Raw genomic sequence first — 144,179 nt, forward strand, 5'->3', positions numbered from 1 at the left:
ACTGTATGGATATGAAGCTCTTGTAACTTGCTCTTGGTCTCAAAAGCTTTTTTGCCTTTTCTCAAATATCCTGGATCATTCTGTGTATCCATTACCCACATATTTGAATATTTCCTTTATTGCTTGAATCCAGGGGCTAATGAGGATTCTTATTTTGTCCCTTTACTGCTGTAATTCTTTTAAATCTAATGATTAAAGATTTTCCATATAAATGGCAATTGAGATAATAGATACAGATTTCTGTACAAAGGATAGATGATGCTAAAGGGTTGCCAGTTATGTGACATTGAAAAAGTTGTATGATTGCACAGCACCTTCATACCTACTGCTGGTTTTAGGTCATTGTGAAATATGGTGGAATCAACAGCATTTTGGAGACACTGGCCTGAGACACAGTTTCACGTGGACTGATTGATTGATTTTCCTTGCAACAAGGGGTTAAGTGAAAAATTCAAAGAAAGCAAGAAGCACTTACTTTATTAGTTATTAATGCTTCTTGTAATCAAACGCCCTTGCATTTTCCAGGTTTTGTATTTATGTATAGATTTTTTACAGCATCAATTCCATAAGTATTTAGAGATTTATAGGGACCTTTCTCAAGATAATTCTTAAGGAATATCTTGATCTTCATAATCAAGCAGGTACAATTTTGAGCAGATTTATTTGTATTTTAACATCTCATCTCCAAAAGCTAAAAATGGGGCTGTGTCAAAGGAAAAGAGCACAAGTTAGCTGTCATAGCAGTTTTCACGGATTTTGAAATGCCTTGAAAGGTTAATTAAATTTATTAACTTTCCAGTTCTGATATCTGCAGGTATGGAAGTATACTTGATCATTCAATGAAAAGATCAAACTGTGGCACAGTGCAGGTTTTCTAACAGCAGTTTCAGACTCATTCTACCAAGGCAGTGCTAACTGTGAATCTGTATTCTAACCAGCCCAGGTAAAGTCCCATGCACAGGACACCTCTGAGGAAATGTGTCTTTCTGGGAGGGGTCTAAAGCTGTGTCTGCCTCACTGAAACATATGTCCTTAGCCTCTAGGCTCTGATCCAGAAGGCACCTTGGTAGTTTTGTTAGTGTGATGTCTGTCAAGTAGTGCAATGGCTGGGAAGATCAGAACCAAGTGGAACATTTCTGTGATCAGTATGAAACAGCCGTGTGCCAAATCTGTCTCTTTGTTAATTTATTTTTTTTAATGGGAAGAGGAAAATTATCTTGTCATTTAAAGGTTTGTTGCTTACGGATATTACTGTTCTAAAGATTTTATTCAGGTGACTCAGAATATAGAGGATTACAGATTTCTGGGGCTTCTAATAATCCAAGTAGAATTGTTGCTGAACTCTTCAAAGAAGCAAAAGAACATGGAGCTGTTCCATTAGATGAAGCCTCAAGAACATCTGGTGATTTCAGTAAAGCTAAGGTAAAAATTAAAATATGGTTTGACCTCTGTATTGGTCCCTCTGAAGCTCATCTAACAATACAAGAGCAAATATGCCTTTTTATGGATTGTGAATTGCAGAGGATTTGATGAACACAGTTGTTCCAGCAGCTTGCTCCAGAAAATAAAGCAGGGAGGAACTGAACAATTCCAGCAGGAATTATTAGAAATCAACATGAACTGGAGTTATCTGCTTTATTTTTAATTAAAATTTATTTAATTAAATTGATTAATGTAGTTGTAGCCCATTTAAAAATCTCTTTTTAATTACTAATGTCTAAAAAAGTGTACAGATTAGAAATGTAAATGCCCACATAAAACCTGCTTAGCCTGATTATGGTTACTAGGTATAATTTTCCATTTAGAAAATATACAAGTTAAAACAATGTATTTGCTGTTTATCACAGAAACAAGCTTGCCGATGCTTTATTTGCATCTAGGTATGAATTTTAAGAAACTGTTTCAGATGTTTATTTTCATGAGCTTTTCTTTTCTTCCCAGTCGTTTTCTGGTGGTGGGTATAGACTGGGTGACTCGTCACAAAAGCACTCTGAATACATATATGGAGAAAATCAAGATGTAAGTAACATTCTAAATACATCTAAATAGATGCTGCAGGAATCAGCATCTCCAGCAGATGTCTGTTTAATGACATTTACAATTTGTAATGCCAGGTATTATTGTAACTATGTCTATGAGGAAAGGCTGATTTCTAAATATTAGCTATGTAAGTAGGTATTCTTTAAGTTTCCACATAGGACAGTTGTTCACTGAGACATCCATTAGGGAATTTTCTGATGTTAGTTACTTTGAAATTCCTTTCTGTTACTTCCCTTTCACTGTTGTTCTGCTTTCTCTTAGCTATGCTAACATTTTAATCCTCTTGGGTTAGGATATGTTTCTTCTTGTGCCTTTCAAAGCAGCCAGGCTCAGACTGAAGGGCAGAGATGTATTCCAGGAAAAATGAAGCAGAAGGTTAGAGGCTTTTGGAAATTTGTCTACCCTCTTTCTTCCCTAAAGATGAGATGAGGGAGAGGAAACAAAATGGTCTACACTTCACTGTTCCTGTGCATGGCTAGAGCAAATGTTAAGTTGATCTAGAAACAAAATCAAGAAATGACTGAGGCCAAACAATGTGATTCAGGATGGGGGGTGTTGTCACATCACACCAGAAGCAACTAAGTGATGCCCAGCTGTACTGTGCCAGAAGCCTGCTGCAGGGGGGGTCTCTGTAACTAGAAGCAGGGATAGTTCCCCTGGGGGGAGGTCAGTTTTACTGTCTAGGAAAGCCTTGTTGTGCTGGACTGTAAGGCACTTGCAGGAAAGAGAGGGACAGGCTTTGAAGGTGAAAGAATCTGGCTGGAGGTACAGGAAAGGCAGCAAAACAAGAAGGAAGTGAAGCAAACTGGTTTCCAGGATTATCAACATCCAAACTGAATGGAGTTGGTATCGACTTCACTAGAGCTCAGCACGTGACAGATTGAGGAAAGAAGAGTTTTCTTTGTAACTGATGTATCAGGGAGAATTTTTACTTTTATGGATTTATTTCCTCATTTATCAACTAAAAATGTTTACTGTGTTCTAAAAGTAGTTGGAACACTGTGGAGATGATACTCATATTTGGATACTCATAGTGGATGAGTATTTGTTCAGTCACAGAAAGAGAAGAAGTGATCTTGAAGTAGGTAGCAGTCTATAACTTTTTTAAAGGATTCTGAGAGTTGCAGTGCTCTGTTTGCTGGTTCTTTTTTGGTTTTTTTTTTATTATTTGCATTCTTGTTTGTGGTATGCTAAAAAAGCTTTTGAGTGTAGATCAAAAATTCATAGAACCACAGAATCATAAATCATAGAATGGTTTGAGTTGGAAGGTACCAGGGACAATCTTTAAATCATCTCGTTCCAACCCCTCTGCCATGGGCAGGGACACGGTGCAGGACCTTGCTCTTGGCCTTGTTGGACTTCATGAGCTTGGCATGGGTCCATCTCTCCAGCCTGCCAAGGTCCCTCTGGATGTCCTCCCTGCCCTCCAGCTTGTCTGTCACACAGCTTGGTGTCATCAGCAGACTTGATGAAGGTGTGCTCAATCCCACTGTCCATGTTGCCAAAAAAGAAGTTAAACAGCACTGGTCCCATTACGGACCCTTGAGGAACTCCACTCGTCACTGGTCTTCATCTGGACATTGAGCCATTCACTACAGCTCTTTGAGTGCAACCATCCAGCCAATTACTCATCCACCGAGTGGTCCATCCATTGTGTCCATATATTCCCAAGTTAGAGACCAGCATGTCATGCAGGACAGTGTTAAATGCTTTGCACAAATCCAGGAAGATGATGTCAGTTACTCTTCCCTTGTCAGCTGTCACTGTAACTCGATTGTAAAAGGCCACCAAATTTGTCAGTCATGATTTGCCCAGAGTGAAGCCATGTTGGTTGCCACCAGCCACCTCCTCATTTTCCGTGTGCCTTTGCAGAGCCTTCAGGAGGATCTGCTTCATTATCTGGCTGGGCACAGAGGTGAGACTAACTGGCCTGTAGTTCTGCAGCTGTATAACTCATCTGTATGAAACTGAAATACATTATTAGTCTATCTTGCTTTTTTGTTTGTTTCTTTGGTTTGTTTTTTTTTTTTAATTATTTTGCTTCCTAGGTTCAAATTTTGCTGAAACTGTGGAGGAATGGCTTCAGTTTAGATGATGGCGAGTTGAGATCCTACTCAGACCCAACAAATGCTCAGTTTCTTGAGTCTGTTAAAAGAGGGTGAGTTAAAATTACAATTGTTTGAGGTCTTTCAAGTGAATAAAAACACTTTCTTCACATGTTAGTGGTAATTAATAGCTGAAGGCTTCATTTTTGACTGGACCCGTGAAATATGTTTTGTATTTGTCATCAGATGCATTGGCCATTTAAAAATTTGGAATGTGTTCGTTCCATCTGGTGATTTAACTGTGAATACTACTTGCTACAGCTTTTAGTTTCCTGTGTTTTGTTGGCCCATCCTTGGTTTTGACTGTCAGTAAGTTCTAAGTGTTGACTGTCAGATCACTGTTTTCTTTATCTTCACTTTTTGCTTTATCTGTTATTTGGGGATAAGTCAGATCATAGAACAATGTCTGTGACTCGTAGACTATACTATTAATGTCTGCTTATAATCTACTTTGTAATATTCCTGTGTAATTTTGGATTTCAGTGCAGAACATAATAGGGAAACTTTCATTTTTATAATTAAGGGAAATTCCTGTGGAACTGCAACGACTTGTTCATGGTGGCCAGGTTAATTTGGATATGGAAGATCACCAAGAGCAGGAATATGTGAAGCCTAGACTGCGATTCAAAGCTTTCAGTGGAGAAGGGCAAAAACTTGGAAGGTACAGAACACTTAAGGTTTTTGTTGAGTGTTCATATGCTATTTCAAAAGTGGATTTAAGCAATTAGGAGGCTGTTAGAGAAGATGACAAAAAGGAATATGGCAGTATGCTGTGTGAGTCTCAGCCCTGAAATATATATGTAATCTTAAAAAAAAAAAAGCTGAGTAAGTCCAATGCCCAAAACTGCTTATAGATTTGCTAAGTACTTTGCTCTTAATTTTGACTGTGAGATTTCTATGCCTGTTCTTGCATATAATTTTGCTTGGTTTTTTTTAACATAAATTAATCAGTGTTTAAAACTAGAGCAAAACTGGACAAGCTTCAAGAAAAAAAATCTGTCTGTATAGATAAAGCAGACACAAATAATCATTTCCTAATTAGTGATATAAAGGCAGAACTTGGTCATAACATGGCATACTGTAAGGACACACTGTGCTCTGGCTTAGCTGCATTACGTGTTGTCTTTTACAGCTGGGATCGTTATTTCTTGTATCCATCTTTTTGAAAATGAAAAAATTTGCTCAGTAAAACTGTGAAGCTTTGACATATTGATCAATTGTATAGAACTTTTTCAATTGAAGACTTCCTCAGATTATTAAAGAAAGTCGGTGGGGGAGAAAGGAGGTTCTGTATGGAAGAAAATGTGGACACCTGTTGTGTGGCATTTTTATTTGTTTTGGTAGCTTATGAAATCTCAGTTATGTAAGCAATGAAAGGAGCAGCCAAATAGTTATCTTCAGTCAGATAAATATTCTTACACTAAGCAGAAATTCCAAGCTTACTGTGTGGTGATATCAATAACCTGTCAGTATCATTTGTTCCCTAAAGGAATGGGAGATGCCCAGAACCATAAAGGGGTGCTCCTGAAGGCAATTGCTAAAGCAGTTTGGGTCAGTTTAATGCAGTGTAATGGTATATAATTTCTTTTAAATGGAGTCCATGAGGTACAATATATAAATCAAAGCCTGGAATTTCATGCTTTGTAAGCATAAACAAAGATGGTTTGTTTGTACTTGATTACCTCTTTAAAAAATGGAAATGTGACAAAATGCAGTTATAAGAAAAATAAACATGAAATAGTGCAGTCATTGACAAGAAACTACAAAAGTGTTATTTGTGTCTCTAGTTTAAAAGCTGTATTTATACTTAGTTCAGGTAAGTTCAACAGGATTTTCATTGCTTATTTGTACTAGCTATAAATTATAGTCATTCAATGAAAAAGACATCTGAATTATTAAATTCTCGTTTAGCTCCATTAGTAACATCTGGTTTGATTTTGTTTTCAATCCCTTAGCCTTACACCTGAAATAGTCAGCACGCCTTCTTCCCCCGAGGAGGAGGAGAAATCCATTCTCAATGCACCTGTTCTGATTGATGATTCCATGCCAGCAACTAAAATTCAAATTAGATTAGCAGATGGAAGCCGATTAATCCAAAGATTTAATCAAACACACAGGTAAATTGATTCTACATCAATGCAGTAACCATAACTACTTTGCTACATCTGTATTTTTTCATTAATATTAACACAGTATCAAAAAAGAGGGGAAACACAGCTCCAGTGAAAAGTTACAGCTGTTATTTTCATAACATAGTTGTACTGATAAATTGATAATCAAAGAAAAATTCTGTAACTGGAAAGACAAGATACTTGATAACTGCAGTCACAAAATTCTATGACCAGTTATGTCCTGTGATTTGTAAGGGCACAATACCAGCCATAATTATGCTTAGGAGGAGCATGCAGGTGACTCAGATGGTGCTGTGAAGGCACTTTATTTTATGGTATTTTGGAGTATAGTCTGAATTGAATATAGCTCACACTGCAGGCAAAGAAATGCTTTGGCACGTGATCAAGACCTCCAGTTTTCTACCCTGCTATACTTGAGACTGTGACTAAACAAGATGTGGGTTACAAGTGCAGAGAGCAGCCCACATGCAGAGGGTATATGGACCTAACATACTCATTTGCAGCTCTGGCATGTAGGCTGAATGTAATACAGAGAGCCAACCTTTGTTTTGGTTTGGATGATCATCTCCTACAAACTGGCAGCGTGTGAACTTGGTGGCTTTTTTAGATCTTTTAGTTTGCTGATTAGAGCTTGCCATCAGCTATATTGACATTGCTGGGGCACTGCCACAAATGGTGTTGGCCAACCCCATTTATTTGCCTAAGAGGTTGTGTTAGTGCAAGGTTCTGCAAAGCTCTACTTTGCACTGCATGGCTGAGAGAACTTTGTGTAGGGGGCAGAGATTTGGGCAGTAGTTCCACCCATGCTTCACAGAGAGCAGGGTTCAAGCCAGCCCTTGTCAGAACTGTGCCCTTGTCAGAACTGTGCACAGCTGAGAGTGAGCTTGGATCCTGCCTTAGGAGGTGATCCTCCCATGGACTCAATGGACTCATGTTGTTACATGGAAACTTCACCTGTTTCCTTTGTTTCCTTGAGGGTCAGAATGAAGGCACAGCCAATGTGCAGCTTTCTTCAGCGGGCAACATATTTTAAGATTCCCCCTTCCACTATTAATTTAGCCTTGTTGGAACATGTCAACTAATAGTGAAGTTTTTGAATGCTGGTGTTGAAAGTTTTTGATTTTCTATGCTAAGTATCAGCCTGCAATGTAGTTCTGTGTTACAAATTTCATTCTGTTATTTGAGAAATCAAGCAACGTTAAATTTTTCAGGTTTTGCATGCAAGAAGCAGAAATCCTAGGCCACAGTCATTGGTCATCTGGATCAAATGGAAATGTAAAATCAACAGGACATATTAAATAATTTAGTCTGTTAGAAGGTTTTGTGTTTTCTGATCATCTTGATGTTCAGAGATTTATATTAAAATGGAATAATGCACGGTTTTCATTCCATTTCCTTTCCACATGAAGCCGAAAAGGTCAAACAAAACTGTTTAGAGACAGAGTTAGAGTCTTTAAACAGCAAAGGTATTTATTTTCGGATCCGGGGAACCCCCAGCTTGCGCCGGACAAAGAGTTCCAAAGGGTTAAGGGAAAAGGGGTTAGGGTATTTATACAGTAAAAGGGGGAGGTTACAACATTACTACATTCTTAGTTCTTGCTGACTTCATTAGGTTGTTACAAAGCAATATTGTTACAAGACCCCAGCCATAATTTCTTCTTATCCGTTGGTGATGGTATCTTTATAGTCTTCTTGTGCGGATGTTCACATCCTTTAGTGTCCAGCTGGCCTTGGCAGTACCTTGCTTTTAGAACAAGACTTGTTTTAAGAAAAGAGTTACAGAAGAAAAGACTTACACTTTAATTATTTGCTAGCTAGAAATTAATCCCGTTAGGACCTTGTATTGGTTACATTGTTCTAGTAGAAAAATGACATGTCTCAGCTGCTTTGTATGGGAAAGTGAAATGTCTCGGCTGCTTTGTTAGCTTCTTTCTCAGTTTAACCCTGAATTATTAGTAGTTATGAACACAAATTCATTAGCATATATTACAAGTCTTAATTTTTCATTAAGTAATTCACATAAACAGTTTGGCCTGATCCACTCTCTTCTTCACACAGGATCAAGGATATTCGGGATTTCATTATCCAGTCCCGTCCAGAATTTGGAACATCTGATTTTGTTCTTGTGACTACCTTTCCAAATAAAGAGCTAACAGATGAAAGCCTGACACTACGAGAAGCAGATATACTTAACACTGTGATTCTTCAGCAATTAAAGTAGTCTGACGGTTGTTGGTGCAATATAAGGAGTGTTTAGTATTGTCATGCAATATATTTCCAACAAATGAGAAAAAGGAAAGCTTGTTGTCTTTTTATTTTCCCTCTTTCATGGATCAGATTTTTTGGGTTTCATGTCTTCCAGCTAGAGCATATCCTAACTTTTTTTACTTCAATTTCTTAATATTGTTCAACCTTGTTTCAGTGTTAAATTTCAACTTACCTATGATTGTATATTTCAAACCACATCTTGTACTAAATGTGAAACGAGATGATTTTATGACTTTATTTTCAGGGGAATGGGGGAAGAAGCATTCTTCTGAAAGGGACAGTATCTTTCATACAGTTGGTAAGATTTGCACTATGGAAATGTCTTATGCTGCATTGATAAACAGCCATTTGAAAACTTAGCCTGTGGGTTATGTTTACCTTCCAAGCTGTATTAATATTAAAGTGTTCTGTTTAATAGATTCACCGATAATTAATGCCCTAATGTAAGTTTTTGTATATTCTGTTTGTAACGTTTCATGGTACAGTGTAATATTTATATTCTAGTTTTTATGTAATTTTCCCTGTGTCATTGCTCATATGGGTGAATTGGTTCAGGAGTTGTAAACCTGGCTATTGAAGACTGTAATAGATTGTTCTCATTTGTATTCTTGTTGTTCTGCTTGTGACAAAAATAAGTATGGTTTTTTTTTTCTTCTTGAAGTTGGAGAAATGAGACCATTGTCATCTGGAGAAATGCTGTGATTTAATTTTCATGAGAGTAGGCCTGTGGTCACTTGGAACCTGATTATGCAGCTGACCCCTGTGCAGCTACATGGTTCTTCATATGAACAGTTACTTAAACAACCCCAAACAAAAAAAAAACCCCAAGTTGCACAAACATGGAACTTGTCTCTGCTGTCACTTGCATGCACAAAACTAGAGGAGTTAATAGGTTGTGTATTTTTGACCAGAATTTCAGTTCTTTACATTTGGAATTTTGGCCAAAGGCATTTTGTAATATTCAGTGGGGATTTGGTCATGCAGCTTTCGCTATACTTTTTTGGAAGCTGTATAATTAAACCCCCTTAATCTTTGAAATTATGTATTTTTTCAAATAACTTGTCTCTACACTGCAGTATGCAGGTAGAATTCTTCTGTTGTGGACAGGCTGGCTGCTGTGCTTTAATAGTATGCAGTTTTATAGTATTTGTGGCTTTATATCAGATGAGTGAATCACAGTCTGAAGGATGGTAAATGGGCTGTACCTCTTGTACCGGTATATGTGTTAAAAATGCTGTTTTCACTGATTATTCTGGAAATATCAATACTAATTTATTTATGCTAATCATGTAATTGCTCAGTACATTTGACTAATCTTCCATTTTTATCTCAAGGTAGATTTTTGACTTAGTAAATTTGAAATGTGCAATTGTATTTGAAGTATTTCTTTTGTAATCTGAGTATCTGCATGATTTTAATCACAATTCATTTCCCATGCTGAGTAATTAAAGTTTTAAGCTAAAAGACCATAGCCAACACTTCTTGATCCCCTCCAGTTTATGTTGTTATGAAATGGTGATTATGTTGCGTGCCAAATATTTAAGCCTGAAGGAAAATGGGCATTTACTATGCATATATTTAAAATACTAACACTTGACTTTGTAATTGCAAGGTTGAAGTCAGCATTGTGATATTGATCTTGGATATCTGGGATTTGGGCATATTTCAGTTCAGAATATAAGTAAGTTTACATTGCTTATTACTTCTGAAGACCATTATTCATTAAATACTGATATGTGAAGGGATGGTGTTAACTAAATTGTTATTTTTTTTCTCCTCTTATTATGGCCAAACTCCTCAACTGCATATTATCACAGTCTCTTTCAAATAGCTGGTAAGTTTTAGTGTTCAGTAGCAGCTGATGGTAACTAGGGGTCTCAGAAGTTGACATTACTTCATCAAGTACTAATAAAATGTATCAATACTCATGTTTAAATATTTTACTGCTTCTCAGTACTTTTTCAAAACCTATCTGCTCTCATAATTTTATGTCATACGTTTTATTAACATTAACATTAAATTTCCCCTCTTATAGCTAATACCTTAGTATTTTTGGCAGAAAAGTTCTTTGAATACTGACCCATGTGGATATGCAGTTAAGACCGGCTACAAGGGAGAAGGGAGATTGGAACCAGTGAGAAGGAACTTGGAAGAGAATGTTGAGCTATTCCTTGCAGCAGGGCTCCTGAGTGCCTTGGAAATTCCTGTCAGTTTCTATGAAATACAGGTAATCTGTCACTTCCCCTTGTAGGCAGCTCATGAAAAGCTCAGGCTTCACCTCTGCTTGTCTTTCCCAGAAATCCTTTATCACACAAGAGCCAAACAATTCACAACTAAATGTTTAATCTTAAGAAAATAGAAAATCTCTCTTCACCTAAATATTTGTGTTGTTTTTTTTTTTTTTTTTTTGTGCTACTCCCATCTTTGTAATAATTTATTTTTAATAAACACAGTCTTGTTAGGTTTTTTTGGTTTTAGGTTTTTTCCAGCCTTGAGATGTTTGTAAACATTCTGCTTTAATGTGACTACTGGACACACTTGTATGATTAGCATATATTAACAATAATATTATGCTGCTCTCACTAGTGAAAATCTGCCCAATATTAAATGAACCAGAAAAGAGTAGGCAAGCAGTCAGAGGTGCTATTACTATCTCCCATCTTAGTTGCTTGTACTAAGCTAAAGCTCCCATGATATTTAAATTGTATTTTTTCTGTGCAGGGAGAATAGACTGAGAGATGCATCTTCTCCTTGCTCCTGCTGCTTAAGCCTGAGAGGTGAAAGAATGTGCAGTTGTATGGGCAGATGACTCACTGAACAGCAAGAAGAATAAATGCTGAATTCATGGCATACCAAAACCAGTAAGCTTGTGATGTGCCTGTGGGATGGATACACTTGGACTGAGTTCCTGAAGAGATTAAAAGTAGGGCTGGTACTATTTAGCTGCTTATCAGTTATTTGAAAATAAGCTTGGAAAACTCTAGAGATGAGCACAGTGATGAACAAAAGTAGGCAGCAACTATGATAAAAATGTAGTGAACTGTAGCAATCAAATCAGCTGCATCTACAGTAGAGCCAAATGTCAAGCTGTGATCTGGAACCAGCTGTGAAAGACACCAATAGCACTGAGTCTGCAAGGGTGTTGGATGACTGGGAAAACTACAGTCCTCTGAGGTTTACAGAGTTGACTTTGTGACTAGGAGATAATTTAATCTATGTGTTTGTTAATGGTGGGTTTGATTTATGGTGCTGGTCCTGCTTCCTAAGAACAGTACAGATAGGACCCCCAAAAACAATGGAAATGGAAATTAAATCTCTTTTCTTAAAGGAGCTCAGATCAGGGAGCATATCAGGAAGAAAATGTACAGGTGAGGTGATTTCATGTAGGCAGTTCACAGGGCAGGGGAGGTATGCAACTGGTTGGTAGAGAAAGACATAACAAGAATTGGAAGTTTGTACAAAGCTGAAAACTCAGGTATTTTTATTTTTGACGTGAGAACACATTTTTTCAATAGCTGGATTACTAGAATGAACCAACCTTGGAAGCCAATTTAAGATTTTTTTTGGTTAATTCTCATTGTTCTGCTAGCTTTCTGTGAGATTTGTTTTAATTAAACCAAATTTATATAGGTTTTGCTACAGAGAAAAGAGGATAGAATATGATAGCTTTGGTTTTGGGAAGTAATTTGCTTTGTCATACTTAAAATTAATAAATTCTGCTGTAGGTTTCATATTTAAAGGCTGGAAATGTTACATACCTCAGTGCTGATTGAGTTCATTCATGCTAAATCAGATTTTAAAAATAAAAAATCTCTGCCTTAATGTGAAAATGTAAGTGCTAGTTTTTTTGAAAATTACAGTTACTAGAGAGGAGGTCAGGTAAGGTGTTTATTTCTACGTGCATTTGAATTCTTCTCTTCCCATGCTGGTTCTCCTAAAAAGAAATGGAGGAATCTTCAGAGGAGAAGACTTGGGTTCTGAATGCAGAATTATGCTACCACTCTTTTTCCATGAATAAGTACCTTAATACATATTAATAATTGTTTCTATTTTTCTTTTTATAACTTTTTAAATAATTGATTCTCTTGTTTTGAATATGCAATGTTTATGCTTTCAGCTCTTTTAACTATAAAATTATATTCCTGTATATGTTTATTAATGCAGTGCTACTTCCTGTAGCAGTCCCCTAATCCCGCAGTCCAAAAGGAAGAGTTAAAAGCAGAGGAAGGGAGCATAAAGGGACTTAGGCAGATGATTATACAATCATAGAACCATTTTAGTTGGTAAAGACCTTTAAGATCATCAAATCCAACCATTGATGTAGTACCACCAGAATGGGTTTACATTAAAGTTATGTTAAATGTTAAAATTTAACATGAACATGATAAAATTGAACATGAGCGAGCAGTGTGCCCAGGTGGCCAAGAAGGCCAATGGCATCCTGGCCTGTATCAGAACAGTGTGGCCAGCAGGTCCAAGGAAGTGATTCTGCCCCTGTACTCAGCCCTGGTGAGGCCACACCTCGAGTACTGTGTTCAGTTCTGGGCCCCTCAGTTCAGGAAGGATATCGAGGTCCTGGAGCAGGTCCAAAGGTGTGAGCCTTTCACCAGGCTGGTGTAAGGACTCGAGCACAGACCCTATGAGGAGAGGCTGAGAGAGCTGGGGCTGTTCAGCCTGAAGAAGAGGCAGCTCAGGGGAGACCTCATCACTCTCTACAACTCCTTGAAAGGAGGGTGTAGCCAGGTGGGGGTTGGTCTCTTTTCCCAGGCAACTCTCAGCAAGACAAGAGGGCATGGTCTTAAGTTGTGCTGGGGGAAGTTTAGGTTGGATATTAGAAAGAATTTCTTTACAGAGGGAGTGATCAAGCATTGGAATGGGCTGCCCAGGGAAGTAGTGGATTCTCCGTCCCTGGAGATATTTAAAAAGAGACTGGATGTGGCACTCAGTGCCATGGTCTAGCAACCACAACGGTGGTTCAAGGGTTGGACTCGATGATCTCTGAGGTCCCTTCCAACCCAGCCAATTCTATGAAAAGCTTTTTACTAAATTATTTGCTCCTGCTCTTGCAGTCCAACAGTTTTTCTAAGGCATCTTCCTGAACACTTTTTCCTAAAAACAAGCACAGATCTTAGGTGGAACTTCTTGGTAACTTTGGTCACCACTCAAAGTATTTTAAGCCAGGATTCAGTCTGTGTTCAAAGGAGTGAATGCTTCCTCTGCAGAGATCAGACAAGTAGACCTTGAAAGGATCTGCTCAGAGGAAAAAAGTGAACCTCAGTCCTATTTTACATCCCAACACCAGGGAAGTTCAGATGTACCACTGAGTTGTATATGCATATTTAAGGTTTCTCTTTTTATCCACAAAAGGGAAAAGTGGCTATTCTTACTTGGTTTTAGTTGTTTTGAACATACTCTTCTCATCTCTCTCTGTGAAAATGGTAAAAATAACCTGTGCAATTGGCCTACAAGGAGAGAGCTAACTCTTCTACAGTACTGCAAGCTGGTTTTAAGGTAGTGACTAAGAATCAACCTTTACAGAATAAAAAATAAAGCTGGAATGCCTGGAAACATTCTAAGTTTCATCTAAACTTAACAGGTCTGGCATCAGTCACAATCCTTAATGTTCAATAAGAAATAAATTTTGATTAGTCATGGTGTATTACAGATTTAAGAGTTCTTCAGTGTTTTGATGCTTCACCTCTAAATCTGACAATTCTGTGACACCCCATCCTCCAAGGGACTCTTATTAATATATGAGATTCACTTGGGTTTTTTGGGGGTTTTTTTTCAGTGCTTTTTGTATTTCTGTTGTTACAGGAATTGTTACAGCCTTTGGAACACGAGTCTCTGGGTTTGGGGGGTTTTTGGTAGTATCTCATAGCCCAAATGGAGAAATAAAGCTTAGCTTGCACATATGATAAAGATGTGAAATAGGTCACAGTGTCAGCAAATCAATATGAGAAAACTAGAATCTTGAAAGGATTTTGGAAGAACTTTGATTCTCCGTGTTTCTCCTCTAACCTCCACTGACCTTTTCCACACAGCAGTTTGTACTTGTTATTTGCTCAGCTAAACATTACCTCATATGTGTACAGAAAGGATCTTAGAAGTTCTGTATCAGAAGACTGAGCCTGCAGTGCTTAATGCCTCTCTCCTGAAGCAGCTCCTTGGAGACTACTGGCCTGCTGGAAGGCACAAGTGAGAATAAATAACTCCAGGTTTAATGCTCAGAGCCTAAGCTTTTTTGTGGCTTGTGCTATGTCTCTTGGTTGTGTCTGCACTCCCTAAAAACACCGGATTCCTAGTCTTAGTTGCAGTTGTCAGGCCCTACTGCAGTAAAACTCTGAAACAATAAAAATTCTGTTTAATGACTGCGGTATTGGTTCCTCCAGTTCTAGCTCCTAGGACCATGATGCATTGATGGATGTAGTACTGTTGCAGAGACAACATATGGAAAAGAAAAATATTTTTCTCTTTCTTTCTCTTTTGAAGTTGCAGTTTAGCTGAACCCATAAAAAGTCAGAACATGTCAACCTGGCAAGGTCTGTTTGCCTTCGTTGCCTGTATGGGCGTTATTACCCAACCGACTGCGCAAGCAGAGAAGGTAACCGTGACCTGGAGTTAGTGATTTCCAAATGGCCTTTACTCATGGCCAAGGCCACCAACAAACACACACTTAAAATTAAGAGTTTTCTTAGAATAGTAACATGTGCAGATAGTGCTGCTGTCTTTGTAAAAAGAGCAGGAACTAAGTTTTAAGTGCTGTGAGATATGTTTATTACGGAGAGAACTACATTTTGTTAATAGACTTATTTAAGCCAACTCTTAGATAAGCAAGTTATTCACTTTTCCATAGAGCAGTAATGTGATGGTCAATAATATGGATTTTTGTAATGTATTCAGAAGAACTTGAAATGTTGCATCGTAACAGTAGTGTGGTTATAGAAAGCTTGTCTGCAGTTGTAAGGATGTTTTAATTCCTGCAAGACAGGAGAAAAAAATTCTATAACCGTACTATCAGACAGGAAGAATTTATTTGGAGTAGGATTTTATAAATGAAACTAAGAAGGGGTTGCCAAAGCTCCTGGTCTGATGAAATTAAACTAATTTTCATGAATTAACTATATTATGTTTTTTTCAGGATGCAGTAAGTATTGTATCTAAATTCCCTTGGTGAAATGATACAGATTCTGCCACTATCTTACACTTTATAGCAAAAGGGAAGTCTTAGGCTTTACAAAGAAGCCTGAGCATGCTGGATAGTTGAAGGTCAGTGTTAGTTAAGCACCTGAGAAATGGCTGCTAATACCAGTAGAGCCCAGTTGTCCTTTCTGGTTTGCCCTCACATAGAGCTGTTGATAACAAACACCCTACAAGTTGATCACAGCAAATGGTTAAAAAGAAACTTTCCCTCCCTTCTTTATCCTGTCATTCTTAGGGAGGAACAGGTTGTAATCTGTATCAGGTATTTCTTCTAGAGGAGCTTCAGCAGATCTGGCAATAGGAGACACTGCTGCCTTACTCCAGCTACCTCAGCACCCATGGAGCTTGCAGTCTACACTTCCCATGCAGGTGGCTGCCCTTCTCTCATACCTGTCCTGCTTCCTTTTCCTCTTGCCTTCTTGAATATCTGTCACTGAAACTGAGGAAGTCTTCTGACAACATATTTCCATTCTATATTCTCAGGGTTTCAACTCATTCTTTTTATTTGGTTTTATGTGTTTAATGTTCTTGAGAATGAAGTTACTTGGCTGATCATGTTGTATTTTCTGCTGAAAAATTACTTTCTTGAGGTTAGCTCATTATAGTTTGTATCCCAAGGATTCACCTTATTTCTGCAAGCCAGATTTTTTGTGCGTATATCTTTTGGAAGGTATGTGTTAAAGTGGGAGAAAGGAAAACAACTCCTCCTTAACTCAGTAGTGGAAGATTGTGACTTTTTATACAGACATCACTAAGAGATCCTGCTTTCCATATTCTTTGACCTTTTTTTTTTTTTTTTTTTTTTTTTGCCATAGCCAAGCTAAATTTTTAATTAAAAAGGTGTTTATTCTCTTGCGTAGCTTCTTGCCACTATTCAGACGATATTGGTATCTGGATGTTTCTCAGCCCTACTCTGGTCAGAATGAAGTCCTTTAACCTCTATATAGAGATAAAAGGAAAGATTTGCACTGGAAGCATGAGCCTATTCCCTTACTCTGTGAGCTGAAATACTATGTGATGACTTCCTAATGAAATAAAACAGTGGACATAAGAATTGAATGATAATAAAAGAAGACTTTGGTTAGCATGGGGGGCTGGGGGGGGGGGGGGTGGCTGGTTCTCACTGCAATACATTATTTTAGACTTATTTTTTCCAGATTGCTTTTTATCTTTTGCATGCTAGAACATATGTCTCTCTTTCCTCAGCATTTTTGACTAAGTGGACAATTATGGCATTTAACCTCAGAGCACTTTGGCAGTATTGCCAACCCTCAAAGTTTCATCCCAGTCATGGGATTTCAGCTGTCATTGCAAGTTGTCAACTTGTGACATACCAAGACTGCAGATACTGCAACCTATCCATAAGAGAACTTCCCCTTCCTGTTGTTTCTTCTTCTTCTTTCTTTTTTGTTCCTTGTTTTCTTTCTCATTTCACTGTTCCCTAAAGCAGAACAGTCAGACTGGATACTGGCTTGCTGCAGATGTCAGCAGGAGTTTGTTCTCATTCTGTGAGCCAATGGAGTTTTCTACATAAGGAAGTTAAAAGGAAAGCAAACAAAAAAAGCTCCAGCAGCAAGAAGTGACTCTGCTTATGAACCTCTTTTGAGCACTGCATTAGTCCCTTGAAGATTTACTTTCCTTGCTGCAGTGCAAAAACTGGGATAAGGAGGAAAGATGAATCATGGAATAAGTTAGGTTGAAAGCTACCACTTGTTTATCTGTACTTTTATCTGTTCTTTTATCCTGCTCTCCTGACTTAGTAAGGGACAGACAGGTCAGGTTGCATTTAAACCGATGGTAATACAGGACATCTGTGCAGTTGCAGGTGAGAAACATGAAATATGAGATAATGAATTAGGTTTTGCCTGACCAACCTCATGGCCTTCTGTGATGGAGTGATTACATCAGTGGACAAGGGAAGAGATATGGATGTTGTCTGGATTTCTGTAAGGCCTTTGACATGTCCCTCACAACATACTTCTCTCTACATTGGTGAGATAAGGACTTGACAAATGGACTGATCAGTGTATAAGGATTTAGTAGGACATTTGCATCCAAAGAGGAGTGGTCAATGGCTTAATGGTCAATGGAGTTTTGTGGACCTGTTTGGAACATTGCAACCAGTGACCATTCTTTGAACAAGCACTTGATACACTTTATTTCATAAATGATGGGAATAGTTGTCAAGAAAGGAAAAGGTCCCAGAGACTAAAACAATCTTTTCCCCTAGGATCATGACTTCATAGATTTTTGGAATACCAGTCTGTTTTCAATTTTATACTAGTGAAGTTGTCATTATAGGATAGAATGTCGTTCTTATGAAGAAGAGATTTCCAGGTGTCTTCAGGTGTCTTTGAAATTCTTCATTTGAATGATATGGTAGGTGCAATTTCTATCTGAGGTTTTTGGAAAGGAAGTAATGATAGAGGTAGATTTGACTTGCTCCAATGAACCTAGTGAGACAGGCTCTTTTTTCCTCCTGTGAGTAGAGATTATGCTCTATTGTTCTATATAAAGCAAGCAGATTCATAAAATTCTCATGTTTATAAGAAACATCTGCAGCATCAAACAGAAATACATGGAAGCTTATCAGAATAAATGCCAAACAAAACAAAACAAAAAGGAGTATTATAAAATTTCAAATTGGGAATTTACATAGGTTTTCTCTGGTTTATATTGAAGTAAACAAAAATGAGGCAGGTCTGCGCTTGAACTTTTACTGTGAAGAGTTTGTGCAATGGGCATCTCACCAACTGATGTGAACACTATGGCTGTCATAGTCATGAGATGCTCCATATCAAAATTTAATATCAGCAGATGTTAACATCTCTGTAGTTTGATGGATTTTTTTTTTTTTTTTTTTTTTTTTTTTTTTTTTTTTTTTTTTTTGTGCATACACCAACAGACAGAAAATCATTCTTGAAATCTGCCCTGATATACCTCTTCTGTGGTTTCAATTAAGCAGAAGTACAGAAAGCCAGTACATTCTGCCCTTCCAGAAAAACTTGTAGAGATTTTCAAGAGCAGTTCACATGGGTTTCTCTTTCTATGGTGGAAGTTTTTTACTGATGTTGACAAGAGTGAAAGCAAAACAATGCCAAGTGACTTGGGAAACTTCTACTGTTTAAGAATTCCAAAGAAGTGGCTGGCAAGCATGTTCAAAACAAAATGCTGTATGGGTCCACATAGATTGTAGATGTGTACAAATTGTATGATACAACTCCTAAGCCAAGATCACTCTCTCCAGGATCTCCTTTCACAGGGTAATCAAGAGCAGAAGTCACCAGGGCAGTTTTATTATTGTTTATTATTGTATTTATTATTGTATGTGATTGATACCTATTGTTCCTGTAGAAATCAAAATTTGTTGTTAAAGCTGATGACCAAAATGAAATTCAAAGCCTGCATTTCTGTGGCAGTCCTTGAAACTCTGAGGACAAAATTTAGTCGAAAGATGAGGGCAGTTTAGTGTAGGTATCTATCTGTACACATTTATGTATGAGCAAGGAGTCCAGCTCCCATTTGAATCTGTAGAGGATTAGGGCTTGATCAGGCTGCCATTCCACACTCAGTTTCCAGAAGCCTTTTGGTCTCTGAGGACACTATGAAGTCAACAGCTTTGACACAATTTATGGGATCCATATGCCCATATGAAATGAGATTACATGAGATACCACATGGTATTTTGAATGGCCCTGGATGTACATAAATGATGCAAACCCTTTATTAGTCCCATCATTTCAGTTTAGAATTTGTTTGGTTTACCCACATACTTTGGCAGCTGTTGGTATTAAGCTCTCTGCTTGGGCTGACCAGATCTTCATTGGGTATATCAGGAGTTTCAACATCTGGTTCACATACAGACACTTACAGAGAGGTTCCTTAGTCTTTGAGTTGGCTCTGACTCTCTTCCAGTCTCAACATAGGATTCAATCTTTTTAAAATTATATTTTTCTGCAGTGTTTGGTGGCACAATTCAATATATTTTTTTTTTCAGATTATAACATAAATTATTTTCATCTATATATGTCACACCCAGCTTTTTTCCCTTTCTTTCTTATATGGTCACTATATATTCATTATAAAAATCTGTATTACACTGAAGCTACAACTTGAACTAAAGGCTGGTAACTTGTTAAAAACACCTGCCTCAAAAATACAATTATCTCCTGGATATGCCTAACAAGCAGTGAAAAGTCTGGATCTTGTACCTGCTTCTTGTTGCCGGCATGTTTTTGACAATACCTAAATTGTAATAATTGTTCTGTTGTGCTGGTGATAGTTGATGGGTTTTTTTTATTTGGCAGGCTCCAGATATGTTATTTTCTGTATGTTTTTACTGGCAGTCCTCTGCACAAAGGTTCAAGGTTGTATGATGGTGCAGTTTGGCATACCAATCTTTAGCAATAGCTGTAGTAGTGGAGCACTTTAATAAATGCTGTTCAAGGCCAGTTTCCAAGGCTGAACATTATCACCTAATAACTTTGATCAGAGGGGTAGCAAATATTTGCATAAGTATGTGCATGTGGCTTCAGTCTGCTGTATTTTATTTAGAGCAGTAACTGGAATAGGGTCTGCTCTGGAAACTGAAACATGATTTCCACTGGGCCCGCACTTTACCTGGACTCTCTTCCTCTTCTTCAGACTCCGACCTATCTAACATCCTGAGAGTTTCCCTTAAACTTTTGTTCTCCCTCTATCCTTTGTTTACTAACACGAGTTTACTTTAGTGGTGATTCAGGCATGTCCCTTTCTTGCTTCTAAGCTTGTTGAATCCACCATTTAAGATCACAAGCTGAAGGATTGCTTTTAAGTGCTGTCCTGGCATCCAATCCATTGAATTTACACCTGCTCCACTCAGGTGATGCTGTTTCCCAATGTCTTTAGCCAAGTAAAGTCTCAAAAACAGTACTCATCCTCACCCTTGGTCATCCATCAGCAATCTTTTTGACACTCAGTAGTGCTCCTCTTCTTAAAAGGTTATGTCTTGACTTCTGTGTAACTTGTTAAGATATTAAAGTTTTTTGCAGCCATTCTCCTTACAAAACATTCATCCAAGTTCTCCCTTGGATGTATTATTTTCTAGAACAAATTTCTATTGCTCTTTTGTCCTACTACATCCATTTGTATTTTTGCTGCAAAAGTTGTTTTTCTATCCCATGGTCCATCCTCCCTTGCTGCAACCTGTGTAGCCCTGAAGGTAAACCACTCTTTTTCCATTTTCAAGGAACTTTGTAGCTTAATCCTCACTTGTCTGTCATCTAGTATTTACTGTCTAATTGTTAAGCTCTAACTTTGATGAGATCAAGGTGCTTTTTAGTGAGTGATAAACTTGATATTGAACAATCTGTTGGTCTCTTCCGACCACTGGCTGGCATGCTGGCAGAACTGCCTCATTGTTTCCTTGTTCTCCTCTAGATGGATGGTTTTCGTCTTGGCTTTTCCTTAGACTGTGACATCCTTGAGAGAAGCACAGTGGCTCTGTTCTGTGTTTCTAAACTTCTTACAATGAAGTCCCAATCTCTGTGGAATTAGTATCAATAATAAATAATAATAATAACATTCTCAGCAGGGAGGCCAAGGAATAAGCCTGTAATTTTTGTCATGGTTATGCTTTAGAAGCTACTCGTGGGCTGAGATGGGGCTGTCCCTTCATCCCTTACCTCTACTCTGCCTGAGCCAGGACCCTACGCAGTTGGTTTGTATCTCCTGAATTGCATCTAGGTGTCTGCTGTTACAACCAGGCATTGCAATGCCTCCTCTAGGAACCTAATATCATCCATCTGCAGACAGCTCTGCAGTGCAAGAATCTCACTGTACATCTGTATCCGACACCCTTACCATCTGGTTACAGTTTCTATAGGTTATGTAGAATTCCTAATGCTTTGTCCGATCATCACATTTCAGTATAAGTCCTTTGCAGTCTTTTTGCAGTTGCAGGAGGACTTCTTTTACATCCAGACATGCAACTTTAATAGACAACAATTGTTTTGGTCTGTTTACAAAGATTTGCTGTGTCTAAATAATACCTAAAAGAAGCTAATGTACCTGGAGAATGAGGCACAGTTAACAGAATCCAGATAGCTGCCTGCTGCTTGCATCATTAGTGGTTTCCCCTCTCATTTCTAACATCAGCTTTTAATCCCTAGAAGGATATTATTCCTTGTTCCAAGTTCTTACATCTAAGAAATAAAATAGCCATGAAATGAGCCAGTTCAATGTGGAGGATGTATTTTTAGAAAGCTCCCCACTGACTGTTTGCCTTTTCTGAGGCTTCACTTACTTGGGCAGAGTAGCCAAGCTGAAATGTCAGGTAAATCAGGGAGAAAGCCTTTCACTCACAGTAAGGAGCAATTACAATTAAGGAAGGGGACAGAGCTGAGGTCATGATAGAATAATAGAATTTTCAGGATTGGAAGGGACCTTTAAGATCATCTAATTCTGACCTCTCTGCCATGGGCAGGGACATCTCCCACTAGATCAGGTTGCTCAGATCCCTGTCCAGCCTGGCCTTGCAAAATTCCAGGGATGGGGCTTCCACCACCTCTCTGGACAACCTGTTCCAGTGTCTCACCCTGATGGTGAAGAACTTCCTAACTTCCAATCTAAATCTATTCTCCTCTAGTTTGTATCCATTCCCCCTAGTCCTATCACTACCTGATGTCCCAAAAAGTCCCTCACCAGCTTTCTTGTTAGGGCCTCTCAGATACTGAAAGGCTACAATAAGGTCTCCTCAGAGCCTTCTCCTCTCCAGACTGAATAACCCCAACTCTCTCTGTCTTTCTTTATAGGGGAGGTGCTCCAGCACTCTGATCATCCTCAAGGCCCTTCTCTGGACACACTCCGGCACTCTATGCCTTTCTTGTAATAGGGGCTCCAGGAAACAGGTCAGCAAGGCCCAGATCTCCTCTCACCCCCTGACGAAACTCTTTGGGCAGTGGTCCTCACCCTGAGCCTCAAACCAGATGTACAATTTCATGATGGTGAGCCATGAAGCTTTCCAAGGTACCAAATATTCCCATCTACCTGCAGTTCTCTTGCAGGTTCTGATTTGCCTTTTGTAGCAACTCTTGTGCAACATAGGCCAGACATCCATATGGAGCACGGGCTGGGAAGAGACAGGGGAGTTGGCATGGATCTCTCCATAAACTGGACCAAAGGTGAGACTGGCCCTGGTGCAGCTGGCCCCAGCATGCCAGAGGGGTGACAAGGACTTGGCCCCGCGCTCCTGCCAGCCGGCACTTCATACGGGGTGTTTGCCTGCGGCTAACAAAAGGATGGAGGCTTCCCAGAGCCCTTACAGAAAACCTTCAATTTTACTGAACAAATGCTGAGCACTTGCAGGCTGAGTGCCTCTGAGAACAAGTATCCATTCCCTCTGGGGGCTCTGAGCAACCTGATCTGGTGGGAGGTGTCCCTGGCCATGGTAGGGGGGTTGGAACTAGATGATCTTAAAGGTCCCTTCCAACCCTGAAAATGCAGATCCTGGACTTCCATTGCCACATGTGGGGCATCATTCAGAAAAGAAACCTAGGGTGAAGTGGACTTCAAGCCTGACCTTTTCAAGCCTATGGTCTTTTATGATGTTCTCGTGGTTGTTTCAGCGTCTCAACTCAGCAGTTACTTAAGACTGAAAAACCTTCCCAATCAACTATTACAAAAATGCTACTGAGAAATACACGGCTCCTCCAGATGAGTTCTCAAACCAGTGGTGATTCAGTCAGCCAAAGAGTTTTAATCTTTGAAAACCTTTATGGAAACCTGCCATCTGATAAGGTGAATTTCAGAAATGACTGTTATCCTTAAAAAGATAAGTAGAATCTGCAGGATCTTATTTGTTGGTGAATTATGTAAAATGAAGTTTTAATTTCAAAAAGCTGTGGCTCTTTACTGAGTTGCTCTGAAGTGACCTCTCTCTCCCTTCATGACACGTGGACCACTGATTTGATAATCTGATTTGAAGTGTGTCCCACAGAGCTGTCTGTCTTGGCAGAAAACAAATTAAAGTCAACAACAGTTAGCAAGCTGAGTATTTACACTGACAGCAGTCTATTTAGTAGCATGTAGCCTTTTTATTATTTAATGCTAAGGTTGTTATGAGGCAATGACTGCTTTTACCACCAAACCTCCCATATGCAGTTAGTTGAACAAGGACAGGCTGCCTTCACAATTATGGTCAAGCCCCCTCTGCGTGCTGCTTCACTGTGTTGACCTTACTGTGGTTTAATTGAGAACAGATCTTTGCCCTGCCTTCAGGCTGCTGACATGTAGCTTTAGCATTCTTTACCATTCATAAACAGTGAATACCTATTTATGCTCCTGCAGCTATCCATTTACACCAAGATCATGACCAATAACTTTTGAAGCACCCTATTGATAACTAAGCTATAGTTATCACTAAAATTTATTTTGTGATTTCAGGAAAAAGTATTGCATGACTTTTCCTCCTTTTGCTTTCTCTCTCTCTTTTTTTTTTCTTCTTCAGAAACTTACAGCAAAAGTCTTACTGTAAACACCATCTTACCCTGATATTTATACAGTAAAATCAAAAAACAATTGAAGAGCCTTAAGTAGGGCTTAAAAATCTTAGTTCAAAACCACAAGACACTGTTGACAAGTTGAAGAGTGTCTGTCTGAACTTGGTGGCAGCTCCATTAGTAGGTGCCTACAGATCTTCTGTTTGAGCTCAGAAGTACTGTATTTTTGATTTGAAGAGCAGCATTTTGCGTGCAGCTTTGACCTCCAGCCCCTCAGGATCCAGAGACCAGAAGGTCCTCTCCTTCTGCCACTAGAGTATTTCTCAAAACAAGCCTCAGATCAAGTTCACACACAATGCAGTGGCAGCTTCTTCCTTTTAAAATTTTCCTTGGGTGGTTTTAGCTTCATCCTATCAAGCAGCTCCAGGCTGAAATTTAACCTCGAGGAAATCACCAGGGTGCTGCAGCTCACAAGAGCCAGATCCCAACCCCTGAGACCCCCTCCACACTGCATCTCCATCCTTCCAAACCTCCCACTGCTGCCTTTCAGCGTGGCTGCTGCTGCTTCCCACTCATGTTGCTGGAAAGGAGCTGGTTCAGTCTGCTATGTGCAGATGGCTGACCAGGGGAGTTTTACCTGACCCTTATGATCCAGCAGCAGTTTATCTGGAGTAGTTTCTTTGTGCTCACCAGCTGGTGAACAACAGCTACAGCCAGCATGGTTTCAGAACTGTGAAACTCTTGTTTTCTGATAAGGTGGCTGGCTTCATGAGTGAGATCATCATGTCACCTCCAAGAACTCCATGATGAAGAAGTATGAATTTCTTCTAACCTGAAAACTGTAAAACATTTTCACTGTCTGGATTCCACCTGATCAGCCAAAACACCTCCTTCTGATGGGTTATGAACCACCTGCTCTCGTTCAGCTGCCTGTGTATTGCTCCTAATCCCAAGATCACTGTGCAGAGGCACCTGGCTGCCTCTGCGTGGAGCTCATTTGGATCCAAAAATGCCTGAGCACTTAAACTCCTTGGTGTGCCTAATCTATAATGTTCTTGTCCCTCCCTCAGTACCCCCTCACTCTTATGCTTTACAGGACAACAAGGTTAGAGTCATCCCCTGGGGTGTGAGGGAGGCTGGACTCAGTTCCCTCCTCTACTTTAGAGATTTCAACCCCATGTCCAGATTGAATCTGTTCTCTTCTAAGAGAGCACTTTGGCTATAAGGCTATCATGGGGGGGGATACCTGTTGAAACTGTTCTGGTTTTCAGAGAAAACAGGCTGCAGATTCTCTGAGAAAAGAAGTGAATACTTCAGCTAGCTTCATGGTTAGTTCTTACCCAAGGGGTGAAGCCTTTGCCCCTCTTCTTTCCATAACACTTTGTGCATTTTACCTGATTAGTATGTAATGTGAAATATTCACACAACACATGGCAGAGGCTGCCTCCTCCCACCATCCTGCATCTGCTAATATTTTTCTAATTGATTTTATAGTCTTTAGTCTCAATTTTTTTTTTTTTTTTTTTTTTGATCTTAGGCAAGTACTACTACTTGTAGAGTAGAGAATTGCCCTGTTATAACCTAGTGGTGTCCGTGACCCTGGCAAGGCAGGTGACTATTGATTGCTGAAGTATTTGATTACATTAGCTGAGGCATAGCAGTCACAGACTTTGTACTCTTTTCTCCCCTCACTTGGATCTATGTGACCCCTGTAACAGGGGTTTAACTGAGGTTAGAAAATTAGGAGCCATGGCAGCAAACTGCAATACTCTTATATAGCCCAATGTGTATATAATAAAAGAAGAAATTCCTATCTGAACCTGCTTAAACTGTTCATCTGTATGTTTTTATCACAAAGTGGAAGCAATGGCTTCTTTTAGCAGCATAACAGTAGATCAACATTAAAAAGAGGCATTTCTCCATAGAGGCCCTTGAAAACATGCTGATAAGCTCCTCATCTTACAGTTCAGAACTGGGCAGAAAGATCTGGTTGCCTCTGCTTGTTTTTATACACCAAATATCAATTTGCATGTTATGGGTCCAGCTGTCCATGGAAAATCACAGAGGGGTAACAGGAGGCTGAGTGGCAAGGGCAACATTCCCACAGGGCTTTTGGCCAGAGCACCTGAGCTATCCCTGCAGGACCCTGAGTGTGGTGTGGCACCAGTGCTGGCTTCTCCCACTTTATAGTGGCTCTGAAGTTAACACATTGGGCTTGTGTGGGATGGGTAGGGACCCTCTTGTAAGTCTCTGCTGTGGTTTTTTACCTGGGAATCATCTCGTTACCTCTGTTAGGAAATCTTTTAATTGGCTCTCCATGAGAGCAATGTGAGCTACAGCAAAGTGTGCAGGTCTGTATTTTTATTATTACAAGTTAGTTGCATTACCTGGATGTATGGAAATTCTGACTATTCCTTAGTCATATCTACCCTAGCAGGAGTATATCTGTTTTCCAATGAACTTGGATTTATTAAGATTTCTTTGAAAACAAAGGGTTATACCTATTGTTTCCAGTTTTGTTTGTACCAGTGATACATACTGGAGTAAATAATTTTTAAAGCTGGGTTGTTCATCATGTATTGCAAATATTTTTTTTTTAATTTTAAATATTTTAACTGCAAATAGACTGTTAAAACCATCAATTTGCATTATTTCCACTAGAAACTCATAGAGATTAAAGTAAATCACAATGAAGCACTTTTTGTTCTAGAATGTCAACAATTTTAGCATCGACTTCAAAGCCAAATTTGTAAATAGCAGTCCAGCCTGATAGAACTGCACAATTTTTATTTGCTTGCTCTTTATCTTTTTGGTCCAAAATTGGCTGAAGCCTATAGACAAAACCTAATGCATTTGTAGCATTTATCTGGTAAATTCTGTACATTAAATACTGGAAAAATCAATATAAAAAAGCAAACCTAAAACAGGAACTCTAAATCCCCACTGCCATGAAAGATGTGGCATTGTTCTCAGCTGAATTTCCAGCTAAAATGCTGAAGCCCCTGTGAAGGAACTGAAGAACTAAAAGACCCCATCTTTCCTAATACCCTCTGCAGATCTGCCCATGTGGCATGTATCCAGAGGGAATGAAAAAGGAATAAACAAGGGGAAGATTTAGTAGCTGTGGGAAGAGGGGGTTTCAGACACCCAGGAAAGAAAACAGGCATCTGACCTCATGCAGACACTGTCAGCATAGGGGGGGAGGGTGGGTAATGAGACTGGGCCAGTCAAGCAAAGCCCTAAGGATGTCATTCCAGTGGTCCAGGATTATCACATAGCAGAGGAAGGAGGAGGAAGTGCCAGGCAATGCAAACATGGTGTCACAGTTTAACACACTGGCTCGGCCATTAAACCAAGTAACAGATGCTCTCTATTAATCTCTCTCTCCTCCCTGATAAAGAAAGGAGAGAGAATAAGGGAGAGGGACTTATGGGTTGGAAACTAAACTACACAACTTTAATGGAACAGTAATGATAAATAGGAAAAATTACTAAATACATACAAGTATACAGGAAAATTGATACCACATTCCTTCCCCCATCTTCCCCCAGTAACCCTCACGTCCCAGGGCAGCCCTGGGAAAGTCCAGGCTGGACTCCTGCAGTCGGCAGCAGTCGGGAACTGGAGGCAGGAACACACAGATATGGGCTGGCACGGATCAGGACCACAGGCAGACAGATGGACAGAATCCTTCCAGGATGCCAAAGGAAACAGGGGATGGGCGAAGAAAGGGATGCAGGAAGGGCAGGAAGCTGGAAGCTGGATTGACCCTTGTGATCCCTCAAATTTTTACTGAGTATGACGTGTATGGGATGGAATACTCTGTTTGGTCAATTCTGGCATCTATCTTGTCCGTTCCTTCCCAAAGGAGGGCTGCAGATGGAACCTCTTTACTCCTTCTGGAGGGCAAAATGTTCCTCAGAGCTGAGCAGTGTCCTTGGATCTGCATACCAGTCTCTAGCAGTAACTATAAACATCAAGTGTTATCAGTCCTAGAAGCAGTCACTGTCTAAGAAACTTGCTGTTAATTTCAGCAAGTGCAGCTACTTACAAGAGACTTTGCTGAAAGCAAAAGTACAAGACAGAAAATCAGCTTTATCCTGGCCCAAACCAGGGCACATGCAGACAATGTCTTTTGTATCTCTTGTCCTGTCTCTGAGAACATCATTGCATGGGAATAAAGGCAGAAGCCTCTACACAGTGCTGAGGACTTGATTTTAATCCATGAGTTGAATCCTGTGGTGTTTTTCCTTCCCTTCAGTTCTCTACTCTTGGTATTCCTTGGGTAGCTGAAAGTCAGATCAGCTCTAGGAGTTACTGAATACTTCAGTGTCTCATAGACCAAGCTGAAATAGAACATTAAACCACAGTCTGGAGCAGTCAGTTTGAAGGAGACAAAGGATTTTAAAGAGTTCTTAATTTTCCAGGGAGCTGAGAATTACTTTCACCATATTATCTTTTGTTATCTGCTCTTGTAATTCTGCATTGAATTCCTTTTCACCAAGGATGGGTATTTTGCTTAAAACATTTCATAGCCCAGCTATCCTCAACACCTCTTGTTTTCTGAAGGATTTGTTTAAGAAAGGGGGAGCAGGGTACACGTAATTATGATAATGCCAGGTTTTCATGTGTTCTCTCAGTCAGTGTTAACTTATACTGAATGTGCTATAATTTCTATAAATCACACAAAAATATAATTGACAAAAGTGGGAAAACAAGCTGTATCTAAAGACTGGATAATTCCCTTACAAAGAGAAGCGAAGTATTAATTGAAAACCACGTGCATTATATGTGATAGCTTAATATTATACATATTGAAAATGATAACTAATTGATGTTCTCTGGTCTCCTTTGAAAATGAAAAAGAGTTACATAAAATTATAAAGAAAACACATAGGTAATAAATAATCATACACTACAGAATCTTTTTATTTACCTTTGAATATTTAGAACAGTGGATAGTGAGAAGAGAAACAGATACATAATTTAAAGCAGTACTAGGACTGAGTCCAAAATTCCATGTTCAGGAAGAGCTCTATCAGCAGGACTGGATGCCTTGACAGAATGTGGAATTTGAAGATATCTGCTAGACCTATATCTCATCTTCTGTGATGGGTCTTACTTTTGAGTCAAGGACAAAAGGTCAGACCATAAGTCCTTAGAAACATACAAAAAACAGTTTATCAACAATATTTTCAGCCCATTTGTTCTTTTCATTGGCAGATGATAAGAAAGCTATCTCTTACAGCTGGAAGATGTTTCATTAAAAATACACTTTCATGACATCTATCTATCCATCATTGGCAGCAGTAAAGGACAGGGATGTTACAGAAAACCAAAATATGTTATTCCAGGGACAATTGTTCTTACAGACATTCCACCACCAGAAGTGAAATGTGTGGGCATGCTACCCATGCTACCTTTAATGGAATCACCCAAAGACTTAAGGAATGTGACTGATGGAGGCTTGTGGAGATGTGGAATTCAGAGAATGGCACAAAATCCAACAAAAATCACTGGTAACAATATGGTGGCTATTTATTTGCTTCTGTAATGGTGTTTGATCTGCCTAGTTTAAAGCTGCTTTAGGTGACTTTGTCATACATCTTAGAGAATCTTAAGAAAGTAAAATGACAGTCCAGAGATACATTTGGTTCAGCCAGTATAATTTATTTTAAAACAGTTACAACTTTGAGAAACAAAGTATATTACAATGAGTATGATACAAGGTTTGCAGTTTCACTAGAACGTGAACATTTTTTGAGTTTTTCTTAAAGATTTTTTCTAGTTTTTCATAAAACCATAATGGTAATTCCCCAGGAAACTCTCTCCTACCCACAGAGAAGCTGTCTTTATGCAACAAAATTTTAATTTCACCTGTGGGGAGAACCACCATACCCAGCCTTTAAATTATAAAAAAGAACAATTTTACTTGTAGTTAAATTCTGTTAATTATTTTGAATTAGCTAATGGAATTCTAACTAACTCTGAGAAAACATTTGCTGACTGGAAAAAAAAAAGAACACGCACAGTTCAGAATCTTAGCTTGCATTTCCAAATGGTTGGTAAAAGGGGAAACATTTTTATCAACACTGTGCAGTAAAACTACTACATGCTGGTACTGTAATTGTATACATTATGCATTTTCCATTGGAGTGATGAATTAGCATCTTCATGTAGCTTTTCTGCTCAGACTTGCAGCATTTCATTTGCATATATACATAAAATGTACATAAAGTATATGTTATATAGTGTATTTATATAGTACAGAGTTTATATGCATAATATAAATTATTTATTCATAGGCATTTCAGTCTATACCTGAAATCAATGTCATTGGCTGGCTGCAAGATGCCTAGTCCTGCTCGAGACTGATCTAAAGAAGGACATTGCACATTATTGTCCACGAGCTCTATCTCAAAATACGTAAATATCAAAGCCAAAAATTGTTTAATTTCATGGACAGCAAATAACCTGCCAGGGCACTTTGCTACGCCTGTCCCAAATGGCATATAGTAATACTTCAGCTTCCGACCATTGCGGTAGAAGTCAGTCTTCTCTCCTCCATCCTCATTGAGGAAGCGATCGTATTTGAAGGTCTGTCATAAAAAGCACAAAATTGTTACTTGACATTTAAACACCTCCAAAGACTGGAAAATGCTGTTAAGATACAAAATGCAGACTGGGGAAGAAGAGCCTCTAGCAATAAGCACTGTACAGTAGCGCCTCGGCACTGTTTTGGAGAGGGTAGCCCTTAAGAAGTTTGGCTGTGTTGGACATGATCTCAGGTTCTTTGCAGACAACTCTGCTTTCCTTTACAGACCTCTCAGAATAAGGATTGTAACCTACATCCTTGCTCATGCAGCAGAACTGGAAGGTTTCACATTCTGTGCCTTTGGGAAAATATTATCCTTTCCCTTGTCCACCCTTAACCCCCATGATGGTGGATGGTGAGCTTTCCTCACTGAGGAAGGCTGTAAGTAGAAGGCTCGTGGGCTGGCAGCATGTTTTTTTGGTTATACTAAAACATGTTTTGCAGATAGTGCTTGCACTCTATTTTATTCTCTCACTCTTTTTTTTTTTTTTTTTTTTTTTTTTTTTCTTTTCCTAGCACTGTATCTTCAGGTGTAAGAAAAGACTGTAGTACAACAGGAAACCTGCTGTGGGGTCACCCCTAACAGATGCACTATTAAAAGGCACGTTAGTTTCTATTAGAGAGCAGAGCTTAATGCACTTCAGTAAGTACTTACCAAGGGATCAGCATAGATTTCTGGATCAAAATGCAATAGCTGGGGATAAAGAGCTACAATATCATCCTTGCGAATGTTGTAAAACTCGTTCTCTAAGTGCAAAGTGAAATCCTCCTTGGCAACTCGAAAAGTCATGGATGCACTTGATAGCCTCATTGCCTCCTTGATGATGCTGTCTATAGGGAGAGGAAAAAGAATGATTACCATGGAAATAGTGTGTGTATGTCCTTGGGGGAGGTCATGCATTTTGAACTATTTCAAACCCATCATCAAACCCTGCATATATTAGAAGAAATATTTTAACCATGACTTTCTAAATGATTGAGAAAGTATTTTTCTAATTTCTTTTTAGTATTATCCCTTCTGCAGATAATACCAAGAATATAATCTGCTTTTCCCTAGAAAAATACTTGTAGTAGATGCAACAGAATATTTGAAAGTGAGACACATATTCACTCTGAGATAACTGGAAACACAAAAAGAAACTGTGAAATGATCAGAATTTTATGAAACTTTACGAGGTGGTGCATAGGAACCAGTACTCAGAAAAAGTAACTTGGGTTTGGGTTTTTTTGTTTTGTTTCAGTATAAGCTGATAATTTTATCTTTTCTTCAAAGCAAGAAGGGGATATTCTCAAAACTCTCTGTAACTTGGACTGTTTTGAAAGATGTGCCTGTAATTTGAAAAACATTCAGAAGAAATATATTAGTAGTATTAGAAGATATTGTTTCATATCATGAGAACTGGGTAATACAATTTTTCAATACCTTTTAATTTGATCTAAAATCATTACTAAAAATATTGTTCTAAATCATCCATAGGTCTCCAGTATTATGACATGTTGCAGGGAAGCTGTATTGAGACTTGTCATTATCCACAAAAAAAGTGCTGATCATGTGAATTCTGATCCTCTCAATGCCTCCTGGGACATAAGTAACTCTGCTTCTGTTGGCTGTTGCTGAGGATCACAGAGGGGTTTTTTGTTCTACTGGTTTTGGGATAATTCCATAGTATTTCTGTAGCAAGCATATATCTAGTGAAAAACAGAAGGCTATGAAAGTTGGGGGGTGATTTCTGGTACTCCTGCATAAAATAATCATACCTAGTACTGGCATATTATCCAGCTGTTTTCTGTTCAAGGAAATAGGTTTGGCATCGAAGCTGATTTTCTCTTCAGCACTTTCCAAAACACTTCTTACTTCTTTGATAGCAGCTCTCATTGCTTCTGGATTCCTAAGATTGAAAGAGCAGAAGTGTAACAATTTTAGACTTAAGAATGCTTCAAAACAGGGGGTTGCTGTTAACTTTTTTCCTGATTAAAATTCAGTTGGTTAGCTGACAAGTAAAGCCTACTAAAAGGAAAATGTTGCAGCCAAATGCTGCAACCACACACATCTTGGCAAAGTTAAATGGCTCAGAAAAAAAGGAAAAGAACCCTAATTACTTGATTCTGTCTCCATTGGCAAGTGGGGTAGAACTAATGTGCATAACTCAGGTAAAAAACCGATAATGTCACTAAAAAGCAATGCCAAGAATAAGAAATGAAACAACCAGTTGTGAAATGGGAAGTAGCTCCACTGCAGGTAGAAAGTTTAGGAATGGGATTGTGGATCAGTTTTATAACATTTCTTATCCTGGATGATGTCCTATTCTCTGGCAGTACTCTGTCCAGCTGAAAAAAATCTTCCTAATGCTAAAAGTCCATGTGGTATCCTTCATTTTCTAGACTATCTTACAGACATGAAATACATGAGCTATGGTGAGATCCACATAAATAATAATACTGGGTGTGATGGTGTCTTGAGGAAGGCACAATGAATCAGGGTATTAAAAGACTCCAAGGCCAGAAGACCCAGAGTAAATACATTCTTGGAATAAAAAGTACAGAAGAACCACAGATATCAGCTTTGGCAGGTAGATAAGAGGGTGCAAGCTACTGGCTGAATTAAAACAAGAATTAGTGATGCTGAGGTACATTGTCCTCCACAGAGGCCCACTCTACAATTGAGATTTAATGGTATTATCTGAACTGTGCACTCCTCTCATGAGTAACGTGCACAGCAGCTGCAGTCTGCACTGCAGCCTCAGTATTGATGTATGAACAATTTGCTGTTAAGTATCTGAGAGAACAATAATGAAGTTAAGCTCATTATGCCTGCTCTTGTGAGAAGATCAAAAATGTCTGACTCTGTTGGGAGCCATCTGTACAATTGATGCTCTGACTGCAACCATCATTTTTAACATCATATCATATCAATTTGCTCCAAAACTTTTTTGACAACACGTAGCATCAGCCTGGATTGTGTATTTAAAAAAACACAACAAAATCAAACAACAAAGCAAACAGCCCACAAACTTCTACAGAACTGCTCTGTGCTAGCACTACTTGGAGTCAAACATGTGAAGGGGGTTTCTGTGGAAGTCCAGAACAACCTGCTACTTCTGCTGAAACGACTAAGATTTTTGACACTGATGAGCTATCAAGCAGTGGAATTTGCCTGTATTAACAAACTGGTTTCTGAAAGGTATCAAACATTTTTCTTGATGTAAACAAGAAGCATTGGGACTTACTTAAGAAGGTAGAACAAGCTCCAAAACGTGGCAGGAATGGTGTTGGCTTGTGAGGCCCAGAGCACAGCCACATGGGTCTTGGCTTTCTCCATGTCATCAAAGGTTGAGAGGGTGTCATTCAGGAACATGCGGAGGGTGACAAGCTCAGAGAGGTTGTCCCTCTTCTGGAGGTTCCTGTGGAGGAGTGCCTCTCCCAGCTTCTCACGTGCACTGTGGGCACTCTTGAAGAGATGGATAGGCAGCCCAGCCACAAGGGCTGGGAAGATCCTATCAAATTCTTTGAAGTTTTCCAGGGCATTTAGGATATGAGCTCTCTCAGTCTCCTGCTTTGATGATAGATTTTTGTCGTAATTTGAACTAAATTCTTTACCAAAAAGTGTTAAAAAGCCAGACTCAAACATCACCTGGCAGCAGAACGTATAAAGTCCTTCTGTCACCCAGGCATTAGACTGAGGTTTAGATGTTCTTGACTGCAGCATGACATATTGTAGGTTTTCCATCATTGCTTCAATGAGGGCATCTAGGGCATTACCTTGAAGGGTTCTAATGAAAGTCTGGTGAAAATTTTCAGTGGTGTTTCCCTCTGCTGGGTCAATGCTACCATGCCCGAAAGCCTGTCACAAAATAAATCACATGCATGATAAATCAGGCCTTCCATAACCTTGATGATAAAGTCTAACAGATTAAAGCCAAAGTCTAACTTCATAAACTTTGATATACAGACTTGATATAGCAAGCTACTTGAGATAGCAAACTTGATATAACATCATCACCTTTCTGTAGATGGTACTGATTGTATTTCTACTCTAGCAATTTGGGATACTACATGACTCAATAGTGTAATTGTTGGACAATCTAAATCGTTGCAGACATTCTTCCCATTAAGAAAAGGGGGAAAAAAGACCCTAGTGTTCTAAGTTATAGAAGTGCAGAAATGTGAACCCAATGGCATTTCAAAGGCATAGTCATGCTATAGGGATTAATCTGTGCTCCCAGCAGATATTTAGCATGTTAAATATTACAACAATTTTTAAAGTGGTACCTTGGCAGAAGTAGCAAAATGGAACTTTTTCCAGTCCAAGTGTTTTCCCTGGCGTGTCAATGCATTGTAGGAAAAGGGGTCGGTGAGGAAATGAATGTATTTCCCAGCTACACGGCAGGTGAAGATGTGGCCATGCTCCCTCTGCTTTTCCCTGAGGAATTCAAGGGGGTTGGCACCAAACTGCAAGGCACAGCCCAGGTATGGGAGGAACCCATTTTCAAGTGGTGGCTCACCTGGTCGCCTACAAAACAAGAACAGAAGCTTAATTTTGTACAAAGATCTATACTTCAGGACTATTGGGTAAGTCAAATTGGTGATGCTGGGCTTTTTGTGATGTGAAAAAGTGTTAAAACCAAACTCAAATAAATAGCATACTGGCAAATCTCTCCTTTAAGGAGCAAGCTTAAAGCAAATAAGAAGAATAACTTTAACAGCCTTTATTATAATAAATATAATAAAACACAGGTTTTGTTTTTATCTTTTCCCCAGATTAAGAGTATATGTTTAGTTTGTTTAAATGCAACATTGTTGCCACCAGCTAACATGTACAGTTACATAATTGTCCCATAAATGAATAATCCACTCCACTAATATTGTCTGAATTATTTTGGGGCAACAGTATTCACAATTCAATTTGAATACCAAAGGGAATAACCTTTTGAGTGTTCAAAGGTTGTTATAATTGGCATCTCCCATTTGGACCAGATCCTGCTGAAAACAATGGGAATTTTGCCATCATCTTCAGTAAGAATAAGACTTAGTCATTCAGGCAAAGTGTCATTCAGCACATGCTTTAACTTAAGCATACACTTAAAATTAAGCATATGCTTAAATTATATTTATTCTCAGTCAGAAAACTACTTTCCTGCATAAGGACACTGTGGCTGCTAAAATAATTTTCAGATAATACTTTAGCTTTTCTGGTAAATTTCTGGTGGTTATTCCCTGAAGTTTTTCAAGTAAAACACAGAGATGACTGCTGAAAAATACAGAATTGCAACAGGTAAGCACATTACTTGCTCTTTATAGAAATGGACCAGTAGGAAAAGTGCCTTTAAGTAATGTGTATTTGACATTAATATTATCTGTATTAAACTGTGTAACTAAATATGATAGACTAATAATATGAAAATGTTTGTAAATAGGTATCAAGATACATATAAGTATCTTATATTACATAAGTATACTTATAAGTATACTTATAAGAATAATACATATAAGTAGGTATTAGCTGTGATTACAATGTAGATAAAACTATAGCCCAGTACTTTAGGAAATCAGAGCATACATATTTATATTTTAATTACCTCATTTATAGATAGATTAGCCTCTACAGTTGTGTCTATGCATTACCTCACAATGTAAACAAAAATTATTTTATAAAGTAAATCTCTCAGAAGACCAAACTACAATGTTGCCCATGCTGTCCTCCAGATTACACTTCTTTTAAGTTGGTACACAGTATATTCAACAGAAATAAAAGCTAGGTACACCAAGATGCATTTACAAGTAGAATCCTTACCTTCTCCTTCTCCCTAGAAGAAACCAGAGCCCACAACAGATTATTATCACTATTCCCCAGATCCACGATGCTGCAAACATTTCTGGTAATGCCCAAAAAACTCCCAAGTGGAAAACTGGTGATAACCAGTATGTCAGGAGAGGTGACTAAGAATGATAGAGCAGAGAGGTCACAACTTATATACAGTAGGTATCTGGTGGCACTCAGGCAACCCAGCAAGCTATTGATTAACCATTTCTGGAGAGAGCCTTTTTGTCTCTGCTCAGACATCTTTCTGCAGAGAGCTTCACTGGATTGGAGTAGAGAGCTGCAGACATGGCCTTGAGCTAATGCCAGGTATCAGTAGTGGTTCCAAAGCAATCAGACAGCTGTAATAGTTGATAATTTGAAGGTCTTTCAGGTGTGGTGTGATCGATCTTGTAGATGTAACAGCTGCAGTTTATAGTTCAAGTTTAGCAATACATGAGACGGCTGCTGACAAGTGCCTAGAGCCTAAATGGTGGCTGGAGCTGGTGTTGTCCTTCAGCTGCCAGCCTGCTCATCCCACCCATTTTCCATCTCCTGGGACTTGCTCTGGCTCTGGTGTGCCAGTGAGAGAGGGAATAGTGGAGGGGATTGACTGCAGGTAAAGGGATGGCTACAGTGATGGATTATTTTATAACGTTTCTTATCCTGGATGATGTCCTATTTCGTGGCAGTACTCTGTCCAGCTGAAAAAAATCTTCCCAATGCTAAAAGTCCATGTGGTATCCTTCACTGTCTAGACTTTCTTACAGACATGAAATACATGAGCTATGGTGAGATCCACATAGATAACAAGACAGGATGTGATGGTGTCTTGAGGAAGGCACAATGAATCAGGGTGCTAAAAAGCTCCAAGGCCAGAAGACTCAGAGCAAATACATTCTTGGAATGAAAAGTACAGAAGAACCACAGATATCAGCTTTGGCAGGTAGATAAGAGGGTGCACGCTACTGGCTACTGGTGATGGACTTACTCTTTCTAAGAACCTTTCTCTGGCAGAAAGGAAAAAAGGTTTTTCTATAATGCACAGGTGTTTCTTACATTTGCATAGAAAAACTGCTTTTTCATCAGATGAATTTATCCCAATCTAACAGAATCACTTTATAAAACCCATACTTTCCCCTTTTCTGCTTGTTTCCTTTATAGGATATTTAAATTCTGTCATCTTTGAATACCTCCTATCTTCATCCTAAACAAGGGTGAACATTTTGTTATGTTTGTGCCTAATTCTTATTGTATGTATAAGTTTCAGCCTTTTATGTCCAAACAACACTGAATTAGAAAGCTTTAAGCCTATGTCAATTTTGTATCTAACATACAGGAATAACATGTAGCCAGCAGCAGATACCTGTGGTTCCTCATGCAACACTATCATGTGTTGCACCAGGGAGAGCTTCCAGTCACACCTGCAGTTCCTTACATGCCTTGGGTAGTTGTGCTGCAGGGTGATGAAACACCATTTATAAATGGCATCCTGCTGCCACAACAGGAGTAACTTCTCTAAAGTTCCCACCTTCTTTCTCTTCTTGATTTGTACACATATAGTAGCACTGAAATTGTAACCAGAAATGGGCAAAAACCAAGAACTGCTTGGCAGCCTACCTTAAATACTTGCTCATTCCATCAGGAAAAAAACAAATGTGCCCCCTCTTTTCTATTTAAGAGACCTTTATGTGGCAACACACTTGAAAAGTAACTATAATGACAGAACAGAGGAACTCTCACATAGTTTGTGGTTCCTAATCCTCGATTATCTACTACAGAGTTTCTTAAATAGGCCAATCCATAGCCTTAAAGCCATCCCATACCATAGTAGGCTGGAGACATATGTCCTGTGATGTATAGGAGCCTGAGACATATGTCCTTGTGATAACTGCAAGGACAGTTGTCTGGCATACATATTCCTCCCAATTCAGCAGATGAGAAGTATGATTTTCCCTTCATTTATATCTGTGGGCATGAGGTTTCCATGATTCTTTAGAAGCAACAGTTAGATACCCTTACAATTTGGATATGGTATTTTGGCATTTTTCAGTTTCAGACAGAGACACAATATCTGACTAGGTCCCATTTCCCACTGCCGCAGCTCAGGCAGCTGTCACCAATCTGTACCAGCAGGGTTTGAGGGCAATGTGTTGTCCCACTGATTGACAGAAACTATTTTTTCTGCAGCACACTGTGTGTTGTGTATGAGGTTGGCTGTCTTGTCCAAGCCCTAAAGAGCAGCCTACAGGAGTTACAGATTCAGTCAGGAAAAAAAAAGGGGGGGGTGAGGGGGGAATTAGTTTTGTGAGGACAGGATGCTGGCATAACTGGTAAGAAGTATTTTTGTATGAAGAACTGACATAACTTGGGCTCAAGGCTCACCTCAGGCCAATGACACCAGCAGGAATGGTGGAATATTTTCCACCATGTTTCTTTGAATGTCTAAGTCCTTGTCATTGCAGGAGAGAATATAGGTGTTTATCCCTTACGAACAGTGGAGAAACTCAACAGTGCGTTGGACGGTAGTCAGAAAATGCAAAACCTGTTAACAACTGCTCTCTGACCTTTTGCCTGAGGCCTTGTGCATATGGAGTCCAAAAACCAGTCCAAAAAGAACAACTCAAGAGAATGTGGATTCAGACAAAGCAGCATGCTGACATTTTACCCAGTATTCCAACAAATGCCTCATGGGACTATGTCATGTCACCCAGCTATGCCAGAGGCTGCCAGGAGCTCTCTTATCTATCACCTCTGTTCCAGTTGGTGTAGTATGTTTGTTTGGTCATGGCCTCCATGGAGTTCTGATAAGGAAAACAAGCCCAGCTCACTTTTGCAGAAGACCTGTGGTCACTCCTGAAGCCTAGAAGACAGAAGCCTACTGGCTTGCTTTGAAAAGTTGCTCAGAAACAACTTGCTAACAATCCAAACTCCAGCTTCATCTCACATGTTGGAGCCATAATGCTCTCACTGGTCATGGCCCACACATAGTATTTAAACAGACACTAATAGATAGGCTAAGCTGAGGTGAATATTTTCCAGGCTTCATAACTTAGGAGTACTGGGATGCAGAAGGGTGTGATGGAGTTACAAGGGGGTCCTGCTCATGTCTGCCAGTAAATAGCAAAATTGCCCACAGTTAACTAAAACCTGTTATTCATTAGTAGTAAAGAAGAGATACACTCTCCAATGAGATGATTGACTTTTTTTCTCTTGCATGTGTTGGCAGAACAGTGTTAATATCTCTCATCAACACTTAAACTGCCTGAAAAACCATCTCGGCAGTGCAAAGGCAGTCCTGCAGACCACAGAGCAGGATCAATTTGACATGCTACAGCCAGGAGATGCAGTTGAACCTATGAAATATATCTTTATCCATGAAACATGTAAAAGATACCTCAAAAAGGTGGGGCAATGTCAAAGGAAAGCATAATTAAAAAGTGTGTAAGTCATACAGTGCAGCCACTTGTAGTTCAGAACCTTTTGCAGCCAGAAAAGTGCTAATAAATAATTATATGTCACCACCTACTGGTAAACATCTTTGAACGGTGCTTGTGTGTGTTGAGTTCTACATTGGTCATTGAACAATACTAATCAGGGTTTGTTTCCTATTTCTGGAAAACAAAAATTGTATATAGTCTCCATGCCTATGTATTTTTATTTGTGTTTACATACAAGTATAGCTTTTATGAAAGCTATAGTGTTACTTGTTTTGGGGGAAGAGAGACAGGTTTGTTCAGACTGTGGGTGTTTTGGATGCCATGGATTGGTGTCTGCTCTGATGTGCTGGGTGACACTGCTAAGATTGCTTAGGGTCAAGCTAAAAACCTGGTTTTTCTGGAGTCACTGCAAATGTTGCCATTGACTTCATCAGAACCAACGTTTTACTCTTCACCAGTCATAAGAGGCAGCTATTTTTAGAGATAGATGAGAGGTGTAATCACACAGGATTCTGTACTGAGGGGGCAATTCAGAAATGGAAGGTTCTTGTGGAGCATCAGTGTTGAATTGACAGCTATCATACATCTAGAAACTGGGAAGCCTCAGTGATTGTCCAGGCACAGGGCAGACATTGCTGGCTTCCATGTCCATTAGCAACAACAAATCTGATCTCCCACCACAGCACCCTATCTCCCAGCTTCCATGTGATTTCCCTGAGGTCAGCCAGTACTGTTTCCTGCCTGCACTTTGTCAAAGAGCTGCCCTTGCAGGGATCAGCTAATGACAAACAAGCCATTAAGTCCTGGGTATCATCTTCAGTGCACTCCAGTTTTCCAGTGCTTCCCCTTCAGGAAAAATCATTAATGGGATGGAATGGGATGGGATGGGATGGGATGGGATGGGATGGGATGGGATGGGATGGAATGGAATTACTGCAACTCTTGACTGCTGCTTCTTCTGACCTTGTCATGTTTTCTCTATCATTTTAGAGCCCTGCTGGAAGACCATTCACTTGCTGCTGTTATCAAGTGATTGTACCAGAAACGTAGTTTCTTCCCCAAAGAGACTGTAGCCCCAGAAATAAATCCAGCAGATCCATAGTTTTCTTGGGTCAATTGAAAAGGTAGAAGTTTTGTATACCAAAAAAAGAGTACAGTGTCTGAGTACATACAGTATATAATATAGGTAAAATGATACTAAAGATGCTGTCAAGAATAATGTCCTTCAGTTTAATTATTTCATGATTTACACAATCAATTCCTGCTACTACAGTATCATTCTCCAGTTCTGTTTTAGCAGCTGTCATGGTTATTCAAAGGGCCAATTTGGCCCATAGCACTCTGCCTTCTGCAAGATTTGTGAGTCATCTGGCTCCAGGAAGATAGTGAGCTCAGATATCTTTTGTTATTATTATTTACTTTTCTGTAAATAGTTTAATGTAGGATGGTAATGTGCATCTCTTTCTGTGATCAGATACCTTTGTGATATCTTTGATCCTGGCTTTTTTTTCATTATGAAGCACAGTGTGTATACAATGTCTTGCATTTGCATTAGGATCATCAGCATTGATGGGTTGTAAAGTAGGACAGGCCTGAGAACTGAGTTTATTTGCATCCTCTTTCAAGACAGTTGTCCCTGAACTTTTAAATAACAGATATTTTCTCTAATGTCAAAATTAATATTTACATAGTTATCTCAGAGTATCCTCTGAATGTGCTCATTTATCAAATAATGAACTTTGCTTGCTACAACATATCATTTAGTTTGCTCTCTGGGATTTTCCTTGTTCTTTTAGAATATCTATTCAAAATTCAGTAGCCTCCATCAAAACTTGGAACTTATAATGTCACTGTCTTTCCTTTTATATCAAGCATTATAAACGCAATCTCATTAACAAATAACCATCCCTTCATTTGAATGAAAGTATTTTAATAATTTGTTGCATTTTCACATTAAAATTTTCCTGAAAACTGTAGAAAAAAGACCTACTAAACCTATGGTTGCTGGCAACAACTGACAATATTAAGACTTATGTGAGTTACTCTTTTCTAGGTATCGCAGAGAAGAAACTGTAAAGAAAGGAAATAAAATAAACTATGAGAAGTTATTGCTATTTACTCTGTGAGGCAAACTGCATCTTCTTAAATAGTTTTTTTTAAAAACCTCTGGATTTGAATTGAATAATTTGATAACAAAACAGCAGGTTTTCTATTATTTTAGTACACCTAAAATCTTAATTCCAGGCACTCAAAATGCCAGACAGTGAGAAATCAAAGCACAGGTGTGATTACAAAAATGATGCAGCTCAGTACTACTGAATAGTTATTTGGAACGAGGAAATTAGGTAGCAAGCTAGCAGAAGATTACTATAGTGCAGTTGTCTAGATGAACATGACAAGTTATTCTGGGCTGCCCCAGCAGATGGAGCAGGGAATACAACAGTACCTTCTTCCAGCATTTCCTTTCCTTTCCTTTCCTTTCCTTTCCTTTCCTTTCCTTTCCTTTCCTTTCCTTTCCTTTCCTTTCCTTTCCTTTCCTTTCCTTTCCTTTCCTTTCCTTTCCTTTCCTTTCCTTTCCTTTCCTCTTTCCTTTCCTCTTTCCTTTCTTTTCCTTTCCTTTCCTTTCCTTTCCTTTCCTTTCCTTTCCTTTCCTTTCCTTTCCTTTCCTTTCCTTTCCTTTCCTTTCCTTTCCTTTCCTTTCCTTTCCTTTCCTTTCCTTTCCTTTCCTTTCCTTTCCTTTCCTTTCCTTTCCTTTCTTTTTATTTTTTTTTCTTTTGCACTCTCCTGTCTCCCACCTACCATTGTAGCTTTCTACTTGTTCTTTGCAACTTGTTGCATGGATTCATCTGGCTGCATCATCCATCTATTATTAAGTGCAGCTCTTAATTCATGTCACCTACTTCATCATACTCAAAACTCACTTACTCACTTTACTTCTCCATTTAGCATCCACAGTGCCTGAGATGTTGTAATCTCCATATACATTCAATGTTAGATGAACAGTACCGAGTGGTGTGAGACACCAGGAGTGGATATGTAGAGTGAGATGGTGCTGAAGACCTGATGCCTCCTCTGTCCATATTTCCAGCAGTGTGGGCAGTAGCTCTCTCTGGCCCGATGGACTGAATACACACCAGCAGAACAGACTAGATGTCCTCTTGTATTGCAAAATTCACATCAATCTAGAATTTAAAAAGGCACTTTGTGAAGTTCAGGCCTGCCTCATCAAATGCAAACCAAACATAATAATAGGGGACATCTGGAAATTTGCATTACACTCCTGATCCAAACTAAAATACTAATATATATATGCCCAAGTTTATTTCTAAAACACCTTCCCCTTTTTTACTTGCATATTTACACTATTTCCTGTGTCTCTCTGGACATCTAAATCTCATGATTGTTGGGGAAAAGATAAAAATCTGTCCAAACAAGTCAAAACAAGGCTCCAAAGGAGTAAAGAGTCTCCAATGTACCAACAATACATCACCAAACACTTTCACAGACATGTTGGCTGTTGGCTTAGAAGACACCTTAAGTGGAGGGCAGTATGAGAGAAGGGTTGTTGTTCTCCCCTCCAAGGCAGCCATCTGGATGAAATCAAGCTTTAACAGACTGGAAGACAGCTTTAACAGACTGCTAGGCTTTGGAGACATGGTAGGGGAAGACAGAGAGTGGCTGGTCAGTGTGTGAAGGACTGGGCAGGAGTGTAATAAAATTTTAAAACTAACCCCTGACACAAGTATTTTTTCTGTGAGTAGGACAGCATCTTCAGAACCACTCTGTTTCTAACAGGTATTTCCATCTTCTCTATGGAAGTGCTGGTATCCTCCTAATCCTGCAGGTTAAGTTTGTGCCAGTTCAGCAAACCTTGCATCAGGTTGCTGAGAGGTTGGCAGTGCCCTCCAGCAGTGATCACTGTGTGCAGTGGCATCCTCCATGGCTGCAGTATGGAAAGCCCACCAGGACAGGCAGGATGCTATCATAGGATATATATAACCTGGGATCCAGGTTGGGACCTGTAAACACAGTGGGGACTCTTCCTGCAGGCTACGGCTACCCCAGATCTACAGGCAGACAGAGGATAACAAGGAGCCAGCAGTTAGAAAACACTAGTAAGTTCTTGATCATGATTTCAGTGGCTATTTTGGCCACTTTGAGACTGGAGAAATCTACAGATTTTTTTAGGAAATGGAAAAGACGGATTAACAATGCCAGCTGGAAAAGAGCTGCAGCCTGGAAATGCTGACGGCTGCCTGGTGGGCAGAGAGAAATTGTCATCACAGCTTTTCTTGGACAGTTTCTCTGTTTCAGGACTGCCTTATCCTGTGGACCTATATACAAATATAGGGACCATTCTCTGAGATATCCTTGGTGGACTGCTGCTGGCCTGTTGTCTAGGTATGGAAAATTTTACCTAGAAGAGTTGTACATAGACCTGACTTCTAATGTAGATCCAGGCTTCATGGGGTTATGCAAAATGCAAAGAACTAAATGAAGTGTAGGACACACAGCTATGTGACTGAGCCACATTTTACTTTTCTAAGGGAAAATACACATCCTCCTATGACTAGCATTACTTGAGTGTCATATTTTCCCCATCTCTATGTGCTACTTATTGTACTACAGTTGTGTGTTGGGTTTTTTCCTTTAATAAAGGGAACTGTGGTGGTGAACAATGTCTTCCTTGTGCAGAAAAAAAAAGGAAAAAGAATGCAGTGTTGCAATAGACCAAATATGAAAACAGCTCCAAAGTGTGAGGCTGCTCAACTGTACAGATTAGATTAAAAAGAGATGAATATGGAACTATGAAAACAAGCTGTCCAAAGCACAGCCCACTATCTTTGCAAGTGAATCAGCCTTCACGCCTCAGAAAATTGAATTGCAGCTGAATCCAGATGGCTAATTTGAGAAACTGCCTATCTGTGCTGATGTTTAACAAGTATTTCTGATTTACCACTATCAGAATTGCTGTAATACTGCATTTTACCCATTTATTTCTATATGGTTTATATGTTCATTTTTTTAACTTAATAGACAAAGACCAAAAATCTACTTCTTAGTGCTTTTCTTTGCAGATTAAAAAGGTTTAAACAAGCCAAAAATGAAAAAAAAAAAGAAATGCAGGAAAAGAACATGGTACTGAAGGAAGGGAAAAACTGATGAACAAAGAATGACAGGTACATCTTGCAGAGAATAAGAGCTGGGGAAGATAAAGGCAAAACACCAGGTAAAAGACAGAAGCACTGAAAAAGCTGTAAAGTTTACAACCGGGAACAAACCATTGCTTTTCTTAACAAATTGACAAAAATCAGTGCTCCTGGAGCCATGTGACTCAAGTTTCTGATCTCACAAGTTAAACAGGTTTGGTGTAGTCAGAAATGTGTTGGCAGACTTCCAAAAAAACCACTCCTGAGCTATGAAAAGCATTTGACTTGCTGAGTCAGAGCCGAGAGAGCTCCCCAGAAAAGCGAGGGCACCGCTCCACGCCTGGGCATCCGCTGCCTCCGGATTGCTCATGGAAGCTCGAGTTCCCACAACAGTCTCCCCCCAAAATTTCAGGTTGGTGTGAAGACCTCCAGTGGGGATGGACATGAAAGAGGAATTCTAATTATAACGAATCAGCTGTGGTAATTTGTTACTAAGGAATGAACTGGTGTGTAGGGTATAAGGAGGCTTTGCTGCAAGAAGGGGTTAAACTTGCTGAAAACAAGAATGCAGGGGGAAGTTTCCCTTGGTGATGAGATAAGGAACAGCCTCTGTACCGCTTCAACACAGTAAAGGCAGAGCACAGAGGTATGCTCCAGCAGGCTATTTTACTTACATATTTTAATGGCACAAGGATCTGTCTGTAGTCCTCTAGTCCATCTTCATGCTTTATCTAGATCACAGAATGTTCCTAAATCAGACACCATAGCCTCAGTTTGGAGTAGACAGTATCTAACATGAATGGATAAAATGTTGAGTTAGGGACACTGGGAGAAAGGAAAAAACATTGAATCACTGGGGAAGCAGTTAAAAAGTAAAAATTACTGTGAAATATATGCTCTATTTTTACTATGCCTACCTTCTGTTTTTAGCCTTTGCAACATGAATAAAGAAAATACAGATTTTTAAAACAATGAAATGTGTACATCAGAGATAGGAAAGAGCTGTACAGGCTATTTAACTCCTTTCCAGCAAAGTCCCACTTGTGGATCAGGCACAGGAAGAGCACAGTTACTTCTCCTGCCTGCCCATGTAGAGCTCAAACCCACCCCTTCCTTAGCTCTCTTTCCTGTCACCTTTCTCCTTGGACTGACTCAGGGTCATGCATGAAATAACCTTTTGTTTGCAGGAACTTTGCTTCATCTCTTGTAAAAGTTGGAAGGTGTCTAATGAATGGGGAAAAGAGAATATCTGACTGCTCATGCCCTGGACAGGCAGGCTGCAGAGTTGGATGCTGCTCCCACCTCTACCTCAGAGCTCTCCTGTTGTGACAAACAAGTCCTTTCACCAGGTTCTCCACAAGCAGTTCATTTGTCTCCCACATTTTCCAGTTACCCCACTGGGACCCTACAGTCTCATTTGCAGAAGTGTTGGGCGCACAGTGAGTGAAGTCAGGAAAGTGGTCATTTAACAAAAAATCCTGCGTGTTCTCTCAAACATGAGGAGTAAATTGCTAGAATTGAGAGCTCAAAATAATTTATACATTTATAATTATGCATAGTATACTCAGTGACTGATTTCCCTGTCTATATCCAGGGAATTATGGTAGAAAATCAGTAATTGTGTGCATAGCAGCCGGACACCAGAGTGTTACTTAGAAAAGACAGTGACAACATTAGTATTTCCATCTTTAGAGCAGAGTTTGAATAGCAGACAGGAAATCAGGCATGAAACTGCCAACTCACCAGTGGAAAATCATACATTCACTGAGCAACATCCACCCTGGTGGATCAAGGAGGGTGACAATGAAAGTAATAGGTTATACTGCCCTTAAAAGATGGGATCAAGCATATATGAAACAAGGAATCAGAGAGAAGTGTCCCAAGCAGTTTTAATTATAGTGGTTTCTAATGTTAAGCACCTAACTGGAATGAAACTCCTGTAATGCAATTTCTTTTGTATAACAGGGTTTTATGCTAGAATTCTCATTTCTATATGCAAACTCAAAAAAATATTGTTTACAAAGTACAGAGGTGTACAGACACAGCTCAGTGCAATGCACCACAGTTATTTAGGCTGGTTTGGGGCGGGTTTGTTCTAGAAATGCAAACAATACATTAGGACACTCCTTGCACCTGGATTAAAGCAGGACCCATTAATTCCCCCACAACTCCCCTGGGTACAGAACCACTGCAATGTGGTTATTCTGCTGCCCGTCCTGACAGTGTGCTGTCTTCCACAGCTTGTGCATGTTTCAAGTGACCATTGATAATGTCTCATTGTTGGATGGGTGGAGAGTTTCCTAAAGAACAAAAGCACAACTTGTTTCCAGCTTCAAATGAGAATGTGAAGTTTTGAGTAACAACCATGTACTATTTTATTAAATCTTTTGCAGAAGCTGAAACTGATAGCGATCAGTGGGTGGTGTCTATTATTCTTTAAAAGCTGGCACAAGAATAGTAAAAAAAAATACATTGACAACAGAGAATTACCACACTATTGCCCATGGGTGTTCTAATTTCAATGAGCAAAATCTGATAACCTTGCTGTTTGTCCCACCTTCTTCAAACAATAGATAATCTAATCTCTGTGAACATACCCCAGGAACAAGTCAAGAGCCGTTTGTTTGGGCATTTCACCTCCGACCGCTTAGAGCTTTCCAGTCTCAGAAGAGTCCTTAGAAAGATACAGCAAGGCCTTCATATTGCCTGTCTCCAAACTCTGAGGTGCATAATTACCTCCCTTGTCTAAGCCCTCACTTCACATCAGAATGATTGAGGCATGTGCCATCCCCTATCAAGTTTTGGTTTCCCTGTGAAAGAAAGAAGAACAGAACAGTACATAGAATTGCCTTTGGTCTGAACATTTGGAGAAAGAGGACCCAGAGTAATGCCAAACTGTCCTGGCTGCACATATTAGACAAAGCAATTTTCCATCAAATAACTTTCTATTTTTCTATGTTTTGTTCCTATATTTAAAGAAAAAGTAAATTTGATAAAGCTTTTCAGCATATGGTTAATCTTTCTTTGGCCAGAAACTTCTTAAGCAAGACAAAGTAGCCTCATAATGTTCTTCAGAATCTTTATTGACATGGTATTTCATTCTATGTTCCAAAGATGGTAAGACTCACTTCTGCTACCAAGGTGGATGTCCCACAGGTGGACATGGTGCCATGGCTACTGCCTGCTACTTTGCTTGTTCTTAGATTACATATTGGTACCAGTGCACACAGAGTACACCCAACTGGTAACAGACTATATGGAGTCAAGTGTTTGGGCTAGGACAGCATCATAAAGAAAATGAACCTTCATTACAGCCTTGTGGGTAAGATCTGGAAGTGTGCATTGGCTGGGCAGGTCATCAACAAAGGCTGCTGTCTTGATAAGCAGGCTGTCTTGAAAGACCATGTCAAGAGATAAAGTAATGCAGAAAATAGCAAATAATGGCATAGCTTTCTTGAGAAAAGAGCAGTGTCCTCACAACGAGAGGGGTGTTCAACTTCAAAGCAAAAGAAAACACCACCATTCAGCTGTCAAAACCAGCATCCAGAAGAACCGTGCCACCTGAGCAACAGTCTGTCACACACCTGGAATTTCCATGCTATGTGGACACTCACAGTGGTCTTAATTCTTCAGGGTGGGTACAGAGCTGCACCACACTGAGCTCATTGCAAGGTGAAGAGTTGCACCCTTGTTCTGATCATGCAGAGTTTTAAACCTTTCACTGCATTTATGTTAAAAATCATCCTTGGCTACACAGAAAGTTTACCACCACGAAAGCAGTAATCCTCTGCTCTTAATAAACCAGATCTAGATCCCCTCCCTCCCTCCTGGTCCGGCAGGCACTTCACACAGGATTTTTGCAAACTCATACCCTAGTCCCCAAAGTTGCTGGTTCATATATATTCATATATATATTATATAATTGCAGTTGCATGACTCAGTAGCAGTTCAGGCACTGGCATGCAGGAAGGTGTCAGGCCTGGCCAGTCGTTGGATATAGAAAGAGAGGATTCTGACCAGATGGAGAGAGAATGTAACTCTGCATTCAGCACTGCTCCAGCTGCCACCCCCAACCCTATGAACCACTGTGGTGCTCACCAAAAATGCTGGCAACTGGCAAGGATCCAGAAATTTAAAAATATACATTGCAACTGAATCTCTGGTTAGGGTTATAATTGCTCAGGGAGCTCAAATGATGAAACAGCCTGTTAGTGCCAGAAAGAACTGAATCACTCTTCCCTCATCCTCTTTCTCCTCCTTTCTTCTATTTCTAGCCACATCTTCCCTTCTTTTGCCCTGTCTGGCTCTGATGCTTATGAGATCCTTTTGATGGTTTGGCCCACTTTCCCAGGAGAAAAACATTAATATTTTTCAGTGAATTTGATTTCTGCTGGAGCAGTGAGTTAAGCCATCCCACAGAACAACAGCCTGACAGCTTCTGAGGACAGGAGAAAGAGACAGGAGATGGGAGCAGACCTCCTTCCTCAGTGCTGGCAAAGCGGTGTTACTGAACCTTTGGTTTCTTTGCTGAAGAAAAGCTCTAGAGCACTCAGAGGAGCACCCTAGAACACCTACGTAATAACCAAGATTCGACAATTGGCAGTTGGGTACAGAAGGATCTTAAAGACCGAAAATTGATGCTAGAGACTAGCTTGTGCTATAAATAAGGCAAATGTGGAATAATTATGGTAATTTAGTATGGAAGCCTCTTTCTGAGCTCGTATGGGACTTCCCTATCCCTGTACACTTTGCATCACGGTTTCTCCACGGGAGCTTCTCCAGGGGATGAGCTCTGTGGTCACCCCGTGTCGCAACTCACGGTGCCTGGCTGGGAAACAGGCAAAGCGAAGCTGGCACCAGGCACTGCGCAGAACGTGCTTTATTACAGGGAAAAAACCCAAAATGCTGGAAAACGAAAATTATACTTTTTCCTTCTTGTAGACAACAGCTGTCAGCGGCTGAACCCAAACGAATGATGCAAAGGCAGTACAAAGCGGCCAGAGGGGAGCGTTGCCAGGAGCGGGAGCCGCCCCTAACGGAGCCGGGACACCTCCACTCGCCGGTCCGGCTCACTCCGCCCCACAGCCCCGGCCCCTCCTCCGCCCGCCGGTCCCGGCCCACTCCCCTGGCCGGCGGAGCATGCGCAGGGCCGGCCCCGTTCCTCCCCCGCTCCTCTCATAGCGGGGCTGCCGGGAGTCAGGGGAGTCCCCGTCGTCCCTCTCCGTAGTGAGGGCCCCGACGAACAGCAGCCGTCCCCTGGACCAGAGGTAAAGGAGAGGTCGGAGCCGGCCGGCGAGGCCTTGTTCCCCGCGGCTGTTTGTCTGCGGGCCCGGGGCGGTGTCTCGTTCCCGGAGGCCTGAGGGGAGGCGGGGGGAAGGAGGGGGGGGGGACTCCGCGTATGGCGGAGCGGAGAGGGGAGGCGGAGGCCGGTGCGGAGTCGGCTGTGCGGTGGGCCCGGGGGAAGCAGCGGCTTCGTTGTGCTGCTTGTGAGGGCAGGGTTTGTCCCCGCTGCCGCCGGGGAGCCACGTCGTGCTCCTGCGGGGCGGGGCAGCGCTGCCGGCCGGCTCGGGAGATGCATGGTGGGGCGACCGCTCCCCGGAGCCGTTCCGGGGGAGGGTGGATGCTGCCTCCCCCAGGGTCTCCTCCGGCCGCGGGCAGGTAAAGCAGCGAGTGAATCAGGAGACTCCTGCGTGTCCGTCTGTGTCCCCATCCTCCCGCGGCGTGGGATTCAGGGGTGTCTTCTGACCCCTCTCTCAGGCTCCGGGGTGATTGCATAAGGACCGTACTTCTCGGCAGCCTTCTGTGAGACTCTGGGTATTAGTAGTGCCTTGGTTTTAGGCTGGCTAAATATTGCTGCAGGGGTGGAGCGGTTGAGCCGTGGCTTTACGGCAAGAGAGCCCTGCTTCAGGTCTGAAATGGAGGTAGGAGATTTCAGAGCTAAATGCGTAATGAGAGCAATTGCTCAGAGGCTAATTAGAAATGTATCCGAAGGGAAACATTGAGTTATTAGTGGGGAACGTGTCTTGCAAAACAGTTGCTCAGTTCGCTGATGTGTCAGCCTGACCTCCAGGAAGCTTTGTCCTGTGTCTGATTTGGAGATCAGTTGTTGGGTTGATAGGTTTCGAGCTCCTTGGGAAATGGAAACCAATGTTTCAGTAATAGGTGATGGATTTGTGGCCTGCTGCCAGCTCTCCGTGGGCCATAGGCAGAAAAACATTTGTGGGTGGCTGTTTGGTTTTTGGTTTTTTTGGTTGGTTTTTTTTTCTCTCTTTTCTCTTTTTTTCCCCCCTCCTATTCCCCAGAATAGGCAAATTGGCAGCTGGTGCTTTTAGAGACAGCAGTTGTCACAGGCTGGCCAGGTCTGGATCCCACACTGCCTTCAGCTCCATGGTTTCCAACCTGGAGAGTGTATCAGGAAGCCCATTCCCTCCCAGCTGTGTCACCGAGGGTAGTTTGGGATTGCTCCCACCCTCAAGACTTCCTGCTGGCAGCCCCAGTATGTCATGAGTGCTGCCTTTCCACAGGTCTCTCAACAGTGGCCCAGCTCTTCCCTCTGGCAAACAGGATCTGCTGGCAGGCGCCAGTGGTTGGACTTCTCACACAGGGGTACTGAGAAGTGGGAAGAGGTTTTCACCTCTGGGTTTTGTCAGTCTGTACCTCCTGCCCTGTGTTCTTCCTTTGTTTTTCACTTTTGCTTTCTGTTCCTCACAAGGCATAGGAATATGGAAACAATCAAGGAAAATTGTTCTGATGTCAAGTGTGGATTTTTAAGAGGAAAAAGGAGGTTACAATGAGTCCCATTTAGGCCTCTCCCCAGGGCCAAAATGCATTACAGTGTGTGATGAAACTCCTGTTTTTGCTGTGAATAACATCACACAGAAGTCCTGGACAAGTTCTTCCTGTGACTACTGGTGGTGGTCCTTGGCAGAGGCAATTGTTATTAAATGTTCATATTTTAAACTAAATACAGTATTTTTGCAGATCTGCCTCTACCTAATGAGTAAACTTGATAGCTAAACTTCTAAAACTCCCTGTGCAGAAGTTGAGAATATGCATGCAGATTGTCTCACTGAATGCAATTACAGTGGTGAGTTATTCTGGCTATTTAGTTGGAAACCCCAAAATAGTAACTGATGAGATTCCATGGAAGAAGTTAACCCAGCAGCTTCTTGGTAATTGGTGACAGACACTTGGGTTTGTGAGCCCTTGGCTGGGGAGGTGACTGGAGGCTTGTGAAGTGCCAGGATAAGCTGATGGAATGTTGTCTTGTGTGATTTGAGAACTCGTATGTGTTCAGCTTTGTTAGCACTTGCCTATGGAAAGCACTCTGCTCCTCCTTGTATGATATAGGGACGTTGAGGTTGCCCATCTGAGGCAAACATCACCAGTAATTGTGCCCAGAGTGAGAGTGGTCTGTGGAGGAGAACTGAAACTGGCTGGGGTGCAGACGTGGGTTTTGCAGTGTGGAAGTTGGCTGCTGGGATGAGGGATCCAGCAGTCCCTGTGCTGTATTGCTGTGTGGATGTCAGAGCTTGCTATCTGCAAAATTCTGCTCCTGCTCTCCTCCTTGCCCTGCAATGGGGTGATGCCTTTGGGGACATGCTGTCCTTGGCATGCCCTCTTTACCTGCTTTGTGCACTGCTGGGGCTGTGCTTTTTTTTGAACATGTGCCAGCATGTGGATCCTCACCTGAATGTGGCAGGGCAGCTGTAGGAGAGAAGTGAGTGATGCTGTGTATCCCTTGGCTGGTGTAAGCAGCAGAATGCAGTGTCTGGCCACTGGTTACCTGAGCAAGGGCTTTGCTGGGCTTGGACTTGCATTTGCCATCACCCATTTTGGATGAGCAAAAGCACTCAATGCTTTCAGGTCAGTGCTGGATTAAAACACAGCTCTAAGCTGGTTTTAAATGTGTATATTTGACTTGCAGAGCTTCCAGACTTCAGCTATGTTTGGTTTAGTTGCAAAGATTAGTAAAAATTAGTTATTACAACATAACTGGCAGCATGTTTGCAGTTTAGATGTGACACATTTTGGCCAGACTTTTAAGTTTTAATTGGAGTCTGACATGATACTGGAGCTATTAGGCACTGTGTTGAACAAGCAGAAAAGCTGTCAATGACCTTACTGTAATATGAAAAGACGTCCTTTGTGTTACTGCAGTATCACATTAAGCATCAGTGTGTGGCTTTAAAGTAATGCAAAACACAACTTCATATCTGCAAGAAGCAATAGCTCAAGAGTTGGTGTGGTGGCACTTTTAGTCTGAAATTATTGCCTTGTTGTTACACTAATGAGGACCTTTAAACTACTCTTTGGGTGAGAAAGTAAATCTCCAAACCCTAAGCATTTAATGGGGCTGTCTCATTAACTTTGGTCTCAGGGCCTTATGTGACTTCTAAAACTGCATCCCATTTTGTGGACTCCGGTTTCTGACCTTCATCCCCTACTCATTAAAATGGTATGAAATGTTCTTTTACGTTTTTAAGAAAAGTTCAGCTGACCTTGGTGAGAATGTGAGTGAAGGAGCTCTGGAAAATGAGTTTTCCCTCAGTCTTCGGTGCCCAGCTCTGGTACAAATGAATGTCAGCATGGCACCTTAGAGGATCATGTGATGTGGGGTTTTTTTGTTTGTTTGCTTTACTTTTGCTTGTTGTTTTTTCCCCTTGGCTTTTTTTGATTGCATTACTTCCTGCTAAGTTGTCACTGGGCTCTCCCAACATCACATGAGACCCAGCCTGTAGCCTCTGTATGTTTTGAAACTCCCCACTTGACTGAATCTGTCTGCTTTGTGGTCTCTTGCTGCAATTAACATGTGAAGTGACACAGGAAGACAATTCTCTTTAGTGGCTTCTTAGTGGGACATCAGAACTGATGGAAGTCATTAGAGACTTTGAATAATAAAGTGAAAGCTTCCACAGTAGTATATAAAACACTGTCCTAGTTAGGAGGAAGAGGAGGACTTCATTTTCCTCTTAAATCATTATCACTGCTTTCTCCTAAAGTCTGTCTTTGCAATACTTTGTGTGAAACAGTTTTCTCTCTATAAGCTTTCTCATCCTTGACAGTCCTAAACTTTACAGTGCTAAGTATATTAAATAAAGCCTATTATTCAAAGACCATAATTGATAGCAGATTAAATGGGTAGTCTTAATGGAATTTATGTGCACAGCTGGATGTCTGTAGTGCTAAGGCTTGCAGGTCACAGATCACTTATTTAATGCTTTGTCTGTTTTCTTTTAGCCCTAAGTAAACATCTCTGACATTAACCCTTTTTGTTTGCTCTCCCCTTTTTGTCTTCCTTCTACCCAGCAAGATTGCATCAAAATGTCTCTTTATCCTTCTTTAGAAGATCTGAAGGTGGACAAAGTTATTCAGGTATGGTGGGCTTTAATAAGATGAATTTTGATGGTAATATTTCTGATACTTAATCCAGGAAAGAGGAGACTTTTATTGTAGGTGAGAGTTTGTTTTACCATAGCACTCTAAAAGGGGTAAGACAAACAGTTTACTTTGTAGCTTGATATAATACCATTAATGCTTATTTTACCACTGTTGGGTATACTTATTCTGTTTATATAGTAATTTGTAGTCATTTGTCTTTAATGTGTTTATGTTTGGTTTTTTTTGAATATAGATACTTGATATGAAATAGACAAACACAGTCACTCTCTTCTCATGTGTTAGCTCTGAGTATGAATAGGCATTGACTGAACTAGGAAACCTGCTGTGTCTTGTTCCTGGTGTCCTGACCTGTGTCAGAAAGCTTTTGTGGTCAGTTGGGCACAAAAAAAGAACACTGGCTCCCTTAGGCATCTAGAAACAGACTTGCTCTCTGGCTATTTCATGTTAGTGATGTGCTTCCACAGTTATCACATTTGTGTGAAACTCTTTATGTGTAAGAATATAGGTAACTATTATTATTCAGGATGAGAATGAAAAAAATTAAAAAAAAACCCAACCCATTTTAGTGGATAAAACCTCCATAACAAATTTGTCATGAGTGTATTATATGAGGCGTTTTCTTTCTTGCTTTAGCATTTTACCTAGCTTCCATTTTTCTTTCCTAAAGTGGATTCCCTCCTAGTTAAAACAGCAGCGGAGAGTTAGACTGCATATTAAGGTGGCTGCTACTTCTGTCTTTGTCTTTCTCATTGGGAAGAACTCAAGAAAACTCTACAGAACAGCTTATTCTGTGTGCTATACTGAATGACATGCCTCAGTCTCACCTGTGGTTGTACATGTAGGGTGGGGCTGCGTTGGATTTTGCCCTTGTCATGTCTGCCCACCCCCTTCTTCTTATCTTACCAAAGCCCTTTATCTACAGTCAGGTAATGCTGAACTGAAAACAACTAGCCTGGAGCAAAGAATGTGCTCCTTCAGCCTTTTAAAGACCAACTGCTAAAGTTGATATATTACAATTAAAAATACTAAATGTGGTATTTCTACTATGTAACTTTTGTAACCACTGGATGAAACAGGGAGGAAGTGGAAGTAGAGTGTCTCTACATTGAATCCTGTAAACTTTGAGCCATAGATTTTATAGGGCAGGGACTCTTGTATGTTGCCTACTTGCCCATGTGCTCAGCAGGGTTTATGGACTTGGGCAGAGTGCCTTGTTCCTGTGATTACACCTGTAGTCTATTGTGGTGTTTCACACCACAAGTGTTTACACTTTACAAGTGTAAACTCTATAGAGGTTTCTTTTGGGACAGTAACAGATTGTTCTGTTAAGCCAGTTTAATCCTTCTCCATGCCATAATCTCAAAGTTCAGTCTTACAGACAAAAAGCAATTCATGCAGGACAGATGCTTGCTGTCATACTTAAAGATAACTGTCCACTCAAAGATTAAATTAGGATTGGCTATGGTAAAAACTGCACTTGAGCAGTTAAGTGACAGCAGCTTGCTCCTACTGATCGTAGCAGAAGCCATGGGAGGGTAGTGGGTTGTGTGCTTAGTATAGCTGTGAGAGAGGGGAAGTAAATACTGTTATTGCTAAATGCTATTATTTTAAGAGTAAGCCTTTCTGTTTCCTCCAATATTTTTTTATAGCAAAGACTTAAGTTACTTGCCTGTCCCAGAAATGGCATTCTAAAGATGCTGTCTTTTTTGAATACATCTGAGAGCACTCTTAGGAGAAAAGGGGACAGAGTACTGAAAGGTAAAGTCTGTATCCACAATAAGTGTGTGAGATTAAAATGACTGCTGGTTAAAACAGACAGACCTGTTACATTAAATATTTTAACCTGTTCTTTTTGTCCAGCATTTGAGTGGGAGGCTGTTCTTCTAAATACATCTGTTATTGATACATAGCAAGTCATTATTGCTCTGAAACTTTTTTTCCTAAAAACAACTTCCTGGAAGCAACAAGGCTACAAAGTCTTCTATTTTTAAGCATGATATCCTTAAAAACATTAAGTAATTTAACCGTCATGTTGTGCCAGATGATTTATGTGTCCTGTTCAGCATGATGTTTCACTATGCATTTAGTAATTTTACTCCCACCTTTGTGGTTCACCCACAGGAAAACTACTGGGATAGCTATTTCCATCACATTTAAGCCTCTGTAAGGCAGTGTTTTCACTGGTCATGATTACCCAAGGCCAAAAAAAGTAGTAGGTGAGGTATTCTGAAGGAAGGAAACTGGCTGACTTAAATATGGTCTCATCTGTCAGTTGGTAAGCAGTATAGAAACTGAGCTTTGTGTGTTCCCTGTAGTGGCAGTTTCTCTAAAAAATATCTTAGGAGGTTGGTTTCTTTCAGAAGATATTGCACTAGTAGCATTAGATTGTATGGAACATAAGTTGCAGTGTTTCTTAGGTACTGTAGCAGCACTCATAAATAATGCCTAACTGGTGAAGAGGTAAAAATGGCTGCTGTTCAGCTGAAAAAGTAATCATAAAACACTATGTCAAAGGTCATACCTTAAAAGTTGGTTATAAAGCTTTATCAGCCAAATGTACTGTCTTTTAAGGCAGTCTTGTGCTCTTTAACTTGCTTAATGACAAAACCAGAGCAGGCTGACAGCAAAGCCTTTCTGCATTGCTCTAGCCTTATCTCTGAGGAAGGTGTAAGTTGATCTGTCACAGTAGTTTGATACTACTACAGCATATTGTACTGAAATTATTTCTTTCAAAAGAAAAGTTTGACTTCAGAGCTTCAAGATGAATAGTATCTAGCATATACAAGAAAAAGAAAGGACTTGGTCTCCTGATTGCATAATATTTCATAATTTTTCTTGTTCAGTATAATGTATGGGAGTTTTTTTGTTTCAGGCTCAGACTGCTTTTTCTTCAAATCCAGCTAATCCAGCAATCTTGTCTGAAGCTTCTGCTCCTGTTGCTTATGATGGAGGTAAGCCTATATACTATGCGTCATCCTGGTATTTTGGAAAGCAATTATGAAAGCCTAAAGTTACAGTACAGTCAAAATTACCTATACATATGTAATCATATTTACTAAAGGTGAGACCATGCCTTTTTGAGTAGGCCAACACCCCCTCCCAACACATCTGTCCCAAACCACCTTGGTAGAGGTGCTGTAGGAGTCAAGGAACAGTGTTTGCTTATAAAAGGAAGTTGTGGCAAACACTAACCCTTTTCCTGACTTTTGAAAAGGTTTTCCAAGTGAGTCTAACACAAAAAGATCTGCTGTTGGTACCATTTGAACTATTTTTTAACTCTTACTTGAAAAACTTAGTTGTCCTTAACTGTATTTTTGTAAGCTTAGAGGGCAGCATGAATCTGAGTGCCTTTACTCTCCAGGTGTGCTTGGGAACAGAACATCAGGAATCTTTGTCAACGGGGAAGTGCCCAGGAAGGTGGAACTTCTTATTAGGCTATATACATAAAATTTCCAGCAGACTTTGGAACAAATGTCTGGGAAATCCATCAGACCTAAAGCTGAAAGACTTGTACACATTTCTGCTCCTTTTCTCCCACGCACGTGTACGCCCATGAAGAGGCACAGGTCTGTGTGAGATCAGTGTTACACTTGGTCTAAAAGATCCAAAGCCTCTCACCAGTGTGACCAGCCCTAGTGCTGGAACAGCTATCAAAGATGCTGGTGGAACAGCTATTAAAGCTTGGTGGCTCTAACTTTGTTTCCAGTTCTCCTTTTGGTACTGGTGTGTCTTGAATGACTTGAAGGCAGGAGTTTGTGTAGCTCTCGTAGGTCTTTTCTGGAATAGTCAATTACCTGGGCTAACCTCACAGACCAGATTTGAGTCCCTTGGCAATACCTTTTCTGCTGTCCAGAGTTTGAATTCACCTGCAGTTTTTGTGCCTGCTGACCAAATGATGTGATTTTTGACAGCACCTTGCATGCAAATTGCACTGGAGCTGTGTGTGTTTGAGGAGTGATTAATCACTCCATATATCCCAAAGGAAGGGTGTCCTACACCATCTATAGAATGTGGCAAACCTGCTGGGAATACCTCTTGTCCTGGCAGAGGCTGGAGAATCTACAACATCAAGAGGTTTGGGATGTTTTCCTGCTACTTGGAGGTGTTTCTGTTTTGAGTGAGAATGTAACACAGTCTGCAAAGCACATCCTGTGTTGTGGTCTTCAATGACTAGCAAAAGAAGTAGTGTAGCTACAAAAGTCTTCTGCAGTGTTAATTGCAGGGTACAACCAATCCTAGGGGCTTGAAAATGCAAGCAAAAGACAGCCATAGAAGAATTATCCATTAAAAATTTATTAATTGATATTGATGAAACTACAAGCTGATAGATCAATCTGGAAAGGACAGGACAGAACTCATGTGAAGCAGCACTGCAAGTATGACCACTGAAAGTATTAATGAGCAGAAGTCTCTCAGTTACACTGGAATTCACATTGCAGTGACCTTTGTGTTCCTTCCCAGAAAAGTTACGATCTGTTTCTGCCCAAATGTGGATTCTTAGAATAGCTGGCTTATACATGTGCCCATAAATGAACACTAGAAACCTAAACTTTGTGGGAAGCCTGCTTGCTTCCAAGACTGTCCCTTGCACCACTTTCCTGTGGAGCAGCCTTTTCTGTCCCCACCAATTTGGTGAGAACAGTAGGTGGGCTCTTAAGGATTTTCAAAACTGCCACTTGTTAAATGGCACCAGATAATTACCTGGAATGTAAAAAAAACCCCAAACATATCAACCTTATTTACAGAGTTGTTTGACTCAGGGTCTGACACATCTCTCAGCTTGACTTCCTTTCTTCCCACTCCCTGCACCCTGCTTCTCTGGGGCTTAGAGAAATCTCTTGCTGGGTATTTTAGGAACTGTATTTGTCTTTTTGAGGAGCATGTCTAGAACCTCTTCATTTTTAATCTGTAAGAAAATGACTGATGCTTTCTTATGAAGACTATCAAAGCAGACTGCACTGTGGACCTTACAGCCAAGAGGTTGTCTTCTGCAGAAACTTTACCATGCTCAGGATCTGGAATGTCTTTAGCATTGAAGCCTCTTGCGAGTGCTGTAGCAAGACGAACCTCTTTTAGGGAATGGCGCTTCAAGGCCCAACCAGGTGTTCCAGCAGAGACTCACGAGCAATGCTCTAAGCCTATAGCCCTCAGGGTTGACAAGCCTGAATCAGAGCTGTTGCTCCAAGAGCAACTGACCTCTCTGCTGGCTAGCTCAGGACTAAGCTGACCTTTGTCTCAGGCCTCACCTTTTATTGGCCCCCTAATCCTGCTCATGCGCAGTGGGGGCCTGCCCTAATTAGGCACAGGTGGGCTTGACACAAGCTCATGCCACTCCCTGGCAATTAGTGGCACCTGGTTGCCTCATTTCACTACAGAGTGCAGTCTTGCAATTGGTAGAAGGTCACTGTGTTTTTTCTCCAGCATATCTGTTTTGGAGCTGGTAGGGAGAGGAGTTCCCCACTAATGGCCCAAAAGCTTGGAAACAAGGGCATGTCTTCTTAGTCTGCCGCATAGCATTGGTTTTGGAACTTACCACCATCTAACATTTGTGCCATAAGGGATGGATTAAGAAACTGAAGCTAAAGTTCTCTGAGCTCTTTATCCTGGAAATGCTGTTTGTGTAGTTACTTTTCTAAGCTGGGCTAGAATAACAGTTCTGATTCAAATCTGTCTTCCACTGTTATTTTCAAATTAAATGCATTACAGTAGCACAAGATTTGTTGAAGTAAAGGTACATACAAAAGCTGTAACTTGTTTCTTCTGTTTAACGATCAAGTGTATTAACAGGAGTTCTGGTTTTTTTTTCTCCTATAGGGCTATACCCCAGACTGTATCCAGAACTTTCCCAGTATATGGGCCTGAGCCTCAATGAGGAAGAGGTGCAGAGAAACTTACCAGTGGCAGCAGCTGCTCAGCCACAGGGGGTAGGTACCAGTCAAGCATCTTTTAGGAAGCAAGAGTATAAAGACTAAATGTCTACCTAGCATTCCAGAAAGTAGACTCCTGTTTGCAATAATTGACCAATAAATGAATTGTTTTAAGTAACTGCCTATTTTCCCCTGGTCTTAAATTGAGTGGTATATTTCCAGTGTTGGAAGGGGTGGGGAAGAGCTGGTGGTGGAACTTAATTTGTGTGCTTTGTTGTTGGTTTTGTTTGTTTTGATTTTTTTAGTTTAGTTTTTTTTTTTTTTAAGTATCACTTTGCATAAACTGACTTAATAGCTGTTTAAGAAAGTTGAAACTAAGCTGTCTGGCTGTTTTGTTTCAATCAGCAACTGGTAACACGACCTTCTACTAATTACATGGTAGCACCAGTGACTGGAAATGATATTGGAATTCGCAGAGCAGAAATTAAGCAAGGCATTCGGGAAGCAATTTTGTGTAAAGATCAAGATGGCAAAATTGGACTTCGCCTTAAGTCTGTTGACAATGTAAGTATAGAAGCTTGCTTTTGCCTATAGTGCCTTTGCTTTTGCCTATTTACTGCTTAAATTAGTAATAAAGTTAGTGTACAGTCACAGCTGTTTTCTGTATAACATTTGTGTATCCATTGTCTGAATTTTAAAGTTCTGCATTAGATCAGTAGCTAGATTTCCAGCAGTCTGAATTATAGCAGACTAGGATCTGAATTTGCTACTTTTTTTTTCACTTTAGAAAGTGTCCTTGCACAGCTTGTAGAGCTGCTTAGTAGCTGTTCAAGACTTCTTTTCTCTGTCTTTGAAACACCGGGCACTACCTAAAGTTCAGTAGTATGCAGAGAAGTGTCTTTGGCTTAGAAGTAGTTCCTCTTTTATAGATGCTTGCAGTGTGTTGGTAGTGATAAAAGCAGGGATTATGAGTCTGTGTGTCCAATATTAAAGGGCAATGTCAGAGTAGACTTTGAACATAGCTGCAAGAAGATCCTTAAACTGTCTTTGGAGATTCTCTGTTTCGGTGTCTTTTGGTTCTCAACATGGAAAATACTCTTGTTTGGGTGGGTGGTTGTTAGTTTTTTTGGTTGGTGGTTTGTTTTTTTTCCCTGGCAAGGCCATTTAATCTGAACATTCATAAAAAATTGCACTTGAGGTTCCACATAGGGTTAAAATGCTTTCGGTAGTTCTCCTAATCCAGGAAATGCTGGGGGGGTTCTTAGAGTAGCATGTTTGGGTTTTGTTTTTTTGGGTTTTTGTTTGTTTGTTTTGTGGTTTTGGTTTTTGTTTGTTTGTTTGTTTTTTTGTTTAAATCCACACACCTTTCCCCCTGAAGGTCTTATAAACAGTTTGCCTTGATATGCCTTACTTGGTTTTTAGGGGTACTTTGACTAGAAATAGCTTTTAATACTTTTTTTTTTACTTCAGGTGCTAACAAGTCATAGTTGATAAAAAGTTGAAAAGTAACGGGGTCACAAAAGGAATGGAAAATCTGCTGCAGAGATCTATTTCTCCAGCTATATATAGACTGTGGCAAAGGAGTTATAAGTTAATTGCATAAGGAGATATGCAAGTTGACCACAATTCTGTCTTGATCTAGTTTCTCAACTTTCTTGTTAAAACAGCATAGTATTTACTCCTTTGAGTAAGGCTCTAATGTTATGCTTGTGTCTTTTTTTAAATGTCTGTGCATCTAGACAGAACAGATTTCCCCATTTTCTAACTGTATTTTGGCATTACTTATCTGTCAGTCTCTTAAAGACATCTAGAAACAGACTGAAATTTCAAAAAATGCTACTTAAGGAGAAGCAGCAATTAACAAGTCCTTCTGTTTGGTTGGTATTTCATAGAGAATGGGAAACTTCAAAGGGCCATGTGTTCTGTCACTGGTCTTTCCTACTAAAGAAGAACTTAAGAACTTCCTCTTACCCCTCTTCTGCCTTTTTTTTTTCCTCTTTTGTAGGGTATATTTGTCCAGTTAGTTCAAGCAAACTCCCCAGCATCCCTGGCTGGCCTGCGGTTTGGGGACCAAGTTCTACAGATCAATGGTGAAAACTGTGCAGGATGGAGTTCTGACAAAGCACACAAAGTTCTGAAGCAGGCTTCTGGAGAGAGAATTTCCATGATCATTCGTGACAGGTGAAGCCAACTGCAGATAGAGATTGTCATTATCTATCCAGCTCAGAGATAATCTGTGGGTTCAGGTCTCCTCTTGTTTGAGTAGTACTGCAGGCCTAACTAAACCTGTTGGTCTGTGTACTTTAATAGTAAAGATCCTCAAAAATATTCCCCTTGGAGGGGGAGAGGTCAAAATAGTTGTTAGCTTATAAACTTTCAATCCACATTTTCCTGGGTATGATGAGGCATAACATTTTTAAAGGTAAACTAAAAAGTGATAGCACAAGCTAAGTTTAAATTCCTGAATTAGGAGTTGGGGGCTTTTTTGGATGCAGCTTGACTTTTGCTTATCAAAAAAGGTAAGATGCTATCAAAATATTCACTGTATTAGTGAATACCTTTGCTTTGTTCTTTAATATCATAGTTTTCTTATGAACTCTGATTATCTGTTAATGCCAGTTCTGCTATCTGTTATCAGTATGTTTGATGAACCAGTACAAATTTTTAATTGTACTCTATGAGTTTGTAGCTAATTGTATGTAGTAATAGGTAAAGTCAACATAAGGGGACTTGGCTGCAAGAATACAAATGGTGCATGATATGACTACATGTATGCCTTGAAGCTTTTTCAGTGTTCATTCTTGTTTAAGAAAAAAGTTTGACCCAATAGAGGGCATGCTGCTTCCATCAGGACAGCTAAATCTATCCTAAATTGAATCAAAATACTGTGGTAGTAGATTCCCCACTCTGCCATTTTTGTGCCCAGCTCCCCAACCCTTTGCTGGGTTTACTAACACTTTAACACACAACTTAAAGATTTATTGCCTGTAAGGCAGGAGAATTGTTCTTGGGAAGTCTTGGACTGCAGAATCTTCTGGCCTGCCTTCAGGTGTTTAAACTTCCTGCCCTGTTTTAGCTACCATGTAACACTTGTAGGTAAAACTCGATTTTAGTGACCATTTGTGTGAATTTTGTGCAAGTTTTTACTATTATTATTTCTTATTGTTAATCAGCTTGATGGAATATCTGTAGAACAGGGGAAAACATACAAGGTGTGGAAACAGCCTTATAAATGCACTGTGACTTCAGCCCTGAAAGGAGAAATTAAACTGGCTAATATTAAAAAAGGAAGTTAAAATCAAACCATTTTTCATTGTCCTCGTTGTATGAGTCTCTTTGAGTACAATTAATTTTTGTTAATCAAAGATGCTGAAAGAGTTTGTGGTGTTGACTAAACCCATGGTATTTAGTAGGTTAATTTAGACTAATAGACTATTTAGTAGACTAAAACCATGGTATTTTTACATTTTAAATGTCTTCCATTTCTTCATAGGCCTTTTGAAAGAATCATTACTATGCATAAGGACAGCACAGGGCATGTTGGTTTCATATTCAAGAATGGAAAAATAACCTCAATAGTAAAAGACAGTTCTGCTGCAAGAAATGGACTTCTTACAGAGCACAACATCTGTGAAATTAATGGCCAGAATGTAATTGGATTGAAGGTAAAACAAGTAGTATGTGGTGGGTGTGGGTAGCTGTGAGGTCTTTGTGTTCAAACAGTAATTGTGTTTTGGAGAGGAAAAAAAGATGGTTTTATGTTTTCTGATGTTCATATGATAGGGAAGTAAGTGACAAGAGGTAACTTGATTGAAGAGCCATGTATGTTTTGAAGTTTCTTTGCAGTTTTCTCTTTGTAGGCAGGACAACTCATTCTCTTCCTCTCTTCCTGGCTAGCCTGACCCTCAGTTTTTATCTTTAGTCTAACTTTGCTGGCAAAACAAAGAATAAGCTTCCCTGCCAGCCTGTGTCCAATTGTATTAGTAAATCTGTTTATCCTGTTTGTATCCCTTCTCTAGTCAGTTTGTAAGGTGCTGATAACCAAACATCTATGAAGTGGCGTTGCAGGTTCAGTGATTAGTCCTGAAGGTTAAATATGCCAAGCAAGGAGTTCTGGTTCTTTTAATCTGCATGAATCAGCTTTTGAACTGCTGCTTTATTAATCACCTTGAGTAATGATGCTCATGTGATTTGTTTAATAACAGGACCCCCAGATTGCAGACATCTTGGCAACAGCTGGAAATGTAGTGACCATTACTGTCATGCCTTCCAGTATTTATGAGTATATAATAAAGAGGTAAGTAATAAGCAAAGCAGCCGTGGTGCTTGTTATAATTCAAGTTGACAGTGATGGTTTTCTGTAGTTTTTATCATGACTGCATTGTATGTAACCTAGGTACACACTTAACATGGAAGCTGGAGAGGGAGTGGGGGTTATCTGAAAATTTTCTTAAATGCTTCAGTCAAAATGGTCTTTTGGTTTTGTTTTTAAGCTACTTGTATGTTAGTGATGCTCCTTTGGTTTTATTCTTTTTCAAAAATTCTGTTCTAAACATTATTTTACTAAATTTGAGTTTCTGAGAATGTCCCAAGTATAAGAGTAACACCAGTGCTTGTTACTCTGTAACTAAAATTTTGTTTCTAGTGTAACTAATTCTGGTGACCTAAAAATGATTCTTGGCAGGATATAGTTGTTTTTTTTTCCTAATCCTCTGGCAGCACTAGCTTTCTACAGCTAAATCTCTCCTGCAAAAATGTTTTTGAAGTTGCTAGAAATTAATAATGCTTCAAGTATAATTGAGTCTCTTTCCTCCAGTTGATGTGCTCTTTCTACAAAGCAGTTTTCAGTCTAACAGCCACATTTCCCCCTGCCCTCCTTCCTTCACACTTGCAACTCTACTCTGCTTGCAGATGAGCCTGCATCATGAAAGCTGTTGATAACACAGCTCAATTACTCATAAAAATGCTGAGTATCCTGGGCTCCTCTCCTGTCTGTGTAGTTTCGTGCAGCTTTTCTTTTAGTAACTTTTCTGTCAATAATAGTGGAGTAAAAGGCCTATTTTTACACTGTTTTAAAGGGACAGCAATGACAATGTTACACTGAACAGAAACTCTAGGGGGTGTCTACAGTTGTCTTTTGGAACTGAATGCCTTTTCTTTTTCTTTAGGATGGCAACCAGCATTATGAAGACCCTGATGGACCACTCTGTCCCTGAAGTCTAGACTTGTGTCCTGTATGTGTGTACATATATATTACAGTGATTCCACTTAACTCGGGCTATTAAACTCAGTGATTTCTTTCTTCTGCACATCAGCCTTTCCCGAGGCTGAGAAGATATGCTGCATCAAGCATCTGCATCTAATGGCTGGGAATGTTCAACATATCTTGTTTATTCACAAACTGTAAAACTTGTAGCCTTACACGCTTGACAAATGTGAAGTTCCTGTTGCGTTATGACTTCTTTTGTAGGTCTTTTATTTAGTTTACTACTACTATAAGCCATTGCAACTAAAGGAATCAGAAATCACTTGCAAAGTTATGTGTTGTTACCTAGAACAATGCTGTGCTTTGTATGTTTAAGACAAATGAGTATTTTTACTGCTTTCTGTTTGCAAGAGTAGATTTGAAATAGCATATTAGAAGTATAGCTAGCACTAGTTAAGTTTTTGTTCTAGTAATACTGTTTACACAAGAATGCCAGCTAAGCTGAATGTAGCTAGAGGCATCATTCAGTAAGTAAGCATATTAAAAGTAGTGTACAGATACTCAATCTTTTTATTACTTGTTATAAAAATTGTAACTAATATGCTTATCTCTCGCCTTAACCATGTTCTTAAGGATTCAGAAGTAACCAAATAAATGACGGAAACTTTAGATACTGTGTCTGCATGGTACTTGTTAACATGAGCTAAGAGAGCCATTTTCAGCTGAGGTCATTTTCTACCACCAGCAAAAAGAAGATAAGAAATATTTAGAAAGCTATTTTAAACCATAAGCTCCCTGCCTACAATGTTGAAATGTTTTAAAAGGGAGAGCTGTGATACATTGGACAAGCTACACTTGACTTTTTTCATCCCTTAACCTGTGGGATAGCAGCCTGGCTGTTCTACAAGACACTAACAGGAGCAATTTCATTTTCAAACTGTTTGCAGCTTGCTGGGTGTATTGGGGCTGGTTGTGATGGAGTTAACTTTTTTCCTAGCAGCTGATGTGGTGCTATGTTTGAGACTTCTGACTGAAACAGTGCTGATACCACAGCAGTGTGCTCTGATGTTGCAAGGAAGTGTTTGTGCAGTGTCAAGGTCTTCTCTGCTTCTTACTCTGTCCCTGCCTCCAGTGAGTAGGCTGGAAGTGGCCAAGGGACTGAGAAGGGATACAGCTGGGACTGCTGACCCAAACTGACCAAAGGAAAATATTTCATCATTTGGTATCAGTGCTTAGCAATACATTGGTGGGAGGCTTTCCCAAGTAGATGTTGCTTGGAGACTGGCTGAGCATCAGTTTGCTGGTGGGAGGTGGTATGTGATTGTCTTTGCATCAGGCTTTTTGTTTGTTTGTTTTGTTAGGTTGGTTTTTTTCTACCTCTGCACTTAAACTGTCTCTTACCTTGCCCCACACATCTCCATAGCTTTTGCCCTTCTGAAGCTCTTGCCCATCCTGCTATGGAGCAGATGAGTGAGAAGCTCAGCTGGGAGTTCAGCTGCTGGCTGGGGCCAACCTACCTACCAGACTAGGCGCAGAGTTTATGTTAAGACTTGAAGTTAAATACCAGTTTGGATGAGTGATTTCCTTTTTCTATGCTCTGTTTCAGGTTTCAGCTATGCATCCTAGGACTACCAAACTTCAGAGCACTGTTAAGTTTAGCAGTATATGCTCAGCTGTGTGTGTCAGGAGGACTGTTCTGCAGCTTCCTATTTCTCTTAATTTCTCTGTTACGGTAACTGAAAGAAAACCATTACACTACTTCAGGCTGTAGTGGTGATCAGATTCATTCTGGGAGCCATTTTAATGGGATTGTTTGGTTACTAAATGATAGGTCTCTGGAACCACTGGAACAAACACTTACTGGCAGTAATTGATGGCTTCACCTACCATTGCTATGATTCAGCCTTATGGTCATAGAACCTATGGCCTGTAGCAGTCACCTCTAAAAGTTTCTTGATAAGCTGGTTTGCTTAGCTTTGAAATCCCTGGAACACAAGCTAATGTATTATTGAAATGCTGACCTCTGCATCCAAGTAGTTTTTATTTAAGAGCAGATGACTCAGGAGAAGATACTGGAGATCCACTGGGAACAACAGAGGAGCAAAAATTCAGTAAAAGTGCACAGTGTTTTCCTTCCAGCTGTAGCATGTAGTAGCCAGAAGTGAAAGAACTAATAAAACCCTCTTGTTTTCATGCAGAATCTAGCTTGCATTGAAGAGTAAGTCAAGCTGTTAAATATATGTACACAGATAAATCTTTTGAATTAAGGTGCTAGAAAAAACTGGCCTCTGTGTAATTCCTTGCACACCTGTTTAAAAAAAAAAAAAACTAAACCAGCATACTGATGATATAAACCTGTTACTAGGTTAATTTTTTCCCATAAAAAGCTAAGGCTGCTGCAAACAATGAAACAGCTGGCTGAGCATTCTGCTTTGTGAACATTCTATACAGGAGAAAGCAAATGCAGAAGCTGTAGCTCTGTTTAAATGGTGTATTTAAATTCCATCTCAAAGATTACTTGAGTTTCCCTAATAAACTTGAATTTATAAGGGAAAGATTTATATAAAACATCTATATTTGACTGTTCGCCGTGCAGGGATAAATCTGATGCTTTATTTCCTTTCAGACCAATATATTAGTGCTGTTTCTTCATAGGGAAAACTGATACTCTGTTCTTATTCTTCTCCGTGCCTTTGCAAGGAGCTGCATTTGGAGACTGGAATAGTCTCTCCACTTGGAGACCAGACTGACCACTGCTCAGCTGCTTTAGTGTTTCAAGTCTGTACATCTGCATCTTCACTAGGAAGAGAGGTTGGCTACACAAGAGGTACTTGCACTCTGTCATGACAGGGCACTAAGCTGTAAGCATCCCTAAAGACTTAAGGATGCAAATGCTGCTGCTGCTGCTCTGAAACCAGTTCAAACAGCAAGCTATGCTGCATTGTATGTAAATCAAACAATGACTGCAAGTTAAGAGGTCTTTAATTACAGAAAAATAAGTCTTTAATTTTATCTTAGATATCATTTTAGACAAGCAGTTTCAGTATCATAGTCCATGAAAAACAATTGCATACACTATGGAAATTAAGAGCTCTCTATGAAGTCACCATGCATAGAAAGTCGTAGCTGAACAAAGCTTCCTATCTGGTTGAACTTCAGCCATCATTGCACAAAGTTAAGTTTCTTTAAAAAGTTTGGTTTAAAATAAGAGTTCATTTAAATGTCTGGAGGGAAAGGCACTCAGTATTGCTGTTTCCAGAACATGAGTTGTTTATCTTCTCCTCCTGTAATAACACTGTTGCACTGTTCATTCATCCACATGGATGTTACAGCACCTGGAAGAAAAACCAAAAACAACCAGACAAATAAATCCAAATGCATATAAAGGTGAAACTTGAGATGATGGAACAGATATTTTAAGAGACTTTGGGATCATCTTATCATTAGTTGGGTTTAAATTGACACCACATATGCCAAGAAGTATTTCAGTAGGCTTCTAGATGGCTGCTCTTATTCCCAGTACTCCTCTCATGCTACATTGCCAGCACTGATATGTGGTACTGGAGGGACAATGTCAGTTGCAGTGTAGACTGCAGATGGCAAAAGGGTTCATGGGGATACAGGGAGGCAGTTTCTCTAGAAAGAGAGATTTTTTTTTCACTCTGCCATTTGGACTTCTCATACTAAAAGTATATTTACATCTTCTAGCATATGCCTAAAAGCTCGCTTCTAACTATTCCCATAGCTACAGAATCATCTCCATACAGGTGAAGTTCAAGGTTATAGTAGGGAAGTTTAAACTTCCCTACTCTTTAAACATCTTGAAACAGCGGTTCATGAAGGCAGCCCTAAAACCCAAACTGAGTAGGTAACAGCCAATAGGAATCATGCAACAGGAATGTTTCAGGCATGCCTGAGTCAACACTGAGGTAGTTTTTCTCCTTTACACATTCTGGTTGCTAAGGTACTGAAGAATATATAGATAGATCCAAGTGGTCTATAAATCCTCATCCAAAACAATTGCTATATTGAACTTGACTTATTTTGTTGTTGGACTCACAATCTGGATGGACTCAACAAAGTATACAAAGCAGTCTATACTACTGCTTACTGGGGCTATGAGGCAGAAAAACCTTAAGTCAGTCTTACAAACAGCACTATTCCTCTGTTGTTATTAGATTTCCTGGAGGCTCATGCAGACCTACTTTTAATTCAGGTGTTCCAGAGAGCACTAACAAAGAACAACCTAATAAATGAGCAGATAACTCAAGCTTTTCAATAGTAACAAAGCTGGGAAAAAAGAACTCTCAATTTGAGAGTAGGAATAGTTCAGGCATACCTGTATGTCCTTTGATTCTTTCAATAACTTTCCCTCCAAGAAGGTCCCAGATCAGTAATTCACCTGACTGGCTTCCTGATAAGATGGTATTTCCATCCCATTTGAAGCACCTGCAAGTAAGTCTGAAATCAGTTCACTTCAAGCTTTTATACAACAAGAGATGAACATTTTTCAGCTGACTAAAGCCAAAAAGAATTGAAAATGGAGGTAAGAAACTGAAAGAAACTCAAATCCTTTAAAACAGTCTTTCTGGAAAGGTTATTCCCAAATTATCTGAAAGGCTTATGACCCAGATTTCCTTCTGTGCCTGCCCTGGACCCAGCCAGATCTTGCCCTGTCAGAAAGATGTATTCCCATAATGAAAAAGGATCAAGTCCAGCTGTTTATGTGCAAGGCACTATGAGTTCTCATGAACCATCTCTTCACCTCTCACTTAATGCCCCTGAAATGACTTGAAGAGAATAGAGGACTTTCAGGGAAATAACTGAAGAAAACCAATATACACATGCATATATATTTATATGTATGTGTATAAACACACAAGAAACCAAGAAGTGTGCTCCATATATGATGACTATATTTTTAGTCCAATAACTGCATAAACATTCCATCTGAACCTGATGGCTAGAACCCTATGCATTTTGGTTTGTGAAAAAAAGTTCACTCTTTAATAATAATTGCTAGTCTTTTCTTAGATTAGTGAAGAAAGCACTGCTAAAAAAAAATTAAAAAATCAGATTACTGGAATCATCAAGACAAGTGACTACAGTTGCTCAGCTCCTGGGAGACCTGCTTAGTTACAGCTCTCACCATCTTTTGTGGAAGTTAAAGTTGTTTAAAAATGTATTATTTACTTAGATATTTTTTGGTTTTGTCATAGTTCGGAAAACTTGACCATAATGCAGACAACATGGTAGGGTGTTAGACTTTGCACTTCAAAAAGTATTCAATAAAATAAAGGTGCCAGTTCTGCTGTCACCAACCATCAAACGTTCTGCTCGCACCAACCATCAAGCATCTCCACAGCACCAACCAGGTTGGCCACACAGCTTCACAGACTGTGTTCTCAGAATTACCTTTGTGGCTCATCAGCAGTTACAGAAGATATGAGCATTCCAGTTTGTATGTCTATCACTTTGAAGCAACAGTCCTCTCCTGCACTGAGTAGATGTCTGCTGTCTGTACAAAAGAAAAAAGCAAAAAACCTCAAATAACAGAAAAGCGTGTTTAAATACTCTGTTCTAGTTACCAAAGCAGCATCATGTTGGATGTGACATCAACTCACCTACTTAATTACAGATAATTTACTTTAAAATAAATCTCTAAGTAAGCAATGACAAAACAAATTGGCTTAGAGTCTAGACTACTGGTGTACTGTCTAGTATGGGCTTGTGTACAATTAATAAATTATTTGTAAGGGAGATGCATGTCAATCTAACACATCTCACTGTCCCCTTTAAAGTAGTATTTCCAATGACAAGGGTGTTTGACATAAAATAAAGAATAGGATTCCTTATTAATGTCCCAACAGTGCATATTAAAAACTGAATTCCACCTTACCAGGACTAAAAGCAGCATCAAATACAGTCCCAGAATGACAGGGCAACTGGTGCAACACTGTTGCTGTAGTAACATCCCAAACACTAATGGTACCCTCTTTGGTTCCAGATGCTAGTATGGTACTTCCAGCACTAAGGTCAACTGTATTCACCTAAGAAGTTAAATATTCCATGAATTTTATATTCATTCATATGAGCCATCTCGAGACAAGTTTTTAACACACACTAAGCAAACTCATTATCCAAAAAACCCTTTTACCTTTTACATTTAATTCTGCAACATTCTTAATGAATTTCAATTATTAAAAGCCCTGCCTAGAAAAAGTAAAAGAGAGATCTCTGATGATATTTTTAAATGTTTTTCTTTGCAGAATCAGAAATGCAATTGACATTTCAGACTACTTTTAGTACCAATACTCTCTATCTAAATGCAAGACTTTATGCTTAAGGGCAAAATTGTTCTTTGGTTTTAAAGAGCTTCCTACCCATCAGTTGTTCCCAGTTCTCATGGTACAGTTCTTGAATGTTATCAGAACTGTTTCGGTAAATGTCTGCTTAGTGTCCTGTTAAATAACTATTATGAAGGCTTAAAACACAGTAATTCTAAATATCATACTAGATTAGCATTACAGGCTATAAATAAAAGTGTGCAGTTACACATTTATGATGCACTGAATATGATGTGTTTACTTGTTTACAAATAAATTCAGTATTATACTTTATAGCATGGTAAACAGTGCAGATGAATTCTTTTTCATTTGCTTTCCTTTGGCAAAGATACATTAAGAAGCTCTAATAATGAAAGTGCTCGAAAAATATTAATCTGTTTTCAAAAACAAAGAAGCAAACAAAAAACCCCACAGTACTCCCTGTCTGTCCTAGAATTTTTTGCATACAAGCCAAGCAAGAGAAAATAATAAATCTCTACATTAGATGAAGAAATCTCTACTTGTGCCTCAGCCTCCAGGAACGAACCAGAGGAGCAGGGGACTGTAATGCAGGACACATCAGACAGAAAAAAAAACTAAAAAAAAAATATTTAAAGTCTTACATACACACTTCCTGAGACAACATGCCCCCTCAGCTCCCTAACCCAATCCTTGTGCTTTACATCTAGATCTTGACTGATTTTATGAGCAATTCATTTTCATATTCTGAGATGCTACATCTCCCTTCTGCATACTTACACTAACATCATGTTCTAACTCTGCAAGCAGTTCAAAGTGGTGTTTTTTATTGCTCAAGGTCTCTCCAGGAACACAGTGCCACACCTGCAACACAGATATTTAAGTTTGCTTAAGGAAGCATTAGTATAACCCCAGATGAGTTCCTTTAGTACTGAATTCTCGCATTACAAGGAAGATTGCTTGTGTTAACTGTGGGCCTTGCCTACGTGGCAGAATACAGCAACAATAAAAGGCACCTGAACTTGTTTACTCCAAGCAGATCCACATTTAAACATGACTATGCTGATTCCAGACAGCTTACAGAGGCCTGCCCATGCATGGGTGTATCACTGAACTGAATGAATACTTACCCAAAAGCTGTACACAGAAGGCACTGGGAAATTCTTCCTGGTCTCTAACTTCCAAATTATCTTTCTACCTAACCTGAACCAAGTTCCTGGTTCACTTAGCTAACCAGTATAAGCTACATAAGTATTAAACATTTTAGAAGCCTATTCCACTCAGCAAACAAAATCACCAGTCAAGGTCAAAAAACATTCTAGTTCCTCCAACAAACACTGTTTGCATCCAAAGCCCTCATGTTCAGATTACGTGACAATAAGTGAAATTTCTTTGAAGTAACAACACTTCATCTTTGAAACAGAATTAAGATAAAGCTAAATGAAGAAGATATTCAAGAAATAAACATACTGTGATAATGGCTAAGTCATTATTCTAGTACAACAGGTACATCCATTCCAAAGCATTTGACTGCTTGAATATTGAAAAGTGCTAGCTATAAATAGTTAATGAAGTATAACAAACTCTTATACAAACCTTCACAGTGGAATCCCAAGATGCCGAGTACAGACGGCCATCACGCCAACAGATCTTACTGACTGCATCATCATGTCCCATGAGAATGTCTTGCTGTCTTCCAAAAGCTATTGAATAAAAATATCTAACAGAAAGAGGTTATAAAAGCATTATGCATTCAGAAAACTTAAATGTTTTTTTTCTAAATACATGAAAGTAACTTCATTTCTATGGTTCCTAGCAGAACTAAAAAAGAAAAAAAGAGAGATACAGATACTGCATTTTAACAATGAATTTTGTATCATTATCTAAAACCATCAGGATAATGACATAATGATCAAGGCACTCAATGTAATTCAAAAAAGCCAGTAGGAAGTAAATACACACATATGATTGTCCCATGAAGAACTTATGACAGTGGTATCTCCTGGTAAGATTAGACAAGATGACAAAGCCTGTAAGAAAAATAAAGAAAACACTCCCAATCAAAACCATTTAATTCCTTATCCCAAATCAAACAGAAGTGTATAAATGTGATTTTGTAGAACAAGAAGCAGTTTAATCTTCTATACACAGAACATGCAGTTGTTATCTGTATACTGATCAAAAAAATCCTACAGGTTAGACACTGAACATCAAGACTACTTAATCCTTGGTAAATATAAAAGTAGCACTTAAGTTCTGAAACACATGCAGAACTAATGGATTTTCTTTTTCAAAATGCTGGTGTTTCAAGGACATGGTATCCATTTCCTCACTAAGATGAAACTGGGTCACCTCTTCATTGTGTAGGCTACTGCTAATTCTAAATGAAACCATCTAACAGAAACTAAAAATGAAGGCTTCCTGTGCTGACTTGGTCTCCATGACTGCTACTTACCAGCTAGGCTATTTCAAACAACAAATGTAGCTATCTAATTTCTACTATTCCCAAAAAGAAACATGCTTTACAGACAGCTGGTCAATTACTCTCTCATCACTAGACTCAGCAAGGAAGAAGAAAATAAAAAATATCACTACTAGATCATTACCGATGGTGTTTTAGATCTGTTCTAAAAAACCAGTAAGCTACTCGACTGTCATAAGACTACTGCTTCTAGCATTGCTGCAACAGATCAGCTCTAAAACTAGAGAGGAGAAGAAGAGAAAAACCAGCATACAAAGTCTCCTCATGGAAAACTGACTGCTGGCCTAGGATTCAGCAGAGAGCTCTCCTTTTACAGTGCCAAGAAGCAACATCCCTAAGTTTGACTCGGTTAAAGCATGAGGAATTGTTGTATCTAGATTCACCACCATGAATGTGCCATGGCAGGCTGCAGGCTCATGCTGCAGCTTACTTGGGGACCTGTTGGAGTATGATATGGCTGCTGTCTGGGCAACCTCTTCACTTTTATTTCCCCTAGAGATGAGGATACAGAGAAGACTGACATGTCATAGTGCCCTGCCTCAATACAGGGCTCTAAACATGGCAGTTGGGAGTGAATCTTTGTGAACCAGGTCTGGCCAGTGCTCCAGCACAGAAAATCAAATACACAATCTCTTTCCAAGTTCTGTTTCAGAAGAAGGGGGAAAATGTTGTTCAGATGTTGCTCATTAAGGAAGGATGGCTCAAATTCACCCTTCACAGATTCCACTCCCTGTACTTGGCTCTCCCCTGCCAGCTGACTCACAGCAACACTGGATGTAAGCAGATGGATGGAATTTAAGCTTTGTGATTCCAGTCCCAATGGCAGTTCAAGGTTGCTCAGGAAGACTCCTCTGCTCATTGCAGACTATCTTTATCTACTGCACGTCCTTCCCTGGATACCAGGACAACTCAGAATGAAACTCCCACAGAAGTGCAACAAGCATTTAATGCTGTTCTCATGTTTGCAGAATGCACTCTCGCTGGATGCCTGACACAGTCTCAATTCACTCCACTAAATTATTCACACACAATACAATTGAGTAAGCAGAGGAAGACAGGAGGCATTGATGTATGCTGAGAGCCATTTCTGTGAGTAGCTTTCAGAAGATTCCCAATGATCTCATTTTGACAGCAACTTACCATGCTTGAAAAGGATACACTTCTCTGGATTGTTTTTGAGTCTCTGGAAAACATCTTCAAAGTTGAATCTGGGGAAAATGGATAAAATGGAGATAAAAAGACTGTTTTATATTATAGAAGCTAATTTTCTTCCCGTTTGAATATTCAAATAGCTTACTATGAAAAGTAGGTAGAGATTTCTCATGCTCTTTGAGAAACTATACTCTGACTTGAGTCTGGAACTAGCCTGTTTTGCACGAGCTACAGATGGACTTCCCAATACCCAACTTCAAGAGAACTCAGGCATCTAAAGGGAGAAATTACCATCTTCCCAAGCCTAGATACAGATACCATTGAAACACTTGAGTCCAAGTGATCTGAAACTTATGAAATTCATGGACCTAAGCTATTTTATTACAGGGCACATTTAACTTAATTTCTGAAATAGGTAAGTTGCAAAGGTGACAATCCATAAGTCAAACAGAAGTTGCTCTCACATATGAATACTGAAATTCCTTCAAACAGTAAGATAGAACTGAGCATGAAGCAAAAAACCAGAATCTTGCAATTGGCAGAAGATTAGGATTTTTCCCTCTCATGACTGTAAAAAAACCCCAGGACTCAGTGATTCCAGAAATATCCCATATAATGTAGTCTTCATTTTGCTCTCAGTGGAAATAGTCACAGGGCTTAATCTTAACTACTTCAGAGTTTCATGCTACTTTGTTCACAAAAACATTAATACTGCAAGTTCTATTAAATACCTCTGCAATAATACTTACCCTGAGATGTAGTGAAAACAGAAGTTCCCTTGCAAGTGACTGCTATTCCAGTAATTGCCCTGTTTAATACAAGTAAGCTTGTAGGTGATTTTGTAGGTTTTGAAACTTAACCACCATACTGTATATAAACAACAGCTGAAATTTGTTATTTGATCTCTGTAAAAGCTGAGACATTCACAGAGATTAGAAGTGCTACAGTGGTGTTTTATATGCCTAGAGACAAAAAATATACCTTGATATACGTGAAACATCAGTACAGGTTCCCCATGTTGTTCTGCAAGAACTTCATCCTCATCAAAATTGACATGTGAGAGTTTCACATTCAATCTTTCCAATTTGGAATTAGCTACAAAAGGTCAGGAACCTGCCTATAAGCAGATAGTGAATACCTCAAGTGTCAGGAATCAGAACTTGCACATTTTTCTCCTCAGATTTGACACTGGCAAAATCACTACAGTCTAGAAATTTAGACACAGTTTATGTCAGGGAGTTAGTTGTTTGGAATCACAGAACATTCTGCACAGCCAAAATTCAGTTATACAGACCTGCTTCTATTTTTCTCCCTGTAGTCTTCAGGAAAAAAGAAAAAGGAAAAAGAACCTGAAACTCAAGTCTGTTTTCAGAATGGGGATTTCCCTAACCCTAACAATCTGGCAACAGAGACCCTTTCTCACTATAAATATTAATTTATTTTCTGGACAAGAGAATGTTTCCTTTTTAGATTGGGTTATAGTTACCAAGGAAGTAGTTGTACTTAAGGTAGTAAGACATCCTCCTATCAGTCCATCCACTAGGACAAGGGATTGTGCCAAAGAACAAATACTGTTCTTTAAAATAGAGTTGCTGTTGTCCATTATTAGGCATTTTCCAAGTTCACCTGAAGTACCCCTGCTGACTCATGGCTCCCTAGGATTCCATAAGAACAGGAGTTCAGTACCTAGAGTACCTAGTAGTTCAGTACCTGTAACTGGAGACTTGGCATACTGCTCACACAGCAGCAGTGTAAGATGTACAGCAGCTGAACTTCAGTGGCTTAACTTTTAAAAATCAAATGGAATGACAAAATTGTTAGGTCTTGTGGGGGAAGTCTTTACCTGGCTGCTGCTACCACAGCTTTAGAAAAAGGTAATCAATATCTGCTTCAGGTACTAAAATGGTAATTAATTTGGCTTGAGGTCTGTATAAACCAAAGAAACAAACAACAAAAAATCCTTTAATCTGACAAATACATTTGTTTGATTGTTAACATATACTCAAATTCATCTTATGAAATCATATCAATAAGCTGTCTCACAAAGAGAAGTATTTAACTTAAACTCTAATTCATCATTCAGATTGACACAAAGCACCCCACCCCTCTCTATCCTGCAACAAAGTGGAACAATTTTGGCTGTGAAAATAAAAGAATAGTACCTACTCTTTGTGAATTTTATATTTCTCCTCTAATTTTAGTTTGGCAATATTGTTCCAAGCAAGTGTTATACTTTCTTCTGTTAAATCTTCAAATGATTCTTCATTGGGAGAGACTGCAATAAAATGACACAATAAAGTTTCATCACAAACAATAGAAAAAAAGATAAATTACAAATAACTAGGTAGCTGAAGTTGCAAAAAATAACATGAAAGTACAGAAATCACAATAAAAACCCAGAATAGAAATTTTTGGCTAATGCAGATTGACAAGATCACTACCTTCTTTCCAAATCTTTTCCCGAATGTGTAGGCTTACACAGTCAAAAATACAACTTTTTCTCCCCAAACGAGAGCTTTTAAACTGGAGAGTTTATAGGATATGCTTCAAAAGTTAAAAAAAAAACCCCAACAAACCAAACTGCAACCAAACAACCAAACAAAACCCAACAAAACCAAATTGAAAACTTTTCTACAGTGATGTTTTGATGTTCCATTGAGATGTCATAGCTTTGCAAATACAGAAGTGCCAGGAAAGGCATCTACTGCTGCAATATAGCATGTGCTAGTATTATTCTATTGCATTCTGTTAGGAATGTCACTATTTCATTTCACTGTACTGTTGCAAAAGTCAAGGGATTAAAAGTGCAATCATATCGACACAATTACATGTCAGCTGCAAGTTATTATCAACACAGCTTTCAAAGCCACTCTTGCCATTTGGATGCCACAGGTTGCCATGCTAAGCAGCCCTCATTTTCATTTCTCTGCTTAAAAATGAAAGCCACAAAAAAGGTAAAGGACTGAAGACAACCAAATAACAAAATCCATGTGATACCTGGGTTGAAGATTCATGTAGTTGACCACTATAGAGATGATGAGGACCACAGCATCTTACTTTCATAAAACTGATCTAAGTTCCACTTTGAACAGAAGCCCGAGATGGCATTACATGCTCTTTTCTTGAAGGAAGTTATTCAGTCAACATTGTCCCCACAGTATGTAGGGAAAACAAAGTAACTTCCTTACAGATTTTCATTCAAGTCACAGAAAAGGAAAAAAATTCAGATGCTTAATTCAAGCTCTTAGGGTTTATTTAGACCAAGCTAATCCATCACCCCAAAGACATCCCTGTTCAGAAACTGAACAAATCATTACATCATTTGGAATGCCTGCAGATATGACCATTGAAGTTGCTGTCATATCAGCTTGATTTTGAAGTGTCATGAAAGGCCAGGGATGAGAGCCATCCCACAGCTTCAAAAGCAGACTGAACAGTCCCAGAGGAGACAACTAGAACAGAAGGCAAAAATGCACCTCTTTTTTTTCAAATTTTAAACTGCTCTTGCCAGTTTCTTTTTCCTTTTACAGTTAGTTTATGGGTTTATTTTGAGCTGGCTTGTAGGAAAACTGTCCAAGAGAGTTGTTTAATGAGATCCTGTGAGAAAAAGATACAGAATTTCACAAAATCATAAATTTATGTTATACATTTACCTGGAGACTCAGTTATGGAAACACTGTGACTCGATGTCCGAGACAAGCTTTTCAACTTGGGTATTATCCTTCGGGGATGAGGAATTGTAAACAACTGTTTTGGCGTCTGTCCAAACTCCAAGATCTGTGTCAGCAGAGCTACTTTTTCATTGGGGTCCATAATACTTTACAAAAACAAGATATTTAAGTAAGCCAAGTAGGCAAGTACCTTTATTTTTCTTCCCCTTCCCTGAAAGCATGGACCTGCATATGTAGTTACTGCACCACTATAAGTCATGACAAATTCTTTCAGAAGTGACTTACTACAGATGTAGTAGGCATTCATATGACAGCTTCATTTTTTTGCTCATGTACAATGACAGCATACTCAATTAAAAACAAAACAAAACCAACAGTAATTTCACAAAGCCAGATGGAAGAAGCATGGAAGCAACAATTTTTAATGCATGCTAAAAAATTAATGTTTCTCTGCATGTTTGGGACTACCAAATAGAAGAGCCACACTATTGACATACAGCACTTTTATAGTCAGTAGAGAACCTGAAGAGATACTGAGAAATTTTGCTAATTGTTTTAACAAAAGATTCTGATTCACTTTATTTACCTGTTTAAATCTACTCCTCCTTCATAAGTTAATGGGTGAAACACTGGAAAAAAAATAATTCATACAACATTGACATAAAAGTCTGATATATTTCTTTCATACCCATTATAAAAAATGTTCTATTTTTACTAGACTTGGTTATATTAATGCAAATAAGCTATTTCATCAGGCTAGGGAGTTTGAAATCTTGAATTTTAATCCCGTGTTTCTTACCTAAAAGAAATTTTGGATTTTTAAGAGACTCAACAAAAGCTTCAGAAGAAATCAGTCCTTTCATAACAGAAGGATGACTTATTTAGGCTTCATTAAATACCTGCCCACCCCTGACACCCCCCAGTAAAATAACAAACACTAAAAATCACAATTGCATAATCAGGCTTTACAGATACTCTGTAATTTACCATTACCTAAAGCATCTTTACTTAATTTTTTTTAAATTTATTTTTATGTAAAGTGTGTTATTTACCATTGTGAGCTGCAACTGCTTCACTTCCTTTCTGTTTGTAGCCAAAGATTAAGTCAATCCATTCATGAAGATGTTCTGATACATACTGACTTTCTAAAGCCTCTTGGCTCTTCTGAAGAAAGTCATCAGGACCTAGCAAGAGAAAAGTTAATTAAAGAAGATATCTTTAAGATACCTCTGCCTCTCTTCTTTCATGAAGAAGCAAATAAACAAGCAAACAAAAAAACTCTATGACCCCAACACCCCACACCAAGTCTCAAATTTACTGTAAAAATGAAACACAACAATTAATTATCTAATGTTGTAAAGCAAAAGTTCCTACAAAAGAAAACACAATGGGCATTTTTAAGAGAAGAACCACTGTCCCAGGAGTCTAGATAATCTTGAATTATTCATAATGCAAGTAGTTTGACTACTATTACCTGATGCCCAAGGAGGAAGTTCTACATCTTCAACCATCTTTCCACCCTGCCTTTTTCCCAAGTCCAACTTCAAACTGTTCACTAGAAAACTAGAATCATTTTCATAAAATTCTGGAATCAACTGGAAGACAAAAAAACCTGAAAGTTATAAAACTTCATATGTCAAGCCCTAAAGTTGGGTAGCAATTTTTTTACAGGCTTTCTTCTTTGTCAGTAAAGAGGCACTGGAAGCTTGCTCCCACTATCTTTCCAACTACTTTTAAGCTTCTTGGCTCCTCATGAGGCAAATTTCTGAGCTAAATTTGGAGTGACAAATATTTTTAACATATAATGTTAAATACTAAGAACATCTTCAGAACTCTAATTTGCATAGCTACGGTCTCATTTAATCAGTCAAGACAGAAATCTAGAATAAAACTACAACGATGACAAAAGTTTCAGAAGTCAGTTTTTAAAGGCCATCATAGCTAACCAACCTTAATTCCTTTACCATTAATTATAGATTTTTTTATTTTAAAGAAGTATCACTATATTAAATTCCTTTATCAAAGAAACATTATTTAACAGTATCCATTACTTTGACAATTAATCATTCTCAACATATTCTACAAGTTATGACTGCTATAAAGGCTCAAGAAACAAAGATAAAACTACTGTGGTTTAACCTCTCCAGATGTACTGTGGTAATACAGCCAAATCCTTATGAGACTTCAGCAGACAATACATAAAATTGCATGTTTTCAGCCTTAATCCACTTTGACAATTCCCACTTATTTCAGTAACATATTAACGACGACACTTCTGCTACACTAAAAGCCAGAAGCCAGACAAACAACCATGGTGTTACAGAGAATGAAGTTAGAAATCTTGAAGGATTAATGAAACAGCCAACAGCCTTGAAACCAACCTTGCCAAATAAAACAAAAACAACAAACCAAAAAACATCCAAACACACCCCACCCCAAAACTCTCAAATCAACAGAAAACATCTGAGAAAGGAAAGCTTAGTACAGGTACCAAGAAGGACTTGAATAATTTTCCATCCATTTACCTCTTTGAAATCTGTTGCACCATCCAAACAGTTTTTCCAGGTTTCTGCAAGACTAGATAACACACACTAATCACATATTTGTTAAAAAAAAAAAAACAACCCCGCAATAATTTTTAAGGCTTTGCACTCCCAATGATGCATATTTTAAAACAAAACCAACATAGTTATAAAGAAGTGTAAACAAACCTGTTGAACATTCTGTCAGCATGATCAAACTTTCCATTCTGCAAACAGAGCATGTATTCTGGAGCTAGGGAGAGAGGAAAGAAATCATCAGCTTGTTCCACAGCTTGTCCTCACTGGAGGTAACCATCTGCTCAGAGAGCACATAAAAGCTGTCTTACCAACTCTAACAAGATAAAACAAAACATAACCCGGAGATGAATAATGGCTCCCATACATGAACTTAGGCTCTGTCATTTCCTCATAACGTGTCTGCAACATGTGAAGAAGAAAGAGATGTCTGTTTAAAATCAGCACTCCTGTTTTCCTTCAATATTGAACACATACACACTTCATTTTTTTTTTAAAAGGCATAGATTGAGACCACCCCCAACTGTTTATTTGTTTATTTGTTTTTTCTAACAATGCAACAAACTCTAAGTTGTAATAACTACACAGCTTGAATCAGATCACTAAATAGTTAGGGAAAAAGAGTTGCTAATATTTACTATCAAGAATTACCAAGTTTTCAGCTTTTTTTCCTCTCTCACTTTCACACATGACTGCAGTGACTCAACTTCAAAAGACAGCAAACAAATACTTCCTTTTTGTGTTTTGTATGAAGCTGGAGTATGGAAGAACATACTCATTTAATTCAACCTGAAAGATTCCCTTCTGTCTGAAGCTCCTAGGCTTCATCCCTAAAATCTATCATTATGTAAATAAAATTACTTGTACTGCAGAACCTTGTACATGAGACTGTTTGAGAAAACAGTCAGATCTTAGAAAGAAAACTTTATTTATTGTAACTGAAAATGTAATATTGATCATGTTCTTACCTTCCACATCCTTAGGAAGCTTTATGATGTTAAAATATTTAACTTTTTTGTCAATATAATAGAGTTAATTTTTCTTTTTAATGCTTTATTAAGAACCAATAAAGATTCCAAAACATTAAATATAGTTATGTTCTGTACATGATTTTGGAACAATTAACTACTCTAGAAGACAATGATTTCATACAAAGCATCAGCAGCCAAAAAATTGAGGACCTTCTAATCCTGAAAGGACCTTCTAATCCAACTATGTGCTTGACTGCTTATGAAAAACAAACTTTGAAAACTGGAAAAAGTTTGTGCACAGTTATCTGCACGTGGAAATTTCAAGTTGGTGCTCTCATCTCCATGGGTCCATGTTTCTTCCCTTTGAAGGGCTATTCCTGAAATCAAGCATTTTTCTGAAACGGAAACACTTAAGTTTTCTACTGATTTTTCTTGTTTAGTTCATACATGTATTTTACATTATGCATTTAAAACCACTGGTCTTGAAGTTTTGTATTTCTGTATGTGTTTACAGTATCTTAGTGCCTGCCATACAAATACAGTTAGAATAGATAAATGGATTTGAGGATCTTATTTCAAAAGTGAAGCAAAACATTTAAAAGCATACACATATGAAATGGTAGGAAGAGAGAGAAAACAGATTCAAATAATTTTAAATTAGTACTGATAAAAGCAATATGGATGAAATCAAGCTGAAAATAAATATGGTATGTTTGTAGGTAAGCTTACTTCTGATAAGGTTTATGGTTAAATAGCTACATAATTCACAAAGCTTGCTTGACAAAGGTCTTTTTATTGCAAATATGTAGAAGGCCCAAATGCAGCACATAAAAGCATACCAATAGTCTACATATACATACCAATAGTCTATCCAGCCTTTCCTTATTCAGGGCACCAATTGGCTTACTAAGGTCACGGAATGTTTCAGGCTTTGTCAGATCTAAAAAAAAAAATCATAGTTAGACTATATGCATTCTACTTGACAGGAATGTACCCTCATCAGCAGTGAAAAACAAAAGAAAAAACTTCCCATACAGCAACAATACAAACAAAAACCACCACAGAACCCCTCCAGGATTTTTCTCTGCTGCCCAACTGCAAACCACTGAAGTCTTAATGGCTACTTGTCTTCCTCCTTCCAAGCAGACATAATGCCATACCTCTTGCTTGAGAGCCAGTAGTAGTCACACATATGTGACAGCTTTTGTAACTAACATCACCTAGTCAATACAGGTCCTGCTACCTGAAGCACAAAAGCAGTTGGTATTGTCTTCTTTCTATTCATTAATTATTCTGTCAGGCTACAGTTAAGTCCCACCAAAAAGTCAGATGGAGACATTTCAGTGGGACTCAGTGTTCATCATTGGCTGATGAACACTGTAAGACTCCCCTACTCCACTCCTTGTTCTGCTCGTAGAAAGAACTAAATTTCACTGTAAGACTCCCCTACTCCACTCCACAATCCTCAAAAGGACAAACTTTCAACACAAACTGCATTAAGACCCTTAATAAAATATAAGCACAAGCCTCGTTAGCCTCTTCTGTTCAAGTTGCAATGCTAAAAATTGGAAAAGAACACCTGGATTCTACACATTTCAATGGACCTAACTTTCACAGAAAGTCTCTGAATGCTCAGCACTGTACTGCTCATTTTCCAAATGACCAGGCAGATAATTGGTACCTAATCAATATGTGAAGAGTGAGTTATTTACCAGAAAAAGGTGAGGTATTTTGTCCACTTATGTCCAGAGGAGGGGTAAGTGCACGAAAAAACATCCCATATCATTAATACCATGTGCATTTTGATGTACCATGAACTTTATGCAGGGTAAAAACCTTCCCTTGTAACATTTCAGGTTGGACATGATGCATTAACATATCTTTTTGTATACACATACCCAATACTGAACTAGAGTAGTCTGCTATGATCCAGGGAAATACAGGATACTGGGAGAGATCATTGCAGCTTCTATCAGCCAGATTGTTGAGATGAAGAAGATACTGGTAATTTGTTATATGTCCTCGCTGCCATTGCAACATATAACTTTCAGCTGTGTGTTCTGTTATATGGTTTTCTAAAATAAAAGAAAACATTAAGAATGTTAAGGTTTGGTGTTCCACTTCCTCCAAATTATACTGTGATTAATATTATGGAAGGTATCATACTTTATACATTTTTAAAAGATGTGTTCAAACAGGCCTAAATTGCATTAAAAAAACCAAAAAACAAACAAACATGTAGAAAGAGTCCTGACAGCAAACACAGAAACACAGAAACATGGATAGGAAATAACTTGAACATTTATGGAGGTGTAGAAAACTTTTTGCAGACCATGAACAGCTCACTTGGAAATCAGGCAGAGTCTATGATTTCAAATTTCTAGAAGCAGTTCTGGTAGAGTTAAGAAAAAAAAAATATATTTTCCTGGTGGACAACTAAGGATACTGACTAACAAAGACTAGTAGAAAGAAGTCCCATATATATGTAAATAGGATTCAGTTTCAGAACCACTGAAACGGAGTGATGAGAGGAAAATAAAACTTCACCACTACTCAAAAAAGTCAGAATTGAGTACCTGAAGCTTCTGTTTGAAACACGAGGCAAAGGCTCAAGACATTTAACTGCGCTACCCTCTGCTTAACAGCTATAACACAAAGGTATGATGCTTATGTGCTATAACACAAAGTTATGCTCCAGAATGACCCTGATTTAATTCTGCCCTTCTATCCTAGAATGAAACTAAAGAGGCTTCTTTGTTACCTTTAGCTGAGTGGATCTGATTTTCCCCTTGCTTCAAAGATGAAGTGTTTCACATTTAGTTTTTTCTTGGTTTGTTGTTTGTCTTTTTAATTGTTTGCTTTCAGACTTATTTTTGATTGCCTTCTTTTTTCTTTTTAACATATGCATATTCAGTTGCACATCAAAAGCATCATTAAGGTGAAATTAGTTCTATCTCAGCTTTCACCCTTTGCTTTTCAAGCATAAAACCAGAATATATGTAAGTTTGCAACATTCCTTCTGAACTTCACTAACTTCTATGAAAAATTTTTAGGATTAGTATTTCTTTTTTTTCTTCCCATTCTTCCCATAAATCTAGAGAACAAAACCCAGACAAATTTCACCTCACAAGATACTACAGACCAAATGAATAAATAAAGAGTGCAAACCTATATATGTTGCAATAAGGAAATAGAGCTCATCTCTGTCTTGATAGTTGTAGAATTTCAAGTAGATGTCAGAACATAGATCATTTTCTGTGCAAAATACTTCAAGTCCCTTTGAAGTGAAAGGAAAGGAAAACATAAATGACAGCAATTACTGACTAGCTATAATACTATTTTTATCAGAATATTCTTGTTACTAATATCTAAAACTTAGGACTCTAAACTAGGCAACAGTTTTTCCCACAAAGTCTAATATTTTTCCCATTTCCAATCACAAAAGCATTCAGTTTACACCCAAATGAGCAAATGGCTTTGTAACTGTCCACAGATTGGCTCTGTCTTAATTGGTTAAGCACAGGTAATACAATTTTTTGTGTTAAGTGAATGGAGTGAAGCAAAGAGCTAAACATCCACTTAGCTTAAATGTGTTTTGAGGCAGAAATTTTGCTCAAGACTGAAATGTCAGTGTAAACACTGAAAACATGCAACTGAGGTTCCACTGCAGCACTCTTGTCATCCCTCAGTCATGCCAGGCCTCATCACTCCACACTGGTCTTAATTTGAAACAGTGATCAAGCTCCCTCCATGAATCAATCCAGAGAGAAAATACACTGTGAAAAAGCAATTCATTCTGTCCCAAGATAGGTGTTTGAAATAAACAGAATGAATTGCTCCCTGGAGGTACTCCCTTCTCCCTTCCCCTACACTGTGTTTATGAAAGAAATTTTTCATCCTTGACAGGGTTCACTCTTCACATTTTCATCTTTTTGCCAACACCGGGAACTAAAACACTTTAAAAAGAGAAAGGATCTTTCGAGTGCTGTTTACTACTTAATCCAGAGCTTTCAAAACCATGTAGTTTTTTACCCAATGATGTATGCAGATTCAGCCAGTCATTTTAAGAAACAATATATATAGCAAGACATCAAAAAAACTCTATTTGATCTTACCAGTGGCATTAACCCATGTCTTCTTTTATAGATGCGGCGCACGTTTTGCAGCGTTATTTGTACTACTGGTTTCTGTGGGGAGTGAGGGAAGGCAAAGAAAAGATGGAGATATTTTATAAGGTATATATTCTTCTCCATTAACTTCCCTGGTCAATCTGAAGTTTCTCTTGATTAGGCATACTAATAATATGAAAACAATACCCATCCATGTCATTTTATCGGTGGTGATATGCAGTTGTGTTAAAAAAGAAGCAGCTTGTCTTTGCTGTCATTTTTTTTTCTGACCAGGAAAGCAGTTCAAGAATATAATAAAGAATAGTATATTATCACCCGAGTCTGCCGCCAGTTGTAGCAATCATGCAAGAGAGGGTCAGAACAGAAGAACCCATATTAAAACCAAGGAATCCATTGGGATGCTCGGCAAACTGCTTGTCAATGGTGCCACCCGGTGGACAGAAACCGAATGGCATTTTGCACGCTCAGCCGTGAAACATTTTCGTTGTCAGGACATACTTTGAGCACACTAGTAACCTTCTGAGACTGTCGCTGCTTTAGAACTTTGTCACAGAAATTGCAGTCAGTGGCATGCACACAGTTTTCCTCTAGAGAAAGAAATGATCGGTTTAACAGAACACCTGTTTAAGATCTTTCAATGTAAACTAAAAGTACCTAAAGCTCTCACTTAGGTTGGAACAGCATCACAGAGTAAGATAAATTTCTTAATTTAAGTTAAATGTTACAAGAAATAGATCTTTAAACATTAATAGAGGATGAGCAAATAACACTTTGTGCTTTGGCAGCAGGAGGTCATCATCAAAGCCAGTTAGCGCAGAATAAAGGCTCAGAAGCAGAGATGCACCGAATGCCATGGAGCAGCACGGATCAAAGGAAAACTGAGCTTTGGATTGTAACTGAAAATGGAGTCTTGGAGATGTGCTGCTACATGTACACTGAAGAGAAGTTACACAGAAAATGAAACCCGTCCATTAGAGGGGCAGTGTGCTCACATCTTACACAAGACCATCTACGAGGCACTTACAGGGTATCCATTAAGAGGTTGGAAGTACAAGTTAGCATCAGTAACACACACATGCCCTGGATTAGTCACCAGTGGTGTCACCATTTCTGCTTTACATTCCATATGCAGCGTTTCAGAAATGCTTTGAAATCTACAAGTGAAGAAAGGGAGTAAGTTTACCTCCAGCTCTTTCTTAGGTAGAGCTACCCTTGAATTCTTTAAAAATGTTTTTAGGCTAGCTTGCAATCTTGGGACATCAGAACTGGGACTTCATTTGAGACATGGGACCTCATTTTAGCCTCTTTTAGACATGAAGAAAGTTCTTTGTTGAGACCTTCAGTTTAACAGACAGTCTAGAAAGGAAACCTGCTATGTTCTGCACCAGTCTGAGCAGTAAGCAGTTAATTTTTCTATACAGACCTTAATTTTGCAACAAATTCACGAACTAACAAAACAGTTTGGAGCAAGACAAAAAAGTAACATGTTCATCTTCTCAACACAGAATTTGCCATGCTTCATTTTGGGTGATTCAGAATACAGCTAAGATAACTCTCCAAATTACAGAGCTTATGCTGCCCCAGAAAGCACCTACTAAGTACTGATGCAGCTGACTAAACAACCAACAAGCTGAAAATAATTTCCCAGTAGAAACTGATTAGAAAGATACCTGTTTTTATCAAATGAAGTTCTCGCCAAGCGTGACTGCAATATAGCAGTTATCTAACATGGGGGAAGAAAAAAAGTTAATATAGTCTATGATTCAAGTGCAATTTGAACTTCATTATTAAATAGTAATATCAGAATTTCATTATTAAACTCTGGTGTCAGAAATAATCAGATAATTACCATGGCAGCTTGATCTCCCATTTTATCTAGACAAGACGCCCTGTAAAGCTAAAGAACAGTGAGCTTTAAGTGAAGTAGCACAGAAATCTCCCATGCAGCTCAGAATTCAATAGAAACTGGGAGGGCTTTAGCATTCTCGGTGACAGAATACTAAAAGAGCTATTATTTTTTCTTTTTAATGTAGGACATGTTTGTTCATTGCTACTGTCATGTTATTACTTTGTCTATATACTACGACCCGACATGATAAAAGCCAATAAGGGTAGCTTAAAACAGATGTCAGAACTAGCTGTTGTGTTCAAGTGCTATATTTTAAAAATAAATACTTCAAGAATTTCATTTTGAGAGTAAATATTTAATGAAAGCTCTCCATTAAATATAAAAAATTATGATGAATTGTGTAAAGATACTAAATAACCACATACCTGATGTAGAGTTTGCACAACATCTCCTAGTTTCCCAGGAACATCCAATTGGAATACGTATTCTGTTGTACCCTAAAACCACATGTGAATTTACTACAGAGAAGCTTAAAATAAAGCTCAGGGCAAAAACCAAAACATCTAAAATCAAAATATCCAGAAACGTGGTCAAAGCATGCAGCATAAGACACATCTTAAACATGATTTTTTTTTTTCCCTTACAAATATATCTTCCCTGTGGTAAGCTCTTTGTGAAGTATTTGGTCTGCTATTTAATACCATGCAACATAATAGCTTTGAAGTTAACAGAATAACATAATGTAAACATCAGTAAGAGCAGAACTTGTATCTTCTCTTTCTTCTTTAGCATTAGGTAAGAACATGTACGTGTAGAACTAATAAATGACATGTTACATTTAAGCAACTACTGTGTATCTTTTTGACAAAAGATACCAGCCCATCAAATCTTTAGGCTATAAAAGTTACCATTCTCCTCTACAAAGTTTTCAGCTGAAAAGATCCCAAATCCAATCATAACCCATTTTAACTATTCATTTTTAAAATCCTCTCTAGCACATCACCTAGCATATGTGGCATACTCATTTTTTCCCCTCATCAAAGCTTTCCCAGCTTTCTTAAATGTTACTTCATAGTATCTGTTTCTGGTTTTCACTTAAGTTTATTAAAAGCATGTGAATGGATCAACTAGTACCAGTTCTTACACATAACTCATATTTAGCAAAGGTGGTGGGATTCCTTTATGTCCTCTGAATGCAATATAAAACTGGTTTAACACATTCCTGTAGGGTTTTGTAATTTGTCAGGCTAGACTTTAAAAAAAAAAAAACCAACCAAAAACCAAAAAAACAAACCCCAAAACAAGCCAAAATAAAATGTGATCAAAAAGACTACAAGATGACACTGATCACTGGATACAATTGGATTAATTTAGAATGGAAGGGAAGAAGACATGGGAAACTAGATGACCTTCAATATTATGTATCTGAGCTGAACTAACAGCAATCCACAGGGAAAGCATACTTCAGGAAGCAAAGGGAGCTGGAGTAAATGGACACAAGATATTCAGTAGCATTTTTGATAAAAGCCTTGTAACATTTCACCCAGAGCATCATTTTCCTTCAAAAGGGAAAACCTGCCTCTTAGGAATCCTGGTGGATAATCTGCAAGGATTGCTTACAGCCAACAGTGTAAAAAGCTGTGAGCAGTTCTCTGAGTAGCTCTCTTTTGTAAAGGCAACAGCTCAATATTTTGTAACTGATCTGAAACAATCGATGCAAGACACGAAAGATAAAATGTGCAACCAGATTCCTGCATCAGTGAAGCATCTGGAACTGGCAACGATTGAAGTCAAACTATATTTCTTGTTTTAATATAGCAGAAACATAGCTACACTTTTGTGAAGTGGATCGTAATGTTTAACTGTCAGCAATGTTTTAGGTATGAATGAATCTTGACTTAGGAGAAAATAAAGTGAAAAGTCTTCCAAACAGCCCTTTGGATTCTTTTCTTTTTCACTGTGCTGGCAATGTAGTAATATATTTGTATGACACTTAATAAATCTTGCACATGGATGTAAATCAGAGAGGACTAGAAAGGGAAACAAAGACTAGAAGGCAAAACAGGTTCAACTAATGAAGAATGAATGACATAAAGCAAACAAACAACAAAAATTGAAAAATCATAGTTTAAAGACAGATTTAGTTGCATAAACAACCCAGAGCAGCTGTTGAGAGAACAGAGATCATCTCTTGCCTCTTTGCTGTTCATTACAGTAGCACAAATTTATAGGCTCCATCATTACAGCCAAATGTCAGGTCCTGCACTTTGACCACAACAGCCCCCAGCAGCACTACAGGCTTGGGGAGGAGTGACTGGAGAGCTGCCCAGCAGAGAGGGACCTGGGGGTGTTGATCGGCAGCTGGATAAAGGTGAGCCAGCAGTGTGCCCAGGTGGCCAAGAAGGCAAACACCATCCTGGAGTGCCTGAGAAATACTGTGTCCTGCAGGACCAGGGAGGTGATCCTGCCCCTGTACTCTGCCTTACTGAGGCTTCAGGTTGAGCACTGCGTGCAGTTCTGGGCACTGCAGTATAAGAAGGACATTGAGGTGCTGGAGAGGGTGCAGAGAAGGGCAACCAAACTGATTAGGGGTCTGGAGAACAGGGCTTATGAGGAGAGCCTGAGGAGGAGGCTCAGGGGAGACCTCATTGCTCTCTACAACTACCTGAAAGGAGGGGGTAGCCAGGTGGGGGTTGGTCTCTTTTCCCAGACAACTTTCAACAAGACAAGAGGGCACGGTCTTAAGTTGTGCCAGGGGAAGTTTAGGTTGGATATTAGAAAGAATTTCTTTACTGAGAGGGTGATCAGGCATTGGAATGGGCTGCCCAGGGAAGTAGTGAATTCTCCGTCCCTGGAGATATTTAAAAAGAGACTGGATGTGGCACTCAGTGCCATGGTCTAGCAACCACAACGGGTGGTTCAAGGGTTGGACTCGATTGGACTCTGGTTGGACTCTGAGGTCCCTTCCAATCCAGCCAATTCTATGATTCTATGATTCTATGTTCAGTGTGGAGAAGAGGAGGCTGAGGGGAGACCGCATTGTTCTCTACAGCTACCTTAAGGGAGGTGGTAGTGAGACAGATGCTGGCCTCTTCTCTCTGGTGACCAGTGACAGGACAAGAGGATATGGGGTAACGCTCCACCAGGGTAGGTTCAGGTTAGATATTAGGAAAAACTTCACAGAAAGAGTGGTGAGGCATTGGAACAGGTTGCCCAGGGTGGTGGTGGGGGCACCATCCCTGGAGGTGTAAGGTAGATAAAGAGCTACAGTGGATTGTTAGTGGTTGGGGGTTGTAGGGTGGACAGTTGGACTCTATGATCTTAAGAGGTCTTTTCCAACCTTGATGATTCTACAATGCTTGAAATTTCTTACTTGAACAAATGTGTTGAGAAAAATAAGTCTGTTTGCTTCAGATCTTGGGCATATATGGCTTTTAATGACTCTGAATTTCAGTTTTGTTTGTGCCTCAACTCATCTCACATTCCAGGTGAAAACCTCTTACTTCTATGTCTTGAAGCCTCCAAGCTCAAAATCAGAGCCACCCCATCAGAAGAAAGGAAACAAAAGTAGGTTCCAATTTCTGCTATGAGCAGCCACATCCACCATTTCTTTGCTGTGAAACACTCAGCTAGGAAATATAAATTAGCAATCTCATTTCAGGAGTGAGCAGATCTGAGGAGAAGCTGTTTAGCCAGGGTGCAGAGTCCACTGGATACTAGCAGCCAGCTGACAGGTCTGACTCTAGAGAGAACCCACAGAGCTGCATGTCAGGGCAAACAGTAAGCATCGAGTCTGCAGTATGGCTTCCCAGGGACATCAGAAACATTATGGAAGAATTCAGACACTTGTTTTATCAATATGCACAATAACTTTTTTTTTTAAGTTTTATTGTCATATTCCTCAAACTATAATTATCTTACTCTTTCAGAAACGAGAACCTAAATCCTTGCAAAACATTAGTTTGCTAAGAGCAGCACAAAAATATATACTTACTCTTACTGTTTTATAGGGTGCAATAATGTTTCTTTCTTTAATGAGAAAAACCTGAAAGAACAAATGTCGCCATTTCAGTCCTTAAAATATAATTAAATAAATCAGAAGTATGGATGAAGACTAAGAACACAGTTTAAGCAAGCAAAACACTGAGTTGCAATATCCTGCTTTAGCTACCCCAGATAAGCTGCAGAAAAACAATGACCTTTTATAGGAGCTAACTGCAAGAGGGCCAAGTGTCCAATTTAGTTCAGAGGCTTACTTACTTATGTAGTTTGTTAGTGGGGTTTTATTCTAATCATATGACCTTCAGCAAGTTCCAAGATTAAAGCAAATGCACACAGCCATCAGTCTAATCCCACTAAACGGAAATATACTCCCCCTCTTCTCTTCTGGTGGCTCATGCCCTCAGGGTTCTATCCTGATAAGAATTACCCCACAGGGGCAATTCACAATACAAACTACTGTATAAACCTTCTCAAACGAGCCCCTTCTTCCACTGCAAACATTCCGATTCCTGTTCCAGCTGCTATGAACACCACATCTCCTCTCTTATCCAACATTTTTGTTTTGAATGATTTTGTTCTGTAATGTTATTTGTACATCTGAGAGGATCTTCCTTCCCCAAAACCCATATGAAATGACTCTCCTCCTTCAGAACATTCTTACAGTCTGTAGAAGGAACTGACTGCTAGCACACTGGTTTGTAGTTGTAGGTATGACCTTACTCTTTTCTGTCTGAAAGACAATAAGCCAGAAGTATGTTGTGGTTTTGCTTTGTTTGTAGGGAAGGCTCAAACTTACTAAATCTCAGGCTTTAGTGGATTGGTTCTGACTTGCACAAAACACCCTGGAAGGCACCACCAGCTGTCTTCTACTCTGTGGCTCCAGAGAACTGGCTGATCAAAGGGCCCTTCCCAGTGCTTCCATTTGCTTCCCATGGAAAGCACATCTGTGGCTGTAACACTCCAAAGCACTTGTGGCAGCCGCCTCAAAACCAAGAGCAAACACTAAACTTGCAGGAACAGATGTTGTACCATTCTCCAGCCAGAAGCCTTCCTCCTTCCCACTGGGTGACAACAGAGCTCACTTTCACCACACAACCACTCACAGCACCTGCCAGCCAGAAGCAAGCGAGGGGTATGCTTAGCAGTTTCCCAGCTCAGCATGCCTCTAACTCCTGCCCTGAAAACTAATGGCAATTAGTGCCTCGCAGCTGACATCAGCTTGTACAGACCTGTCTCAGGCCAAAGGAGAATAAGAGTCAGAGACACCTGCTTTACACTCAGATCACTCTTCTACACGATAATTAAACATTTTTCTGAGAGCCACAAATTACATTAAAAAGTAGAAAAAAAAAAAAAAAAAGATGGAGGCAGAGCAAAAACTTTAGCACACTGTACTAATTTTCTCTTTTTTAAGGGTTTTCTCCCTATTTTATCTCAGGATAACTTATTATAATCTCCATTATTACTTCATTTTGCTGTATTTTACAGCTGTTTGTTTCCAAGATGCCTGTTATATACAGCAAAGCTTCTTAACCAGCTATAGATTAAGAAAGTTTGAGGGTTTTCTTAAGACTGGTAAACTACACATGGGCGGCATGGGGAGTGGGGGTGCTAACCACATCTGCTGGTTCAAAAGTTAATTCTTTCTTCCTGTGAGATGTTTTTATAAATTTTTTGTTCTTCAGAACATATACTAATGATCTAACATGGAACAACTGGAATACCTTGTTAAAAAAACATTCAATATACAAACTGCCAACATGAACAATACTCCTCAGTTTCAGAAACAGAAGCAGTTTCAAGATGAAATTAAATATACTAATTACTTTAACACAGTCCAGAAACTTATCCAGCATAGGCACTATTAAATTCTTAAATTAATTTCTGACTGCAACAGTACTTAATAAAGCAAGGCTATAGATTTTAGATATTGTTAAAGAAAGATTTTACAAAGAGAACAGAATGCTTAACAGCGTATTTCCAACCTCATCTCTATCCTTTCCTGAAATAAAAATGAACATTTTTTTTTGAAAATTTTACAGTTTTGGAACACCTGCAATGTATCAAAGGCTGAAGTATACTACCTTGTTTAACATTAAGTATGAACATATCCAAGTTAACTACAACTCATGATTGAAACTTGAACCCAATATTTCAGGACAGCTACTGAGAATTAGGTGGACTTACAGCACAGCCCTATGTTTTCACAAATATGAACTGCAAGGATCAAAATGTCTTTGCTGTTACCACTACAGGCTGCAGGAAGTAGGAGAAAGCAATATAGCAAGACCAGGACAATGATTAATAACCCATTTAATTTCAGTCTATTCTCCTTATTCATTCAATTCTAAAATTGCCCTAAGCTCCATTATAAAATGAATAGTGTAAAAACTTCTTTATCAAATTAATGATTTAATGAAGTCATTAACAACTTGAAATTCCCAGCATCAACAGCTCCACATTAATGCTAAGATTTCAACATTAATTAGTTTTGTCTCCAGTCCAGCTCCAAGACACTGTTAAAGAATGTAAACTCTCCCATTTATACATCAAGAGTCTATTATATGCAGGTCTTACCTGATTACATACAACAGAAATCCTCCCAGATGTATCCCTAAAATGTAAAGAAGATATAAGAGATGGGTGTTTTAGCTTTAATAAGAGTTAAATACATACTTAAAGCAACTCAAATCCACATACCGTGTGAAAGGATTATTTGTTTCATGATCTTCTGGGGCTTTTATACTAATGCAGTCTCTCAGTGGTATCTGCAGGAAATCATAAGCATACATACTCATACTCCTTTTTAAAAGTTTTTAAAAGAGCATCTTAAGTTACCAAAGAAATTGTAAGGTTATACTACTTACCTTGATAATGGGTTGTATATTGTCATCAGGTTCAAAAATTATTGACTTTGAACAGATTTTAAGAGACCCTCTGAATTTTCTAAAAGGAAAAATAAAAAAAGAAAGTAGTTTTGTATGTGTTAAAGATACACGAGACTAGAATGACTCCAGTAAATAAATGTATGAAAAATATTTGTACCTTTCATCTCTGCAACCATTATTTATAATATGATTAGCTGTGTGCTGCTCGAAGTAATATTCTTCCAGGTTAAGAAGCAGCAGTGAAAACCTACAAATAAATAAAAATTTTTAATTAAAAAACAAAACACCATAAAATTAATATTCTTAATAAAACATATCAAATCCTTGGGAAGTCTTCCTTGATTTCTGTATCATGCCTCACACTCTGAGAATCTAAATTAACTTTTAAAAAGAACAAACCCATATGGAAAATTTATGTACCCATGAAAAAGATCAATTGATGCTCCTCCAACATATATAAGGTTAGCTATTTGATTTTGTTCACATGTCTCTGGTAGGAACTATCCTAACATAGCCAGGCTTTCCCATCCAGTAACCACTACTTTAGCCCTGATCAGTGTGTATGTCTGTCAAAATACGCAATGACACAAAAAGAGAGGCAGGAACCAATTGCTTGGATAGGAGGAGATTAGATCTTTTTGAAGTAAAGCCAAATTACATTGGTCCAAAGTGTTAAGTGAAAACACAGCCAGGGTTTTATAACACAGCTGAGCCACTTGATGTATACCCTCTGAGGAAGCTTTACCTTCCTCTCCAACTATATTTTTGCACTTTCTCTTACCAGCACCAGTGCCTGTTCAACCCCACAGGAAGCCTGTTTGCAGACTAATCCACTAGACATAGTGGATCTCAGCAAATAGAGAATAGATCTCAGCAAAAGAAAATAAATAGTAAAAAAAATCTGTAGTCTTCTAAAGTATTTAGAGCAGTATTTAGTGTTTAGTCTGGAGAAGAGAAGGCTCAGAGGAGACCTCATCACTCTCTACAACTCCCTGAAGGGATGGGGCAGCCAGGGGGGGTTGGTCTCTTCTCCCAGGCAGCTCTCAGTAAGACAAGAGGGCATGGACTTAAGCTCTGCCAGGGGAGGTTGAGGTCAGATATTAGGAAGAAATTCTTTACAGAGAGGGTGAGCAGGCATTGGAATGGGCTGACCAGGGAGGTGGTGGATTCTCTGTCCCTGGGGGTTTTTAAGAAGAGACCGGATATGGCACTCAGTGCCATGGGCTGGTAATTACAACAGAAGTGGATCAAGGGTTGGACTTGATGATCTCAGAGGTCCTTTCCAACCTGGCTGATTCTGTCATTCTGTGATTTAATTGCAGGATCATAGTAATACCAGTGGTGGTAGGAGGTAAATGCAAATAGGCTAAATTAAATAAGAAACTGTTTTCTAACAATTTAACCTTAAAAACTGTTTCACATGATTAAATCTTTACTAACAGGGTAAACACACACCTCTGTCACCTATGTGCTTCAGCTGTGGGGAATGACAGCAGTAGAAGCAGAAGCACATCACTTCAACAGCTTGTTTGTACATGGCACTGCCCCATCTGCTGAAATACTTAAGAGTGTATATTCACATCCATGCTTGGAGCTTTTTGCAATGCGTTCGTGATGTGCTCCATGAGAAATGCCCAGGACAATGCTAACAGACCTCGTGTCCCCAGAGCAGCATTCAAAGAGCACTAAACATGTCAAGAGTTCACAAAATGAACTGAATGTATTGAATAGCCTGCTTGTTAAGAAAGCATATTTCACAATACAAAAAGCAGCAATATTGGAAAATACATCTTATTCAGGTAAGGTTTGTGCCATGCCTGTGTTATATATTAAACAGACCATAACAATAAAGGTTTACTGTAACTGGAAATAACAGTAGGGCCATATATTCAAAGCTGCTGTGTTCAAGACACTTTGTCCTAATGCTCTGTTTCTTTTTCCAAACAATATACTCTTTATCTCTCCTTCATTGAAAACAGTTTTTTTAAGATGCCATTAAGAAATAACTGATATTAAAATGCTAGAAAAACACATGACTAAGAACTGCATAGGCCATACAACACTCCTGAAGAAAATTCAACACAAATCTCAACGTATCCTTGGCCTCTACTCCAGTTGTTATTACACAGCTCTTTAATATCTCTATAGTTTCAGTGGACTTTTAGGGGCTTTGTCTTTAGATGTTCTTTCTCAGAAGACTTCACTTGCCTCATGTTTCTCATAGAAGTCTGTTCTTCAAACCTACTACTACTCATGATACTGTGTTCTAGCAACAGGTGTAAACTGAATTTCCAAGTTTCTGAGGCCATGGTGCCTTCAAAAGCACTAAATCATTATTTTCATAATTCGTTTGATCATCGACTTTCAGGAAGCTGAAAATAGAGCACATAGTTCTATATTTTAAGGAAAAAAAGCTTCACTAAGAAGAGTCTACAAGTTAAGGGGAAAGAAGAATATGAAACCATAGCAGCTTCCACACAGTTACCATTAAATTCCATTTTTCAACACATCATCCAATTGAAATCATCTGGAACATACTTAAAATTTCTGAGAATTCGCAAACTCTCATCTAGTAAGTACTATCACATTTTGATTGAAGCTTTTAAATAAAGCTGTCTTTGGATATATAAAGAGCAATTCACCATCATAATTTTTTTCTTTCTAGTGCATATAAGCATGTCTATTCAGCTTATTATCCAAAAGACTAAATATTTAAATTACAAAAGTTCATAACAAATACCCAGGTTTGTTCAGAAAAAAAAACAGGGAATGGACACTATTGACATAGAGAACAATCAGCTTCACAGTGATGATGTTTGTGGCCTCACAGTTTTTCTTCCAAGAAAACTGGTACCACCTGGCTGATGAAACTAATTTCTGAAATTCTTCATTCTTGACCTCCTTCCTTTGTTTCCATCTAGTCTTTCAACAAACTCCTCATGTTTTTATACTCTTTCCAAATGCACTTGTTGACAGCACTGGTAATTAATGTACTTTCAAGTCTTTGGTAACTGCATACATTCAAGATAAACTATGTTTTTACATCAAAACATTAGCTCTGTTATTCACAGTAATTCCATCATGCTTACGTAAGCCAAAAGTTCTTTTTCAAATTTCTCAGTATAACCACCCCTTAGAGACTGTTGTATCATTAAACTCAACACCACAGGCATCAACTCATCTTCCTAGACTACCCAGCTTTACAGGGAGAGCACTGCTGGAGAACTTGCTGAACACAAGCCACCTCCTACACTGCTTTGGCACACTCACTTTCTGATGTCAGCTGTGATGTCTTGACAATGGGTTATACTGCTGGCAGCTGTCACAGCATTTTTCTCCAATCATTGTACACCACATAGGCCAGGTGCATTTTCCACATTCTATCTGAACTTCCACACTCTCCACAGAACCTGGTTCTCTCCACCTGGTTCTGCAGCCTCTTCCAAGCATTTCTGTGCTTATTGCTACTCTATTACTTGCAAGTCACATTTACTCTAATAATGCTTTCCTGTATTTTCAGGCTGCAACGAGTCACTTCTGCAGGCAGAGACAGATACCAAATCTCCATAAATACAATGGTCCACCTCCAATCTTCTCAAGCACTAAATCTTCTCAAGAATCCAAAGATTCTGTCACAAGACAGTGTACCTTTTCAAAATTCCACCTTTCTTGGCCATACCATATCCTTCAAACCACACAACGTCACTGTCTGCTTTTCCACTAGGACAAAAGAACATCATAAGCTAACAAGTGTTGATGTCCTTTTTCCTGAAGTCCACTGCTTGCATACACAGATTAAGCCCATGTTTCACTCTTTTTCATGATACTGCTACTGTGTTCCAGATCTGTGGAGTTTGTGCATTGCTTTTTCTCTCAACCTTTTGATCACTCATTACAATAATCCCTCTTCATCTTCTTTCTACACATAAATTTCCAAGCTCTAGTTACAATACCATTTGCAGAAACAAAGTTCTCAAATTAACATCTCAATCACTGGTTGTGTTGGGCTGAAAAATTTAGACCAGTTAAAGACCTTGGAGATTATGAAGCACATTATGAAGCACATGTTGGAATTTCTCAGCTCATGCAAGTCCTGACAGCATACTTCAATTTTGTTGGTCTGTGTAAATGATTCATCGAGTTGTCAAAAAAGGAAAAGTTAAGTCAATATCACCAGATACTACTGGAGTACAGTCAGAGCTTTTTATTTTTACAGAACAGACTTCTTCCACTCATCTAAGTAGAGCCACTGATAGCTGTTTTATCAACAGGGTTCCTCTTGAGAACCATTACTACACAGGATGATACTTCAGGTTTACCAGGAGCAAGGGAACAGATTGGTTTTTGCTATGTTGCATCAGAAGGCAGTGTTGCAAAGCTCTGAAAAAATAAGAAGCCAATCACAATAGCCAGACAAGTAAAGCAATGGGGATCTTCAGTATGCAACTAAGCTGCTGGAGTTTAGGCTGTCTTCCAAAGAACTAAAGAAGGTATTCCAAAGACACATATGATATCCAGCTGATAGACATAGAAAATGTATATAATATCAACTGCTGCACAGTCCTATGACAGGAATTTGTATACTATTCGTATTCTATGCTTGGTATAGATCTAAAAATAATTAATTCTTCTGCGCATGACAGAAAAAACAAAATAAAACCACAAAACAAACCAAACAACACCAAAAACTCCAAACCTAGAGGAACCATCCAGTAGGAAGGGCATGTATGATACCTTGTGCAAAAAACTGACTGAACCTGTAACAGTAGAGACCCATATTTTGGTCTCAGGCCAGTGAGCAGCTGTAGGGTTCCCCATGCTGAGTAAAGAGCAGCACACACTGCAAGCCTATGACTTACCCCTAAAGAACAGGTGGATCCCAAAGCCAATGCCAAGCAAGCCTGATCCCAGCCTACCCTCCCTTACCTTCAAGTCTGACCATAAGACACAACCTCAACAATTAGTCATCCAAGCTGAGGTTCCAGTGAGAAGGATTAGACAATTTCAATAATGCAATTGGTTCCCACCCCCAAAAAAAACCTTTAACAATACCAAAAAATATCTTCCATCCTGTAAGTATCAACTGGGAAATGTATGACACTATCATACCTAAAATGAAAAAAAAGTAATTTTTTTGGTCTTTTCAAATTATCAGCAAGAATTAACATCTGAACAAACAGCTCTGGTTCTAGTGCAAGGACTCCTGTTCCTTAATAAAAAAGGAAAAGGATCTTGTATATGCTCTTGCTGCTTCCAGACCTTTTACTTTATTATAAAGTAATAATTGAATAATTAAAAAACCCCAGGCAAACACAAAAGGATCAAGTTTGAGATATTTTTCTTAGCAGCAGCTTGTAGCTTATTTAATTCATTTTCAAAATGTATAACCCAGTTATTACTTGAAACTTTTTAAGCATAAATGATTTAATTAGTATTTCTTTAAAATCTAATTAGAAAAAGTAATGCTGTATCTTCTGTTGGAAAGAACTCAAATATCTGATGATATAAAATCCTTTGAAATTAAGAAATAAAACTCACACTTTACAGTGTGTTACAGGGTATTTTTATGCTGCTGCCCTAACAAAGGCAGATGTCACAGATTTATGTTTACAAATTCTGTGGCCACCATGCTATTCAATGTCTCACAACAGACTGATGAGGTCAGAAAACCACAGTCATGTCTTTAAGGATCATTTGCATTTGTTTTTATATACTGAACTTGACATAGTAGACACTTTTTAAAAAAGCCATATACTATTTTGGAAATGACAAAGCCAAATAAGACAAGATTTTCAAATAAAGTTCAAACCCCATGAATGCTCTTGTAAGTGGAAAGAGTCTGAAAGATGTTCAGTACCATATAATACAGCTTTTTACCAGTATATTTATCTTCAAAGTCTATCCGATAGCAAACAAAATTTCAGAAAACTTCTGAGATTGTATTTGCTTAACACATGTGATAATTTGAAAATTGGAGCTTCAGAAAAAAAAAAAGAAATCTTCAGCAGCTTCACCATTCCAGCTGAGCCTACCAACTCAAACATGCCTCAGAAATTACTCTGCAATTGTGGACACAATCCACTTCCAACAGAAGAAGCTATCACATTAGCAGACAGATCAGAATACAAGCTTAGTTCAGCTGTGAAATTTCCTCAGGACAGTTCTGCACAAGTTTAGTAACTTGTATCAGTCCATGGAAGGGAACAAGAACTACCAGAGACAGAAAAATGTGAAGTCAGGGGCAAGAACAAGGTAGCCAAGAATGAGAGCTTTCCCCTCAGAGGGCAGCAAGCCTGCACAGCAACTCTGCTATCAGAGAAGCTGAGAGTCAGCTTCCCTTTCCAGGATGACTGCATTAGTAGCATCACTGCCACTATTGGAAGCACCACTGCCTTGAGCTTTGGGGTGGCTGCAAGGACACTTAACACTGTTACACTTCAGGTTTAATGCACACTGTATCTGAAATCATAGCAGTTGAAGCTGGGAAGGGGTGTGGAGAAGAATATAAAAGCTAAGGGGGCTCTACTATAACAACTCACAGCTGGAAAAAAGAAAAGAGTTACTTTAAAAAGCACAAGGACTTCTGCCAGTTTGAAACAGAAGGCAATGTTTTCAGCCACAGCTGTGTCAGTCCACCTGGGAGAGTATGTTGGGGGGACAAGGGAGAAGCTGTGGATAATCACTATAAAGTGGTCATGCCCATCCCCCAGAAAACTTTAATGAGGGCTCTAAAGGCTTCTGTGTTGGAACATCTCCAGTTCACACTCAAAGTTAGAAGTGCACAGAACCTGCTAGAGTAAAGAATTAATCTTGTAACAGTGTACGACAGAGCTGTTGGAGCTCAAAAAGTTAGCACCTAGACTTAAAGTGAGAGGTAAATCAAACCGTGCTAATATAAATTTGCTTGAAGGCTTTTTTCAGATTCTTGTTCTTATATTGTCCTGGAAAAATTATATTAAGAAAATCTGAGAAATTCATAGGGAAGTGATGTGGAAGGTATTTTCTTGTGAAGGGAACCAGTACAGGTTTGAGAAGCAGCTTCAAGAAACAAACAAGCCAAAAAAAAAAGCAGACATCTTCCCAAGAAAAACAGTACTTAATGTACAGCAACAGAAAGCTAAGAAAACCACAGAAGCTAAGAAAACCACAGGTAAGGCTGGTAAATGAGCACAGCAGTGAATAACTCTCATTGCTCTTTTCTAAATATGAAGTAGAAAGTGTCCTATTTCTGTCTTTTTCATAAAGTTCCCATTTAATTGCCACTCAGGAAAGGACTGAGGAATACAAGTCAAGAACGCACCCAAGACCCATTGGAAAACCAGGCACCACTCTAGGTAGCAGGAAAACACTCACAAAACTTCACCTCATATGATGTCATCCTCTACATACAAGGTTTGGGAACCCAAATAGCACTCAAATTTTCCTAGCATTGTTCAGAGTTTACAGCAGAGAAGTGAATCACACTTCACAAGCTAAAACCTGGGGCTTTATAAATCCTGACAAGATGTTACAAAATGTTCTTCAAATAACAAGTGTGCTACATCAGGCTTAGCCTACTCCAGAATTTTACTGTTACTTTGACTGATGTGTCGGTCCCTCTATCCTTCAGTTTGAAAAGATCTCATTGGAGACTCAATGACATGGAGGAGGATGTGTGTGTGCAACACCTCCCCAAAAAAACTACCCCACAATTCATGTTATATACCAACATCACTCACCAACTAAGCACTGGATATGTTCAAATCAGATGTGTATGAATGTGCAGGGACCTTGCTTGTGTCTTGGCAAAAACCCATCTATACCAACCAGAGGACAAGGTACCCCACTGATCCTGCCTTAAATTCTTAATCTGTGACCGAGTTTTTATTATTTCCCATCATGTCATCAGGAAAGTACACACTGGAAATATACTGGAACACAGGGGTTTGAAGTGGTTGATCTGAAACACCTTGCAGAACCAGTTGACCTGATACTGAAGGACATTGCCAGGGATGAAAACACAGGCCAGCCCAAATAAGCAGCAGCCCACAGCTACGTAAAACCAATTCTAAAATTAACCTCCTCCTCAGAAGAGCAAACTGTCTACAGGCCAGCTGCAGAGCTCATTTGGTGATGTTTGCATAAAAGCCTTTGTTAAGGATATTTTGTCCCAACAGAATTAGATGAGGCTACAGATTTAAAATAAATAAATAAATAAATAAATAACCAAATGACCAAGCAGCAGTCACAGAAAAGACTGACCCGTAGGACCTACATGCTGCCAGTAGGTTGCTTCCTGTGAGTGATGCGCCCAGCAGAAGAGATGAATCCCTCAAAGAAAATGTCAACAAAGGGTACAGGACAAACCAGCAGAACTACATTGTAAAAAGCCTCTACATTAAGTGTTAGATTTGGCCATGTTTGGGCACACCTCCAAGAGAACTGAGAACTCAGTTTATAAAGAGACCAACAACCTGAGCCAAACACCATACCACTTAATTTGAATTCCTGCAACTAAAATTGCAAAAAACTAAACCAAAAACTAAACTAAAAAAACCAACCAAACAACAACAACAAAAAAAAAGATTCCTGAGTGTTTTAGGGAGTAAACAAATTGGGTAAGCATGCACACAAAAGTAATCAAAAAGGGATGCAATATCTTAGCTTCCATTACTGTGAACACTTTGGGAAAATGAAAGCAGACGTGAACACAGATGAAATAGAGATAGAATACAGATGAATATGAAGGCAAAAACCTGCTCAGTAGGAACACTGATTTGTTTAATCAAATGTAAAGTAAAACTTGCTCCTTGTTCTCACTGTGAGCACACAGGACATTTCAATACTTTCTTGTTTTGTTTGATTTTTTTTTTCTAGAAAATGGCATACAGTCAGAAAAGTAAGTTTATGTAATCAGATACTGAAATGGTTCAACTGATAAGAGGAAAGAATTTTTTCAGATCACTTAAAATTAATCTAATTTTCCTTCCCCCAAAGCAACTGCATAAGGTCAAGTTTTTATCTACAAAGTATCCTCTTTGTATATTTTCTATACTTTTGTAAGAGTATACTCTCAACCAGAGCTTTTATAGATCACATTACTGTAGAAAGCAATGTAAAAATAAAAACAATAAAAATACCAAACAAACAACCAAAAAACAACAACCATAACCAAACCACACATTAAAAGCAGCTGCCAAAGTTTCAAAAAGTCCTGGTCATCTCACCAGGAAATATCTACACCAAGATCACATAGATCATGAGAAGCCTTGAAGCAGGGGTTGCTGTCTAAAAATTACCCAGTAAGAAAGAGGCTCTGAGAGGCTCTACCTTCAATTAAGTGATAAAGAGCTGGGGGGTTTTGCTGCTGTTTTAAGGCAGGACTGTAAGAAAAAAAGGAAGCAAAATTCAATGTTTCTTATTTGGTACTTCAGAGCCCTAAATCTTTTAAACCATGTAAATGTTTTTAGAATTTCCTAAATCAGAAAAGTGCAGGAAGGAAGGGAATGGAAAAGACCTGATACAGGGTACAAAATATGCACAAATCTATTTTACACAAATATCATTGTTAGGCAAGGGGAAGAATCAGAGAAATGACCTTGCAAATATTTACACAGGAAAAGCTACCAGTGTGAATGAGAACAAGACTCATCTTTCGTGAAGTACTCAAATTACAAACTCAAATAATAAATGATTCCAAATATGAGCAAAAAAAAGTTTCTCATTAGAGACTTTCAGTAGCTCCAGCTCAGTAATGCTGACAGACACTGGTATGTTTGATTTGTTTTCAGGGCTTTTTACGAGATTAAGATCTCATTTGGCTTCTTTGGGTCACGTTTGATGAGTTTTGGCCTGTTTCTCAGCTTCTCAAATATAAGTTGACTATTTATAGTAAATCCTTAGCAGAGCTCATACAGTTTTTCTTCCAGCTTTTCCTACGCTTTACATGGTTTACTTCAAAACTTCTCTTTTTCTTCTACACAGGAAATTTGTCCATTCTCCTTGCATACTCCTTATATTCTCCTTACACACAACTGAAACCACGAACAAGAAGATACAGAAGACAAGAAGAGATGCAGAATATGCCTCTACTTAAACCATCTTTAAAAGCTTTAGCTCTACGGGGTACATAGCTATGAGATCAGAATTTATATGGACAAAGTGAGCCAAAGTCCTTTGTCATGTGGTTTACTCATCAGCAATAAACAGTGCTGAGTAACCAGAAGCATCAGGAATTTGCAGAGGACCTGCACACCAACAAGAATCTGCTGTCAGACCCCTTGGCTCCCTGGTTCCTGCAGCGGGAGGCAAATGGGGTGCCCTGCACCCCCCAAAAAAGAAGACAGCTGTGTTTTCTGCCTGACCCACACCGTTGTATTGCTCTCACCTTGCAGACTTCCTACGTGGAGATACCAAGATTGTGAAGGGGTTTGAAACTGCACAACAAACCAAATGTAGAGAAGCCGCAGAAAATAATGCGGGACGCTAGCTAAAAATAATGAGTAAACTCATTATCTAGCCTGGCACGTGTGATAAACCTCTCTTGTATGTTTAGTTACCCACAGGAATACAAAATAAGAGATTACAGTCAGAAAGCAAGCACGAGGAAATTGCATTTAACACTTTGAGGAGCTACCAGAGTCTGTAATTTAAGGCCCGACACTACACCGATTATAATTCTAGAAAAAAAAAAACAACCCAGCGCCCACATCTGTAGTGAAGCAGAGCTGTAGCTCCATACCATTTACACAACTGAGAAAAAGGAAATAAATAAAACCCTACAGACGCTATTTTCATGCACTTTACAAAAGACGAGCAACACTCTTATTTCCCCAGGTCTGTCCCGCAGCCTTTCCAGCCTCAGTTTTCGGGAATCCTTTGCCATCTCGTTAAAACAGTAACAAAAACGAGGGCCAAGCCCGGCCCAGCAGCTCCTCGCAGGTACCGGCGCTCCGCCGGGTCCAGCTGCCCCCCTCTTGGAGGAGGCCCTCCGCCTCCCCGCTCCGGGGGGCCCCGCGCTTCCCCGCCCCGGCGGAGGGGCACCCGGGGGAGGAAGGGGGAGTGTGGCGCCGGGACACCGCGGCACACGGGCCCTGCGCACCGGTGGGGGAGCGGGCGAGGTCGGCTCAGCCCCAGGGGGCTGCGCCTCCAGCCTTCTCCCCTGGTGCGGCAGCTGAGGCCGACCCGGGGGGACGGGGGGGACCGGGTGCCGGCGAGGCAGGGCTGCTCACCTCTCCTTAGAGTACAGCTCCCGCTCCAGCCGCCGCTTACGGATGAAAGCCATGGAGCCGGGCGGCCTCGGTGCCGCCGTCACAGCAGGCCAGGCCGCGCCGCGCCTCAGGGAGGCGGGGAGAGGCGGTCGGCCCGCGGCTGCAGGGAGGCAGGGAGGCAGCAGGTCTGGCGAGCCCGGCCGGGGGCGCCCGCTCCGTTTATACCGCCAAAGAGGCGGGGGAAGGTAGCAGAAACAGCCGGGGACAAGAGCCAGGCCGCACCGTAGGCTCTGCGCCCTCGCCCGGGCTCCGGCGGCCATGCGGCCCTGCAGGGCCTTCGGGGCGCTGGGCTGCGTCGTGGGAAAGCTGTATCACTGCTCGCCCCTCCGTCTACTCCTTTCCTTAAAGCTTTTGCTGTTTTATTTTTATTTTTGCTGACACGGAGGTACCACCCGTGTCCAGGGCTCATGCAGCAGGGGAAGCGCGGCTTTGGGGGGCCCGAAGCCACGGTGGGCACCGGTCCGGGAGTGTAATGCTTGGGGTGAAAATAGTCTTCCATGTGCGCACGGAGGGTTGTTATATAGCAAATGAGCCTGTTTACTTGCATTTAAATAAAAATTGTAAATACTACACCATTGCGTTGAAATTCCTTCTGCCAATATTGCATGCAACAGATGCTGCCCGGGCAGGAGGTGAAGTTCTGGCAGGTACTGAAAACCTAAAAATAAACGTGTATGGAAGGCGGAGGTAAATAAAAGCCTGTAGTTCATATAGAACACTTCAGTTCATATAAGTGCTATTGGATCTGAACAATTAGGTGTTTACTAACGCGATCTCTTGTGAGGTAGAAAAGTACTGTTTGTTGCAGTTTGATAAGTAAAATTCATAATTGATGAGAGGATGTAATTTTTCACAGCGGAATAAAAAAGCTTGTAGGTCTCAAAGAGATCGTTTAATTTAGATTGATCTCTGTGTTGTGGTTAAATCATTTATATGTTGATCAGTGTTGTGTAAATATTTTTAACTTGTGGCCCCATAAATATGAATCTACAAAGTGTTGTATATGCTGACAAAAGTCTTGTTTTCCCTAATTCTTTTTCAGGGACCTCATAGGCGTGGTTCACAGAATCTAAGGAGGTGACACATCACAGTTTGAAAAGCAGTGATACCATCTAGAGAATAACCGTAGCAAAAACTATTTGTCTCATGGATTTGTAAAAGCACCAGTTTGAAGGAAATCTGAAACACTTGCATGTAGCTTGTACAAACACCAGATGTAATTTATGGATATGTATTAGTCCAATATCCAACCTGAATTATCTATGCTTCATTCCTTGTCATAACCCCAGTGGAAATTGACAATATTTGTATTGTTGTTCACCTGTGCTTTAATAAAAAGGTGTCTGTAAGCATGCATACATCAATTCATACAATTATTTATATGTGTGTCTATATATCCCCACAGACTAAACCTTTTGTTTCATTTTCCTCATATACTGCACTCTTAAATTATTTATTCTTACAGCCTTCCTCTGGCTTCTTTGCAGTCTGACCATGTCTTGATCTTAAGGTGTAAGGGCCCTTGCAGCACTCCAGTTGGGACACTAACTTGTCCAGCACTAACTAGAGTGCAGTAATTATGTCCCAGGTATTACATGAGAAAGATGTCTATAAATCCATCCCAGAAATAATTTGCTTTTTCTCTTGTGACAGAAACTTATGCTCAGCACTTTTTCTAACATATTGCCACCAAGTTCTGTGCTTTTTATTTTGCATGTTTGAGTTCTTTTTAGGTTTAGCATCTTTCCTTGGCCTTGATGATTTCATCTTGCTAACTTTAGACATTTATTTGAATCTGATTCTGTCTTGTAGCTCCCAAGTTGGTAGAAATAAAGATTTTTTAAAATGTATTGATAGTCTGTTGCATCTTGAAGATCACTAATAGAAACATTCACTAAAACTGAAAGCACTACAGATTCTTGTGGGATCTCAATTTAGATGCTGTCCAAGTTTGTTTTTTTGCAAGCAACATGCCATTTGGTTGGTTGTTTCATACAACCTATCTCCTTTGCTTTTTGTTTTGAGAAAACTGTCATGGAACACTGTCTGGTTTACACTAAACTCAAGATCTGTGATACATACTGTTTCTCTTTTGCTACCAAATCAGTAAAATTGATTGTAAAAAATGACATTAGATAACTGTGAGACTATGTGTTCCTGACAAACGTATGTTAATCTTTTCATCATGGAATTTATTTGAGAATATCCCTTAGGATCAAATTAATCTGGATAGCTTTGAGTCTGCTTTTCTTAGGTATAGATACCTTATGGCTTTCTAGTCACCTTGGATTTAAGTGGCCTTTTAGCAATTCAGAAATTTATTATGCTATATTATTAAGAAAAATTCTTCAGATCCTATTAACATGAGTAGATATAATTTAAATACTTTTTAACCCATCCCTTCTCTACCTTATATAGTAAGATAAATTTAACCAAGTATCTGAGCACTTTGGGTATATTTTTAGAACCTTTCCTTGTTGCCCTTTATACCCTTTTTTACTTGTCACTCATTTTGTAATGTAGGCTTTGTGATTCTATTCTTTTATTCATATTCTTTTATGCTACTCTTCAGTTATATCCTCTTATTGTGACTTTTTTTTTCAAATCTTTGAAGAGCTCCTAATGTGATGTTAACACAGTCTACTTCAGCTTCCTCTGCTTCCTTTTGTTCACATAAAGATAGCTTGCTATTGTATGTTTAATTAAAAATGAGTCTATTGTTCTCTGTAGAATATCTAGCTTAGCTTTAAGTGACTGAGCTCAGGCCTAGACCATACAGAAAGGAGGTTAATTAACTCATAGAATGGCATGCTGCTATGATGAGCCTGCTTGTACTACCCAGACTACCTTGATTAAAGCTGGCTTAACTATTTCTGCATAACAATGCAATCTAGAGTTGGTAATGCAGGAGTGCTTTTTCTTCCTCTTTTTCTTAGAGTAAGGAAGCTTATTTTGGTAAAATGTGTCATCATTACTTTCACCCAGTTTACCTTCTGCTTTTAAGATCAGAATGAGCTCCTCCCTGCTTGCCATGCAATTTGACTGGTTTTGCCTGTTAAGAGTTCCTCAGTATTGTGAAGCAAAAGATGGTCCCTAAAATATTACAAGAACTTGATGGACCTTTTATGCCTTACCTTATTGTTTTTCTAACTGGTATCTAATTAATTAAAATCCACTGATATCTCATGGGCAAGCTTTTTGAATATATTAGTTGCTCAGTGTAAGCAGAAAAAGCATCAGCTTCCTCCTTTTGAATATGGCTTTATCCATTATGTAAAATATACCCAAATCAGGACATACTTTTACTTCCTCTTTTTTTTTTTTATATATTTTTTTTATTTTTATTTTTATTTTCACCAAGAACAGTGTATTTTGGCTCTTCCCATATTTGATATAAAATGAGCAATTCTCTCCTCATTTCCTGTTACCATTTTCCTTAGCATTCTCATACACAGCTATCACTTAAGTGTGCCACCTTATCTCTGGGATGCTACTAAAACTGTATTTTTTACATAGGTTCACAAGATCCCTGACATTTCACTTCAGATATCCCAAGATAGCATTGCTTTTTCTTCTCTCTTAATGCCTACTACTTTCATCTCTCTTCCTTTCCAAAATTTCTTTATTTTATCTCTTTGTAACTGACCAGTTTCCAAGTCCCTTTCTAAAGTTCTTATAAGTTCACCTCTCCATGTCTGGGAGTTACTGCCCTCTCGTGCACTTTCTCGTCTGTTGAATAAACATACTTCCTTTCCAAGACTACTTATGAAACAATACCATATGATCAAGTAGTTCAGACCCTCAGCCAAACCATCCAGAAAAATGTGCCATTAATGCCAGTGTTCCTCAGAGTGGTCAAGTGTCAGTCTTTCCCTACTTAGGGGACTAGGTATTAGTCTTTCTTCTGTCAAATTGTTGTTACAATCCTGTCACTCTGGCTAGTTCCCTACATCCTAGATTTGTGCCAGCATTTTCCTAATAATGTCCTTGTCTTTCCTGGTATTTTCCATGTGAGAACCCCTGCTTGTTTTCCTTTTCCTGGAGAAACTGGTGGAGAGAAATGATTGAAAGCAGCAGAATGGCGAGACCTGGAACCATCGCTTAGTGCTTGGTCTTGGTCTTAAAAGTCTTTTCCATTTTAAATGACCCTGTCTTTCCATTATATTTTCACACTGCCACCTTAAATAAGTGGTGGTAGTGCCACCTTAAACAAATAAAGGGTTCAGTTCAAGCAAGGCCTATGTTCAATATCAGCACAAGCTTAAAGATGTAAATGGGTTGTTCTTTCAGGAACGGGGGAGTACATATGAATGTATTTCACCTGATATATTCATTAATGCCATTGTTAATACAGGATGTCTCAGGTGTAGTGCTATACTTATTGTGCAAATAGTTTTCTTAGGGAAGGTTTTTACAATAGTGGGTTTCTGGCAGATGTTCTTCAGGTTATTTACCCAGTAAAGCTTTGTCTTTCAGATACCCAGAAAGATTCACAAAATACAATGCTCGAGTGTTCCTTGTCAATCTGTTTTATTATATTAAGAAATTTTACAAATACTCAGAATAAGCTTAACCTCAGCTGTTAAAGTCAATGGAGAAATTCCCACTGAATTGTTGGGAGCATAAAAGATGCTTGGGTGTATTTGAAAGATTCATCCAATAATGTAATAAAGAATTCTTTAGCTTATTGCTATTGGAGATAGTCAGGAAACAGAAACAATTTTTTTTTTTGTTATAGAAATAACAGTGACTGCTCATTGTTTTTCAATTGCATTTAAGCTTTTTAGACTAAGTTAGCAGTTTTTTAAATTAACATTTTTTAAAAGATACAAATCAATAGTTTTGGCTGTGAGCAAAAGTTTAGGGTAGGCTAAATTCTGCACAGCAAATGCTAAGTCTAAATTCTTTGTGGCATACACTGTTTTTTCTTTGTGTGTCTGTGCTCAGAGCCTGGAATAATAGATCCTTAACTGGTACATCTTGTTTCTAACACATTAACAAGAATAGAATCAACAACATCAGCAGCAGCAGTAATGAGATGTGCCATAGCTTACCTATTGCCCTGATCTGACTGATGACTTGGAGATACATGCAGAAATTCTACTAATTTAAAAATAATCATGTAAAGTTTATTCTGATCATATCATTGCAAGCTCTGGTGTGAACATATTAAAACTAGTTTATAATCAGCTTATTTTTACTACATTCTGCTAATTTATTTTTTAAGCTAGTTGTGAATCAGCTTATATGTGTACACAAGAAATTTGGTTTTGAACTGACTTTAAATCAGTTTTAATTAAACTAATTTTTGTCACTAAACAAATGCATAATTTACCATTTTACCTGGAGCAAAACAATCCTGTAGGCAGATTTGCAGTGTGAACATTTAAAGCTGTTCTGTAAGCAAAAAACAGGAGGGCAGGGAAGAGAGAATTTTGTCCAAGTATTTACTCAGCATTTTAAGTTGATGATTTTATGTAGAGGGAATGTTTCTAGCAAAATCCCTCTGGACTACACCCATGATTAAATGGAGTACTTGACTATTAATGGTTTTGGGCTTAGTACTCATTGAAGGATTAGGTGGTTAATACATGTTCTTTAGGTTTCTGTATTACTTCCCTACTATTATTAACAGCTCTTTTTCATAGATTAAGCCATGTGGAATATGAGGGCTGGAGTCTGTCTCTGGCTTGGCATACACTGCTCAGACAGATCCCTACACTTCATTATGGAAGTGTCCTTAAGAAGACTTGTAAAATAGTGCAAGGTATATGGTAATTCAGATATAATCCAGTACAATTTTATATATCTACACTACTGGGAACACAAACAGTCTCTTTAAAGGCATGTAAGATTTAAAGATTAGAGACAAAATTTTACCAGAAAAGACTATATTTACTTTATTAAGACAGGCTTAGAACTCGGGCTAACTATACTGGAAAAAATAGCTGATAATGTTCATGGAATAAGATCCTTCCTCACACCTTTGGTGTTCCAGCTACTTTATGAAGCTGATGAATAGGCTCCCCTCCAACACTCGCACATACTTCATGCCACTGGATGCTTAAGATTCACTCTGCTCTGCTGTATAGCTACTAAATATGGTACCACAAATGTTGATTTGGAAAATGTCAGTACTTTAAGGAAAGGCTTTTTGGTAAACTTGTTGCATATAGTCCACGGGGTAATGGGGCTGCATTTCATGTAATTTCACCATAATATATCACTTAAATAGAAATTTTAAAAGTAATATTAAATCTTGTTGGGTTTTCCCTGTTTGTGTCTGGGCAAATGGCGAAGCCTTATTTTGTTGATTCATGCATTCCTTGTGAGAAAATGTGTGTGCCTATATGTTTATGGAGATACATGCTTAAATCTCTATGGCAGAAGGAAGTTGAAATCCCACTCTGTAAACACTAAAATCAGAAATGTCCCTTTTTTTGGTGAAAAGGTTTGACATTCTGCAAGGAAGCACCTTCCCTGGCAGGAGGTTGTTTGCTTGGATGAGAGGGAGGGAAGAGAAAGCAGAAGAGCTGAGATGGGGAACTAAACTTTAATTTTTTTAGGTAGGTTACCTCTAAGCCTTTAAAAAAGTTGCAGCAACCAATGTTTTAAATGCTTGTATTTTTTCCTATTGGTAATAGTCCCAGGTATGTGGGACCTTTAGTTATTAATTACTTATACTCTGTATTCAACAGCATTCTTGCTGCAAAGAAGTGCTCCGATAGAATAATATTCACACTCTCATTTTAGTTCAGTAAAGCAAATACATAATTTAGATTTCAGGCATATGTACAAGAATATAATATTTCTTTGATATATATTCTAAATTATTGGTTGACTGTATCCTACTTTCAATAAATCAGAACCCATCTGAGCAAACATAAAGAGCAAATCTATGACAACAAAAGTTCTGTATAAAGGCTAATAGTCATTGTGGTGAACTAGGGGGATATAAGATCAGGATATTAGAATAAAAAAATCAGACTGCTTCCCCTATACTGAAGAACACACAACAAAACTATAAAGACCCTTCCTGCTTCATTCTGCCCTAGAAAACTTGACAAATTTTGTATGATCAGTAATACAGATATTTTATGAATATATTTCTGAACACAAGATCACATTCTTTTTCTAAACTGTACAATGCTATCCCCTGTGTCACAAAACAATACAGTTATATTTGATTTCAGAGCAGCTGGAGAAGTGAAAAATTAATAAAAACAACTGTTCTGTTTAGAACAGAATTTCTTCAGGAAGTAATTGTACTTGAGGCAGTAAGGATGGATTCTTCTACCCTAAATTTAGTCAAATATGTAAGTGAAGACTCTAGTTTGAGTTAGTCTTCCATGCTTCTACTGTACATCATGGAGAAAGGTGAGTGATTCACCATTCTAATCTCAGATATACTTTGGGAAAATGAATTGCAATCTGTAGGATCTCTGTTCACTGTGAAGAGAGTCCAGATGACTGTCTTAAATTAGACATCCAATTTTAACGTAACTACAGCTGGATAAAATGAGCCCTGAACTGCAGGGGGTCCTTTCCAAAGAAAAGTCATAGATTATGTTACATTATTTGTTAACAACAATGCAAATTTGTCTCAAAGATTAAAATCACCTATTGCCATATCACACACCTACAGGAGTAACTTGCAGTACATTTAAGCATGTCAGAATCTCTGTGGCCAGGCTGATCTCCTGATTTACAATGATCAGGAATGCTTGGACAGGTAGCAGTGTGGAAGGAAAGTTCACCAGACATAAAGCACACTGCTTTTATGCTTCTTTCTCAGTTGTGCTTTTAATTGTGGTGGAAACATAGCCACTGTCAGCTGACTGGCTAGAATGGGAAAGCACTATCAGTATTTTGCATTTTAAGAAGAGCTTTTGATCTGGGAGGAGAGGTGAAATTCTATGGCTTGTGTGTTCTGAAAAATTTCCAGATCCAAGCCAGCACTTCTGCTAAGTACTCATAAGCATATGGTAATTTTTAAAGTGTCACATTTAGGGTTCCCTGTTGGTATGATATGAAAGACAAAATTTCAGTATTTGATATTGCTGCCTCATTATAATAGCCTGGCTTCAATAGCCTTCTGTTCAAAGAACTGGAACAGAATAGGGTGTGAGAAACTACTTAGGACAACATCACTCAGCAATATGCAGAAAATAAATTTAGCAGCTCCTCATGCTACACGCCTTCCAATATTTAAACATTTTTTTTTAAATTACTAAAGGCAAAGAGCATTAGAGGAAGAAGCTGTTCAACTTACCTGATCACTTCTTTCAAAAAGATACTGGAAAAATGGTTAAGACAGTGAAGCTGAAGCAGTATTTGCCTTGCAATTCTTGCATGGTAAAGATTAAAGAATTTGTATGTTGAAATGGCATACTTTATGTAAGGATATTTAAAAGTCTACAGCGAAAGGCACCTGCCTGTCTTCTTATGTTTTGAACCTGAAATGTATTGCTTCAAAGGAGGCTGTGTGCTCAGCATCTCTAATGGTCTGGCATTAAAAGATGCAGGACGTTGGTTGACAACCTAAGCAATGAGCTGAGGTGGTTTAGGAAGAAAGGAGCAAAAGGAAAAAAGTCAAGAGAATGGTTTATCATTATGAGATGAGTTGCCACATGCGGGTCCAACAAGTGTAATTTATTCTTCTAACCAGCTGTACCTGGGAGTTGGATGTTTTGACTAGTTATTTTCCTTCCTTTATACAGATTTTTTCCCTCTTTATGTGAGTAAACAGTAAATTATTTGGGAAAGGGAACACCTTTTTGCTTTGTTAGTACAATATGTGGCAGGATGTTGTGGCCCATGAGACTAAATCCGTTGCAACAATAGAGCTGAATTAGTTGTTGATGGTGATGGCAGCTGGACCATAAGAATGTTAAAAAACCCAGGAAGACCCCAAAAGTCAAAATTAAGTTATAGGACCATATGAAGATGTCATTAGCAAAACAGAAAAGTTATGATTGACAAGGTAAAATTCTGCCTGTGTATTACTGGCAGCATTTGGTCATCATTCAAGTTTTCTTCTACTCTTATCACTATTTCTCAGTCAAGCATTTGAACGGTAACCAAATCCTTCCAGAATTTGAAACCTTGTCATTTAGGGGCAATGTTTAAATGAATTTATCTCTTTAGAAATGTTTTTCAATTTTTACCATCACATGCATGTCTATTTGCTGCTGGAACAGGGGGCTTTGCTGCTAACTGTGCTCTTGTCCCTGTCATGTCTCCAGTTATGTAACAAGCTATTTTCTCCACCACCTTTTTCTAGATAGTTTTAGAAAATTTATTAAGAAGCAAATAGCCTTTAAACCATAATTTTTTAATATTTTTTTAAAATAGCTATGACTTTTATAACTTTATAACATAGGAAATTGAGAAACAAAGTAGGAGGAAGTATAATGAAAAGACAGGAAATTATCAAACACATAAATATAAATTTAAAATATTGATAGTGTCTAAATATGACACATGAAACCACTATAAAAACTTAGAGGGTATATGAAGAACTTTCAGGTGTTTTTAGGCTTTTCACAAAATAGATCCAGCTGTAACCCACAGGCTTTTGTGAAATAGCAACACCACAGAGCTTTGTTCTTCTGTATATTTCATCAGAAGCTGTGACTGCAAGTTCTGTCTACACTTGGTATAGGAATTCTTTTGTAAAGGCAGAGATGTGCTGAACTATCAAGAAAGGAGTTTTACAAAAATTACCTGTGATAATATTTCTGCTTTTGGGACTTCCAGGTAACAAGCATGATTTGTAGTGATACTCCACTCTGCCCTCAACCACAGCAAACCCTGGTAGATCACTATTCTTGAAGCTTGCTTATTACACACCAAAGCATGACCTGGGATTTTTTAAATGCTGGTGTTTAGTGTCCTGTCTGCAGATGCTCAGCCCTGCCAACTCTCTTTGCTCTCATGTGCTGTTTGAAGTGTTTGCATTTCCTTTCTTCCAGTTCCTAGGTCTGCTGTTTACCTAGAGGCTGATGAAAGGCTCCGTATGCTGGTGAAAAAATCAGTGCAACAAACTCAAGAGGAAACTCATTCCCCTCAAAGAATTATGCTTTTGAAATTGGTTCCACTCTAGAAAATCAGAAACCTGATTTGTATTTAGCTACTATCTAAACTGGTGGCTTGATATTAATTTACATCTATTTTAAAAAAATAATTTGTGTAATTTTTTCTTAGACTTTTACTTAACTAGTGCTTGTTTGTGCAAGGTGTGATCATACAGTAAGTAGACACACTAAAACCTAAACATTTTCCTTGGTGTATCCATTTCAATCCAATTAGGATGCTTGTTTCTAACAGAGCTAGCTTCTGCATTTCAGAAACTGAAATAAAGATTTATATACCTCGTATATGACGTCCTTCATTAAAAGGCCCTCTATCAGATCCTCAGGACACCACCACAAAACAAAACCAGTTGTTTCATGTTGATGAGATCTCCTATTGAGTTCTACACAGCAAAGATTTTAACCAGAGAGGCAAGTGGAGTTCTTCAAACCTTATAAACTCAGAAAACAGATGATGCCTTTTTTATCAGAAAGAAATATTGAAGCTAACTTTGGAATTCTTACTAGTAATGCCCTGGAAGTAGACTATCAAAAGCCTGTTAAGCTATTTTCCTATGCATATTTGAAAAGGATAAAAGGTCAGCTTTCCTTAGATTAAACAAAACAACAACAACAAAAACCCAACCAACCAACCAACCAAAAAAAAAAAAAAACCTGGAAAAAAAACCAACCCAGAAAATAGAGTTGCTGTTTCATGGTTTTCGTCACTTGATGGCACTAAACTAACATGCTATACATATTAATCATCACCAGCATAAAAATATTTCTTTGCCAGTGTATTTTTTTTTTTTAATGCTTGGCTTAATGAAAGTGCTTTGCTTTGTTGAGGGCAGATTTCAGACATAAAAGAGATTTAAAAATAAACAAACATAAAACAAGAAACAGTTGTGAGATCTGGCTGATTGTGTTCCGTCTGTCTTTTTAAAGTTCATGACATACTACAAATCCCACAATGTAATGGAATACATAGCATTTCTGAACAGAACAGAAGTCAGTTTTCCAAAGTGACATGCCAAAGACCAAACCAAGCCTTCCAGGTTATAATCTGAGAGAAATTTCTGCAGACTTTGGACAGTGGCTCTCCCAGCCATGTGTGTAGCCATCAGGTGGCCACCTATATGAAGCAGAGCATGTGGACATCCTATACCTATAGGGAAGTTGTCAATGTTCTAGGTATGAATGTTGGGATCATTGTGTGAATGGAGAGGTGAAGCAGGGAGAGGTTTCTCGTATGGTGTCAGTCATGTAACAGGAAGCTCCTGGTGTGATAGATGCCTGAAGAAGGGATAGCAGCTCACTGTGTCTGCTGGTAAAAGCACTTCCTCATGGTCTGTCCAGAAATATATCAGTATTATGCTTATTTGTACTGAGAAATCTAAGAACTGAGAAATCCCCAGCTAAATGGAGACCTTTTGGGGAACTGTACAGGATGTGATTAGTGCAGTAAGGGAAAGATTTTTATTTGATTGTCAAAAGTTTTGAACTTTCAGGATATTTTATCTACCCACAAAGGCAGGAAAACCAACATTTTTCACAAATCAGCAGTCAAAAAATACTTTTGTTGGATCATTTTTTTTTTTTTAACTCTGGAAGTTACTTAGGTTTCAAAACCTTCAAGATTTGAAAGCATTTTTTACAACCTTCTATTTTGGCAACTTATAGGAGCAACTTAGAAAGGTGTGGGGGGAATTTTTTCTTTTTGAAATGGGGATTACATTCAAGCCTTTCCTATAAGTAGGTTTTAATGAACCAGTAAACCCAATGATTTGTGGCACAAAATTCCCAGGCATCTTTAGAAATGACAGTGTAGTTTAAAACCTCTCTCCTCCTTTCTTGCAGGGCTTGTGAAAGAGGACATTCATAAAGCCAAGTAAAGGCAATCCCATGATGTCTCTTGTGCCTGTCCTAGCTTAAAGAGTGGAAATATGGGCATTGTATTTTAAGGCAGTGTTTTTTCTTTTGTTAATTTTGTAGTTAGAGCATTTTTAAAGGTGTGTCCATTCTTCTTGTGTTATCTCTTACATTTTCATCTACTTGTAGTAGGGTAAACTAGGGTGGTACTCAAACTAAAGAGAAAAAAGTTTTGTGACTTCACCACTTCTGGAGCACTGGAGCTCCATGTTTTTTTCCATTTGTCCATATCTAACTACTGCAGAGAGACAGGATCATGATGGACTTCACTTTCTCATATCCGCATAATTCCCTGTCTCCAGTGATTCTGCATAATGAGGTATGGTGCTTTCTTTTTGTGGACTTTACAAAAGCTTTGGTTGGGTGGAAGATTTGACATTTGCCAGCCAGTGAATCCATTGTAAAAAATTTTGTTGGATTTGGCATCTCATGTGTCCTAAATTGTACTAAGCTTGAGGAAAGGGGTTGGCCAAAGCATTGCAGTGATTGCCATGGTATGCAAAGCCCATTTCTGTCCTCCCTTCTACTCATGAAAGTTAACAGCTTTCCACAGGAGATAAATGAGGACAAATTCAGCTTTCATGTCTTAAAAATACCTTGTTTTCATGGCTGAGTATGTACTCACTGAATTTAATCCAGCTACAACAAACTGAATCTCTTTGTGAGGCTGGATAAATGTGAGCTAAGCTAATAAAAACTATGTGAAAAATCACACTGCTCTGTGCAATACCAGTCAAATAGTATTTGAAAAATATATGGTAACAGAGAAATAGGTGTGAAAATCTTCTCCAAAATAATAGATACAGATCCTGGTTTTAGATGCAGTTCTATTTTTTACTTTATAAATAAAAGCATAGACTCTCAAGCTTAAATTCAAAGTTGCAGTGTTAGTGCCAGAGAATAAAGAAGAAAAATGAGAAAAAGCTCAAGAATTTCTCCTTTCAATATCACAGTCATATAATTTTTCCACAACTACACATCTTAGTCTCTTATGGTTCCCATACATGTACTGGAGTCACATAACACAAAACCAAATATTTTACAGACCTGGTAAAAAATTATCATAATTTTAATTACTTGTGAAGATCTGATTATGGTAATATGTATATAGCTCAGAATGTGCCTGCTCCTTATGTTGCTGCACTGTGATCATTTTCTAAATTCTTTTGATCATAGAGTACAAGTTATTCTTTCATAGAATCCTTGAGGGGTTTTAAAACATTGCAAAAGTAATCAGTCTGTGAAGATTTAAATGAAAAATCTAGCATCTGAAAAGACTAATAGGGGGACTTCCAGGAAGATGGACACAGGGAGACTCAGTGGGTCTGCCTGGCTGAGGGGTGAGTTTGCTGCCTGAATGGCATGGGCACTGCTGCTTTGCCCCTCTGTATCTTCATGGAACCTTATGATCCTTGTTCAAACAGATTCACATTACATTTCTACCTGGATAAAATAAGGTAAAATGTGGACTGTGACTCAATCAGAAACCCTCCTGGGGGCTCCTATAAAGTCCTCTCATGTCCACTCCCTCCACTACTTTTTGCATTCAGTCCTGATCAGCTGTGAGCTACCCAACAGGGCAGCCCCACAGCTCTGCTCTTTTCAGTTCGATCTTTTCTCTTATAATTGTGTACACTCAGATAAGCTGAGATTTATGCATCTGACAGATATTTAGCCCAACTAACTCTTTGTTGCAAACAGTTTTAGTTATAGGCCTTCCAAATATGCTCATCAGAGTTTCATAATAAAACGAGAAGATGCAATTTTGGTCACACTGGACATTCATATTGAATTGTGAGGGACAGCACAAGCAAGGCTCAAGTTTCAAGCTCATCCATTCAGCAAACCTGGCCCCAGCAGTGACTCCCACAAAATGCATAGGACCTTGCATAATTCTTGGTTGCTTGTTAGATGCAAACATTAAATACAATTAAAAAGAGAATTTTAATTACTCCCTAGGTTCAAGGAAGTGGATGGCAAAGGAATCAGCAGGGAAAGCAAACCATGGGTGTCAACAGTTAGGGAGTGGAGTTTGATGTGGCCTCAGGCTGCTCTTGAAAGATGTAGAAGTTGAGATTGATAGCAAAAATAATGTTGCTATCACATTCTAGTTCTGAGCAGCCTTCTGTCTCAGTGTTAAAGAGGGAAGGAAATGGGTGCATCCTCTTCTATGCTGCAGAGACCAAAGAGACTCTGTCCATAGGACTTTGTTCATTTTCTGCTCTGTCAACATTTCCAGTGGCTTCTGCAGAAGACTGTCAGGGAAGTCCAGCTTTAATATCTTTGTATGCCTACAACATTCTGTCCCCAGACCCTACTCATTTTCACAAATTCACAGATTATATATTTTTTACCTAAAATAAAAGAAAAAATCATCTAGTTACAGACTTCAAACACATTATGAGTACATGAGTACTGAAGACTGAATTCAATACAAAGAGAACAAAAGGTTGTGAAGCCACATACAAAGCTAATGCATCTTGGCATAATTCTCTTAGTATCAATTGTGCTCTGCTGACACACCCAAACTGACAATCTGGCCCATTAAAATTTAAAAACAAAACTATTGGTACCTGCTACATTTGAATTCTGTACTTTGAAATGTATCCACTTTATCCATGGGTCTTTGCAGTCTTTTCTTAAAATCCACTGGAATTTAGACATATTATTTTTGGGCATTGGAAAGTACAAGTATTGTTCCCTGAGAGAAACACAAACATGTTTTTAATTCAGAAGAAATATTAATTGAAAAATTAAAAAATAATTAAAATTAAGAAGGCTGTGGGGTTCACACAAAGTACATTCCTTCATCCCAAATTAACAACTGTTAACATCTGCTTAAGAAGTTGAACTTAATTTAGCTGTCTTCCCTCAGCAACTAAGTGTGGGAATGGTAGCAAGGGCTTTCTTTTCCCTCTTTGCTAACTGTTCATTTTCCTTTTAATCTCTTAATCCCAGTCCTGAATAGCATGTGAAATGTGGGAAAAATTCACTCTTTAATGAAGAAGTGCAATTACAGCTGTGTGTGTGTTGAAGGTGCAGTACCTTGATGATCCCTATCCTCTCTGGCTGTGCTGCCCACTCCCCCCCATGTATCTGTGATGGAGGCTGCAGGGTCCTGGAAGAGACTCCAGCTGGGGGCAAGCACGAAGGATCACTAAAGAATGTAGCCCTGGAAATTTTATAGCTGTAAGATGAACTGACCTGCCAGGAGGAGGACCATGGGTTGGACATATCTACACTGAAACAGGCTGGCCAGGGAAGTGATGGAGTCACCATCCCTGGAGCTATTTAAAAGACTTGTAGACATGTGGTGCTTGGGGACATAGTTTAGTGATGAGCTTGGCAATGCTAAGTTAATGGTTGGATTTAAGGATCTTAAAGGTCTTTTCCAACTAAAACTATGATTCCATGAGGCCACACACAGCCTCAGAGCTGAAGAAGAGATGGTTTTCCACATCACAGGTTAAGCATGAAAAAATGGGAGTTTTGACTTTTCAGTCAGCAGTGGAAATCAGGAATAATTAAAGTGCAAGGTCTCAGGTGGAAAATGAAGCAGTGGATGTAGGTACCCAGATAACCCAAATCCTGTCCTCTTCAACCACAGGAAGCCATGGAGGAGGAGTTTAACACACATCTACCCACCTACATAGCAGGAGTCAAAGAGGAAACTCATACTCTGGTCACCAATTCTTGATTACTCAGTAGCCCACTGGCATGTTTTTTTCCTCTGCCAACTAGCATGCTCTGACACCACAGTTAGATTTGAAGTCTGGAGGCATTAAAAACCATTACCAAAAGGGCAGTAGGAGTAGGAGTGACAAGACTTGGCTCTCTCCACCATTCTCAGTTCTCCAAAACTGTTCTATAAGCTTTTGTACCTTAAAAATGTCAACGTATCAAACCCAAGGCACAAACCCATAATTCTGCTTTCAAGCTGCAAAACCACTGTTTTGGTTGGGCTTTTGCATTACTGTGAAAATTTTGAGCACATGTTCACATAATGATAATTGTATGTTGGAGACTCAAGGGTACCACACTGGGCCTGAAGGAAACCTGAAGGACTAGATTGTACCTAGTGTAGACAGGATCAAGCCAGGACACTTTGCTTCAGGGCCAGATAATGGTCCCTGAGCAGGTGTCATTTAGCAATACAGCTATAGTCACAGAAACTGCAGCATCAGGTTCAAATAATGAATATTAGTGCTGGGTAGTAACTTTTTCTGTGAACTGAAATTCCACCCTTACAGAACTTAGCAGGTATGAGCACAGGAGAGGCTTTTATCATATACATGCTTTAGGTGAGCTCATTAGTGTTAATAAAAAGAAACTAAAATACCAAAGTATAAATCAATTTGGCACGTGTTTTTCATTGCAGTAATTGTTTTAAATAATGTCCTTTTTAAAAAAAATGTCGTCAGTTTTCAGAGAAGTGCAACTCATTGATATGCTGTATGACATCTAACAAGCCAGAACACAACAATAATAAAGCCTCATATTTTTTTAGGCAGACTGCATAATGCAACCTTTTCCATCTAGAGAGGGTCCTCTTTTCTCACAGGGATGAAGTAAGAATATTAATAATAAACTAAACTGATAGTTCCAAGAGATCACTGTTCTATCTCTTGTGGAAGCTGGAAAGACAGAAACCAAAAAATAGCATCCTGAAAGAGATGTCTGTTTTTTAAAACATAGGTAGGAGGACATTTAAGTACAGGTAGCCATTATTCAGCAACACTATCACAAGTCCTGTTGTCTTAAATGTGTATTTAGTGGTGATCTATTTGCTATGACTTTTACCTATTTTGTTCAGTTTTTGAGTCTATTTTGAGATAGACTGCTCAAGACTCACCCCAGAAAACCCACTTCAAGTATAACTGAACAAACATTATGAATCCTGGACCAGAAGAGACACAAAACATCCCAGCAATGAGAAATATATATTTAAAATGGCATTAAGATATAATGCAAACTTTAAATTAGTTTCTATCTCAGTTGGCATTCTTCTCCAAAATGTTCAGATTTTCTTAGGAACTGGGAAACAACCTGAGACCGCGGGACTGCTTGCAGTGGTGCAAGTCTGGTGAAATGGTGTTGACATTAACACAGAGCCAAATCACATTCTGCCAATGTAGAGACAAAGACAAAGGCTCACTAGCTTTGTCAGACAACTGTTTTGGGCAACGGTTTGGTTAATTACTGCATGTGTATGTGGAAATGTGCTTAGAAAATTACAAAATTATGTTTGACATTTTATCAAAGATCTTCTGCCACGTTGCAAGAAAACTGTTCTTAGGACTACTGTCTGCTCTCTCCATCTGCAACCCACATACAGAGTGGGATGTATGTAGGAAAGTGCACAGGGAAAGAAGAAAACTTGGTAGAATGCTTTCTCGTTTTAGGGACAAATAGGTGAATGTTTTCAAATGTTGGCTAACCTAAAGTTAGGCACCTGAGTCCCTAGTTTAGCATCTTATTTTAAGATTCTTAGTCCTGGTTCCCCTGGTGAATTTGAGAAGAATTGGTGACATTGTCTAGGGCTTAGGTGACTGGTCCTTTATTCACTTGTTTTTAAAAATGCAGGCATGCTTCTCTGCTGGAGCACAACAATATTCTACAGATTATTCATTGGTAGCAGGTTGCATTTAGCCTTCAGTTATTGATTACAAAAAAGTTGAAAGCCTCTGAGTTTACATATATAGGTTTAGCTAAAATAACAAAAAAATTATCTTTTTTTTTGATAGTTAAAAAATTCCCATTTGCCATATGGTCTTCAGGTGATTTGATGTAATTCAAAACAGGCATTCAGTAGCCTAATAATTTTACTGTACCACAGATGTGTGCATTCCCTTGAAATATATTTTTAGTTTGCTTCTCAGGCATGGATTCTTCTGCTGGCATTAGAAGCCCAATTACAGAACCAAAGCAAATTCCAAATTCAGTCCACAAGCCTACATTATCAAAACCCTCTCCACTGGAATAATATTCATGTCAGGCTTGAAATACCTTAATCATATTTTGTCTCTTCATCCCCCAACACAGTATATGAGGATATGATGTAGAAAAGCTGGAAGCTACTCAGGAAAAGCTCTTCCCTGTGTTGTCCAAGTCATTTCAGAGAACTGTGATTTGAGTCTGAGCTTAGGCTCATGGGTTTGCAGTTTTAACATGATTATGCATATGCATGACTAGCACCCAAACTCGAGTGCACATAGTGCTTATTTTAAGTTGGTTCCAACCACATCCTAGTTTGTTTTGTTGCTGTGTCTGAAGCAGCAATGATAGCTCTGCAAGAAGCTTTAGGGAAAAGGGTTTTTTTCTTTGCTGCTTTGATTTCTTACAATAACCTTTGAGTTCAGGTAGGAAAATTTCAAACTGAATGAGTATGTATTAATAGAACGATGAAGTTTAGATACCAATGAAATATGTGTCTGAAACCTTAGATGAGCAAGTCCACTTCACTTTGCACAACTATTTGTTTTGGCTCTCTGTCTAGAGATTGGTGCACCATCTTTTCAATCTTCCTCATGCAGATCTGACAGATCAAATAGGAAAGGTAGTAATTCTACAGCATTAACTTCTCTAAGCATGGCCAGTATGAGCCAGCAACCTGTAGATGGATGCAAATTTTTTGTTCAGTTTTAATCACACAGAGGTGGTAAGCAGGAGGAAAAACTTTATTTTGAGGGGGGAAGAGCACTGGAACAGGCTCCACAGAGAGGTTGTGGTTCTCCTTCTTGGGAGATATTCAAAACATGCTTGGATGCAATCCTGTGCAATGCGCTCTAGGTGAACCTGCTTTATCAGGAGAATTGGACTAAGTGACCTCCATAGGTCCCATTCAGCTCCCACTATTCTGTGATTGTATGCCCAAAGATCAGTGTAAATGTCATCATCACTGTCAGCTCCCTATGAAACCATGTCTTTTCTCTTAGTTGCTCGCTACTTTTCCCATTTTTTTGTTGTCGTGGCTTTTCTTTAGGAGAGGCTGTCCAAAAAGAGGGTGGTGCTTCCTCCTTTTGCAGATCTTTTATCTCTTTGCAGGTTAATAAGTACAACCAGGAACATCTTAACTTCTTATAGATGCCAGAATAGGAGTTGTGTCCCCTCTTAGGACCTGAGCATGGAAAAGGGAGAGCCCTTTTGCTCTTTCTCACTCTTGTATGTAATGGATATTTGTCAAGTCTCTTGACTTAGGAAGGACCCAGGTTATGATTCATCATGAATGCTACTGCTGGGTATCACAGGTTCCTTTTGCAATGCTAACACAAGGATGCTTATGGAACTGCAATGAAACTAAACACTATTTCTAATCTTTCATTAATGAGGTCTCATTTCCTAGTTCAAAGCAGGTAAAACAGTAAATACTTTGTTTGAACAGAGAAGGTTAAATGGTATATGGAACTTGTTATAAAATACGGAGTAAAAAATGCTGTTGCGAACATGTTGTTTCTTGACAAGCTCTTATAGGTGTTCCAGGAAAAATTAATAACTGACCTACTATAAAGCCCTATTCTCTTATTACTTTCTTGCAGCTTTCATAAAAATAGATCTCTTGAGTGTTTTGGATATTTCTGGTTCTTTTGATGATTTTCTGTGACATTAATCTCCACAATGCGGTTGTGTTAACACCTTCCCGCTGCTAAACCAAATTTCACCTTCAGACACAGGGGGACTGAGTTTTTAGACAGGGATAATCCAGGACTCAGCAGCAGTGGATTTTGGAAAAGTGAGTGAAATATAACCCAAGCTGGGCTGACTCAGTTGGCAGGCTGTAGCTGAGACAGCTTAACAAGAAATAAGTCTTTAAAGATCCAGTGTGTTGATACTTCAGTAGTGTGCTGCTTTTCAGATGCTTCCAAGGGACAGTGTGAGGACTAAAAAGAGCTATTTCATGGCTGCAGAATCACAGATTTTTTTTCCTCAGGAACAAGTCTATCTCTACCAGTTCTGGCCTGTCAGCTTCTCTAACACTATTGATCTATTATCAAGCTATTAAAATGGTCACAGATTCCCTTCTCTTCCAGAGTATATGGAAATTAGAGTTTAATGTTGCCTCGTATTACACAGTTGCAGCTACTACAGTTATATGAATTATAGACGACTGATAGATGGATATGCAGGCAAATAGACAAAACAATGTTCCCAAAGCCTAAACAAGACCCTCAAAAGTTGGTGTCATTTCTGTGCCTATGACATCAACTTGGTGTAGGTTAACCTCTCCTCAGGGTGAAGTCTGAGTAAGAGGTTCCTTGGATTAAGCTCAGCTAACAGAGCTGCAGGATGATCACTGGATAAGAACAGTTCCTGAAGGACACACAGGAGATGAAATCTGAGCTATGATTTTCTGTAGCCATTGCAAATGAAGTGTGAAATCTGTCCAGATACTGGTCCCCTAGCTCTAGTTACAGGAATAAACTACTGTGGTGGTCCACTCTCATGGGAATGCAGCTTTTCCTTTCAGCTCTTGGAACAGTTTGTTATGCCCATATATATGTATACATACACGTGTGCATATACAATACGTAGCAATATGGACTTTGTAAACCTTTGCTTGGGAAAAAAAAAATCTAAGTGGAAACTTCAACTAGCAAATGTAATAATGCTGTTTATTTTGTGCACCTTGTTTGTGCTAAGCAGTTCTTGCACTTATTTTTTGAAGTAACTCAGGCTCAAAAGCTCTTTGGCTATGCCTACATTAGCAATTGTGCAGATGAATAGGAGTTGATCTGCAGATGTTTGTATTACATGCATTTTGGAAGGTGTTATTTTGGGCTAATTCTTTTCTGGTCATATGGGCTGAATCCTCCAGTGACTGGAATGTAGTAGGTGTGCTGCTGGAGTTGTTTGTTTTTTAAATAATCTTTACAAGTGTCCACAGTTCTGAATGTCTGAGCTTCATCCTTTAAATATTTGGCAGATGAGTTTCAAGGATCTTTATAAATCCTTGCAGTTTCAGAGTGATTTAAATAAATGCTGCTATCGTTGTTTTGCCACTAGGGAAAACAATATCCTGAAGTATTGCATAACTTGCCAACACAGAAAGTCTTTGTTTCAATCAGGAATATATGCCATGTCTATTGAATTCCAGATAATTTTTTACCTTTTCTTCAGTAGTTTAGATACAGACTCTCTCAGAACAACAAATGTCTATAGATTTGTACCTCAGCCTGTGCAAAATAATATTACGTATCACCTTAATGAACAAAATAAGAAATAAATACCCAGGGTACAACAAGTTTGTTCTTTGTGACCACAGAATGTGACAAAAAAAAGCCAAACACAGCCAAAATAGAGTGATATTTCAAAGTACATTCACTTCGTGGAACTCTAACTAATCTATGCAACATACAAGATAATATAAATAAGGCATGCAATTTATAAATGAAGGTATTCACCAGCAGAATGTTGTATCTGCCTTATTTCAAATGAATGAATAAAATAAATAAGAATCAGTGCAATACATTAAGAGAGATTTTCGACATTTTAAACAGTGGTGACATATCTCTGATTCACACTTATTTTTATTTATTTATTTTTTTAATCTTTTAGGTATAGGTTAAAAATATTCATAGAGCAAGTTTTTGTCTTCTGCCAAAAAGCCTGCCCTCTATTAGATCAATGACATTTCCTGTGAAAAACACATCTGGCTTCTGAGAATACACTGTCCATCAATGAAATTCCTGATTGTGAAAAAGCAACAAGAAGGTGATATAGCAGATAATGTTACTGACATATCTCCAAATAGGATTTCCTCTGTGGCAATTTTGAATAGTCAATTTTGAACACTTATAAAGAGTTTCACAAATAGACACTGAAACTTTATTATCTTCAGCTGGGAAGGAGATAGGGTATTCTAGAGTAAAATAGATGGCTACTCTGTTCAATCTATCATTCTGCCTACAGAGGTGTTTGTTGTCTGATTAGAAAAGTTAAAAAAAAAGAGACTGCACAACCAAACCAAAAGACACCTGTCCAGCTATGAAATGCTGATTTTCTAAAATATATTCCTTCCTGACTTCTGTAAGTAATACATTTATCCCAAGAAGCATGAGGTTTCATTGTACTTAATTATCATGGTGTAATTATAAATGTTAATGGTCACATAATTATCTAGATCATTTTAAAATCCAATCATTCAACTCACTATTTCACTCAAAAGATCTCCTGGGGCTGTAAATCCTATATTTTACATGAAATAATATTTCCTTGAACGTGTTCTTCATTTAACTGCCATTAATTACACCATACAACCTTTTCTCATATGTTGGAAAAGAGAAAGACTGGGTGCTTGTCATAGTTTTATATCAATATCACTACATTTCAGTGCTTATTTTGTAAATTAAAACCATTCAAGAATACATAAAAAACTAATGAATGAGTTGATGACAAACAGAGAAAATAACAAGTTTTATAAGCACTGCCTCTACTACCTTAAATCATCATGCAAGCAGACCTATTAAAAATATGTAGGGTCTGCAATCAACCCAAAATCTAAGTGTTTAGGTGAATACTGAAGAGATGAATCCAGGCTTTAGGCCACACTGATAAGCCATCGTGTAAAAGGCACCATAGAGAAAACCCACATAGTCTGAAATTGTCCAACAGATCTCAAAGACACAGAGACCCCAGACCATTTGAAAGGATTCATGATGACAGGTGGATAAATAGTACTTTTTTACTCAACCCTTGATGTCTCCATTCTGGGCAGCCCTCCTTTAGCACCATTCCAGGTAACAGGGTGTTGCCATTGATGCTGGAGAACCTTTCTACCAGCCTGTCCTACTGTTGTGTGGCTAACTGCTGCTTTCAGCACTTTATTCCAGTCCATCCTTTCAGGTCATTAAAATCATTGCATTATTATTTTGGAAATCTGTCTCCTACCATAAAGCCTATTATGGAATCTCTCTTCTTAATTAGCAATACAGAATCACAATTATTAAGTCTGGAAAAGACTTCTGAGATCATCAGATCCAGCCTATAACCTAACACCACCACATCAGCTAGGCCATGGCACTAAGTGCCACATCCAGCCTTTCCTTAAACACCTCCAGGGATGGTGAGTCCACCACTTGCCTGTGCAGTCCAATCCAATGCCTGATCACCCTCTCTGTGAGGTAGTGCTTTCTGATATGCAACCTAACCCTCCCCTGGCACAGCTTCAGGCCATGCCCACTTGTCCTGTCACTGTTGCCTAGAAGGAAAGCCCAACCCCCACCTGACTAAAACCTCCCTTCAGATACTTGTGGAGAGTGATAAGGTACCTCCCTGCATCTCCTCCAGGATGAACAACCCCAGCTCCCTTAGCCTCTCCTTCTAGGACTTTCCCTCTAGCCCTTCACCAGACTTGTTGCCCTGCTCTGGACATGCTCCAGCATCCCAATGTCCTCCTTAAAGTGAGGGGCTCAGAACTGTACAACGTATTCCAGGTGAAGCCTCATCAGTGCTGAGGGAGAGTTATGGGCACTAATACACCAACATCAAGCAGAGCAGGGAACACAATTTGCTGTTCTGTGATCTTTGATTTTTCAGTGCTATCCTTGTTCTCCACTCTTAATATCTACCTTAGCTGTCATCTTATCTTTCCTGAGTTCATGTATCTCAGCAAAACTGCTCCTCATCTCATTCTTCAGCATGCTCCATTTTTACCTCTTTCACAGTCTGAACCAGATCTCCTTTTCAAAACCATAGGCTTATAGAACCATTTTGGTTGGAAAAGACCTTTAAGGTCTTCAAGTCATTATTAACCTAACAGTCTTTATTAACCTAATGGATTAGATCATCAAGTTACCATTAACCTAACACTTCTGAGTCTACCACTAAACCATGTCCCTAAGCACCACATCTACACATCTTTTACATACAGTCAGGAATGTTGACCCAACCACTTCCCTGGACAGCCTGTTCCAGTGCCTGACAATCTTTTCAATCAGGAATTTTTTCCTAATGTCCAATCAGAACCTCCACTGCCACAGCTTGAGCCATTTTCCCTTGTTTTATGGCAAATGTGACCTTCAGCATCTTTTAAAGTTTATGTATTATGGCACCACTTGTTGAGTGAAGATAGCAGTGCCCACCTGTATGCATCTAGGCTTTGCTGGTTAGGCAGAAGCCCAAGCCTGACTATAAACTTTCCTCAGCCCTCCAGTGCTCTTCATTTATTTGCCTTACACTGAGATCTAACCCTACCCCACTGAAGTTAATGAGAGCATAATTCATGCTGTACACCATAAGCCTGGGCCTAAATATCAGTAAAAATTACATGTGACAATGAATAAAATTGAAGCCTATAGGTCCTAAAGCTGGAATAATGGCAATACTGACAAATAAAACTGAATAGTAGATGTCTAGATGTCCCATTTGAAAGAAAGGATGCCCTGGTCCAAAACACAATCAGGAGACAGACTGCTGCAAACATGAGGCTCAGACACAACAGCAATCTGTGCAAACCATCAGCAGCACTTTGGGTATAAGGAAAGTGTGGTTAATACTTGGCAGATTTTAGGCTCTGGGAAAATGGTCACTAGTGCATTGCTCATTTTAATTTTAGGCTAACATAATAGTGTTGTGCAATTTCCCTGCTTGCTGTATTATCTGAACAAAGCAAATCCAAGCAATGATTGTACCATGAAGACTAGTTCTTGGCAAAAAGAGGTCAAGGATCTTTAGTTGTTTTGAAAAGCGTATCTCAGAGGATAAATCAATATTTATAAGGCTCAATACTCCTGCAGCCAGCTAAGAGTTTATATTACATTTCAAGACTATCCCAAGTTTTTCATCTTGTATTTTCTCCTTTGTTGTCCACCTTTCTCATGCTTAATAACTGGGTTAAAGTTACATTTTAAAATCACAGGATTAGCTGAGTTTGGAAGGCACCTCTGGAGATTGTCTGATCCAAACCTTGCTCAAGCAGAGCTGCTGCTCAAGCAGGGTCAGTAGAACTACTTGCCCAGGACTGTGCTCAGCTGGGTTTTGAATCTCTTCTCCCTACTCTGTTCTCCTATCTTGTAGAGAGATCACATTTTTAACCCATAGCCCATGAGCCATCTGGATGTAAAAACCTTAACTTAAATCCAACACAAAATGTTTTATCCCAGATTAAATTTATGATTGCTTATCGCTGTTTTTAATATGATACAATGTTTAAACATCTCTATGGAATCACATGGTGATTCCAGCTATAGATCTCCAAGTACACATCTGAACAGGAACCTGCTTGTTATTTTGGTTTTCTTGTCATGTAAAGTTGTAACACATGAATAAGGATTGTGTAAATAAATATAAATATTTGTGTGCATGCATACATATACCCACGTGCATACACACAAGAGGTGTTTCCTTTGTGTACACGTGAAAAGTATTTTCAAAGCCAGTGTTACTATTTCCTCCCTTTCATAACAACAAACAAAACTGTTGTTCCTCTGTGCACAAAAGCAGAGGAAAAAACACAATGCAAATGTTGAACCAAATAACCACTGAATACAGTAACAAGCAATAGAAGTAATTTCATGTCTGTGCTTTGAGTATCACAAAGAAAAAAATAGCCTTTCTTATTCTTCAAGCAGAATGCAGAACAGTAATGTAAGCTAAAAATAAAATATTTGCTTACAGACATCATTCCACTATGAACACCGCAAGTTAAATAAGCAGAATTGAACAAGGCAAGATCAAATAAACCTCACCAGAAGAGCTATAAAACATGCCATTGGTGAACAATGTCATTATTATCCTGCTCACAAGTACTTCCACTTGCAGGGAAGATGGCTCAGATTCCCAAGTAAGTGGGAGAGAGCACACTCAGTTGAAGTCAAGGAACCTACTTTGGTTGCATCTGAACATCTGGGCGTTCATTCCCTTACTGCTTCTACCCTTCTTGATGCAGTTATTAATAAAACCTGGCAACTCTGAAGGCTGATGAAGATGATAGAGTGAAACAGGAAACGATGGCAAAGTGTAACTGAAATTGCTAGTATAACTGTAAATATTAACAAATATTGTAATCCAAAATTGTTATTTTAAATACTTGGAGAAATAGAGAGTTTCTGAAAAAATCTTTCAAGTAAGCTTTTCTTGGCCAGCAAATGGCATCTAGAAACATTTAGGACCCGGTGACAGGGACCCATCAAAGTTCACAGCACAAAGAAATTTTAAGTCCTTTAAAATTTGTTTCTCCTGGACTGGTCACTGCAAATGATGATAAGACTTCTTTCCAGTGGTAAATTTTCTGCAGTAATATTGTGATGATATTATGACTAGATAGCTTCTAGATAGCTTCTATTATGACTAGCTTCTCCCCAGAGACAGTCTTACAATGGGGTAGGGAGATATTTGAGACAGTTTTTTCCAAAACATAATTTTCAGTTCTGAAGAGACATTCCTCTTCATTCAGAAGTTCTGTCACTGAAGCTACTTCTGATCTACTAATATCTAGTCAGAGTTCAAAATCAGATTTCTTGATGGCATTTCAAATACAAAAACATCTTGCATAGCTGCACTGACTCCACTTTTAAAAAATTATGTTGAACATAAGATATTTCAGTTTACCTTCATGACTCCCCACAAATTCTCTTCATTTTAAGGTCATCAATAAACTGATCCCAACTGCAATAATCTAGTATACTGCACATTGCCCATTTGTTATATTTCATGACTGTCTAAATATACAGTTTGAGTAAGTCAGAAAGATGAATTTTTTTGTCAAAAACATCTGTAGTAAGGAATTGATGTAAACTCTTAATTGCAAATGTTTATGAACATATTACGGAATAGCCCAGAATCCACATTTCCCAAGTGGAGAAGAAAACCTAGCTTATTTAAACAAAATTTCTTAAAGAAATGTTCAAACTTGTCCCTTTATTTATCTCAAGAAATAGAGAAGAGAAATTGCTACTAACAAATATTGATAGTAGCTGCGAATATTTTAAACAACCACAAAGTAAAGAATATGATTCTTCCTGAAATTTCTTATTACAAAAACATTAAGCTATGCCAGTCCTGTAAAAAAAAAAAGGATGCATTTCTATTTGTATGCATGTTCAGCATATAGTGTAAAAAATGTCAGTGTCAAATATGCACTCTCCAGTTGTAACTGAAGAATATGTTAGAGAACAGCTGTGGAAGAAGATATTTTCAAATCAGCAATCTGGTCAGCCCATACCCATGAGTTTTAAAAGAGCTGGCAAAGGAACTCAATGAACATTAATGCTGAAATTTAGTCAGTCTCAGAGCACTAAAGAAGTTCCATTAGACATTTTAAAAGTTACCATTGTATTTTAAAAGGTAAGAGGAATAGTCTAGGCAATTACTGGCTATCAGCCTCTTTCTGTTCCAATAATGAACAGATGACATAGAATAAGCAAACCTAAGTGCTAACATAGTTCTGTGCTACAGTTCCTTTGAAGTGCTAGTGTAGTACTAATCTAGTTAATGGCAATTCACATGTACAGATGGAAAACAGATCCTGCCTGACCAACCTGATATGTTTTTTTCAGTGAAGTTGGGTGATAAACATAATGTTGCCTGATGTTTAGAAGTTTTTGACAGGGCTCTCCACAACTGTCAGTATGAAAGCTGAAATGATAAACAGGAATGTGGCACAGGTAACCGATAGAAAACTTATTGACCGTTCCTTGTAAATTTGAGGAAGGTGTTGGGAAGAGTTATTTCTTCCCACTGGGAAGGGATCTGGAACCATTTCATATTTCTCTCATTGCCGATTGGGTTTGCAGATGAGAGGGAGATTGTAGGAAAACCAAGGCATGAAGAGGGAGGGGTGAGATTCTCAATATAAGCAAATCTTTTTCGGTCACATATAATGTCACTAAGTTCACTCGCTTGGTGCAAAGGGAGTCACCATGTTGTGAAGCAATAGCTCAGCTCAGTACTATCCTTGGATTGAAAACAGAGATCTGATGAGCTGAAAAATTATATTCCCTCTTCATTTGGCATGAATCTGACTGTTAACTGCAATCCTGTGTTACTGTTTGCTCCACTGCCCCAGGAAAATGTTTACAATTTGGAGAGGATTCAGGAAACAGTCATGACAGATACAAAAGGACAAGTAAACATACCTTGGAGAGAGAGAGGGAATGCAAGAACAATGCATGTTTAGCTCAAAAAGAAGCAGATAGGATGATGCCTTTGGTCACAGCCTCCAGAGGAATGAAGGGAGGAAAACAGGTCAGAAGAGAGGGTTCTTCTTTCTGGATGTAAATGTGTAATAAGATCCAGAGTCAAGAAGTTGAGGAGTTGAGGATACCACTCCATGGTATTTAAGCACTTTAATTGTTTACTGAAGTCTGGGGTGAAGTCATCTGGAAATGTCACAGTTATAATCACATGTTCTTTAAAGTGTTTTTCATTACCGGCAGGAATCAACACAGGAAAGTCCTATGGCCAGTACCTAAATGCTGATCTTTGAGCCAAATCCTACCCACAACATTCTTCCTTCCAGTCTGGTATATTTATTTCACCGTCTGGCAAGAGATGAAAACACACCATTTCTGTACCTTCTTCTGCACACAGCGAGTCTCTTAAAGCCAGGAGCTGTTGTATTTGCGTGGGATAAGTAATTAGTGCTGGAGATCTCTCTCCTATGCCATCTGCTCATGGCTCAGCTCTCAGGACTGTGCCTGCACCTGGACTGGAGTGTAAATCAGGTAGGCTTCCACAGTACAAGAAGCAAAGCACCTTCTATGATCACAGTGTTATCTTCTCTCTACATAGAGCCCTTGAGTCTTGTTAAACAAGACTGTGTGACTTTATTTAGAATCATTCTTTAGCAGGACCATGAATGGCACCAAACTCTCTTTAGTTAATCGCACCTTATATATATATATTTAGTTAAAACGTAGCCTTATATCCGCAGTCTGAGAGCAGAAAAGCCTTTTGCACAACAAAATACTTGCTTCTTTGTTATCAGAGTGCACTCTGTGTGCACCAATGGGCCTTCGATACCTTTACCAGACTTATGCCCTGGCAATATTTTTTCTGATAACTTTTCTTTAAATGTAGCTTGGGAGATGATTTAGATTCAGTGGACAGACCCTTACTAGGAAAAAGAGCTACCTTTAAATCTCTTTCACTGTTATATTTATACTTCTGTTGTATTTTTCTTCATATACCTGTTCCAGAAAATGTTTACGAGAATTTATGTTCCTCTGTCAGTGTCTGTATTTGGTTATCAACACATAGAATCTTTGTTTAGCACAAGAATAATAGTGTTTTGGCCAGTTACATGAAGGGCTTGCTGTTAGTTGTCTCATTTCATCAAGTATGAATTTCAGCTAAACATTTAGCTGTTGGAATAAAAGAAGATTCTCTCATAATTTCTGTTTTCTGAATATTGTGTTCATAGTATTATAAAAGCCTGTATTGTCTTCAGCTTTTTGTCTGTACTGTTGTAAAGGGCAGCTGTTCAAAAGGCAGCTGGACAATAACATAGTGTTGCTTCCCTAAATTACTCAGATACAGGCACAAAGATGGCAAACACACAACATTGCTCTAGCAAATACTTTAATCTCAGAAAGGTGGGAAGACATCTCTTGAAAAGTTCTACTCTTTGGCCGAAACTAAAAAAAAACTGTTCAGACTGAAAGTTGAAAAATAAAATTACACTGAATTCTGTACAATTTGGGAAGGGAAGATTAGATGTAAGTAGAAAATTGTACAAAATTCCCACTTCAGCCTAATTTCCAAGGTAAACACTGCAGTCAAATGTTGTGATTGTGCCATCTAATCCCATGGGCACTTGCACATTTTAAAATAAATGATTCTTCAGAGCAAAAGCTTCACTTCAGGGGCATAATCTCTAATCTCTGCTACTTTCTATGATCTCCTAACTTTTTATTATTACTTCTACAGAAGGAAATCCTGTGGTCAGGAGAGTGTGCCATGGGGTAGGACAATGTGTTGGTGTCCTTTTTGGAAAAAGCAGAAAATGAACTCGGGTTTTTCCACTTTCTCACCAGAAAGCTGCTGCTGCTGCTCTCACCTGAGAAGAGGGATTGGTGCTTCCTGAGTAACAGAACCATGTGCCATGGGGCAGGTGATGGGCAGGACTTCAGGCCTACCTCTGTCCACAGCTTCTAGTAACTACCTGAACTTTCTCACCTTGCCAGTTGCTATGAAAGTTGTTCTGACACCTAACTTGCCCTGCCTACTGACTACTTACACTTACACTGGCTACTTACCTGCTCAGCTCCCCATAAAGGTTTACATTTCATGAGTCTGGGCACATAAAACATAGGAATCTACTTTGGCAACTGCTGAGCTTGTAGCCTCAGTCTTCCTCTATAGCTCATTAAAAGCACTGCAGCAGAAATCGTGCTTACTTGCTGTATGAGTGTGAAGCATTTGTACTGCTCAAGTGAGTAAAGCAAAGCAAAAATAAATAAAAAACATTTATTAATATTCTACGAGGGAATGCCATGCCATGGCCCTGAAGCGAATGGACATGCTATTCCGTCAAATATACCAAAGGGCTGGAATCCTCAGAGGTCTCATAGAACACAAACGAGAAAAGTTAATTCATTACATGATAAAAAAATCAGGTCTGTCTTTTACCCACCATTGTTTTGCTGGGTAGATCCTTTGCTCCATTTTTTTTTTTCAACCCAGAAGTTTGTGGAGGCTTCCTGAGTTCCACAAGATCTGTACACTCTTGTTTTTTATGGACAAAACCTGAGTGTCCATTTAATGTCTCACTTACTAATCATGTTGCTTCTTGCTCAAGTTACTCTCAGGTCATTGCACCACAGTACAAATATACAACAAAATCTGTTTTGTGATTATTTTATTTTTTCCATTGTGTATTGCTCAGTATGAGAAACTTCCTCATTCAAACCTTTCTGAGATATATGGTCATCTTTCAAGAAGACCAAGAGCTAGAGAGTTACCAGCATCATCAACTCACCCTTTGTAGTGTCTAGATAGTTCCTGTTTATGGTGACTAATAGTTTGCAAATACACACATTTTTAACTTAATTCTTTGCCCTTGCTGCAACCATGTGCTGTTTGACAGACCCTTGAACACAGACACAGTACATCACTATCTCTTGGTAACAATGCCATTAGTGCATGTGGCTATGTCCCCACTGCACAGCTAGGGACTTAATTTTTCATTGGAAACTACAAATCTCTCTATTTGGATCAGGCTTGGATTAATTTGTCAAACCAGACTAGCAGGGCTGGCTATTATCCTTTCCAGGGGATGATGATTAGATCTGTACATAGGTTGGGGGTCTAATCACTGTCTTATACAGTAATAATAAATATTACAACCTTCTTTGCTTTATGTTTTTCTAGCTGTGCAATCTGTCAACCAGTTTATCTTTTTCACTAATTAGGCTAAGGACTTTGGGGGCATTGTACTATAACTCCAAGTCTCCTTCCTGATTAGCTCCGTGTTTACCTTCATAATTTCATCTGATAATTTTTACTATTAATTTAATACAAAAGAGTACAATTATTAATACCCTTTGTGGGGACATTTGTACCTTGACTGTATAATGATGGTGTCAACTGCTACACCTCCTGCTGTGCTTTCCCAATGCTGAAAGTAGCTTTAAATGTCAGTACAAGAACTCTTTCTCTGTGCTTCCACCTAGCGCTTGTAAGCAGCTGTCAGGGAGACCACTTTCTTACTTGCATTACGTTTCCAAAAAGGGTAAAGAAGCAGACTTCTGTGGTGATGTAGGGATTTATCTTCTTTTGAAACACTCACAATAGGGACTGAAAGGCTTCTTTATTCTGTCAGGAGAGGAGTTTTCAGGAGGCACTGTCTGCAAGACTGCAGGGTCCCTGAAATAAATGACATCCATCGTTTGGATGACCATTGGATTTTTCCCTTTGATATTTCATGATTTTTTTTTTTCTTCAAATTTCAGCTGTGGAAACATAGCATAGTATTACCCTGTGGTAATACTTGGACTGCTTGGACTTAATGAAGATCTGAAATAACACAGAATCAAGTGAGTTGTGGCAAAGCTCTGTAGGTGACGCTGGTCTAGTTTACAAACAAACAAAATGTGAATTGGAGGAGCGTGGATCATAAAATCCTAGTTTGGATGGCTTAGCTTCATTGTGAGCTTAGAAGTACCACTGGAGCCAGGGCCACCATGTCCCTGGAATTTCCTCTGCCCTAAAGGACACTCATCTCTGGTAGTTCCATCAGGAAGAAATCATGGTTCGTGGGAGCAGAGTGTGTGGAAGATGGAGGGACACAGTCAGGGACATGAGTCTGAGTTAAAGGCAGTGTCAGTGTATGCAGGAGATCCTCTCTTGTTGCACTTGGAGGACAGAGAAAATAGGAAAGTGGAGGTGGTATCTCGACAAGAGGTGCTGAATACAGTGATTACAGTCCAATAGAGTTCAGAGAATTTCATCCTTGGGTCCAAAATCTAACAGATTTGTAGTAGCTTCCATCAGGACAGCTTAAATGTTGATGAGCAAGGTGATCTCAGGGTGAACTAATCCTGGAAAGGAAAGAGGAGACAACAGTTCCCCAGCCAAGCTTGTGTGTGCTCTGCCCAGCTCTCTGCCTGCAGCAGGGGTGGAGGGGAAGGTGGGAGCCAGAGACAGGGCCTCCCTGCAGAGGGGAAAAAAAGCATCTCTGGGACCAGTCAGGAGCATCAGGTCAGTGGGCACATAAGTACCAAAGAGGGGATGAGCCAAAATGAGCTGAAGGTTTGGAAGTTCAGAACTCTCCGTTCTATGGCCTTGATGACAGGCAGTCATATATAGAGGCTTACAATTAAAAAAAAGAAAAAAAAAAAGGAAAGAGATTGAACTACCTAATTCTCAATATCAATGATAATGAGGTTTTGGATAAACAAAGAGTTTTTGGAACCTAAGCTTCTTAGAGCATTAGGGAAAAGAAATCCTCAGATGTCACTCTAATGTGTCCTCTTATTTCTCTAATTCAATATGTCATGGAAGTGCAGTGGAGTGAGTCTAGTTGAATAGATGAGATGGCCATATCTGGGGAAATAAATATCTTAGTAAACTCCTTGGCATGTGACCAATATTGAGCATAAATGTACAATAAGATTATTTTTAATTTGAGTTTAGCTATCGAAGATTACCTCTCACCTTTCACAGCATGAATTTCATGTCTGTATTGTTAGGAAATATGGAACAATATAGAAAGCACGAAGGAAGAAATGAGGAATTAACATACCTAAACCAGCTGAGTCATGGCTGAAATACAAAAAAGAATTTCTGAAGGGTCAAGGTTGAAATAGTAATGAAAAAAATCCCTCATCTGTAGCTATGAGGTTACTTACTACAGTGATTTTGATGGGAATTACGACAGGGTTCCTGGGGTCTCTCTTGTTTCAATTAATTAATCTCACACTGAGACTACTTCAGCCCTGCAATGATTATTTCTTTTTTTCCATGGGAATGTAGGAAAAGCTATTTGAAAAAAATTGGTGAGTCTTTTTTTGATTTACTGATGTTCGAGGCTTTGAATGGAAATCAGAGCTCAAACTGCAGACCTGAGTCTCGGAACAGAATACAAGGCAAGAGGTGATAGATCCTGAAGTAAGGGCAGTTCTGCAAGAAATAATGGACAAAATCCCTCAAATATCATCACCCCTCATATAAATTTGTTCTCCTTGTATTTTTCTTTTCTGTATTCCTACTGCTTTTTGCCTCTTCCCCCTAACTGACTTTTGTTTCTGAACTGTGATAGTTTTTTTCAAGCAAAATAGCAAATTGTTTTGTTTTGCTTATTTATCTTATTTTTTAAGTGAGGAAAAAGAGTAAGTTTTCCTCTCTGGGGAAAAATGAATCACAGTAGCTTCTCTGAATACCAGGCAGAATGATAACTAACCCATTGGAGATGTACAGTCTTAAAAAACAGTCTGCTTTTCTCCAAGTTATTATTTAACTTCTGTGTGAGATACCACTCCCCAGATTTTGCCCCTTTCCTTCTTTTCTGAAGAAAATGAGGTCATTTGAAACTGTCTTCCTTTTTGAAACAAGTCACTCAGTGCTGCAATATTCTTTTCTCTCTTTGAAGTTGGACATACGGTAGTGCATGTGGTAAGTATGAAAACACCACTGGGTGATAAGAAACATACAATTAAGCCTATGAGTGATAATGAACAGATGCTCCCCTCCCACAAATGCTTTCTCATCTCAAATGAAGTCTGGCTGCAAGATTTTATCAATTCTAGGAGTTTACTCAACTTTAAAGAAAAATGTGACCTACCTTGATAATATACCATATGGTTATCACTCGCCCCAGGGCTTTTACCTTTGTGGGTAAGTTCTTGTTTCTGTTAAACTGTTTTTTTTTTTCTTTTCTGATGTCTGCAAAACTAAAAATGTGACTAAAACCAAATGTGACTCCTTGTGGGTTTACAATAAACAGAGACAGAGTACGTTATCTGATGGTGGATCTTTCTTATCACTCTAACTACTGAGATATTCTTCCTGTAATGGGGATACTCAAAGATAAAACCAGTTTGTATCAATAATATAGCAAGGCAAAATAACTTTGTCATTATATTTGATCCAGGGACAACCAGACTAGGATAGATTCCAGGAACAGTCTGTCTTCAACATGGTGAAACTTCACCCTCTGGTATAACCACTCGCATTTATTATTGCACCATTGAAGTGCCTGGGCAGAGGTTGAGACCTTTTACACTGGGACCCATGAAGGTCTCAAGCAGGTGGGGTAGATGTGTGCCCTCACAGCTGTGGGGTGGTCAGTGTGGCCAGAAGGCACAGCATCGCACCAGGAGGCCCTGGGGCCTTCACCCACGTGAACTCTGGCTCTGCCTCTGCTCAGCTGTAGAAGCCCTGGTCAACCACTGACTTCTCTGTGTACTTGTTTCTTCCTTTCTTTTAATCTGTCTTGACATTTTAGATGGGAACCTCTGTAGTGCAAAGGATGTATTTTATCATGTGTCTATCAAGTGCCAGTCTTGGCTGGGGAATCTCAGCACTCCTGTGATCTGAATAATAGTTCCAATAATAAAGGCAAAGCCTGACCATCTGGCTACTATTATGGTAATGTCTTGCTCCGTGACAGTAGGTCAATCTGTGCAGCTGCTTCTCTGGCTCATTCTCTATTGGAAAAGACTACTGTTCAGCTAAGTTGTCATGGCTTGAAGATAGAAAAGGTCTGTCGTAGTGTCACCTGTACAGAGGCTGAAAAGAAACCCACCATCAGGAGAGAAGCACTTAGACTTGTAAGCCATGATATTCAGCTGCAAGAAACAATTAGGGCAGTGGTTTCAGCCCTGAAGTGAGAGATGCTCACTCCTCCCAAATGAATATCTTCTCACATCAATCCATTCACACCTGTCTCTCAGCCAGATAACTTACTCCACCTCCAGAGAGTATGGACTATCCTGCTTTTATTCAAGCATCTATGGGTAATGGAAGGGCTATGACTTGGTAGCAAACTTCTTCACCTCCCCCTCAGCTCCAGCTTTGGCTCCTGCAATGTGAACAGGGCACTGGAGTGTCCTCCCTGTCAACCTCACTCCTTTTGCTGCTTGCTAAATTGCTGTGTTCCTGGCTGGCAAACTGCAGACTCTTTAGGGCTTTGGGATCAAAATATTACTATAGCTGTGACACACAAAATGAATCAAAACATAAATTAGAAACCATTTATGAGCTGCATAATTTATGTTGATCAGAGTTTTCAAAAGTGGCCTTTTTCATATTATAAGGTGAAGTGTGGCTCCTGTCATGATAATTCTGAATCTAGTGCTATTGCAAATAATACTCAGCAGTGACAAACTATCAACTGCATAGCTTCACAGTTTGTCTATTATTTTCTCTGGTTTATTTTATTCCATCTAGAGTTTGATCTAGATTGTACAATATGTTTGACACAACCTATATTAAAAAAAATAAATAAAGTTCTATTTAATTTGCTAAATTATTTTTACTGTCTCAGAGAGCTGGCTTGCAACTCAAAATTGAAATTCAGGCTCCTTTCCCCTTGTATATACCTACAGCTCCAGAATACATGGGGACCTGAGCATAACTGAATGAGAGAGAAAAATTCCAGTGGTTTTCCCTGCATATTATGTGAAGATCAGCACTGCTATACATGGTGCTGGCCAGCATGTCTGCAGGGCTATTTGGTTCCAAAAGTTCCCTGGGTTAGGCACAGAAAAGATGCAAGTGATGGATGTGTCTCTTTAGGTATGATGTGGCTGAAGGCACACACCACAAGGAGTCATCCTGGACCCCCAGACTGAGAAGTTTGGTGTGGTCCAGCTTCCCCCATCCAGGCCCAGCCACGCTTTGGGCAGGCTGGAAACATCTGTACCTCACAGCCTTTGGCATGGAGACCCCTGCTCTCCTTCAGAGAGGGAGCCACCGAGCTCAGATAAGTTTGTGTCAAGGATTCTTTTTTTTTTTTTTTCCTCAAAACCCATGATGAAACTTCCGCAGCCCCTTGGAACATATGGCAGGAAAGAGAGGCTATGTTTGGGCATGGGACTGGGATTCTGGAGGATGATGGGCATGTGGGGATAGTGCTGGAGTACCATGTAGGGATGGTGCCATCTTGTCCATTGTCAAGGACAAAACCATTGGCATCCCCATAGGGAAATGGGCTTATAATCATACACAGGCCTCGAGTGAAGAGAAACATTACTGCAAGAGAGAGCCAAGGAGTGAGCTACCACTTAAGCAACACAGGTATCAGGGCCCAAGAGTGAACTGGTGAATTTATTTGGCAGTGTTGATGTATCCTTTAAATTCCAAAGATGTGCTGAAGGGAAAGAAAGCTTGTTTACCTGTGTTTTTTTTGTTTTAACCACTGATCAAGCCACACTTGCTCATATCCAGAAGTCATCACAGGCTTTAATTTTTTACATCTCTACAGAGATCTTGCTTCATCAGTGTCCTCTGGAGAAAAGCAGGTTCTCTGCATGGGCCAAAGCAGGTGGAGCGTTCAGATGTCGTATTGCAAATTAGATGCTTATTCCTTTGGGAGTACTTCTTTTGTGTGAGGCAAATTAAATCTCTGGCTTGTCTGAGGACTAGGAAAGAAGAGTCTCTTTTGAGGACAAAGGGAAATTTCAAACCTCAATTCAAACACAGCTTAATTTATTTTAAGTGTTTGGTTCTGTGTCTTCACCCATTTTATCTGTTTTCTCTTTTGAAAAAAAAAATTCATTCAAAACTCTTCAGTGTTTGGCTTCTCTCATATGTTTCTGCAGTCTAAATTGGTTTTCTACTTTTTTATTCAGTTGTATTCA

General features: G+C 39.0%; 4 protein-coding genes across 7 annotated transcripts in view; 2 read left to right on the forward strand and 2 right to left on the reverse strand.

The window, feature by feature from the left end:
- Nucleotides 1–9,919, forward strand: part of UBXN2B (UBX domain protein 2B) — a 14,723-nt gene extending 4,804 nt beyond the window's left edge. The window contains exons 4-9 of one of the 2 annotated variants that reach the window (XM_030446321.1): nt 1,263–1,422; nt 1,942–2,019; nt 4,089–4,198; nt 4,669–4,806; nt 6,101–6,262; nt 8,336–9,919. In XM_030446321.1, coding sequence (XP_030302181.1) covers nt 1,263–1,422; nt 1,942–2,019; nt 4,089–4,198; nt 4,669–4,806; nt 6,101–6,262; nt 8,336–8,498 — 811 coding nt within the window. In that variant the 3' untranslated portion in view covers nt 8,499–9,919. The remainder of the gene's footprint in view (nt 1–1,262; nt 1,423–1,941; nt 2,020–4,088; nt 4,199–4,668; nt 4,807–6,100; nt 6,263–8,335) is intronic. The other variant, XM_030446322.1, reaches the window with a different exon arrangement.
- Nucleotides 9,920–29,872: 19,953 nt separating this feature from the next.
- Nucleotides 29,873–36,756, reverse strand: LOC103527026 (cytochrome P450 7A1). Its single transcript, XM_008492184.2, has 6 exons — nt 36,612–36,756; nt 35,090–35,330; nt 34,048–34,661; nt 32,579–32,709; nt 31,476–31,651; nt 29,873–30,824 (listed from the first exon to the last, which is right to left on the reverse strand). Exons 1-6 carry the CDS (start codon nt 36,689–36,691, stop codon nt 30,525–30,527), a joined length of 1,542 nt encoding a protein of 513 aa, XP_008490406.1. The 5' UTR covers nt 36,692–36,756; the 3' UTR covers nt 29,873–30,524.
- Nucleotides 36,757–50,315: 13,559 nt separating this feature from the next.
- Nucleotides 50,316–66,351, forward strand: SDCBP (syndecan binding protein). Of its 2 annotated transcripts, none has more exons than XM_030445273.1 (9): nt 50,316–50,474; nt 54,517–54,582; nt 57,482–57,560; nt 60,424–60,533; nt 60,882–61,040; nt 62,482–62,657; nt 63,970–64,141; nt 64,682–64,773; nt 65,645–66,351. In XM_030445273.1, exons 2-9 carry the CDS (start codon nt 54,532–54,534, stop codon nt 65,697–65,699), a joined length of 894 nt encoding a protein of 297 aa, XP_030301133.1. In that variant the 5' UTR covers nt 50,316–50,474; nt 54,517–54,531; the 3' UTR covers nt 65,700–66,351. The 2 variants fall into 2 exon arrangements, with proteins under 2 accessions (XP_030301133.1, XP_030301132.1); XM_030445272.1 differs by having other exon boundaries at nt 50,317–50,474; nt 54,521–54,582.
- A 2,301-nt stretch (nt 66,352–68,652) lies between these two features.
- On the reverse strand, nt 68,653–107,267 carry NSMAF (neutral sphingomyelinase activation associated factor). Of its 2 annotated transcripts, XM_030445967.1 has the most exons (31): nt 106,901–107,267; nt 95,848–95,937; nt 95,670–95,748; nt 95,503–95,570; nt 95,380–95,416; nt 92,795–92,845; nt 89,226–89,297; nt 88,801–88,848; nt 88,622–88,674; nt 87,976–88,105; nt 86,937–87,008; nt 85,990–86,098; nt 84,720–84,896; nt 83,682–83,761; nt 82,162–82,252; nt 82,004–82,067; nt 81,818–81,869; nt 80,767–80,887; nt 80,345–80,476; nt 79,879–79,921; nt 79,275–79,438; nt 77,788–77,896; nt 76,371–76,429; nt 75,610–75,677; nt 73,950–74,017; nt 73,584–73,707; nt 72,768–72,851; nt 71,582–71,732; nt 71,098–71,200; nt 70,022–70,131; nt 68,653–69,017 (listed from the first exon to the last, which is right to left on the reverse strand). In XM_030445967.1, exons 1-31 carry the CDS (start codon nt 107,197–107,199, stop codon nt 68,923–68,925), a joined length of 3,003 nt encoding a protein of 1,000 aa, XP_030301827.1. In that variant the 5' UTR covers nt 107,200–107,267; the 3' UTR covers nt 68,653–68,922. The 2 variants fall into 2 exon arrangements, with proteins under 2 accessions (XP_030301827.1, XP_030301828.1); XM_030445968.1 differs by lacking the exon at nt 88,801–88,848.
- Between the last annotated feature and the right edge of the window lie 36,912 nt (nt 107,268–144,179).

This window comes from Calypte anna, chromosome 2, assembly GCF_003957555.1.
Source record: "Calypte anna isolate BGI_N300 chromosome 2, bCalAnn1_v1.p, whole genome shotgun sequence".
Classification (NCBI taxonomy): Eukaryota; Metazoa; Chordata; class Aves; order Apodiformes; family Trochilidae; genus Calypte; species Calypte anna.

What these genes read in the sequence shown, in the direction of transcription:
- LOC103527026 (XM_008492184.2), bottom strand. Translation starts at nt 36,691, where the DNA reads ATGTTTGCAGCATCGTGGATCTGGGGAATAGTGATAATAATCTGTTGT. An exon ending in ATTTTGCTACTTCTGCCAAG is followed by an intron (nt 34,662 to 35,089) that starts GTACCACTTTAA and finishes ATTTTGTGACAG; the next exon opens with GCTTTCGGGCATGGTAGCAT. An exon ending in AGCTTGTTCTACCTTCTTAA is followed by an intron (nt 32,710 to 34,047) that starts GTAAGTCCCAAT and finishes TTTCAATCTTAG; the next exon opens with GAATCCAGAAGCAATGAGAG.
- SDCBP (XM_030445273.1), top strand. Translation starts at nt 54,532, where the DNA reads ATGTCTCTTTATCCTTCTTTAGAAGATCTGAAGGTGGACAAAGTTATT. An exon ending in TCCTGTTGCTTATGATGGAG is followed by an intron (nt 57,561 to 60,423) that starts GTAAGCCTATAT and finishes TTTCTCCTATAG; the next exon opens with GGCTATACCCCAGACTGTAT. An exon ending in TATGAGTATATAATAAAGAG is followed by an intron (nt 64,774 to 65,644) that starts GTAAGTAATAAG and finishes CTTTTTCTTTAG; the next exon opens with GATGGCAACCAGCATTATGA.
- NSMAF (XM_030445967.1), bottom strand. Translation starts at nt 107,199, where the DNA reads ATGGCCGCCGGAGCCCGGGCGAGGGCGCAGAGCCTACGGTGCGGCCTG. An exon ending in AACCTCTTAATGGATACCCT is followed by an intron (nt 87,009 to 87,975) that starts GTAAGTGCCTCG and finishes CACTCCCCACAG; the next exon opens with AAACCAGTAGTACAAATAAC. An exon ending in GTTTTATCTTGTTAGAGTTG is followed by an intron (nt 82,068 to 82,161) that starts GTAAGACAGCTT and finishes CTCTCTCCCTAG; the next exon opens with CTCCAGAATACATGCTCTGT.